This window comes from Pleuronectes platessa, chromosome 8 (genome assembly GCF_947347685.1).
Source record: "Pleuronectes platessa chromosome 8, fPlePla1.1, whole genome shotgun sequence".
Taxonomy (NCBI): domain Eukaryota; kingdom Metazoa; phylum Chordata; class Actinopteri; order Pleuronectiformes; family Pleuronectidae; genus Pleuronectes; species Pleuronectes platessa.
This window is the reverse complement of record NC_070633.1, coordinates 22163785-22282935: the sequence shown is the minus strand read 5'-3', so window position 1 is coordinate 22282935 and position 119151 is coordinate 22163785. Positions and strand designations below refer to the sequence as shown.

The 119151-nt window shown below is 42.5% G+C and overlaps 9 protein-coding genes across 15 annotated transcripts; 5 read left to right on the top strand and 4 right to left on the bottom strand.

Moving 5' to 3' along the window:
• The first annotated feature begins 11624 nt into the window (after nucleotides 1–11624).
• On the top strand, nucleotides 11625–38958 carry wu:fb13g09 (ATP-binding cassette sub-family C member 5). Its single transcript, XM_053428369.1, has 29 exons — nucleotides 11625–11818; nucleotides 13992–14180; nucleotides 14633–14788; nucleotides 19734–19881; nucleotides 20869–21102; nucleotides 21442–21615; nucleotides 22191–22338; nucleotides 23240–23388; nucleotides 24239–24346; nucleotides 25029–25373; nucleotides 25483–25554; nucleotides 25674–25798; nucleotides 26147–26219; nucleotides 26341–26544; nucleotides 26672–26797; nucleotides 27488–27599; nucleotides 27725–27909; nucleotides 28299–28445; nucleotides 29996–30125; nucleotides 30534–30687; nucleotides 32863–32991; nucleotides 33199–33385; nucleotides 34746–34835; nucleotides 35300–35492; nucleotides 35624–35783; nucleotides 36235–36313; nucleotides 36405–36518; nucleotides 36830–36994; nucleotides 37751–38958. Exons 1-29 carry the CDS (start codon nucleotides 11625–11627, stop codon nucleotides 37841–37843), a joined length of 4383 nt encoding a protein of 1460 aa, XP_053284344.1. The 3' UTR covers nucleotides 37844–38958.
• A 2043-nt stretch (nucleotides 38959–41001) lies between these two features.
• Nucleotides 41002–62707, top strand: med12 (mediator complex subunit 12). 6 transcript variants are annotated; one of them, XM_053428962.1, is made up of 44 exons: nucleotides 41002–41140; nucleotides 41889–41993; nucleotides 42111–42302; nucleotides 43099–43258; nucleotides 43456–43631; nucleotides 44152–44262; nucleotides 44620–44892; nucleotides 45046–45192; nucleotides 45606–45705; nucleotides 45820–45956; nucleotides 46192–46323; nucleotides 47301–47427; nucleotides 47593–47822; nucleotides 47938–47997; nucleotides 48130–48303; nucleotides 48714–48858; nucleotides 49774–49892; nucleotides 50344–50379; nucleotides 50840–50983; nucleotides 51073–51236; nucleotides 51991–52122; nucleotides 52282–52509; nucleotides 52600–52744; nucleotides 52948–53068; nucleotides 54475–54585; nucleotides 54677–54790; nucleotides 54936–55072; nucleotides 55778–55957; nucleotides 56164–56235; nucleotides 56321–56484; nucleotides 56703–56864; nucleotides 57028–57229; nucleotides 57582–57691; nucleotides 57825–57960; nucleotides 58283–58432; nucleotides 58675–59040; nucleotides 59151–59292; nucleotides 59388–59602; nucleotides 59988–60062; nucleotides 60305–60534; nucleotides 60687–60870; nucleotides 61482–61772; nucleotides 62160–62241; nucleotides 62329–62707. In XM_053428962.1, exons 1-44 carry the CDS (start codon nucleotides 41039–41041, stop codon nucleotides 62364–62366), a joined length of 6621 nt encoding a protein of 2206 aa, XP_053284937.1. In that variant the 5' UTR covers nucleotides 41002–41038; the 3' UTR covers nucleotides 62367–62707. The 6 variants fall into 6 exon arrangements, with proteins under 6 accessions (XP_053284937.1, XP_053284939.1, XP_053284938.1 ...); XM_053428964.1 differs by having other exon boundaries at nucleotides 54475–54588; nucleotides 59388–59593; XM_053428963.1 differs by having other exon boundaries at nucleotides 54475–54588; nucleotides 61485–61772.
• On the bottom strand, nucleotides 62626–67600 carry mars2 (methionyl-tRNA synthetase 2, mitochondrial). The gene is made up of 3 exons (XM_053428969.1): nucleotides 66019–67600; nucleotides 64847–65181; nucleotides 62626–64612 (listed from the first exon to the last, which is right to left on the bottom strand). The coding sequence occupies exons 1-3, from the start codon at nucleotides 66278–66280 to the stop codon at nucleotides 63434–63436; spliced, it is 1776 nt and encodes a 591-aa protein (XP_053284944.1). The 5' UTR covers nucleotides 66281–67600; the 3' UTR covers nucleotides 62626–63433.
• zgc:101583 (uncharacterized protein LOC494104 homolog) lies at nucleotides 67216–72369 on the top strand. The gene is made up of 5 exons (XM_053428971.1): nucleotides 67216–67684; nucleotides 68382–68438; nucleotides 68764–68854; nucleotides 70275–70435; nucleotides 70575–72369. The coding sequence occupies exons 1-5, from the start codon at nucleotides 67552–67554 to the stop codon at nucleotides 71144–71146; spliced, it is 1014 nt and encodes a 337-aa protein (XP_053284946.1). The 5' UTR covers nucleotides 67216–67551; the 3' UTR covers nucleotides 71147–72369.
• On the bottom strand, nucleotides 71829–73964 carry timm8a (translocase of inner mitochondrial membrane 8 homolog A (yeast)). The gene is made up of 2 exons (XM_053428973.1): nucleotides 73753–73964; nucleotides 71829–72762 (listed from the first exon to the last, which is right to left on the bottom strand). Exons 1-2 carry the CDS (start codon nucleotides 73861–73863, stop codon nucleotides 72601–72603), a joined length of 273 nt encoding a protein of 90 aa, XP_053284948.1. The 5' UTR covers nucleotides 73864–73964; the 3' UTR covers nucleotides 71829–72600.
• A 519-nt stretch (nucleotides 73965–74483) lies between these two features.
• Nucleotides 74484–85034, bottom strand: btk (Bruton agammaglobulinemia tyrosine kinase). 2 transcript variants are annotated; one of them, XM_053428967.1, is made up of 18 exons: nucleotides 84827–85034; nucleotides 81291–81449; nucleotides 81084–81188; nucleotides 80589–80670; nucleotides 80298–80423; nucleotides 80136–80200; nucleotides 79861–80045; nucleotides 79208–79270; nucleotides 79010–79064; nucleotides 78837–78916; nucleotides 78385–78512; nucleotides 78112–78183; nucleotides 77383–77554; nucleotides 76996–77215; nucleotides 76767–76831; nucleotides 75981–76099; nucleotides 75686–75843; nucleotides 74484–74902 (listed from the first exon to the last, which is right to left on the bottom strand). In XM_053428967.1, exons 2-18 carry the CDS (start codon nucleotides 81429–81431, stop codon nucleotides 74831–74833), a joined length of 1908 nt encoding a protein of 635 aa, XP_053284942.1. In that variant the 5' UTR covers nucleotides 81432–81449; nucleotides 84827–85034; the 3' UTR covers nucleotides 74484–74830. The 2 variants fall into 2 exon arrangements, with proteins under 2 accessions (XP_053284942.1, XP_053284943.1); XM_053428968.1 differs by lacking the exon at nucleotides 84827–85034 and adding an exon at nucleotides 83230–83605.
• A 674-nt stretch (nucleotides 85035–85708) lies between these two features.
• Nucleotides 85709–87927, top strand: rpl36a (ribosomal protein L36A). The gene is made up of 5 exons (XM_053428972.1): nucleotides 85709–85760; nucleotides 86405–86510; nucleotides 86600–86667; nucleotides 86754–86876; nucleotides 87847–87927. The coding sequence occupies exons 1-5, from the start codon at nucleotides 85758–85760 to the stop codon at nucleotides 87865–87867; spliced, it is 321 nt and encodes a 106-aa protein (XP_053284947.1). The 5' UTR covers nucleotides 85709–85757; the 3' UTR covers nucleotides 87868–87927.
• A 13-nt stretch (nucleotides 87928–87940) lies between these two features.
• gla (galactosidase, alpha) lies at nucleotides 87941–93005 on the bottom strand. The gene is made up of 7 exons (XM_053428970.1): nucleotides 92733–93005; nucleotides 91262–91436; nucleotides 90408–90582; nucleotides 90141–90232; nucleotides 89809–89970; nucleotides 88895–89092; nucleotides 87941–88746 (listed from the first exon to the last, which is right to left on the bottom strand). The coding sequence occupies exons 1-7, from the start codon at nucleotides 92963–92965 to the stop codon at nucleotides 88441–88443; spliced, it is 1341 nt and encodes a 446-aa protein (XP_053284945.1). The 5' UTR covers nucleotides 92966–93005; the 3' UTR covers nucleotides 87941–88440.
• A 1095-nt stretch (nucleotides 93006–94100) lies between these two features.
• Nucleotides 94101–94886, top strand: LOC128446517 (eukaryotic translation initiation factor 4 gamma 1-like). The gene is made up of 2 exons (XM_053429612.1): nucleotides 94101–94194; nucleotides 94360–94886. The coding sequence occupies exons 1-2, from the start codon at nucleotides 94111–94113 to the stop codon at nucleotides 94864–94866; spliced, it is 591 nt and encodes a 196-aa protein (XP_053285587.1). The 5' UTR covers nucleotides 94101–94110; the 3' UTR covers nucleotides 94867–94886.
• The last annotated feature ends 24265 nt before the right edge of the window (nucleotides 94887–119151 follow it).

Below are 119151 nucleotides of genomic sequence, written 5' to 3'. Positions count from 1 at the left end.
TTGTCTCTCCTCCTCTCTCCTCTCTTCCCCTCTCCTCCTCTCTCTTCCTCTCTCCTCTATCTTCCTTTCTCATCCTCCTCTCTTCCTCTCTCCTCCTCCTGTCTCTTCCTCTCTCCTCCTCTCTCTTCCTCTCTCCTCCTCTCTCTTCCTCTCTCCTCCTCTCTCCTCCTCTCTCTTCCTCTCACCTCCTTTCTCTTCCCCACTCCTCCTCTTTCTTCCTCTCTCCTCCTCTCTCTTCCTCTCTCCTCCTCTCACCTCCCCTCTCTTCCTCCCCTCCTGTCTCCTACTCTCTCCTCCTCACTCACTCTCTTTCTCAGCCTGTCATAAACAAAACACTAATACCCATTCTTATTCTTTCAGAAGCAGTTTTCTGTCTTTCTGCATTTCCTCCCATCTGAGTTGTCATTCCTACGCACTGATGGACCGAAGGCTCTCACAATTTATCTATTTTACAGTGTGTGTGTGTGTGCATGTGTGTGTGTGTGTGTGTGTGTGTGATGCACCATCACTAGTTTGTTTGCGCGCACAAACACCATAGTGATGGTGCATCCGGTTCTCGGGCCTCTCGCACGAGGAGGTAAACACAGACTAATTAAATCCACCAGCGGTCCCTGGTGAGCGCCGGTCTCCATTCACTGTCTCTTGATCGCTGGGACACAGAGAGGAGCCTTCTCATTAATTCAATTCAAGGTGTACGCAAGTAGAAGCTTTTCAAGGGAGGGCCTCTCCTCACCAGCGCTCACGATGCCGCAGGACAACACCCGACTTCTGAAGTCTCTGGGAGCCAGGGGGGGGGGGGGGGAGTTGAATTTGTCTCGGGCGTCGACTGAAGTTCCCACTCGGGCAGAATGTTAAACTTGAGGTCATTAGTGTCATTCTGGCAGGATTCCTCCGAATGACTTCCTGAATCCACTCATGCAGAGCTGCGTCACGTCTCAGATTGGTATGATTGGACGTGAGGAGATAAGCAGGTTCTTTAGAGGGTGATATCATGATATCCCGAGATACCTTTAATTACCTTTCCCTCTCATGTTGTTTCCTGCAGGCATCCTCACCTACTTCATTATGATGAAGGCCTCCCTCGAGCAGCCAGGTGAGAGCCTTCTGTCTGTGTACGCGGGTCCAGAGTGAGATAAAGCAACCGGTGCTGAAAGGGGATTAGAAAAACAGAAAGGTGCTTCACGTCCGATCCCGTCCACGCGGTCAGGGAGCCGCAGGTTCACAGTTCAGGAGTTCACAGTCGTTTTTGCTGCCATCACATAAATTACCACACATCTCAATTTGAAACCTGATTTACGGCTGGATCAGGAGGTGATTCAACAGCTCCTCCTATTGAGCGCACCGGCAGCTACACCCTCCCACTGTAATTATTCACCCCAGGAGCGGGGGGGGGGTGTTTGTGCGGGTTTCTCTCTTAATAAAAAGCTGCATGGCCCTCGTTAATTTATCTGTGCATAAAAGCTCCTGCACTCGAGTGTGTTTCCCGGGTCCCGGGGCTGCAGCTCCAGAGACGCTCGCCTGCAGCCAACTGGAATCACATCCTATAAACCAGAGCTGCTAGAACCAAACCCGATTTTTTTTTAATTTCCTTTCGGATGATTGGCAGGTTTCAAGTCCTGTTTGACACAATGTTTCTGTTTTGTTTTTTGTTCCGTTTCAGATTGCCCGGAGAGTTGCGTTCACGTTTAGCCTGAATGAATGTCAAGTGTTGGAATAATTGCTTTACACTGCGGCTCTCTGGGGCGTCTGGGCACAGGGTATTAAGATGAAGATATCAGCGGAGGACGACATGCGATGCCTCTCATTGATTCTACCCCCATTTCTCTATTTCTCTGTTTCTCTTCTATCACACGTAGAACATCTTACAACGTAGGAAAGAGTTGAAAGCACAGCAGTAAATGCCCATCAGCTACTTGCACCCTAAGTAGGCTCCTCCACATCATTACCTGGACCCCTCAGGTAAGAGAGAGGCTGGGTAGTAGAATAGTCTCTCTCTCTCTTTCTCTCTGTACTTAAAAAACTTGGATTCATGACATTCTTCTAAAACAAATAGCTGTTTAATTTCGCTCTCTGGTGAGAAAATGTCTCGACCAGAGCTCGCCCGGCGGTCGGGTCCGGCCGTGGCATTTGTGGCCCATTAGCCTGTGGAGGCAGCGGGTCTGATCAGTGGGCTGGATCTGAAATGCCAGCGCAGTGCGGCTCGTGCCAGGTTAGATAGTGAAACTCTCTCCTAATGAGCGATGGCCACTGTTGATGCTGGTATGAATCGAGTGACCTTTACCGAAGATGAATTGCTTCGTAACAACAGCAATTATCTGCACAGTGGAAACTTGGAGAGGAAAAGTTTATTTTACATTTGAAAAGTGGACGGTTGCTCTCAGTTCTCTGACCTACACCCTTTTGACCTCAGACATTATTTCATAATGTATTTATTGTTTTAAATTAATTACCATGTTGTGTTTTCTGTTGAGTGACTGTTTGGGATTTTCATTCCAAGTTCTTGTTTAACTACAAACACCTGAAGCCCTCTCAGCCTAAGAGGTTGACATGAGTACATTGTGATTGAGCCTGAAGGGACAGAACTCTCCTGCTAACAAAACCAGGTCCGTGGCATTGAAATAAATATGTACTGGGATGTATACTGGAGCCGGACTCTGGAGCCGGAGGGTGCTGTCCATGTCACTGGATATCTCTGACAGTAATGGCCTTACACCCACTCCACTGGAAAACATGTTGCAACAGGCTTTTTACACCAAGAAGCACAACAGAGAGCTACAGGAAGTCGTGTCTGCCTGTGGTCATCACAACTCCTTCCTCTAACCTTCAAACTCTTTGAGTCAATAGACTGCCCCTGGATTTAAACCATCAGTTATTAGAATCTGCAAGAACCTATTAGCTGTTGTATAGGCTGTACTTATTGTGTTATATATACACATATAGTGTAGTGAAACACACATAAAAAGCTCATATTTGTACTTACTTCTTAGATTTGACCCTTTTCATATATATTTTATTCTTCTATTTACTACAAGTGTTGGTCTTTGTATCCCATAGACCGTATATCGTCATGTTTGTATATTCTTTACAGCAACTGTTACAAAACCCAATCTACCCCCAAAATCAATAAAGTATTCTTCAAGTATAACGTGGTGACTGGCGGGAGAGAGGGTGATCCACAAACCTGAAGGTCGGTGGTTCGATCCCCAGCAGCTCCTGTCTGCTTTCTCATGTGTCCTTGGGCAAGAACCTGAGCTGACAGTGAGCGTAGAGCAGCGCTGTGTGAATGTGAAGGTAGCATTTACTGTAAAATGCTTTGAGTGCTCTCTAAGACATTTATTCTGAAAAGAAAACCCATCACATTCATCCAGCTTCTATTCATCATGATGCAGCACATTTTCTGGAAAGTTGCCGACAATTGACTGGATCGTTTTTGGCCAATTCTAAAATCTGAAAAACTCCAGTGTTGTGTCAGTTGTGGTCCTTGAATGATGCCCCCCCCCCCACGGCCATTTACGGCTAGAGATCGTTAAATATTAACCAAAAGAAAAACAAGGAGTCCAATTTGACACCCAGTTTATTGTGCTAATGGGCTCAAATGATCATTTACCTGAAGGAAGAATAGAAATACTGCTTCTGATGAGCTCTTCCTGGAATTACATCTTCAACTCAGGATGGGTGGAGGAGAATATCTGCTGAGCTCAGTGGACCTGGACCCTGAGTCCCACTGAGGATCAACAAGGGGGGGGGGGGGGACACGGCTTCAGGCCCGTCGGCCATTAGACGACTGCTTGTGTCAAACTGATATCTCATTGGTTGATGTTTACAACCCAAATCTGTTCTGTTGGCGGCGTGGGAAACATCCATAAGCACATGTACTGAATTCAATCTTTAGCTAATGTTTATTTCACACTATTTATCTGTGTTATAATCACATTATCTTTGTGTTTGCCAGTTGCACTGAACATTTTGTCATTAAGCAAATTACTTCTCTCACATCCCCTCCAGTCAGAGGCGGCTGCTTAACTTCTATATAAACATCCTCTGAGCGAAGGCCTATCCAGTAGCTTATTGGCTTGTGTTTAACGTGTGGGCGTGACTCGCCGTGGAGAGGAAGGATCCATTTAACTCACGATCATCATCTGACTGAGTCTAAACAGATTAGAGGGGAGATTAGTGAGGAAATTCACATCTTGTTTCTCTGAACTTGTTATTGATTAAACGCGAAAAGTCTCCGGCTTCAATAAACCAATAAATCAGCCGTTCTGGAAAAATAAGGAAAAAGGAAACAAGTGTCAACAAGACTCAGTTGGCAGTTTATTAGGTACATGAAGCTAAATCTAATACAACAGTCCTGCAATAAATCCTCTTTCATAAAGGTTAAGAAGTTCAGATTCTATTTGATTGTGTTGATTTTACTCATCTGTAGGATAAATATTACACCATATACCAAATATATATTAATGGGGTGGACAAAATAATAGAAGCAATTGTGATTAAAACACAATATGGATCAAAACAGGACCATAGTCTCACCTCAAGTTGTTCTAAAGTTGAACCAACACCTTAACACAAAGGCGAGAATTATTAACCCTGTGAAACACGAGCTATACGAACTGGTTCTCACGCTCAATACTGGTCAAAGAGGAGTGTTCTCTGACATCAAAGGAGCCGTCTCCATTTAGTAGAGCTGGGTTCAAAGGCACGCCCACAGCCCCAGCTTATTCCTGGGGAACAAAGTCGAGGTCTTCAGCATCAAAGATTCAGATTTCATCTTCCTCATCCTTTTCTTCATACAGCATCTTTATGATCATGTCAACTGTAAGTCTGATATGAATGTGACCAGCCATCCTGACACTCTGGATACAGAAAATCAAAAGCATATTATCAATTGTACATCAATCAATTTGACTCATCCGTAGGATATTACACCATATACCAGATGGGGTGGACCAAATAATAGAAGCAACTGTCATTAAAACACAATATCGTTCACAAGAGGACAATCTCACCTAAAGTGATCATGAAGTTAAACAAACACCTGTTAACACAAAGACAAGAATTACTCATGAAAGGTGATTTATTGCTGCACTGTTTGTACTGAATTAGTTTAAACTCATAAAACCAACTGAGTTCAATCTCTGTGTCTCTTTATTATGGAAAACCATCAGTCAACATGTTCCTCTTTATTGTCACACACTAATTGTGTAGCTAACCGAGTAGCTACCATCACGCGCACACACACATTAAATGAATAGTGAATTTATTCTGTTAGCATGAATATAATAATCTACAGTATCTCTAGTCTTGTGTGTGTGTGTGTGTGTGTTACATCTACCTTAGTGAAAGTCGTTTCAACGTTACTGCAAAGTCAACAACCAACCAAACAAACAGGGAAACAGGAACCACTGGAAATCTTTCTTTACAGTCCGTGGTCCTAACACGTTTTACGAGATTCTGTTATCAGTGTTTAGCAGAGTTCAGTGTTTATGAGCCACACGATCTGATAAAGGTGATTAGCACTGAAGATATGAGGGGAGTTTTCTGAAGGTCTGAATCAGGACGTACTCTCATATATTATACTAATGTTTGTAAAGAAAGTTAAAGGTCTTTTTAATCGAAACAGATTGAACCCATGAGGTCACCAGATGACGTGTAGGCTAATCGTCCAACTAGCTAACTCAGGATTAGCAGCAGGCTAACGTCTATATTCAGGCATTCTTATTTCCAACAGGTTGAACCAATATATTTTCAGCTAGCATCATTTACAAGTAAATTTAAGATTTAAATCTGGTATGCTAATGTTAGCCTTTAGCTCAGAGCTCAGTTTACGGACTCAAACTACTCAAATGTCGAAAGCTTTATATTCGTTGTCATTTAACGAAGTTTTCTCCTCACAAACTATACAACAAGCTAGTTCCTTAGAGGCAGGGGTGTTTCACGGGATTTGGGGGCCCCATGCAAAAGGGACCCCAACATTTAAAAAATACGTGGTACATGATAAATATTCTAGTCTTCAACCAAACCAGTCAAATTACGAGGCATTTTGCAGTAAGCTAGTGACATGGGCTCTGGTCAGGAGGTTTCAGACCATGGTGTCATTGCAGTATCCTCTTCTTTCAATTTAAAGGGTTCTCACAAAATTGTTGTTGCTGTGCATCCGCCGTTCTCGGCCTATGGCATAGGCCATAGACACACAGCTCCAGGGCCATAGACAATTGTGCCTGCTACCCTGTTGCAATGCCCCTGCCTCCACAGAGTTGAATATGAAGCTTTATTCAAAGGATGTGTGTGGGAAAATAGAGATGAACGCAAGTTTAACAGTCAGCACACTTTAACACTTAAACTGCTACAAATGGAAATGTCATAGCTCGTTGCAGTAATACCAGCACCACATTGCACATCAAGCTTAAGGTTTTAACACCATCTTTTGATGCAGTGTGAATTATTCTTGTGGACATTTCTGCAGCACTTTTACTGTAAATCTCCTTCATATCATCACCAGTGGTTCCTGCTCATGTTATTCATCATTTATATAAAAAAGAAGCTTTTAATTCCATGGGAAGCAATATAATATTCTTCCCAGGAACTGCGAGTATAGACTTTATAACTGCACTTACCCTGGATGAACAGGGAAGCTGAGTGAGTCAGTGTCATTAAAACGGCCTCAGTCCTCCGGTAATGTGGTTTGATTCCTCTCTGCGCAGCTTGATCGAGATCCCGAGGATAAGTTCTGGCAAAATCAACAGGGACGGCTCCTGAGCTTCCACTGGGTGCCTGACTAACCCCTTATTAAAGCTGATGGATTGTCAACCTGTAAGATCTGTTCCCCAAAGTCCCCGTTTGTAGTTTCTCCGGGAAAAACAGCAGCATCTTCAGGAGGAAGCGTGAAGATCTCAGAACCTGGGAAACAAGCTGTGTGCTGTGCACTGTTCACGGCTCGGATGGGAGGCAGAAGTGAGGCTGATTGCTCGGAGGCAGCCGCAGGGACATTCCTAGTTTTTCAGATTAAACGTTGTGAAAACTTCAGGAAGTCACTCATGAGGAGTAATTATTATTTGATTTGTCACCAACAATTTTAATGATGTGAAAAACTTCCAAATATGCGCTTCTTCCATCTTCTGGAACGTTGAAGTTTTTTATGGCATCTTATTGCAGAAAAGTAGAAATCCAAAACAGAGGTATTTTGAAATGAAATTGAATCTAACGCAACCACACCTGACAACAAAACAAGAAAATTATATTTGGATTCGGGGACCAAGACCCTTTGATCCCGAACAGACTGAACTTTCCTTTTGGATTGCGACCTGTTTGAGATGTTAAAGTGCTTGCGTCCCTTTTTACGAGTTTTTCCCATCACACTGAAAACAATTGGAGTTCCATCATACAGCCAAATGACATTTCTGCCAAGTGTCTCCACCTTTAACTCAATAACTCTGCTTTGCGTCAATTTACTTTCACGGCCAAACCCTGCGGCTCTGGCACCACTCCCCTCTGTTGCATTATGTAAATAACCACAAACCAGCGCTGCAATAAATGCCAAGTAATTAAAATGTGCAACGCTACCCACTGATTTATGAATATGAATGGAATTTGACAAACTCTCCACAAAGAAACAAACAGGCTGCGCTCTTCATTTATCTGCTGGAACATTAAAGGTATCATCATGAGAGAATGGGTTTGCAGAGAACATACTGGTAACAAAGATATGAAATATTCTGCTACTGGCAGATGTCTTGTGGCAAACTGTTCAAAAGGAGGCTGTGTAATGGAGAAGTGAAGTAATATCAGCTGCAGCTACGTTTTGGTTTCATGGATGAAAATGTCCCCTGCTCTCCATCTCCAGCGTGAGTGATAAATCAGGTGCTTATGGTGAGACCAACTGATTTGGGTCCTGCTTACAGGCCCAGCATTTTACACCTGAATTCAACAAACTCTACCGTACGAGAGGCAGAGAAATCAATGCACTTCGGACAGTAGTCTCAACAGGCCGTAAATAATGGGCATTTCTTCCCTCCAGCAAAGTTCAGTGCACGGTGAAGGAGGATGATGGTGTGTGAGGACTGTGCAGAAGTGAACACTGGAAAATCTGAAATGTAGCCGTAGAGGATCCAAGCTGTCGACTTTGTGTAAACGTCAGGCATCTGGAACCTCTGAATGACAAATCGTTCCCAGCTCAGATCCATTCGCACACACACACACACACACACACACACACACACACACACACACACACACACACACACAAACACTCAGGACCTGTGTCTCAATGACAGCACAGCCCGCATTGTGCTCAGGACTCCACTATGGCTCGGCAGTTATCATAAATGTCCCAGGAGGTTGATATCGAAGTGGAGATTCAGAGCATTGATTGCGGAGGTCCAGGAAATTTCCCAGCTCAGTAAAGTGAGATCCTGTCGATGATTCTCTGCTCAGGCTCTTTCATGTGTTGCTTTTTTCTGTCTGTCATCGGTGCAGAGGAGGCTGCCAGTGAGATTACATCATTGTATTCAGCTACACAGATACTGCAAGAAGAATAGAGGAACAACCCAAAAGCAGCTGAAATTCTCATCTTTGTGGAAAACATGAGAACTATGGATCAACCGCTGGATACTTAATAATAACTTTAATAGCTTTATTTATAAAGCACTTTTCAAAATCTAACTTATAAAAGTGCTTTACAGGGGCAGCAAAATAAATGAGAGCACATGAAAAATGTATGAATCACAAATATTAAAAGAGAGTATTCATTTAAAAGAAATGTAAACGTGTTGCTCCTCTCTAATTAAATCTTTAAGTCTTATGAATTCTGTGCAAACCAGTCTGAACAAGTGCCTGTCAAGCAGCATCCATTATGTTTTTGTTTGGTTTTAATGGAATTGTCTTTAGTTTTAATTCATCAGAGACACTGGTTGAACACCCTGTCAGATTCCTTAATACTGTAGAGAAGGACACAAGCCTGAAGACAAATGATGTCCCCACTATCTTTTATTGGTTTGTGGCCCGAGGAGTAATTTAGCATTGTAGTGTTATGGCAGAATTTAATATGCATTTGTTAATTCAGCGCACTAGTTCCTATGGAGCTAATTTAGACAGTTTAATTAAATTGATCGGTCTCATATAAGAAGCCGTGACTGCCAATTTAATGGACGCCTGTGTGATGGAACTTTTCTCCCTCGTGCACAATAACATCTTGGTCTCACTCGCTTTGCAACTTGTTCTCTGTCGTATGGAAACTGCCTTAAATCTGTTTTGTTTTAATGCAATTTATATCAAAACGCAGCTTTCCACTCTGATTTAACTCAAAAACCTTGTTATTTTCGTCACTCAGGATAGAATGTTCTTTTCACATAGTTTTGTTTTGGAAAAAGCAGCGATTTCTTATGCTGCCAAAACCACATTTAAAAATGTCATGTTTTTATGGTATTTTTCTGAATGCTCTGAATCTTTTGCATGGCCAATTAGTTCAATCAGCAAAGAGTAAATCCAGACCACAGCGATGCATCCGTCAGTAGTGGTTGTCATTATTTGACTGTGGGTCTGTGATGTGGTTGTTCATAGTACAGTGTTCCAGATTCAGAGGATTAAATATTAATTTGCCTAAAACTCATACTCAATGTGAAAACTTTTTTTCACTGCTGCTGCTCCAGAAACGTGATTTGGCCCTCAGCTCTGCTCCACAGCCATTGTCTAATCACTTCCAATCTTTTTTCATACTTGTTATGCAATAGTGTCTGAATTGGAGACGTGCCTACAGTCCCTGAACCAGTGAGACAGTCTGGCAACACACCTGACAGTCTGCAGGAGCCAGTCAACGTGTCATTCTAACGTAAGGGCTAAATTACTCAAACAATTACTCTATGTACTAAATCCATTGACTCCACGTTTATAAAATAAACCGGCCATGTTTTTAATTAAACTTAAACCATGGGCTGCTACACCCTAATTTGACGGTGTAGCAGCTGTCTCTCCAGTTTTAAGGCCGTTATGTTTCACAGCAATCACATGGGATGTTATCAGCATGTGAAGTGATTGTAGTGATCCAGCCCAAACTATAGATCCATACATAACAAATTAATACAAAAAAGTACTCAGACTTATTTCAGAAATGTGCTCAAGTGGCTTTACAGCCATTTCATTATAGGTTTCAGGACAACAATAATTTGTATACAGCTCCTTCCTAATTGGCTTAAGGCTTCAGGGATACGCATGGCATTCTCCCTGTTTGTATTCCGAGAACATCAGATTTATTATATCTTGTGGTTATTTCTTCCAAAGGAGATGCAATTTATTTGAGCTCTTCCCTCTGGCAGCTCATTTGTTACTTATGGCCACCAGCTCCATACTTTTTAATTTCCAGCAAGAACGCTGTGAAAACTGCTTAGTTCAGGAGTTTGTTACAGTGAAATAAGTAATAAGCTCCTGGCAATGTGATGGCACCTCTTTGCAGGTCTACGATTCACTATGAATCTTAATAAAAGAGAAATAACGTTAAGTTAAAGTGAGGTATTTCATTCCATGTGTGACTCCTCGGCCATATCTCTTAAGCCATTGCTTCTGCGTTTCCCAAAAGAATAATTTATTTGCAAACCAGGTGACATGTGGAGGCTAACGTTCATATTCTTAAATTAAAGTAAAGAAACACAGAGCAGCTGTGCCTCTTTCTGTAATGAACCGAGGGAGTGAGCTGTTGCTGCGACACAGATGTTCAATACGTTGGCATGATGCTTATTGATGATGCAATTTTGCAGTAGAGCAGGTGCTCTATGTTTCTCTATTAGTCCTTTATGTGGTTTGTATTTTCATATAGGTGTGTACTGAGATGTACTGATTCATGTGTGCTCTCCTCGATAAAGAAATACTTATGTTACATCCATAATTATGTGTATCGTATTATATAAGCTATTTTCCTATTGTTACCAATCAACCAGTGTGGTTGATATAATTTTATTTATCAATATGACCATGACATTACTTTATATTTAAAGTTGAATGTATATATATATATAGAGAGAGAGAAATTGCCAATATCTGTAACAGAATACAAAACCATTATATTCTCTATTAGTCCTTTATGTGGTGTGTATTTTCATACAGGTGCGTACTTATGTATACTGATTTATGTGTGCAACCTTTAATCAAGAAATACATATTTACCATCCATAATTATGTTGATTGTATTATATAATCTATTTTCCTATTATATAAATCTATTTATCATTTTGATTATTCCATTATTATTTTATATTTAAAGTTGAATTTACATATATATATAAATTGTAAATATTGGTAACAGTAGGCAAATAGATGATGTAATGCAGTATACATAATGATAGATTTAATGTATGTTTGAATTGAACATATTTCACGTCATCATAATGAAAACATGACAGATTAACAACAGACAAGGCAAAAACACTGGTTTCCCTTTTTTTCCACGCTCTTCCTCCATTGGCCGCTTCTTTCCACCGACCAATCACGTCGAACCTGTCAACGCGCGCGGGGCCAATCACACTCGCCTCTCCCTCCGCCCCTTTCCCCAGCGTCCACTTCCGCGTCACGATCCACGTTGCTACGGCGACCACCGCGGCTCCGTCAGCGATTGGCCGAGCGGCCGTGACGTCAGCATGACGTCGGGAATTCCTCTCCCTCTCGGTCTCCGCGTGCAGCGCAGCGGAGTCGCTCGCCGCGCGGGGATGAAGCGGCACGCACTCAATACACGTGAGGCGTCAACTTCCCCATGTCCGCTGCCAGTGTTCGCGTCTGAGCCGCCGGAGGAGACTCCGTCCGCCGCGGGTCCGCTCGGGGGAGACGAGCTCAGGTTCCATGACACAACTCAGGAGACAGGGGACATGATGCTCAGCTGCGTCTTCATCACCGTTTCATAAACACGCGAGCGGAGGTTCCGAGCCGCCGCCGCCGCCGCTGCTGCTGCTGAACCCGAGCGAGGCCGCCGTCAATGTAAGTGTGTTGACAGAGGAAACTCAGCTAAACACCAGCGTTACCCCGACACCACGGAACTACAACGCACTGGCTGCTGGGAGTCTGTGTGTAGTTCATTACAACTCACTCACTAAGGGAATAGTTTGTTTAAGTTGTACCTCACTTGTCATGATGACCTTGTGTGTCAGAAGTCGTGACCTTTTCAAAACCTGTGTGTTTACATTTGATGTTTTTTAGAAACACTGATACCCAATAGATTGATGAATACTTTATTGATCCTGAGGGAAATGTGTAGAGTAAGAGTAAAAGTACAAGGCTGTGCAAATGATCAGTAATATACAATAATATATTGTTATTTATGAAAACTTAACCTAGAACCAAAAACCAAACATATTGTGCACAACAGGGTCGACTATAAAACCTCAGTATTTTGGGCCTCACACTAAATATTAACTGTCTTTTATTTGTTTATCTTTAGAAAAACAAACACTGATTCATAACAAGGTTACGAACTAAACTAAAGGTGAAATAACAACACGCGTCTGTATCTTGGGCTTTGTTTTTTATAAAATAAGGGTAAATTATTTGTTTATCTGTTAAGAAATGCATTTAAAAGTAGGTCGCTCTAAACAACAAAGGGGAAGAAACATGTGTGTCGTGAACCGAACTAACTTTACTGGTGAGGGTCGTTAGTCTTTTTATAGAAACACTGATCAATGAAGGGGTGAACAAAAAAAACACAGGGGAAAAAAAAACATCAGTATCTTCGGCCTTGTGTTTGCTAATCAGGGTCTTTTGTTTGTTTACTGCACTGAACCGCTTTTTCATTCCACATTTCCAGTCTCTCTTCGACACTGACCGTTGGTGTGTTTGATTTTCTTTTCTCCTGCCGAGCCCTCAGCAAACACAGGGGCACGCTGTTATTTGCTATCAGCTGCAAACTTGTCCGGCAGGTTACACGACCCGAAAGCGGTTTAACTTTGATAATGAAGAAATAGAGAGTTTATTATTTGCCTTGAACGCCAATGCTGCCCTCTGTTTAAAGAGAGCACAGAGGGGTTCGCAGCCATATGACAAACTTCACATGATATAGTCACTGAGGGCTGCAGAGGCAAGCACAAGACGTCTTTTCATGCTTTTCGTTTTTTTTTTTTTTACAACTCCAAAAGTTTGCTTCCCATCTCACAGTGACTCACAGTGTAGCACATTCTCTATTGTTCCTCTCAGTCTTCTGCCCCTGGGTGCACACTGGACCGTCTGAATATCCTGCGGACAGTCAATCTGCACCTCTTCACTGAATTACCTAGTCATGGAGCGCTGCCTTAGAAGGGATCAGTGAACAGTGTACAGTGGCAGCGGCGGCTCAGATGTCTGCCCGGGGCTGCTGGCAAGTCGTCTCTAAATAGATAAGCACTTAAGTTGTGCGAGGCCGTGACCTGTGAGCAAGGTGCTTTCTCCAAATCTATCTGCGTCTCAGAGGGTGATTCAGCAAAACACCGCTCTTCTCTGATAGGTCTCTGGACTCGGGGAGGACGGAGCCGGCAGGTTACGGTGTTTCTCTCGCTTATTTTCCCACTGAGAGGTCGGATAAAGATGTCAGGTTCACTGTGTTTTTGTTCGAAAAGTCGAGTATGATACAAACTGATTTTTGTCACGGCGTTTAGATGTTTCTTACAATAATCTTAAGTTATTTGTGATTATTTGTGATTTGTTCAGAAAAATATATTGGGAACAATTTTGATAATAAGATTATAGTGTAAATATTTTCAAGAAGAAGGGAAAATCGTTCTTGTTCCAGCTGCTGAGTTGTGTCCTTTTGCTCGTCTAGTGTAGTAGTAAAGTTATTTGGACCACGGGTCAGAGAAAACATGCAAGTTGACATCAAATCTCTGATTCAATGAAAAGTAATCAAATCTCAGAAGCTAAAAATATCCCTGTTTTTCTCTATTTTTACCAATGGCTAAACATCTGCAGCTGTATATTTTCAGGCTGTTATCACGCTTCTGAAATGTATTTTCTGATTAATGCGGTTTTTGCTTTTCTCTCCCCAGAGGGTCAGCCATGTTCCCTGATGCCCTGGAGGCAGCCGGGCGGGTGGAGGGCCTGTCCCTGTCCTCCCCGCAGCCGCCACCAGAGCTGGAGGAAGAGGAGGCAGTGGCGTCTGTGGCGAGAGGGCCGAAGAGACAAGGACGCTACCGGCAGAGCCTGCAGCTTCTGAAGCCCTTCAGGATAACTCACAAGTAAACAAAACTGATTTAAGTTTCGGTGGCAGACTATGACCTTGAGCTGTGTGAAGGTAGAGGCAGACAAACAGTTTGAGGCTGTGACAGCGACTGATGCACATTTAAAGACACATTTAAAGTTGACTTTTAGCTGGCTGTTAGGGCAGGAGGCCACGATAAGGGAGGGGACCTTATCCCCCAGGGACAGACGGCACGCTGTCAGAACATATGCCGACTGATAAACTTATTTTTGCTGCTCTCTCAGATTTCTATGAGGAACGTGCAAATTACTGTTCAAACACCGTCGGCATGATTCACCATTCGTCAGCTCCGCCAAGCAAAGGCGCCGCGTCTTCTCCAGCAGCCGAAGTGGGCCCGCTCCCCCAACATGGCACCTCGGTGTGTGCCTGCACTTTTAGACGTGTCTCAACCGTTTCCACATCTTCTCTCTCCCTCTCTCTCTATTCCAGGCACCAGCACCCAGTCGATAACGCTGGCTTCTTCTCATTTATGACGCTGCACTGGCTCACCCCGCTGGCGCTGAAGGCCTACAGGGCGTCCAGCTTGTCTACAGACGACGTGTGGGGACTGTCCTGCCACGAAGCCTCTGAAGTCAACTGCCAAAGGTGAGGTAGCCGCGGCCCGGCTGAGGTTTTGACTGAGGGAGGTGCCCTGTGGGGATAGGGAAAGCTGACTCTCAGAGTTCCTAGAAAACTAGAGTTGGGGTTTGACATGACATGACACACATGACTGTATTTGCTTTTCCCAGTCATATCGACCGCTCAGTGTTATTCACCCACTCACGCACATATTCAAACAGCGCTTCTATACACGGTGGTATTTCTATCACACAGCGTTCATACCCTGTTTGCACAGCTGTCAGGGTTTAGCATCTTGCTCACTGACACTGAGGCAGACTGGACAAGCCAGGGATTGAACCAACAACCTTCTTGTGGATGACCCACTGACCAAGTACTTATTAAAGGATAATTATGGTGATGCTCTATGGGTCTGTCACTGTCAAACAGCTTACTGTAAAGACTCAAATCAACAAAGTGTTTCCCAGCGCCCACGAGGTCCAATGTCGTCCAAACATAATTAAAAACACATCAGAAAGCTTCACTGTTGCTCTGCATTAAGATGAACACAGGCATTTTAGCCGACTTTGATTCAATCCCAGCGTGCGGCAGCCAGTAATGCTCTGTTGCAGATCAAATTGGAACCAGAAATAGTCTATTTACTATTTACTCCTTCCTCACATTTGCTAAAAGCTGCAGTGCCCAGCTGTTTTAGGAAGAGAACTGAGACTGTTGTTTACAAATACACACTATCTGTCAAACGTTTTAGAACAACTTGATTTTTCTATTTCTTACTGAAAGTGTAAGGTCCCAGTCAATCGATCAACCAATCCCATTTTATTTGCAGGATGGAGCAATAGAACACAGTGTATCAATGGCTAATGTGTTTATGCAAATAGAATATGTCCCAGTGTTTCTGATATTCAATCATTGAACAAAGAATGAAGATTAAAAAATAATTCATCATGGAATATATGAAATAAGAAATAACGTTTGACATTGTAAAGGTTTAGAAAGTTCCCAACACTAAACAACTAAAAGCTCTTATGTCTTGCTCTTGGAGTTTGTTTTGCTTTTACTCTTTGCCCAGTTCTTCCCGAAGCAGCTCTGTGGGGTTGTAGCCCAGACACCTCGAGTCTCGTTCTTTTCTTCCCACGCTTCAGGTCAAACTGTTGCTGGAGAATGAAACTCTGACCAAACCGCTCTCTCCCCTTTGTTACTCATCTTTCTCTCACTGATCTGATAGCGAATATATAGGGCGCTACTTCCTGCAGCAAAGTGTTTTTCCTAATAATGCATCAACACTGCACACCGCGTAGACTGGGTTTTGTGAATAAGCAATCAAAGATGACCCGTTTTCAGTGACCTACTTTTGTGCAGAGTTCACCTTTGTCCAATTTCATTGAGCTGCGCAGATGTGAATAAACTTTTGACCGGCTGTGTGAGCAGACACATTGGAGTCAAAGGTTTTTAGGTTCACAGTATCGACCGTGTGTTGGTATCTGTGTTGTTTTGTTTGAGTATTTTCCAACTTGTTAAAATTCCTATATTTACATCTTCAGTGTGAACCAGCTAACATGAGGCTGAGAGCCACCTCCATGTATTTTGGGACAACCACTATGCCCTGGGGTACTGTGGAAATGTACCTCGTCCCAGCTTTTCTTTGTGTCATGTGAATAAAGCAAATAGTACCTCAACAAAACGAGAACAGCTAAAGTCTTTAGGACCTTTTTAGGTGGAGCAAATTCCATCTTTCATTTTTACTAAAGCTACTTTCAGACATGCACTGAACTTTCTCCTGAAATCAGCCGAAAGGGTCAGCATGTGAGCACTCAGAAAAACCCACAGTGGCCGGTGGGTGTCTTGATGGCAAAACTGAAAATAGAATAAACAAATACCTCCGAATTAAACAGAGGTGCCATACACGTAGAAGACACTGATAAAGATGTCAACCTGGAAAGACAATGAGATTTTAGAGCTTTTAGAGATAATCGCTGATACCGCTGTTGATGTACTGTAAACAACAACACGTGATTTCCATGGTGGAATTAATACGTCTTCTCCTGCCTCCTGCATGCTCCTCTCAGGTGTCACCCCTCACCTGAAGGTTCCAGACATTTTACTGCTTGGATGAACGTGTGTGACCCAAACAATCTCTGCATTTTGCCCAAAGAATTGACATCTTCTGGAGTTCACGTCTGAAAACAGCTTCATATAAATGTGGTGAATCCGAGACGTCTTGGGCTCTTGTGCAATTGTCTGTTTAAGCTGGTTGGTCAACCCGCCTTGAAAGAAGAGCCTCACAGTGTGATACAAAGGCTGATCCATTAAGATGAACAAGTGATGTTTTCTGTGTCCAGCTCCCAGTGGAGCATGTTGTATTCAGATCCACTCAGGTGAACAGATCTGTCCCACGTCCCTCCACTCTCACACTGTCGGGGCTTTGAGTTGCACGTTGACCCTGAGATTGTTTTCCTTTTTTAAACAAATATTGAGATACCGTCTTCCCTTTCGCTGCGCTTTATGTGAACAAGATAAATGTGGTGATAAAACCCGGTCGCCCTCACACACACACCAGGCAGACAGCGGCAGAACAACAGATGCAAGGCCAAGGTCACATTCACAGTATTCTTAGTGTGAGAATTTGCAGTGCGAGCCATGTCAACAGCGATCCGGGATTTTGTATGCATGTGCCGTAGCCCTGCCAGGATTTGACTAATGAACGTTCAGTCTTCTCTACACAAATCTCGGGAACACTGTGCCTGGAAGGAAGGCGGCTAAGAAAAGCAGGGATTAGAGATTACAGTGAGAGTTAGTGCCTGACTTTTTCTTGTTATGTCATTAGCTCCTCTACCTGCACTGCACCATGTCTCCCTGTCACCTTCATCAGCTGTCACTGCCGGGAGCCCTGCAGCAGATCATGAGATATCAGTTTGTGTTCGGCTGCCGATCAGCAGCGGCTCCTCCAATGCATCGCAGTCACGTGCTGACTCCCATGAATGAACAATGCAGACTTACTATAAGTCTATTAGGGGCCATTTAGTTCTGAGCTGCTCGCTGAAGAGAAAACCGACGCCTCTCCCATTACTCACATGCTCACGGTGCCATGACTCGGCAGTTTAGAGGAGGGTGACTATTGGAGGAAGTTCCCCCTTGTAACTGGTGACAAGTGCGTGGGCTGTAAATGACTTGCTCTGTTAAACGGCTCTGGCTCAGGGCCTCGGGTTTAGTGTTGCTGCTTCTTTGTGTGTGTGTGTCGGTTTGTGTGTGTGTGTCCGTGTGTGTGTGTATAATAGCACATATAAGGGAAGGAGCACAGAACTGTTACACTGGCGTGACTGAGGGACGGTATGCAGAAGATGGGAGGGCTTGGTTGTGTGTTTACATAGCAAGAACAGTTATACAACCTCGATGCAACGCAAGGATGGCGAGTGAGAGAGAGGGAGAGAGAGAGAGAGAGAGAGAGAGGGGAGAGGGGAGAAAAAGCTCCCTGGGAGAGTTGACACTTGTTGGTGCTCAGTGAGGTGCGAACCTCGAATACGATGTCCTGGCCGACGCACTCTGGAAACATCAGCTTCGCTTGCCATCTGGCAAACAGAGACGATTACTGTTAGGAACATTACAGTCCTGTTTAAAAGCACATCACTCCTCCTTTTGGATCCCACACTGGTGCCCTGCTGCTCCCATTTACATTCATGTACATGACGACACACATACTTGAGGTTATTTAAATTTTGTATTAAATTCTTTTGTTGATTAATCACACATGTTGTCTTTTCCTCCCTTTGGATTCGCTGTGTAGTCGAGCTTTATGTCTGAAAATGCAGCACAAACACAGAGTAGAATCATCACACTTTGTTAATACACAGTTATTAAAAAGACATATAGACCTTTTGTTCCAGTGTTTCCCAAAACAGAATGAGAACCTCACTGGTGAAGCCTTTATGTTCACATTTGGAAACATAAAGTTATTCATAAAACTCCTCGGCAGAGGGTGAAAGGTAACATGAGGCTCACTTTCGTCCATCTTGGAAGCTTGAGCACATTTCTGACTGCATCATTAGGTGACACCTGAAGCTGTTTCAGTTCTACACGACTGTAGCTGCAGTCGGCTACAGGGAGAGTGACGCTGCACATTGTCATCGTTCCTAATTATGTGACCCAGTTATACTGTAAATACACACCTCTGGACTTACAGTGTAGTCATATTCACCAACACTCACGTGAAACTTCTTCTGGAAATGTTTATTTTTCCCTGTTCTCGGTTCACTGACAGGATTTAGCTCCACACGATATCCAGCTGTGCTTCTTCACGCAGTTATCGGGCCTGCAAATAATTGCGATTGCTTAGATTCACCACCATTTGAGTTGAAGTCGTTATTATCAGGCTGTGTGAAAGTCTGCCTGGTTTAATGTTCTGTCTATCTCTGATACGTTTTTAATAAAGTCGTTAGGGCGTAAATTACTTTCTGCAGCTGCTCTGCCGCTGCTTTATGGAGTCATTATCCTTGATGCATTCGGCCAACAAGATATTTTACCCTCTTCAAGGGGTATTACACAGCAATGAAAGTACATTAACCCGTCTGTAAAATGTTTGATAGAAGTAGATTCTCTCAATTTAATTAAGTCATACATCATACATGGTCGTCTATTGTAGGTCACCTTTGCATTATTATCAGCATCGCTGCCTCAATTTGCTCTTTTTGTACTTTTCAACTCTAGTGATTGCCTGTTTTTATCCCCTACTATGCTTTCGGGGGGAAATCTGATTAATTGGAAATGCAACTCTACAGTTTTTAATCAACTTCATTTAAGGAGCACTAAAAAATCATTAAGTCTTCTTTTCACCTTGGATAATTTTGCCCTTCAAAGATGTCAACTTTTACATAGTTGTTTGGTACGATTACAGCCTTTTGCATCATATTCTTGTTTGAATAACGAGTGAGCAAGTTAGTTTGACCCTCATCATCTTGTGTGTTGGCTCTGGCTCCAGGCTCGAGTATTTGTGGCACGACGAGCTGAAGAGACGAGGGCGAGAGGGGGCGTCCCTGACCAGAGTCTTCTGGAGGTTCTGCCAAACGCGCATGCTGGTGGCCATCTTTTCCCTCCTCATCACAATGGTGGCCGGCTTCGTCGGGCCCGTGAGTACCATGCAAATCCTTTTTTGCTTTTGTTATTCAGCTGATTCGGCTAATATGCCTCTCAAGCACTGTCGCTGGCTCGGGGTTCCCACGTGCGGCTGTATTTTCAGAAAATCGCTTTATCCCGTTTCACGCTGGTCTGGAAATTGAAATGAAAACATACTGGGAGATTACAAAGCCTTAGATAGTGAAACCCGTTTTAATGCCATAGATCAGCTGGTTATTGTAGTCTGACCCCCCCCCCCCCCCCCCCCAAACACACATACACACACACATACAGAAACTAGATGAACATCAACAAATACTAGATGCAGTATTTTTAAACATCTCATATCACAAGTTTTAAGTGATCCTCATGTTACTTCTAAGTTTCACCATTGTTCCAAAAGCTCTAAGCTGTTTATTTTGGTGTCAGGGCATGTGTACACTATGTGCCTGCCACTTCCCACAACTAATAGCATTAACTGGATTTAACTCTTGCACAATGACGCGTTTGTCTCACTTTCCTGCCTGATCTTGTCAATTTGCTAACAAAGCGTTACTGTAGATATTATCTCTGCAGTTTTTTCATACATGTCTGAACAATCACAAAACGTGACTGCTCTTTTCGTGTCATCTCAATCCGGCCTTCAAACATAGCCTGTCTGTGTATCGGTTCATTCCACTTCTTTTGTGCCTTTCTTACCCAAATGATCTCTTAATTAATTGATTTAAAATATTTTCTTTCATCCTCTTCCCCTTTTCATGCGTTTACTCTCATTCATCTGGCCCTTGCCCTGCTGATCTTATCTTCGTCTATGGCATTTCCTACCCTCTCTTTTTCATCTCCCTGTAATCCATGTCCTTGTCTTGTTCCACTTTATCTCTTCCATGTTCCTGATCTGAATCTATTGTTTTCCTCCCCATTTTTGTCCTTTCAACTATTTCTATCTTGTTTCTTGAACCTTCTTCTCCCGTTGATACCCTTTCTTGCCTTTTCGTTTGTAGGCTCTCCTGGTTCGAGCTCTGCTGGAGTATTCCCAGAGCTTCCAGTCCAACTTCCCGTACGGCCTGTCCCTGGTGGCTGGGATCTTCCTCATGGAACTGATCCGCTCCTGGTTGCAGGCACTCATGTGGGCTGTCAACTACCGTACTGCAGCGCGCCTCCGTGGGGCAGCTCTGACTTTTGCATTCCACAAAATCCTCCGCCTGCGCAGCACTAAAGACGTGGGTCCTGGGGAGGTAGGTGGCATAACCCTGGAGGGGGGACTCATCTCCCAATTAACTAAATCATTCTTCACTGCAGGGCACCACATGCAGATGATTGAGATGGATTTCATTTCTGCTCTTACACTGCTCCTGCTTAGATCTCCAAAAAATCCCACAGTCTGGGTGGGGGGGGAGGCCGTCTTAAATCAGACATTACACAGCTTAAGAGGAATCTTTGTCCAACAAGTAAATGTGGGAATATGAACAATTGTATTTGTAAAGGTTTAGTCTTCGTGGTGACGTTGCAGTATCAAAAGGTTTAGCTCAACGAATTTTGTAATTTGAAATATGACTCATTGTTTTTCTACCCAGCTGATCAACATCTGCACCGCTGACGGCCACCGCCTGTATGAGGCTGTGTCAGTGGGCTGCCTGCTGGCCGGGGGGCCCATAGTGGGAATACTGGGTTTGTCCTACACAGCATTCTTCCTGGGCCCCACTGCTCTGGTGGGGTCAGCGATTTTCATCTTCTTCTATCCAGCCATGGTACGACTTCAGCTAGATCACCTGACACAGAGAGAAAAAATATGAAAATGTCCTTCTGTTTAATGATGTTGTAACACAGACGGCATGACACAACAAACACATACACAATATAGAATAAATTGAACCCAATAAACTATAGAAAAAGTTTTACCAAAAGTTATGAGCGTTAACTGATCTGACAAGCAATTAGGTTATTGAAATTTCCAAACATGTGACTGACAGCCAGGTAAATAACTAGAGCGACTGCTTTATTGTTTATTTTGACACTAGCAAAAGAGGCTCCCCACCTCTTTATGTCAATTCAGGCTGTTGAAGAACACAACCAGCACTTTTTAAAAGCATCATAACACTGCAGCTATCAATCTCTTGTCAATTTTGTAGCCGCTGTTTTCCAGTTCCTCTCAGTCTAAGCTGAAGCCTGACAGCGGGGGACCCCGGTGTTGTTGCGAAAAGCATTTATCACTCTGGTGCCTCGGACAGGCCCGCAGCACAGCTAATGTGATTGTGTCTGCTTTCATTTCCTCCCCTGCCACTTATTTCTCTTGTCATCATTTCCTCTATTCCTGTCTGGACAGATGCTCGCATCCAAGCTGACGGCGTATTTCCGCAAGAAGTGTGTGACGGTGACTGACCGGCGCGTGAGGTTGATGAACGAGATCCTCTGCTGCATAAAGTTCATCAAGATGTACTGCTGGGAAGATGCCTTTGCCCAGAATGTTCACAGTGAGTGGCTGTCATGTTTCACAATGACTCAGCGACATCCTCACATGCTGCTCATTTCCTGTTGGACCTCGAGACAAACGTCGTGCTGTTCAGTGCTTTTATTCAGCTCTCTATTCCAGATCCACTCAGAATGGAGGGTGGCCTCCTTCGAACACCTGTTGCCGCTGCAAATTAGTGACTAAACACTCGCTTTATCACCTGAAATTAGACTTATCCTTTAATTGAGCTGGCAAAATAACCCTGACCCGAAATCCATTTTCATTAGGTCGCTCGTTTTATGTCTTTCGCTGTTCCATCATCTATAATCAACACAGCTTTGAGACCCATGGCGTGAAGGTTAATTTGCGAAGCTGTCTGCGGCCTTATGATAACTTGAATGACTCGTCAAGGCTGTTTTTCTCATCCAAGAATTAGCAATGACCTTTTCTCATGAGGCTGTAGGTTGTGGACAGGGATCATTTTCTGCTGTTAATCGTGCTCCAAATTAGCCAGGTGGGGCTCATTTCCACCGCTGTCCTGTGATTACTTATTATAATATTTATTAATTGCCTTTCAACTTAATGGCCAATAAGTCTTGAGAGTTACAAGTTCATTCCCTCCAATTACCAGTGTAGTTAAATGGATTTGGGCATTAGACTTGGACACTTATCAAAGTTCAGCAGGTCTGGAAGCCGGTTTCATACCATGTATGGATGTGAGGGCCCGTCCTCCCTCTTGTATCTATTTCTGTCCTCTGGCTGTCTGTTGTTTAGTGACGCTTATGGTGTTTATTGATTGAAAGTCCCCTGGAGAGCCCCCAGGGACTCACTCAACTCTTTAACTTTTTTTTTCCGACCTCTCCCTCTCTTCACCCATCGCCTTTTTTCAACATCTCTCTGTTTCTCTCTTATCTGTCCAACAGAAGTGCGATCTGAGGAGAGGGGGATACTGGAGAGAGCCGGGATCATCCAGAGCCTCACAGTGGGCGTCGCTCCCATCGTGGTGGTGATTGCTTGTGTGTGCACTTTCACCCTGCACATGGCTTTAGGCTATGACCTCAATGCAGCTGAGGTATTTTTATCAGGATCTCTAGGCACTGTTATCTCAACTTTCTTTTTATTAATTCCCCTGTATTTATCTGAGGCTGTCTCGATGTAGTATTCTGCTCAACACTAACCAATGATTTGATTGGATAATTTTTCATTTTTGAAACTAGTTTAAAAGGTTATGTGGAGAGAATTAGGCTCATGTACACTAACGTGACTTTTAGAACACCACTTCGGTTCAGGAAGTAAATTTCCGTTTCATTCTGTCTATTGGCGTTTCAGAAAAAATCCTATAAAAACGGTTTAAAGCCTTGAGCCTGGCTGAACAGCTACTGGATGAATCACGAACATAATTTGATTCTGAGCAAAAAATATTGGAAAAGGGCAAAGGTACAAGACTGTGTACATAATCATGTTAAGAGTGAAGGAACTACACATCCCATAAACCATTATGAATGAGCCCTTTCCAAAGACTTCCAGCTGGCTTCCTCTTGAATTTAACTGATGATAGGATTTTTGCAGGCATTATAAACATTTCATTGGTAACAGCAAGCTGCACCAATCAGAGATTTCAGTACTACACCTGAGGATTGTGGGTAGTGTAGCTCTTCTCCTTGACATTGGAATGAAAAACTAGTTATCCCTAAAACGCGGTTGATGTCATACAGAAGCATAATTGTTTCACAATCCAGTAGCTTGTGGTGAATCTACCTTGGAAATGTTATGGCTGATACTCGAAATCTCTATTCAGAAAATCAATAGGATTTTTACTTTACGGAACTACTCTGTTGAGTGCTATTGGACCGTAGATAATTTTGCCACAGGAAAGACGACATAAAGACTAACTCCCTCTATCTCTCCTCACCCCTTTCCAGGCATTCACTGTGGTCGCAGTTTTCAACTCCATGACCTTTGCCCTGAAAGTCACACCGCTGGCAGTGAGGTCCCTATCGGAGGGTGCTGTGGCAGTCAAAAGATTTCAGGTGAGGTACACACACTGACGTTCTTTTCACACACTTCATTTGTCCCTGACACAGTAAAGGGATTTCACAACCCTAATGCAGTGCTAAAGCACACAGTACCATCTTACTCATCACGATATGTTTACAGTACACACTGCGGAAAGGTCAACAGACCAAAATAAACTCAGAGAATGTGGTCACAGAATGTCAGTGGGCGCTCCTCGGAGCCAATGTAAAGCTGCTCATGTTATAAACACAGACGCCCACATACTGACATTGTCAACATACTTTATTTCCAAACAGATGCTAAAAGTCACACATTAGTGCAAGGTTGGTTCACAGAAGGAGCCAAGGTTCAATAGTCAAGCATTTCTGCCGAAGACGTACCAAAAGCTTTGAGGTATCCGCTCGTACACATTGCATAATAAAGTAAAGAGGAACCCGGCAGCAGATTTAACTGAAGTGATGAGGTACTGGTATTACTTTTGTCACAGCTGTGGTAGAAGCAGTGCCAGTATACTCATGACACTGCACAGGCACGCACACTTGTTTTTGTTCAATTTTTTTAAGGGTGCAAAAAAATGTCTGCTTCTGCAAGATGCAAACCAAAGATGCAAACACAAGATGCAAACCAGTTGGCTGTCACAGTGTGCGGTCAAAACTAAATGTTCCTCACTGGAACGCATTGTGTCCGTCTCCACAGAGGCTCTTCCTGATGGATGACAGACAGGTGATTTCGGTCAAAATGGAGGATCCCAGCAACGCAGTAGAATTTCTGGATGCCACGCTGGCCTGGGAAAAGGCGCGTCCTCCTGCAGCCAAACTTCCTCCTCCGAAGAAGCGGGGAGGCATGAAGAGAGTGCTGCGCAGGGAGAAGCTCAGCCTGTACATTTCCACAGAGGACAAAGGAAACAAGGAGGTTCCCAATGCACAAAGTCTGCTCACAAACATGGAGCAGGAGAGTCCACAGAGCACCATCTCCTCCACGCAGAGCATACGACCTCCACTGCAGAAGACCCTGCACCGCATCAACCTGTGCATTAAGAGGGTAACAGCACAGACATACATAAGCAGATTAAGGACAGTAGATAAACAGTTGGACAAACATTTGTTTACTTCATGATTCCCACATTACAACTGTGTTTTTCTCTTTTTAGGGTTCACTGGTAGGGATCTGTGGGGGTGTTGGGAGCGGAAAGAGCTCTCTTCTGTCTGCTCTGCTGGGACAGGTGAGATTCAACAAGAGTCAGACAGAAAAACTGGAACAAGCATTCTTCTTAAACAATGCAGCAACAAAAGTTTGATTTGGAAAGGAAAGTTTTCCAACCTGCAGTTTGTTGTGTTGCAGATGACCCTGTTAGAGGGAAATGTAGCAGCCAGCGGTGACTTCGCTTACGTGTCCCAACAAGCCTGGATCCTCAATGACTCCCTCAAGGAGAACATCTTGTTTGGAAACGAGTATGACGAACACAGGTAAGATCAACCAGTGAGACGTCGAGGCTGAGATAAGAAAAACATAATAGAATACAACTTCATTTTTATAGAAAATATCCCAACAAGGTTACAAAGTGCTTTTCCGAATATATGGGAATAACAACACAGAAAAAAACAAAAATAAGATGCATAACTAAATTATATATTAAAAGCAATATCCATCTAAACCAGTCTAATCAAGCAAGGAATGTTGGCCCTGATGGCAAAAGCCTGGTCCTCCACAGTTACCAGCCTTGAGTTAGGAACCACTAGCAAATTGTTGTTGATTTTGGATTACAGCTTGGAGCACAGATTTAGTCCAATCTTACATGTTGCTTTCCTTATCAGATACCACATTGTCCTGGAAGTCTGCTGTCTCCTCCCAGATCTTGCAGAGCTCCCATACGGGGACATGACGGAGGTATCTGTAGAATTCTGTCTTTTGTTTGTATTTGCACTTTTTTCTGCAACCTTTCCTTTTCTGAAAGAACTTTCACAGGAGTCTCAGGAGAGTTTCACGAGAGTTTTTATTTTCTTGCCAGATCGGAGAGAGAGGTGCCAACCTGAGCGGAGGGCAGCGTCAGAGAGTGAGCCTGGCTCGTGCCCTCTACAGTGAGCTCCCTGTTCTTCTGCTGGACGACCCTCTCAGTGCTGTTGATGCTTGTGTGGGGGCCCACGTCTTCTATGAAGCTATCAAAGGCTCCGCCAAAGGCAGGACTGTGCTCTTTGTGACGCATCAGCTGCAGGTAAGGGATCGTCTGTGAATTTGTAATGTGTTCAAACTTTCCTTAAAATGTGAAAATCTTCAGCACTGTTCTGAACGCAGCCACGATTCACTGGTTCAAGTTTTTAAAGCTCTTTTTCTTCTTCAAGTATCTGTCTGACTGTGATGACGTGATCCTGATGAAGGACGGGCAGATTTCCGAGCACGGCACCCATGCTGAGCTAATGGCCAAAGAGCGAGACTATGCCACCCTGCTCAGCAGCATGCAGCAGGAGGTGAGGCCAGGGGCACACGAGGCACCGGGTCAGCTCTTCTGAATAAGGCATCTCTGCCCCCACAACACAAAAAACATCCAACACTATAGGCTGAATAATTCATGAGCCCCAAAAACGCAGGCCCAGTTGCAGGGAAATGTTATTGCATACAAGGCCTTTCATTATTTATGCATGCATCGATTTACTGGTGAGCAGCTAAAGACCCTGTCAACGATATCTCTGTTTAAGTGACTTGCAGGGTGTTGTTGTTACGACTCATGGGATTTGGGGCAGTGACATGTTTCAAAACTCATTTTCTTCCAGTGGCGGCTGGTGATAACATTTATCAGGGGGGGGCAAAGTGTTGAAGGGGAAGGGCAAACAAACTCAGGCATTTCTTGTGGAATGGTGTTTTTGTAAAGAAATTGACGGATTTGCCGCAGTTCCACCTGAAGTCACCATATCTTTTGCCGATCAGCTCGTCTCAGGTCCTGTGGTTGCAAAAACTATTATGTATGTTTTTAGACCGGAATTAAACATTTACAATTTGAAAACAGGTTATATTGAATGCTCACAGGTGCTTATGGTCTACCAGGTGCACTGTAAATCAAAGTTAACTATTATTATCCAATTAGATCATATTTAACAGTTTTATGCAGGCTTCTTAACGTATTAACTGGACGCTGTATTTCTTCCCTTTTGGGCTTTTAGGATCTGGTGAAAGAGAATTATAAAAACAAACGCCAGAGAACAGTTGCAAAGAAGACTGACAGTAGTTCTGACGTTGCCAAGGTTAGACCGAAGGTGGAAGGCAAGAAAGGAGGTGAGAAACCCTGCTGCTCCACAAATAGCATGAATCCTAACTGGGTGTTTCTTTCTCTCCGACAAAGATTTACAAGTAACCCTATTTCTTTTTGTCTCTTTCACATTTTCCTGCATCTTTTTTAGATCAACTGATGAAAGCAGAAGAGAAGGGCTCCGGTGCAGTGGCCTGGTCCGTTTATGGGGCCTACATCAGAGCAGCAGGCGGTCCAGTAGTCTTCGTCGTCAACATCTTCTTCTTCCTCTCCACCACAGGCAGCGTAGCCTTCAGTAACTGGTGGCTGAGCTACTGGATAGGGCAGGGCAACGGGGTGAGCTTTAGAGACGATCCTGCTTTATTATATTATGCACCCCCCGTCGGTGTGCATGTTCCCTGAAGAAAAATGCAGAGGCTGCCTCAGTGAATTGTGGTAAACGAGTGAGCATTAATCTGAATGTGCATGATTAAAAAAGTAAGAGCGCCACGGTAAACTTAATTAAAAACAAGCACAAGCAGTGAAGAAACAGATGTGGAGCAAAGCAGGGACTGGCTGCTATTGAGAAATGTGCTCGGGATAGTAAACATCATTTCACTGACTGATTTGTCAAAGTGTGCTCCTCTCAATTTCATTACAGGCAAAATTCCTACGTTTGGGGGAAGAAGAGGATTTTTTTTTCTCTTCTCTCAGTCTTTGTAATTTGTTGCTCCATCTGCCCCCAGAACACATCATTACTCTCTGTGAATGAAACGATGGCGAGCAACAGCATGAGGCTCAACCCTCACATTCAGTACTACTCAACTGTTTACGTCGTCTCCATGGGAGTCGCTTTACTGCTGAAGACTGTGAGAGGGCTGGTGTTTGTGAAGGTAAGTAAGACCCCCCCGCAAGTGTATAACTCATCCACCTTCATTGTCCTCATAACAAGAACTGATAAACTGAAAAGTGATGGAGGTGTTTAAAAGGAGGATTTATCCCTCTGTCCATCCCTCCCTCCATCCATCCACCCATCAATGACATAAAGACCCTGTTCAGACCTGAGAGATCCCAAGTGGACAGCGTTACATTAAAGTGCGTCCTGAATGCGTCTCCTGTGCCCACGTCGAACCTCACTCACCCGCTCCATATGCAAATAATCACGTACGTCAATTGTGTTGGCAAAGATTAAATTTACATTTATTTTTACCCAGTCTCTGTTTACAGATGTGTGCGATGACAATGATATTGTGTTGTTTGCTACGTACAAATCGAAGTTTTAATTACGTCTAAACTGTGGCGAGTCAGAGGACGTCAGCTATTTGGCCCAGGATGCATTTGCGTTCACGGGGCGAAAAAAAGGATGGAGCCACATGTGTCCACGATCACCACGGAATGTGGTCTGAGTTATCCGATCTCAGGATGCATTCAGGACACATTTGGACGCGTTTAGACCTGAACTTAGAGCTGAACCCTTAGAATCGGACCACTCAGTACAGATGATCTGCATGTGTTTGGACTGTGGGTGAAAGCAGGAGGGCCCAGAGTAAACGCACTCAAACACAGGAAGAACAAAACTGGGATTCGAACCAGGAACCATCTCGCTGTGGAACCACAGTGAACCCCAGTGCCGTCCCTTTGAAAGAAATATGAAAAGCTGATATATTGACATCAAGCCGTGCCCTTCCCTTATCGTCTTTATTTTCATTCATTCGTGCGCTCATGGTTCCAGTGCTGTAGTTGAAAATGCCTGGGGGCCAAATCCATTTATCTGTCCACAGAGTAACATTGGGTGTGTGTGTGTGTCTGTGAGCGAGGGAGACACAAGTATGATGGACAGAAAGTGTGTGTGAGTGTTTGTGTGTGTGTGTCAGTGCCCCTTCGGGTGGGCATCCTCTTTTCCAAACTAACCCGTCCTGACACTGCATTGCAGAGGTTAGGTCCCCATGTTAATGCATGCCACTTGAAATTGCTAATTTTTCAAAGACGGCTAATCTTTTCTTACCCCTAGCTGTGATGAGATCTTTGCGGTGTTAAATATTCCATTAATAGAATTAATTTGTTCTCTGCTGCCACATGTAATTTCTGTCCAATTGGTGAAATGTCTCTTGCGCGTTAGGTCATGACCTTTATGTCAGCCTCCCAGACGCTCATTAGAAATGAAGATTTGACAGCTTGCCTTGTGCTCGGAGAAAAATAAAGCACCCACCACTGTGCACATGCTTAGCATATGGTGAGGTAGCATTTCCAACTCTGCAGGCAGCGTGTTTATGCCACTGTATTTATCTACTGTGGGTTTTTATGTCTGAAGCCGAGCACATTGAATATTTCCCTCCAACTGTCTCTTTATCCGAGCTGTGATGGTTTCCCCGTGTTTCTGAGGGTTGTTTGTTGAAACGTGTCGGGTCTGTTGTTCAATCGCGGCTGTTGTTTGTGTTCACAGTGCACGGTGAAGGCTGCCTCCACGCTCCACGACAAGCTGTTCCACCGGCTCCTCCTCAGCCCCATGCACTTCTTTGATACAACACCTCTGGGTCGCATCCTGACCCGCTTCTCCCGGGACATGGATGAGGGTGAGGCTTGATTTGTCTTGACTGTGAACCTTCCCCCACCCCAGAGAGCTCTCAGTCAGTGAAGTCACACTGGTTGACAAGGTGTAGTGTAAAGACACAGTGTGATTCGACATGAAGTATCCTCTCTAGCGAGGGGCCCTTTGTTATCCTCCTCACTGTTGCTTTTGCTTGACATGTTGATTTGTGGGTTGCCATCTTTATGGATGGTTGATTTTGTTTCCAAACATTTTTTTTTACGGAATCCATTGTGTTACCCGCAGATTTTCTCCTTCGCTTTCACTCTCTTATGAAATAAACACAACACGACACAGAGGGAGACACATAGAGAATGTTTTCTTCACACATAAGAGATTGATAGATCCAGTACCACACACTGTGTGTAACATACGATATGCCTCCTCCCCGCAGTGGATGTCCGTCTCACCATGCAGGCTGAAATGCTGCTGCAGAACCTGACGCTGGTGTTGTTTTGCTTGGCGATGGTGGGCATCGTCTTCCCCTGGTTCCTGATCTCCATCCTGCCGCTGGGAGTTTTCCTCTGCGTGGTGAACCGCGTGTCCAGGTCAGACTCACAATCACCTCTTATCGTGGCTCTAGCTTTGAGCGGCTAGATCTGTAACTTCCTTTGAATGTAGTTACTCACTTTGACTGCACACCGTTTGATCCCTTGAGCATCTCACTGCGCAGGTATCAGAGCTTTTTCCAGCTGCTGCAACACGGTTTGTTAAGAATGATCACACTTAACTATGTTAAATGCACAGCTGGAAAAGAGAATAATAAACCACAAGAATTACATTATCATTTTCTGGGAATTTGATTAGTTTGGTGTTAATGAGATATATTTGAATAGAGAGAGAGAGAGGACATGTTCAAATCTTGCAGCATCAAATGTATTTTAAATACTAATAGTAAAAAGTTTTTGTGTTTTGTAAATGTGACTTTCATGGGCCATGTCAACAGTTCACGTGGCAGCACAGCTTATTGTGCCACACTATGATCTTCATCATTATTTATTGATTAGGTAATGCAGAGCTTTTCTGATCAGTAACCATTAACAGAGAGCGACTTCAGAAAGTATCGGGAGACAGTGAAAGATGTGCAGTGATAATCCCTCTGTTATTGGTCATTGATTTCACTCTTCATAGCTTCTGCTCAGCGTAGATGTGGTAGAAGCGCCTCGGATGATCAGATGACGCTGTTTTTGTCATTATTTACGGTTTCGCAGCGATCGTGCAATAAAGGTGAATCCACCGAGGGGAATAACAGCCCGCTGGCATCCTGGGAAATAACCACAGTGTGTTGTTATTTCCTGTGTCTGATGGATAAAGAGGAACACGACTCTCTGAGATCTGGTTGAGAATATGAAAACAAGCCGCAGGAACACTCGTCGAATTAGAAACAGATGATTGATGCCACTGCATCATACCAAGAATTGGCAATAATACAATAACACATCATATGACCCTTTTGAAAATGTATTTTATCTGGCAAAGCTACATTTTGGAGGGGAAATGTAAAAGCGTTTAAACCACTTGAGGTTCCCTCCTGAGATTTCTTCATGCTCTCCAACATCACACAACCTCTCCTCCCTCTCCTCACGATATCATGTCCCCACATAAACTTGAATTCTTGACTCCTTTCATCAAATCTGATGCCAGTTTGTCTCGTGAGGGAGCAATTTAGTTTCAGAATATCTTGGTTTATCGTCTCGGAGGAAGCTTGGTTGGTACGCGCTGCAATTGGAGGTAACGATACACGGCACATTGACGGAGAGATAACCTCACGTACAACCGAGCGGAAGAGAATATACCCCGGCCATTTCAGAAAGGTTGTGACCACCCTGGGCAGTGGTCTTAAAACAAAATGAAATCTCACAAAGTCACAACGTAGCAGGATGTTTATGGACGTTACATCAAACTGGATCTCTCAAAATTACTCCATTTCTAAAGCAGCCGTTATCGAATCCTGAAATGAAACTGCCCATGGCATAAACATGTTTGTCCGGATCGCGGCCCTCAAGCAGGGAAGTGTCATGTGTTCCCCCCCCCCCCACCTCTCTCTCTCTCCTCTCGGCTTTTATGAGAAAACCAAATGATTCATGGCAGACTTGTTATTCACATGCACCATCCATTCCATCGGCGCATCTAAAAGAAGAGAGATTGCGCCGCCTTTGTCAATAAACCTCCCCCCCGCTCACACTTCCTCGTGGACGGCCGGTGTCTCTCTGGCTGTGCGCGGCCGTCTGTGTGTGACGCGGCACAAGAACGTGCTTGTGGGAAACGGCCAGATTTGTCAGGTTGCTTCGAGGAGCGATTCCCTTTCAGAACACCGTGTCATCATTACCTGTCTGCCACACAACTGCCTCACTAGAGCTGATGCATTTTCCATTCCTTCACTCCTAAGTGAAGTTTCAGTATTAAGATGTCATCTGTGTGCTCACTCCCCAAAAGAAATTTCGCAAAGTACATAAGTAGCTGAGGGGCTGCGAAATCCATGTGACAAGAAAGCTTTGATTCTGAAGCTGCACAAAGGCGTGCACTTCACATTTCATACTAGAGTTAACATTTCTGTCCCTTTTGTACTTACAGTGGCTTATTTGGGGAGTAAAATGTTCCTTAGGCTGGTTTCTAGTTGAATATCCTCTATTTGAAAAGTTCACACGTTGGATTCCATCTGCACATGAATGCATGAATTCCTACCCCAGTTGGCTAAAGCAAATATCAATGTCCATTTCCAGGGTCCTGATTCGTGAGCTGAAGCGCATAGAGAACATCAGCCAATCGCCATTCACCTCTCACATCACCAGCAGTCTGCAGGGACTCTCCACCATCCACGCATACGGAAGAGGACACGACTTCCTCCAAAGGTGACTATGAGGGTGTGAGCTAGAGATGGAGATGATTAAACTTCAATTTCATCTTATCTCCACTTGTAGCTTCTCTGTTTACCCCCTGTTTAGTAAATAAACCAACCCTCATACCAGAAACTGTCCCCTCAGCAGCCATGGCAGGAGAGAGTCCTGCTTGCTTTGGCTCCAGCAGTGATGGATTTATCTGTTTTTATTTTTTTGCAGATATCAGGAATTGCTGGACACAAACCAGGCCTCCAACTACCTCTTCAGCTGCGCCATGCGTTGGCTGGCTGTCCGCCTGGACCTCATCAGCATCTCTCTTATCACGGCTGTAGCTCTTTTCATTGTCTTCATGCACAATCAGATACCTCCGGCCTACGCAGGCCTGGCCCTATCGTACGCCGTGCAGGTTCGTAGAGAAACACATGCAGTGACATGGAATGAATGGAAACGCTAGCGGAGACTAAATATTGAAAGAAAATTGAAAATTGAGGCCAAGGACAGGATAGGAAATGTCACAACATAAAGCCTCATCTGTTTCTAACAGCAAGCATAAAAGTTCCCTTTCTGATGGAAATGCACTGTGTGGCTCGGGAGACGCCTAGAACTTGTTATGAATTTGTTTTCCCTGTGCCTGTCTGAACCAGCCTTCAACATCTCCTTCAGGTTGACCTGCACCAACCAAACACTTTTAAGACTGATTCCCTCTGAAAGACACACTGTAGACAGACTCTAAAGTACTCACTTGACTAGCACCATGATAAGGCCACAGACAGCCCACAATGGAAACTCAAAAAACATCATGGCTACACTGGTTCTCTTATGCTGGTGTGAATACAGCTGAGTTTTTATCAGTCATGTGCAAAAATGCGTCAACATTGCACCTGAGTGATATCATCTCAGGGAGAATCCAGCGTTAAACGAGAATATGTAACTTCTAGAAATCACATTGTTCCTCTCAAAAAGGAAAAGTGGAATTTGTAAGCCGGAGAACCGACTGTTAAACAGTAGTTTATTGTAGTTAATGTCAAATTAGGTTGATTTTTCTGTATTTTTCTTATTGATTAGTTACTTTAAAGAACCAACATGTTATCAGAATCGGATTTATTGCCAAGTAGGTTTCCCACACACAGGAAATTAGCATGAGAGCATGAAAAACACATGAAGTATAAAAGATAGGAGGGAAGATGATGCAAAACAAGAGCTGTGTGCTATTGTCCAAGCAGAAGGAGAAAGACAGGAACCTAAAGTACTAGTGAAAAGCTACACAATACATTTAACTACATAAAAGATAAAGGCAAATAGAGGTGTACAGGTCTTGTAACCAGATTAAACCTCTCCCATTCTTTTTGCAGGAAGATGCATCACATTACTGTATAAACTGTAAACAAAACCCTATCTGCACAGCATGTCTCAGAGGACTATTGATTTCCTCCTTCTCAAACTGCCCAGTACTTCCTTTTATTATTCCTTTTTAAAAGCTCAGTGCTTTATTGCATGTGTCATTATGGACAGAGTCAAGACAGCATGAGGGTTGAACTCTGTTGTCTAGATGTTGACGCAGCCATATCAGCAAATCTGTTTAATACGCTGTAAATATTTCGATGTGTTACTGCTTGTTTGTAAAAGGGGAGCGGCTCATGTAAACCCAGTGTTTTTCAGGAACTGATGAGTTAATCATTGATCCCCCCCCCCCCCCCCCCCCCCCCCCCCCCCACCACCCCCACTACCACCACCACCACCTCCCTCTGCTTCTCTGTCCCCTGCAGCTGACGGGCTTGTTCCAGTTCACAGTGAGGCTGCTCACAGAGACCGAGGCTCGGTTTACATCAGTGGAGAGGATCAATCATTATGTAAAGGTAAGAGCATTGATTAGAACAGTGGGGGTGGATTATGTGGCGTATTGTCCAAGGTCATGTAGACGGGAACACCCTCTAGAGTTACACCGACAGACGCAGGCCAGCTCACTGCAGCAGAGCTGTTGAGCGTGAGGGCAGCTGGCTCGTCCACTGTTGGTCTGGGTGTGTGTTGGTGTGTGTGTGGGTGTGTGTGTTTATGTCATGAGCATGTTCCTGTAGATGTGTGTGACCAAGCAGGAAATCAGATAGAAACCCAGCGTGAGGTCTTTACACACATGACAGGGCTTGTTCCCAGAACACATCAAACCACAAAAGTATGACTGTCAACCGCACACTTTTTTTTTTTTTTTCTGTGCAAAGAAAAGCTCGTAGAGACAAAATCCTACAGATCAGTTGCAGGGGGCATCCACCTCTGTAGAGATTTATAGATTAATGCCAGAAACCATCACCGTCCCTTATCTCAGTGTCTAGAGAGTGAAGCCCCCCGTCACAGTCCCGAGGCCGACGGTCCTGCCCCCTCCTGGCCTCAGCGGGGAAAGATCACCTTTCAGAACGTGGACATGCGTTATCGTCAAGATCTGCCGCTGGTGCTTAAGAGCCTGTCCTTCACCATCCTGCCCGAAGAGACCATCGGGATTGTGGGTCGCACAGGATCAGGTATGAGTGACGCTTTCGGCTGCCCCAGCCAGCAGCACTTGCAGTTTATGTTTCTGTTTATGTTATGTGTCTCCATATCGGACTTGGGCTCCCATTTGTTCTCACTGTTATTTTTCTGTGTGCCTCTGCAGGGAAGTCCTCTCTGGGCGTAGCTCTGTTCAGACTCGTGGAGCTGGCAGTTGGCTCCATCATCATCGACGGGATCAATATTGCCCAGATTGGACTGGATGACCTGCGGAGCAAGCTCGCCATCATTCCTCAAGAGCCGGTGCTCTTCATCGGCACCGTCAGGTAATCCAGTCCAGCTGATAATTACTTCTTTTTTTTAACAAGAATTGTAACCAGGTTGTCGCTCTGGCTTGAAAAAAATATTTGTGACTAATGAGCGGAGCAGAGATAATGAACAAACAAACAGTACTTGACAGTTAATGCACCTAATCTCAGGGAGAGTCCTCAGTGTTTGGATGGGAAATAATGTGTTTCTAAATGGGCGTCAGCTGTTGGTTTAAATGTGTGTGTGTGTGTTTAAAACAACCTTCATACAAGGTTGGCTTTTAAGCTATGAGATATGTGTTTGTTTTACGTCACAAAGAACAAAATAGAATATATATGCTCAGTGTGTGATCCTACTTACAAACACACATCTAAAGGTTAACTCTAATGAGACGATTTACAATCTTGCATTTGTCATAATTTTGAATCCCCTTAATCAATATCAAACGGTTTCTCTCTTTACCAATAGGACCAATTTAGACCCATGGGATCAATACTCTGATTCTCAGATATGGGACGCTCTGGAGAAGACGCACACTAAAGACATGGTAAGGTTGTCAAACACCGTCTGGTTATTCTAAATGATCATTACTTGAATGATTTGTCTTCATACGTCTGTGTCCCTGTGGCCTCCCTCAGGTCACTCAGCTGCCTCACTCCCTCCACTCAGAGGTGACGGAGAACGGGGAGAACTTCTCCGTGGGCGAGCGACAGCTGCTCTGTGTGGCCCGGGCTCTGCTCAGGAACAGCAAGGTACAGATGTTATGAACTGCACTTGTTTTTATTTACATGTCGGCTCAAGTAAGAGATTCTCCTCAGTTTTATAATAATGAAACAAGCAGACCTCTCTGTTTCTGTCCCTTCATGTAATAACACTGACACCTGGTGGTGTGCAACAGAACTGCACCTCCCAAACAGCATTACGTTCTTAATTTTGTATCAATAATATTTCATCATTTTACATTTTGCACACAGGGCTTTGTTTCTATTTGTGTACATGTTGTGCTGTTAATTGTTTGTATTCATTACTTGTTATTCTTTCCTCTGCTGCTCTTTGTTTCTAGGTTCTGATCCTGGACGAGGCGACAGCCGCCATCGACACGGAGACAGATCGTCTCATCCAGGAGACCATTCGCTGCGAGTTTGGCAGCTGCACCACACTCATCATCGCCCATCGTCTCAACACAGTGATGAGCTGCAGCAGGATCATGGTCCTGGACAACGGCCAGGTGTGTATAAATGCAACACGACGGATTGGCCTGCTCTGTGTGACTTGGTCCCTTTGAGGTGACTGATTAGATAAGACAGTCAATATTTGACTTGAGTAAAAGCTGAAGTCTGATGTGAGCAGTCAACATGACATGCACACCAATGATGACCAGCCTCAATGTCTCCACATCCCATTTTTACCCTCTGTTATCTTTTTTATGTAGTTTATTTCCTCAGTGTGAATGAAACGTGATCTGTGCGTCAGGACAGACGAGATTCATGATGTGAATTCACCCCTAAGTTGTAACCCTGCTCCCCTGCAGAGAGGCCAGCCTTAAGCCTTAATAATTCTACTTAATTGAAGTTGAACTACTTTAAATTATTACATCAAATGGCACATTTTCTGCTTCGGTGGTTGGTTACTTGTATGATGGTGTTCACCACATAGTCGTGAAGACTAAATTCAAGTTTTAATATAGTTGTATATTGTCTCTGATCTTTTTTGTCTTGATTATACCATATTTCCAATATTGCTGGAATTAAAAAACAAGCTTGATAATCAGTTAGCGTCGGTCGGTAAATTCCTCAAAGCAAACAGAGCTAGTCAAATTCTTTGATATGCTGCCTGCGGGAAATAACTTACTTCACAGCATTTAGTAGGAAAAATATGGCTTGATTTTTATTATTTTTTCAAGTTCACAGAAATGAGTGATTTTACACTAGATTTTTGTTATATGCTGCTGCTGATTTTGTTTAATGCTTTTCTCCTCTCATAGATTTTGGAGTTTGACTCTCCCGCCGCCTTGCTGGCAGACGAGAACTCCAGATTCAGAGCCATGATAGAGGCGTCAGAAAACCAAAGCAGATAAAAGATGCAGGAGCTGAACTTTAGATGTGAGCTGTAGCATCATCAAATATTCAGTGGAATACCTGAATTGCACACAAAAAGACCACACACACACACACATACAGTAATCCCAATCCTGCCATGGTGTGAAAGAGGAGCGCTAAGAAAGACAGCGGTAGCTGCTCCGTGTAGCAGTGTCAGTTCATTTCCACACCAAAGACCCAGGGACAACATTTCTGAAGGACTCATCCAAGTTAACTATGCAAAGAAGAACGTAAAAGCTTCCTGTTCTTTGCAGCCTTGTCAGAGTTATTTCCTGGAGGCAAGATAATGTTTCTGCAAGTGAAACAAGCAAAGGAGCAAAGACTCTTGATAATAGCACTTTATTTTGTCTCATGGACACGTTGGAGAACATGTGGTGCTTCCTTTTTGGTGTAAGTCGACTCATCAGTGAGATTTCGAGTTAGTGTCAGTCATTTTATTTCTGTCAACAACACCTCACAACGCAAGGACTTACTGTTAAAGAGATAATGGTATCGACCATCATATACTTCATAGAGTTGTTGATATGATTTCTTGCAACATTTTAGTGGATAGTATTGATTATTCAATACTCTATGTTTAAAAAGAATCACCCTTTAACCTTTCCTTTGAGGCACTGTCTGATTATGTGTACTGAATTAAGTTTAATGTTATAATACAATAATCTCTGTAAGGTATTGCAGATGCAATTTGTGCCTCTAGTTTAGCTTGTTTTAGACAGAATACACGCACTGTGTTTTGAATGAGCTAAAGTTTCCTTTAAATCCAAATGCTGGAGTTTTTAAATCTGCACATTTTCCACTGCTGGCTATGTTTTGTATTGTGTTTTTATCAGCATGGTGTGGTACACAGTCAGTTCTGCAGTCGTAATCTAGGGTTCAAACCATGGTACAGTTTGGTTTCCTGTGACAAAGCTGAAACTGCGCAAACATCAGGATGTGTCTTTAAATGTTAAAAGCTGAGGATTGTAAACTTCTGCAATATCTTTTAATTGCATTTGTTTAATTTCAAGATTGCCTTTGTATACTCGGGATTGCAATATATATTTTGTATTTGTTTGATTTCGTTTTTTCCAATAAAGATATTTTTTGTATACACTGATGTTCAGCAGTCGAATATTTCAAACTGTGAACTGTATGAAATAAAAAGATGAAGACATTGATAAGCATCTTAAGAAGTAAACGCTGGATTAACGTCTGTCATTGCCTTGACAGAACAGTCCAGCAGCTCTGCATCAACGTGACACTGAAATCCCTCCCTGGCTCATGGGCTAAAGGGCAGTTAGATCTTTGATTGGCGTAACCTGTTAAAGGTTAAAACTGCACATGGTTCCTGAAGTGTTTAGCCAAACTCAGGCTGCCGCTAGAAATTGATCACATGCACTTTAGTACGTAATGTTTGATCCTGAGATCCTGTGTGTGTGTGGTCCAGGAGTTACTCGTGTTGTGGGCACTGTTTACACACACACATTAAGGGGACTTGTCTTCCTTATTGGAACAAACAGCAGGCCCCCATAACCTGAGTCATTAAGATTTAAGGTGAGGGTGAAGGTTAGGTAAATAGTAACTATGGCTGAGGTGAGGGTAAGTCTCCAGGAAATCAGTGAAAGTCAATGTGAACTCGAACTTGTGTGTGTACACGTGCATGTGTGTGTGATAATGAACAACTGAGTTCACAAACCACTGGACTCAGTATCTATACACCACTGTCATTACTTGCTGATTGTATCACATGGTAAACAACTCAGAGGTGTTGCATTTCTTAGCAGGGTTAACTTGACGAGCTGCAACAACATTACACAACCTAATCTTCTTAATCTGGCCTCTGTACTGTCCGTCCTTCTGCTCCCTAACGTGTGGATGTACAGTTTGTTTGTGTGGAGAATGTCATGACTGATTGGATTTGTGTGCTTGTGTCCTCTTGTTTATTTGTCTGCCAGTGAAATGTATTAAACTGTCAGTCAACCTTTCCAGATCATCATCTGAACTGGCTTTATTTGTTTTAATATTGCATTGAGAAAACTGCTGAATTGGAATGATTGATCGGTTTCATAATGGATCCTTCTTTTTTCAATCACCTTTGCTATTTTGTGACATGTTTGATCATTTTTTCTCTTTGGGTCTCAATTGTGATTAAAATCACCCCAACCCTTATAATTGTATCCATGAGTAAGTACCAGAAGAAGAATCAGGTTTATTTAGATGGGTTTTTACATGCAAGGGATTTAATTTGGTGTTTTGGTGCAGGTTGTATTAGAAAGTAAATAGAAAGTGAGATGAAATATAAACACTGTTATATTAGTTTATGGTAATGGAAAAAGATGGGGGCTAAGACGACTGCCCTGGGGTACTCCTGTGGAGTAACTAAAAATACAACCTGTTGCATGAACTGTTCAGATTTGCTGTGTGTCCTGACCTGAGTAAAGATGGCATCTCTATGTTTGGGTCAAGGTGTTTGTTACCACTTGAGCTAATGAGCTGTTGCATTGTATAAAAACAAGTTAATTATTTCATCTCACTGCTCCAATGTTTCCTTTTGTTCTTCTACTCGCACATGTTTACAGACATCTTTAAACAGTATATAACATATATAAAATATTTTTGTGGGCAAAGAGAACAAATTGTAAAAAAAATATATATATATATATATATATATATATATATATATATATAAAAGTTAAATTAAATTAATTTAATTAAATTAATCCTGTATAGTCCACTTCTGCGCAGGAGGTGCGAATTTGAGCATGTTAACGCCCTCACAAAGCCAATTAATATGCCTGGGGAAAAAATAATCCTTACAATTTCAATAGTCACTGTCTGTCAGTGCCTTACAGTGCTCGGGCCCTAAATATAAAGTAAAAGAAAAGGTCTAAAGCTTGAGGAAGTACAATGCAAATCATAAAGTACAAGAGTGGAATCATATGTAAACCTATACTGTAAAGGTGAAAAAATATATATATATTAAATAACTCTTAGTTATATGCAGCTACTTTCATTACTGGTGTTTTTATTGCTTTGTTCTTTGCAGAAGTGAGCATCAGTAAAAAAGGAAGGGGGTCAATCCAAGTGCATTAAACTGTCTCCCCGACTTTTATTGTGAAGCTGTGGGCGGAAGTAACCGCGGTTGTTTTGGCCGCAGAGGAAGAGCGGAGCTCGGGCTGTGATGCCGCTGGATGATGGCTGCCTTCGGGATCCTGAGTTACGAACACCGGCCGTTGAAGCGGCCCCGACTCGGTCCTCCGGACGTCTACCCGCAAGATCCGAAACAAAAAGAGGTTCGAGTGCTGCGATGCGCGGCCACAGAGATCCGCGAGCGACGTTTAGAAGCGAGAAAACACCGCTGATTCCCGGAGGCTGTGCGAGCTAACAGCAGCTAGCCCGTGAAGCTAGCTGCCTGTGAACGACTCGGGCCTGTAGCAATAACAATGAACAGCAGCTAGTTGTCAGTCGCCTCGCTAGCTCCCCCGGTTTATTTGGAAAAACAACCGGTTCGGTGGCGAAACTAGCACAGCTGCTAACCGCTGTGAAAACCAAGCGCCGCCAGCATCACTTAGCTTAGCTCGAAAACACACAAAGCCCAATGAATGTGAACTGGGGCAATTTTTTTTTTTTTTTTTACATTGTGCATGCCTGCTAATTGTTCGTTAGCTCGGTGTTTGGGTCCAGCGACTCGACGCTAGCTCAGGCTGCACAGCTAACCGGTGTGATCTGTTATTTAAGATTAGATTATCTGTGCTCGCTTGATTAAAAGCTGGAGTTTGGCCTGACTGAGCAGTGATGTCGACTCCTGATAGAACAATAACCTGCTGTTGTGTATGGATCGAGATGTGGATGCTCGGGAGATTCTTTATAATGACTTGATAACGTTTCATTATATTTAATATGCATTTCCCTGGTTTTAGCAGAACCACTGAAGCGATCAACCCCAGTTTCTCTTTATTATATCTCGCAGTGGTTTAGGGGTCAGAGATATAGCAGATTGACCCGAGTAGCTCATCCTCTGGTTGTGTGTGTTTGCTTCAGGATGAGTTGACTGCACTGAATGTGAAGCAGGGATTCAACAACCAGCCGGCGGTGTCTGGGGACGAACATGGCAGCGCCAAAAATGTCAACTTCAACCCATCCAAGGTAAAACAGAAATGACCCTTTCGCCCTCCAGCCTCCCTCCCTGCCCGGCCGCCACTTGTTGTGTGTCTGTGTGCTTGATTTGTTCCATGACACGTTTCCCCCTCCACGCTTCTGCAGATCAGCTCCAACTTCAGCAGCATCATCGCAGAGAAGCTGCGCTACAACACGTTCCCTGACACAGGGAAGCGTAAGCCACAGGTCAACCAGAAGGATAATTTCTGGCTCGTCACAGCCAGGTCACAGAGCTCCATCAATAACTGGTTCACGGATTTAGCTGGGACTAAACCGCTAACGCAGCTGGCTAAAAAGGTAACGCCATTGAAATCCTTTGTTTGTCAACAGTGTCGTGTTGGTTTGTAGCTGCTTGATGCGTTTATGGTTCACCCGCTGCACTGAGCTTGGGTCAGTGGATGATCAGTGCAATTATGTGCACAATGTCCTCCTGTGCGTGTTTCCTGCTGATTTCCACCCCCTGTGAATGAACTGGTGTTAATATTTCAGTGCATAATGCAACGTTTTACCACTAGAAAGGAAACCAAATTCCCAGTACATTGCTTGAGGGTGTGTAGAATGAAACAATCTTCAGGTTCAAGCGTTTTCTCCCACCCACATCGAAATAAGCTGCATAGGTTGTTAACATGAGGAATCAATAGCTAACTGTTAGCATGTAGCTTGGTGCCATACAGAATCCCCCTGCTGAGCTTGCATCCAGGTTTAGCCTAAGGAAAGTGGGATGATATAAAGCTGAGAAGCTGGTGGGTCTCATCCAAATGGCTGTTCTGTAATCAGCATTACAGCCAGACATGGCCCCACCACTGTTAGCATATAAGGTTGTTTAAAGCTGATATGGCCCAGTGCTCGTGCTGTTGAATGTAGATATATCAGTGCATGTTTTACACGTAGTAAGAAGGTTTATCTTGGGTTCATTAGTATATGGACAGATTCATTTAGCAGTTTTCTCCTTAATTAAACATGTCCAATGCACTGTACGGGTTTTCTGGATGGGTAACACTTACCTTTCAATATCTGCTGTTTTGAAGGAAATATTATTTGTTTGTTTCAGTGATCATTACTGACGCCCATTGACATGTCCCTTCATCAACAGGTTCCAATCTTTAGCAAAAAGGAGGAGGTGTTTGGGTACTTGGCCAGGTACTCGGTCCCGGTCATGCGCTCAGCGTGGATGATCAAGATGACCTGTGCTTATCATGCAGCCATCACAGAAACTAAAGTCAAGAAGAGACATGTCATTGATCCGTGTATAGGTAAGCAGGGTTTTTGTAACAAGAACTCGTGTTATCTGAGGATTTTTTTCTTTTGGCAATCAATTCATTATTATGCTTTATTCTGTGGGATGTTTTCTTTTCATTTGGAGTAGAATACATGTTGCTGGTTATACGATTTTCTTTGGCTTTGAAATGCATTTTCTGTGTTTTGTGTGTGTGTGTGTGTGTGTGTGTAGAATGGACCCAGATTATTACCAAGTACCTGTGGGAGCAGCTTCAGAAGGTGGCCGAGTATTATAGACAGTTTCCCAGTCAAGGTTGTAGTTCACCTCTGCCAGCCACTCCTGCTGATGTGGAGACAGCCATGAAGCAGTGGGAATACAACGAGAAGCTGGCCATGTTCATGTTTCAGGTCAGTTCATTCCCCGAACTCTACCGCGGAACAGTGTGTGTGTGTGTCAACATGTTGTGATAATCACATTGATGTGTTCAGTCACACAGTGATAATATCTGGATACAATAGGTGGTGATTAGTTACTGCTAAGCTGAGAATAGCACTGCAGCCATTTCTTATGTTACTCATTCAATTTCAACATTATCTTGTGGCTGCCAGTGCGAGCTTATCTGCATCCTCTACACCAATTCTGAACAACATATAGCAACAAATTAAATAGATTATTATTATTATTATTCTCAATGATTTTCTAAAAATTATCACAATACATTAGGTAGGTAGGGATTTAGAAATGGAATTTGTGATGGATTACTATTTCTGATATTTGACCATCCTGATGCTTTGAAGTGAAGATGGATTTAAATGTTATAATACATAATTATCTGTAAATTAATTCAGTTGTTGCATGTAATCTTCTAATTATCATGTTAATCTAGATGAAATTCAAATGCAATAGATTTGTTTTGTGTGTGTTCAGGATGGTATGTTGGACAGACATGAGTTCCTGACGTGGGTGTTGGAGTGTTTTGAGAAGGTCCGACCTGGAGAAGATGAGCTCCTCAGACTCCTCCTGCCCCTTTTACTACAGGTACCCCCCCCTCCTGTCCATTTCATATCATCTCACCAGTCTCCCGTCATCACTCCTGCACTGATGGATTACATTTTGAAAACGTACACTCCCCCTTGACACTTAGATATCTGTGCATATTAACCCACACCAGCTGCTCCTTATTACAACAGACTCATTCAGCTGTCAACAGTTCATCATGAACTGGTAACGTGTCTTCGTCCGCAGCCCTTTTAGCGGTGTTGACCTTTGCTGACAGTGGCCTCTGCGGCCCGCAGCCTCTTCTTTTATTATTATACTGCTGTTTCCAACGCTGAGTGATGTTAATGGACTCTGAGTGCTGAGGGTAATGCTGTGAATCTCTCCTCCATCCTGCAGTACTCGGGGGAATTTGTACAGTCGGCTTACTTGTCACGGAGGCTGGCTTACTTCTGCACCCGCCGCCTCAACCTGTTGCTTAGCGACGGGAGCCTAGGCCCTGGCACAGGAGGACACCCAGCACACGGCATCTTGACGCAACAAGGTAACGCCCTGCCCCCCACCCCGACCTCGCAGCCCGCAGGAGGGAACCAGCCCCAGACACCCTTCACAGATTTCTACATCTGCCCTCAGCACAGGCCTCTGGTGTTTGGTCTCAGCTGCATGTTACAGGTATTATAGCTTTACTTTGACTGATGAATAATCGATATAATCTTCGTTCTCTGATCAATTTGTTTGAAACCATGAGACAGAACTAGTAATACCTCACTTACTAGTTCCATTTTTCCTTCCCCTCTTTGTTTTGTCTCGCTCTTGCCGCACCAGAGCATAGTGTTGTGTTGTCCCAGTGCCCTGGTGTGGCATTACTCCCTAACAGACAGCCGAAACAAGACTGGCTCCCCTCTGGACCTCCTGCCCATCGCCCCATCCAGCTTACCAATGCCAGGAGGCAACACAGCCTTTACACAGCAGGTCTGTGCATCAGTGTTGATGCAGTGTTCTTTCTTTACTGTGTTTTGTTTTGAAGCACTTTGTAGGGGTTTCTATTACGAGCACAAATATCTTGGTTGGTATCCCTTATTTGATAGTGAAGATGTTTTTTTTTTACTCTTATTCTTTAAAAACATAATTAACCAATCAATTTATTTGAATAAGTTACAGAAGAACTAGTAAACATAACAAAACAAACACAGACACATAGAAGCACTAATACTTGTTTGTACTGGTCACTTGTTTGGACAAGATGTTAAGTGATACCAGTCTCTTCATAAACACAGCTGGCGAGGATCTGGCAGTGGTTTATGTACCTTTCGCTCCGTTTTGTTGGGGGGTGTTTTTGCTTTCCAGATGACAGGATTATCTTCTGAACCTCTCTCCCCCCCCAGGTCCGTACAAAGTTGAGAGAAATCGAGGAGCAAATTAAGGAGCGAGGCCAGGCAGTGGAGTTCAGGTGGTCATTTGATAAGTGCCAGGAAACTACAGCGGGTGAGAAAACCATTCCTTTATCTCTGCAGACACCTGCTGACAGCACGTACGAGGAGGTCTGTGGGAGGCAAAACAAGCTCAGCATTTGAAATGTTTTTTGTTATCTTCTGCCAGGGTTCACCATTGGAAGGGTTCTCCACACTCTGGAGGTTTTAGACAACCACAGCTTTGAGAAGTCGGACTTTAACAACTCGCTGGATTCGCTGTACAACAGGATATTTGGGTCGGGCCAGAGTAAAGAAGGCCATGAAGTAAGAACTGATTCCTCTTATCACTGTATTTCTAATACACACAGAGCATGAAAACACTGGAAATGGTTTTAAACAGGGTGTTACAAGGCAATTTTAGACAAATCCAAAATACTTAAATACAGAGCAACTTGTTTATCATCTTTAAGATTTGAAAAGTGGATTTAAAAGGTGTGATGGTGATGCTAGGATCTGTCTAGTTTTGCCGTAACAACTCATCGTGCATACTTCTGTCCAGATGTCCCCAGACGATGATGCCGTGGTGACCTTGCTTTGTGAATGGGCAGTGTGCTGTAAACGTTCCGGCAGACACAGGGCAATGGTGGTGGCCAAGCTGCTGGAAAAGAGACAGGCTGAAATAGAAGCAGAGGTAAGAGACACACAACCTCCAACTGACTTTATACACTTGTAAATACCTGTAAACTAAGTTTCCAACATTTTTCACACTATTAAACCTCATTTGATCCTGTTATTAGTTCCTGGCATAAACTTAACTTTTCATTATGCCTCACAAGATTGGGCCTTATACCTCTTTAACGTCAAAAATAGTGGATATATACTCAGGTTTTTGATAAAAGCAATTAACTCTATTCCCATTGGCAGCAGAGGAGTTGCATTTCTTGTTTTTCCCGATGAGTCATGTTCGATGTCCCCAAAGCATCGCAAAATGAGAAGCTCTCTCGCCTCGCGGTCTTTCCACTGTTCCCAAGATGTAAAACACAATCAGCACACAAACTTTCATGGCTATTTACATGCCAACGCCTCAGAGGTTCAGTTTGAGTCACAACATCCCGGTGGAAAATGTGCAGCCACAGCATCCAGACTGCCAAGATAAAGAAGAAATGAACACCTTCATCCATGTCTCTTGTTTCCATCACATCCGATTGGCGCCGGAGCGGATAAAACCCTGTGTTTACTGCAGTGTCATTTGACCCGGGAGTTAATGCTGATTATATTTCCATTGCAGACAAAAGTATGATGATTTATAGGCAGTTTAATCGGAATCTTGCAGGTCCCGTTTTCATTTAGAGGATTGTCAATTGCCTGAAGTGATCTATTCAGTATGTAACCAGAAAAAAAGCAAATATTTGATTTGTAAAATATATGCAAATGAACGGTATATTTTTTTTCTTCAGCACTTTAATTTTCTTTAGTTTCCATGTGAATGGATGGTCCTGGCATCTCAAGATTTAAACCACTGACCTAATTATCAGGAGCTGAACTCTCCCGTCTGAATATTAGTCTGCTTAGTGCTTAAGTTTGTGCATTTTACTAATCAACAGCTGATATTCCTCCACTCTACTTGGTGCAGCTCTCACTCTTCTGCTATGTGTCGTGTGTTTGCAGAGGTGTGGTGAGTCGGAGGTGGTGGATGAGAAGGGTTCCGTGTCATCCGGCTCCCTCTCGGCTGCCACTCTGCCAGTCTTTCAGGATGTTCTGCTGCAGTTCCTTGATACCCAGGCCCCCACACTGAGTGAGTCTTCCCTATCTTCTCTTTCATTTTCTTCCGCTGTGATTCTCAAATGTGTCAAACTTGATCTCAGTCTAATATTGGATTACCCAGTGCATATTTATTATGAATTACTTGGCGGGGGAAACCTGCTATTGAATTATTCAAATCCTCTTTCCTCCTCTGTAGCGGAGCCTGGGAATGAAAGTGAGCGAGTGGAGTTCTCCAACCTGGTGCTGCTCTTCTGCGAGCTCATCCGTCACGACGTCTTTTCCCACAACATCTACATGTGCACACTCATTTCCCGAGGCGACCTGGCTTCTGACTCCCACATGCCGCGCCCACGATCCCCCAGCGATGAGCCCTCGGATGAATCAGAGCGCAAGGAGCAGGAGGCAGGCAGCAGTATCAAGATGGAGGCACGTTTGAGGCATCTTTTGTTGGTGTTGTGGAGTGTGATGAGTTATTTGTGCAGCGGCACAGAGTCACACAGAGGTTCAAAAGGTTAACATGAGCATATGTTTTATTCAACAGGATACCGGTCTGTCGGAGTCGATGGAAATCGATCACAACTCCAGTGCTAATTTTGACGAGGTAAATACTATAGTTATGTTTCCTGGCACAATGCTAGAGTAAATATATATAAATAATAATATAAACGAACGAAAAAGCAGTTTGCATGTGTCCTTTGTTCGGAGTCATTTAAGCTTCCTCTTTGCTTTGCAGATGTTCTCTCCTCCGATGCACTGCGAGTCTAAGGGCAGCCCATCTCCAGAGAAACCGGCCCAGGAGCAGGACAGCAAGGCCGGCTGTAAGGACAAGGGGATGGACCCGGCCTTCCCTCAACTGTACGAGCAACCTCGCCACATTCAGTATGCCACGCACTTCCCCATTCCTCAGGTGAGAGCGCTCCTAATTTGGCTTTTCAAAAGAAACCCCAGCAAATTGCGCTTCTGGATTGCTATAGAAAAATAGATGATTCCTTAGAAATATACAAGATTTTACTTCAGTCTTGTGGAATTTAAACAGCATTTTAGTGCTGTCTTGAAGAATTATAAGCCAAGTAGGATTTTGTCTATATTATAAATATAATTTGATCATGATCTGTTTTATTATAATTGCTGTTTCTTAATCCCATTTGGGACCTATCACAAAATGAGCTCAGGTCGAGTATCCACCCTCTAACGCGAGTGAGCTTCGGATGGCTGGGAAGCTTCAGAAATCCTCCTCCCACATATGAGCCATAGCATTCGTCAGGTTATCAAGTGCATCCAGTTCATAACAGTGTTCCTGTCTTTTTTCATCTTTAGGAGGAAAGCGCCAGTCACGAGTGCAATCAGCGGTTAGTGGTCCTGTACGGCGTCGGGAAACTGAGAGATGAGGCGCGACACACCATCAAGAAAATCACCAAAGACATCTTGAAGGTTCTCAACCGCAAAAGCACAGCAGAAACAGGTACCTCAGTTTTTATCATCCTTTGACTGATGCTTGATGTGTCACATTTCCACTTTAGTCTGTATTTTACATCACTGGGGCTGCAAGTTGCAGTTTGTCTGGCAGCCAGCTGCTGTTTAGGATTACATTTCATCAGTTTTATTTGACCTATTTTTCACGTTAAGGGATTAAAATGATGCTTTGAAGTTTCTGAACACGTCCCTCGATTTATTGAGTGGATTTTTCTCCATCTGTCTGCAGAATAATCCAAGTATATCGCTTTTGATCAAATTTAATGAGCTTTATCATGCATGGATGTTCGTGAAACATTGTTCACATGCACACTGACTGCTCATCTTCCTACTGTGGCCAATTGTGCTGTTTCCCTCCTCAGAAATCTTTCAATAGTTTTCATTTGTATTCCCATTTTCTTGGCCTTTTAAAGGGAACAATCTTTTTTTTCCTTTCAATATATCGACCCGGGGGGGGGGGGGGTGCAGGGGTGCATTACTAAGTCTTCTATCCACCCAATTTCTATGCTAATAGATCTCATCTGTTCACAGACACCTTATCTCAGATACATGTGACCTTATTAATCTGATTCAAGGATTTCAGACTTATAATTGGATGGATTGGAGTGTTTAGTGCCAACTTGGCACATTCCTGTCAGTTCACCATGACCTTCAGCTCACAACTATGTATCTCAGAAAAAAAAAAAATGTAAAATTTTCTCTCACTTTAAGTGCCTTCATCGCAGTGTCTCTTGCAGTAAAGCTTCAAATCGAAGGAGGCTGGAAATAAGATAACAGGCCACTGATTTGCCACTGACTTGATTTCATGGCTGGCCTGTTCGCCGAAGTGGAGAACGACACCGCTGACCGGTCCGGAGTCACTGCTTCCTCTCTTATTTGTTTTCCCTCTGTCCCACATACACAGGAGGAGAGGAAGGACAAAAGAGGAAGAGGAGTAAGCCAGAGGCATTTCCAACCGCAGAGGATATCTTCTCCAAATTCCAGCACCTCTCCCACTTTGACCAGCACCAGGTCACCTCGCAGGTGAGAGCAGACAGCCTCACCAGCCACAGGGTTTATTCATGCAAACACTATCAGCCTCGAACAAGAGGGCTCAAGGTGCCTCATTTGAATGTAAATGTCATTTGAGTGTAATTTGATTTCTCTCGTGAGATGTGTGAATACAATTTGAATGGATAATGCACTCGGGTGCCTGTAACTTGAAAGCCCAGCAGAACCTAATGTGTTTAAGTTTAGATTGGTCCAGCTTGTAACCGAGGATTCAATTGATCCCAAATGCAATAAAGTCAATGATAACCCATCCATCATAAAACGCTTTGACAAATGATGCACTATTTCATCTGCATTTTAAGTGCTTTTAGTTCCGGCTTGCTAGTAGTCCCATGGTCAAGTCTGCATCAAACTAACACACATGTTAAAAGTCTCTGGATGTCTTAAGCCTGTTTTCATAATGTTCAGGGATTTGTTTTTTCAGTTTCTTACAGAAGAACAACTTTCAAATAGCATTATGGTTAGTTTCCCTCATTATATCACATAATTCACTTTCTTGCTCAGGGTGAGATGAGAACAACGATGCCATCATATGTATTTAAATATATATATATCAAAACACGATATAAAAATCAGATCTGCCAGGCAAGCTTTGTCTCTGCTTTATGTGATAAAGTAAATGTCAGAGTCTGTTGCTTCAGACATTTTCATGATATTTTCCCTAGTATAATATCCTGAAAGTGTGTGAGCGAGCCCAAGTGAGAATACTGCAGGAAAACGCTAATTCCACGCTAACCCCCAACTACAAAATTCAAGTGGTTGACAAAATATTTTGGCATGTTGTTCGTTTTAGACTGTCTCGGTTGGAGCTCTGCTGAATGGCTTCTTTTTGCTCTTCTGTAGCTTAGAGTTAGAGTCAAGGTTGGAAATGTCATTTTTAATAATTCTAATAAACGTCTTGATCATGTGTTTGCATGCAGGTGTCCAGGAACGTGCTGGAACAGATCACCAGCTTTGCCTTAGGGATGTCCTATCACCTTCCTCTCGTCCAGCACATTCAGTTCATCTTTGACCTCATGGAGTATTCCCTCAACATTAGTGGCCTCATAGACTTTGCTATTCAGGTACGGGCAACTTCACTGTCATTTAAAATGGAGGAAATCCAGATTAATCTGTGTTTAATCGTCGCTGTTTGACTTGGTGCGTTATGCAGCTTCTGAATGAGTTGAGTCTGGTGGAAGCCGAGCTGCTGCTGAAGTCCTCCAGCCTGGTGGGCAGCTACACCACCAGCCTGTGTCTGTGTATCGTGGCTGTGCTGAGGAGGTACCACTCCTGCCTCATCCTCAACCCTGAGCAGACAGCGCAAGTTTTTGACGGGTATGTGACTCATGAGCTGTGGTGTTTACCAACGTGTTCCTAAAAATCAAAACAAGACTACATTTACTCAGGCTCCTAAACCTGGGACTTTAATTTTGTAGGTATTACTTTAAATTAAACTGAAACAGAAATTGGATTGAGATCAAAACATCAGGTAAAATAATGAAAGTAATGAAAATTATGTTTGAAGTTAAAAAAATCTTTCTCCAGTCTTTAAGTAACATTATTAATTTTGTTTTACTGGACACCTGGAGCCTGAATGCCTCTTTTCAGTTGTTTTTAGTGCCGATATTTTTGAAATCCCATTAGATTCTGTAGTTTAAAAAACAAAAAGTAAATTCAATTATTTAAACCAAAAGCAAAACAAGCCTCTAAAGTGCATCTCTAAAGCTCATTCCATTGGTGCAAACATTATACATATTATAGTTTACATTGGAGTATATGCTGGGTTATTTCTCCAGGATGTCACTGGTCCTGGTCAATAAATAACCAGGCCGACACAAAACCACACGTAAAATTGCTAATTATTGTTTTTACATTTCATTTTTTCTGCAGATTAAACATAAAAGACACATTGAGTTAATTACTGAGCTTTAAAGGTGCTGGCTGGTGGATTTCTTTCTCACCTCAGGACAGAGTCAGACTGGCAGTTTCTTTATGTTTCCAGTCATAACACTAAGTTCACCAAAAAAATGTTATCACAAAATGTCAGGTTCCTTTTTAAAGTTGATCATGAGTGTAAACGTGTTCACAGGTTGCGGATCGTGGTGAAATCCGGTGTGAACCCGGCAGACTGTTCCTCTGCTGAACGCTGCATCCTGGCCTACCTGTATGATCTGTACACCTCCTGCAGTCACCTCAAAAACAAGTTTGGGGAGATCTTCAGGTACGAGTCAATCTTCATCACCATTTTATATTGGTTAAAATACTTTTTTTTACTTATCTAATAAAAGGGGATGTGTCAAATTATGAACCACACAAAAGATTTTCATACACAGTACAAAACATAGTTCCACCCTCACATCCCTTTCTCCTCTATGTTCAGTGAGTTCTGCTCCAAAGTGAAGAACTCCATCTACTGCAACATCGACCCGTCGGATTCCAACATGCTTTGGGATCCTGTGTTCATGATGGAGGCCATCGCCAACCCCTCGGCCCACAACTTCAACCACTCCATGGTGGGAAAGATCCTCAACGACAGCCCGGCCAACCGTTACAGCTTTGTCTGCAATGTGCTCATGGATGTGTGTGTGGACCACCGAGACCCTGAGAGGTGTGTGACTCTTGTTGGGCTTATGTTTCAGACTGCTATAGTGTTCTACTCCCTCTTGGACATTGGTTAATCTGTGTAATATTCTTCCAGGGTAAACGACATCGGGATCCTGTGTGCTGAGCTGACGGCTTATTGTCGCTCTCTGAGTGCCGAGTGGCTCGGCATCCTGAAGGCTCTCTGCTGCTCCTCCAACAACGGCAACTGTGGCTTCAACGACTTGCTGTGTAACGTAGATGTAGGTTTCCCTGTTTATCAAGCACTTACCTTGTTGAATGAGCAAATTTGATTTACTCTTCAAACACTGTGGTTTTGATCCTTACCACTGGTTGCTTTAAAATAGCTATTCTTTCTTTTCTCATTAACTATCAAGACTAACGCATCTTTTCTCATGATAAAACATTCTTTTTAAAGTCGATCTCTGCTCTCATGTCTTTTCAGGTTAGCGATTTGTCCTTCCATGATTCCCTGGCAACTTTTGTAGCCATCCTCATTGCTAGACAGTGCCTACTCCTCGAGGACCTGGTTCGCTGTGTGGCCATTCCTTCCCTTCTCAATGCAGGTAAATATAAGTCAAGTCTGCATTAAAACCTACCACTCGGAGTTGGAGAAGCGCCACATTTCAGCTATTTATCCTTTTAATTTGAACATTTTCAACAAACGTACACACAACTTTTAGCATTTTTGGCTGGTCCAGTGCTACGTCGCTGAAAATCTTTGAGTGTTAGAGTTGAGTTTGGGATCAAATTATACCATTGGTCAATGGTCAGCAATGTGCCCAGTGACTGATTGAAGTAACACCATTGGTCGCTGAGTTTTGGGAGTTTCCCATATAAAAATGACGTAGTCTCCAGGTCAGGATATTGAAGCCAATGAGGAAGTGACTGAAACCTGTGTTCTTTAGAATGAACAGAGGGCGACTCGGCAGTTTGACAAAAATAGGTCTGTTTTATAAAATTCTATGAGGAAATGACTCAATTTCTTATTTAAACATTGGTGAACATTTTCATGAGGAGTTATCTCTAGTTTCAAGTCTTTAACACAGCATGATGTTCATTTGAATATTATGGTCCCATTTACAGTAAAATAAACCACAAACCATAAAGCACAGTAGTCATTGGGGCACATATGGCGAAATGACACCATTTGAATTCTATTTGGCCTGTTGCCGTTTTCAACTCCTCAATTTCACTCTTTAACTTTACATTTTAAGCGTTTTCATAATTTTCCCAGTCCTTTTTTATATATATATATATATATATATATATATATATATATATATATATATATATATACATTACATTTATATTACTGCCACTTTCGTACACTTCATTTGCATCTTATAATGTTCAGGTGTTTCAGTTTTTTTCCACCTACCCCATGTCAACAGCAGAAATACCATCTGAGGTATGAGCGCCCCTGGTTGAGAGCCACTGCCTGAATAATCTCTATAATCTATATATAATATCTGAGCCATTAAACTTTCAATGAATTAGTCAACAGTTCATTGCTGCCTGGCTCATAGAAAGGAACACCAAACTCTATCATACATCGCTTCTCTCAGAGACGAGGGTAAACACGGCACATTTGATCTGGGTCCATGAAACCTGGATGTGCTTCGTGCCCCGGTGAGGGCAGAGCCTCTCTCTCTCCCTGCTGTTAATCTTTCTTCTCACAGCATGGACACAAAGCCCCACTCAGCCATGCTGTTTGGTTGGGATTGGCTGGTTTTATAACACAACTACACATTTCAAATGCCAGCCGCTCTGGCTCACGAAACCTGCTTTGTTCTCACTCCATCCATCGACAACAGCGCTTAGAACATTCCACTTCATCCTGACTGATAAGACGTCTATTTAGGTTTCAATTTAGATGTAGGGCTTTGATACAATGGATTATATGTCCTTTGTAAAATAATGTGACCCTGAAGAAACTGATAAGTGTTCATCTGTCCGAACTTACCTTCAGCCTGCAGCGAGCAAGACTCAGAGCCAGGAGCCAGACTCACCTGCAGGATTCTACTGCACCTTTTCAAAACACCACAGCGCAACCCCGTCCCCCAAGATGGTGTGAAGTCAGGTAGTAGTAACAAGACAAATCATTATTTTTCTTTTGTTTCTACTTTATCGGGGTCTTTTTTTAATCCTGTACTGGTGTTGTGACTTTTCAGATAAATCCTCAGTTGGTATTCGGTCGTCTTGTGATCGCCACCTTCTTGCTGCCTCTCAGAACAGCATTGTCGTTGGAGCAGTGTTTGCGGTCCTAAAAGCCGTCTTCATGCTGGGTAAGAGTCTTTGTAGCTCTGTCATATTAATAATTCAAGGTCAGGAGCTGTTGGATTAAAAAACTATTTTAATAATGAGTGTGTTTTCCTGCTCAAAGCTCTGAGATCTCCCTGATTGACTTTACTTGGTCTCTTCATTTTTCAGGCGACGCTGAGCTAAGAGGCTCGGGCCTGTCGCACCCCGCTGGCCTCGATGACATATCTGAGGGGCGCAACGTCTCTATAGAGACGGCCAGCCTGGATGTGTACGCCAAGTATGTTCTGAAGACAATCTGCCAGCAGGTGAGAATATAATTTGAAGTGTGGTGAATGAAATTGGGGCAATAAAATACCCTGCTGCATCAGTCAGTGTGTAACCAATGAGTGGTAACTACTGGGTGACAGATGATTATTATTATTAGGGCTTTCAGATTTTCCGTGTGGAAGCTTTTTGTGACCGACACAGGAACAGCAAACTTTCAATTTTTTACAAATATAAGCTCCTGCTAAGGTGCTTGTAAATACAGTAATCCAAAGATGTATAAAAAGCGTAAATGAGATCATTTTCTGCACCAGATGTTACTTATGCCACATGAATATGAAGGCCAGAGAGAGAGAGAGAGGCAGACAGAGAGAGAGAGCGAGTGAGCTGGCAGCTGCTCAGAGGGCTGAACGTGCTCTGAGACCTGAAGAGACTTCAGACACATCTCACTATGTCTGCCCAGCGAGGCTCTGACGTGCAGTTCTATTCCCGAGAAATGAGCCATCGCCCCGTTTCCATCAACACCCACTCAGCCTTGTTTATGCTTGTTTTGCATGGATCAAGAGGTCACATGATTCTACATCTTCTGTGAGCCATGTTGTCACTGAAGTCCTGCTCTCTAAACCGAGACGGAGTGATTCACCTCCTCATGATAAAAAATGTAATTTACAGACCACTTTCACGTTTCACATTCTGCCACTTTTCCCTCCTTCCCCTGCTTCCCCTCCCTCTCCCTCTCCCCCCAGGAATGGGTTGGAGAGCGCTGCCTGAAATCTCTGTCTGAGGACAGCAGCGCCCTCCAGGACCCGGTGCTGGTGAACATTCAGGCCCAGCGGCTGCTGCAGCTAATTTGCTATCCTCACCGCCAGCTGGACACTGACGATGGTGACAACCCACAGAGACAGCGCATCAAACGCATCTTACAGGTAGAAACCAAAAATTGGAACTGAGTGTTTTTGAGCAAATTATGACAGATTTATACATGTACAGAACTGTGAGGTTTTGCTGCCCCCTGCTGGCTTAGTCAGCGGTTGAGAAAGTGTCTTTATCAGTGCCGTGAACTGTGCAGCCGACTTTTGATAAGAAAAGTGCAAAGTAAATATAACTAAAAGTGATCCTCTGTCTTTTATAGAACATGGACCAATGGACGATGAGGCAGTCATCCCTGGAGCTGCAGCTGATGATCAAACAGAGCACAAACAATGTGAGCTGTGGTTTTTGGTGAAAGGATGAAATATGAATGTTTAATCCTCCTCATTTTAAAACCCCTCATTTATTTGTTTTAATAGGAGCTCTACTCACTGCTGGAGAACATAGCCAAGGCCACCATTGAGGTGTTTCAGAAATCCGCCGAGATGAATTCCAGTAACCCCTCAGGGAACGGAGCTGCAGCCCAAGGGGGCTCCGGATCCAACAACAGCACCACCACTAACAAGATAAAACCTATTTTAAGGTGTGTCCATCTCCTTAGGTGATTTGTCTCTCTTTTTCTTTCATTCAAGTGTGTTATACGTTGTTTCATTTAAAAGTCTAGTGTATATTTAAGCTCTTAAACCCTTTTGCAATTAGTCTGCTTTTGGATTCATTGCAACTCATTTTTAGAAACGTAATTCCAGACAAAGGGTCGGTTTTATTGAGGCCTCATTGTGCTTGTGTGCTCTGGATTTACAGCTCTTCAGAGCGGTCAGGTGTTTGGTTGGTGGCGCCGCTGATAGCCAAGCTGCCCACCTCAGTTCAGGGCCATGTGCTGAAGGCAGCCGGAGAGGAGCTGGAGAAAGGACAGCACCTGGGCTCTTCATCACGAAAAGAGAGGGACAGGCAGAAACAGAAAAGGTAAGTGGCCAGCTCATTCACTTTCTTCTTCGATACTTTACAAACGGTATGGTTGAACGGTGTTTCCAGTTTGCTCTCACAGGCTGCTCTCAAAATTAGCCACTTAGCCAATGACGTGACCACGATTTCATCTTTATTAAAATCTGTGTTTCCTTTCTTCCAGTATGTCTCTGCTGAGCCAGCAGCCGTTCCTGTCTCTGGTGCTGACCTGCTTGAAGGGGCAGGATGAACAGAGGGAAGGTCTTCTCACCTCGCTCTACAGCCAAGTGCAGCAGATTGTCACCAACTGGAGGGAAGACCAGTACCAGGATGACTGCAAGGCAAAGCAGATGATGCACGAGGCTCTGAAACTGCGTCTGAATCTGGTAAGAACAAGCCTTTCAGAACAAAATCCCTGTGTTATTAAAATCTGTCTATAAATTGTGTTCTACCCTAATCTACTAAAGGCTTTGGTAGGTATTAAAAGGATTTGTAGTTATGACATTTTAAATAATTGTTACATGTTTGTATATACCTATAAACTAATTGGAATTGTTTTGAAAGTTTTGTGCCCAGGAGGCTGTACAGTACCTTTCTGTGAAGTTTAAATTCGCATCATTAAACCTATAGGCACAAGCTACAGAAGCTCAGGGAATCAAGTGAATTCAGATTCCATTATCGAGTCTGACTAAACATGTCATGAGTCGACTGACAGTTGTCTTTCCTCTCCTCACAAAGGTGGGTGGTATGTTTGACACGGTGCAGCGCAGCACCCAGCAGACCACCGAGTGGGCGGTACTACTCCTGGACATCATCAGCAGCGGCACAGTGGACATGCAGTCAAATAAGTGAGAGAAAGCCCCCATTCCAAAGTGCAGTTTACACAGGATTCATCTAATAATTATTGCTAAACAAAAATTTCCACCAGTACAATTAACATTCACTTGATCCTCATGACACTTGTTTGTGTCTCTCCAACAGTGAGCTCTTCACAACCGTGCTGGACATGTTGAGTGTGCTGATTAACGGCACACTGGCTGCTGATATGTCCAGTATCTCTCAGGGCAGCATGGAGGAGAATAAGAGAGCCTATATGAACCTGGTCAAGAAGCTCAGGGTAAGAACACGTGACCTTCTCAGCCACAAGAGGATCTCTAACCTATAAAATGTGATCTTATCCCTGTATTCATATGACTGTTAACGCTGCCAAGAGGTTTTGTTGCGTTTCAAGTCGAGGACCATTTGATTTTGGATATTTTTAGTTCTGAAGTAAGAGTGATAAATTGGCTTCAGCACGGTCAGCTAAAAATAAGTAGAAGTGACGACACACAGTAGAATCTCTTCTACCAAAATAATTACATTAACAAATTGTTAAAAATATAACAGACCATGGGAAAGAGGAATAACGATAAGACAATGTTCCTGTTTTATTTCCACAGAAAGAACTTGGGGATCGACAGTCGGAAAGTTTGGAGAAAGTTCGCCAGCTGCTGCCGCTGCCCAAGCAAACCCGTGATGTCATCACCTGTGAACCTCAGGGGTCGCTCATCGACACGAAGGGCAACAAGATCGCCGGCTTTGAGAAGGAGGTAAAGCGTCTTCATTACACGCTCATTGAGCTCAACCTGAAGCATTAGTCTGATTCATCGAAGCAAGATGTTATCATATAATAGAGCCATTCAATCCAAGCCTATCACACAAACTCCATGTTGTTTACCATAATGCAATTTTACGCACAGGGAATGTGTTTACATGTGGGAAGTGCCATCTTCTAAATTGAGGACAGAATATCATGCACATGTTGAATGATGCAACATCTTTGTCCCATCAGGGCCTTCAAGTGTCAACCAAACAGAAGATTTCTCCGTGGGACGTCTTTGAGGGTCTCAAACATTCCGCCCCTCTTTCTTGGGGCTGGTTCGGTACTGTGCGCGTGGACCGCAAGGTCACCAAATTTGAGGAGCAGCAGCGTTTCCTGCTCTACCACACCCACCTGAAGCCCAAACCTCGCAGCTATTACCTGGAGCCGCTCCCCCTGCCCCCTGAGGAGGAGGAGCCGCTGACGCCTGTCTCCCAGGAGCCGGAGAAGAAGATGATGGAGGCAGTGAAGCCTGAGAAGAATGTGCCGGCTGTGCCGCCTGACTCCAACAAGAAGAAATCCAACAAGAAGAAGAAAACTCCCTCTGCCAAGACTGAGGTCAGCTATGTCTGCTATTAATGATGATAGAATAAGAAGGATTTACTGACAGGCACTCCTCATATTTTTGTTTCCTCTTTAAAAATAGACTTTGTTCTTTTTCTCACCAGGACTATGTGAACCGCACACAAAGTGGTGTGAGCTACGGGACGAATATGCCCCCTGAGATGATGCAGAACCACCCATATGGCAGAATGCAGTACAGTCAGCAGGCCATGAACATGTACACACAGAACCAGCCTCTACCTCCAGGTCAGCTCCCAGCATATATATTATATTAGGTTAAAAGGACATCATCTTAAATACCATTTGAGATTGTGGTTGACGTAATATTGCTTCTTCCACAGGAGGTCCTGGGTTAGAGCCTCCGTACAGACCTGCCCGCAACCCACAAATGAACAAAATGATGCCGACTCGGCCCAGCTACCCAGGCATGATGCCCAGCATGCAGGGGAGCATGCCCGGCATGATGGGAATGGACAAGCAATACCAAATTGGCTATAAGCCACAGCCTAGCATGCCGCAGAGCCAGATACTGCGCCAGCAGCTACAGGTCAGACTGGTGAGTCAGTCTGGACTGACAAATCACAAAACTGCAGATTGGAGTGAAACAAACTGTGAAGCTTGAGTGTATTTGAGTTTGGGTCATTGGGGTTAGAGCACCATTGGATTATGGGGGATAAAAGCTTCCTCAGATTTAAACTAAAGTTTCTGGATATGTGTCTAAAAGACTTGAACATACTGCATCAAAACTGTATAACCCTGTTTGGCTAATGCTGTCGCTTTAATAAGAGGTATTAATACCTACTCTAAATTTGAATTTAATTTTGGAATAAAATCACCTGCAGAAAAGAATAAAATCCTGGTTTAAGACAATCATGACTGTTGTGAGTGAAAAGGACAGAGGGCATTGAATGTTTGCTGAATTGTGTTATTTGTCCATTCAGAATCAGAGCATGATCGGGCAGCAGATGAGACAGATAACACCCAACCAACCATACACTCCAATGCAGGCAACTCAGGTAAGGGTTTCTGTTTTCTTATGATCCGTTAGACCTCGGCCTTCAGAATGATGTCACACCCGAATAACCCGAGTTGACAGGGTTCCAGTTGCACAGGAACAATGTTTACGTTAGCCAGCTATTCATTATTAGCAAAACCAGTTCAAATAACCCATAAATGATCCTGATGTCAACCAGTCAGCAATGGTTTTCCTCTGTATCTCAGTTGTAATAGTCAGTCATGTCTCTCTCTGTCTGTTCAGAACATATCACAGGGCTATACCACGTACGGATCACACATGGGGATGCAGCAGCATCCGCCACAAGGTAGTGGTATAGTTCCCTCCTCCTATGGGAACCAAAACTTCCAGGGAACTCATCCTGGAATCAACCCGGCTGTGGTGGATCCTCTGAGGCAAATGCAGCCGAGGCCCAGTGGCTATGTTCACCAGCAGGCCCCAGGCTACGCACACAGTATGCAGAACACACAGAGGTCAGTCAAGTGTTGAGACGAAGACGGCAGCTTTGTTCCTGTCCAGCTTCAGACGCTTGAATTTATTCTCTGATTTCGTTGTTTCTTGTTTCTATGTTGACTTCTTTGCTACAGGCCCTCACATTTCTTCTCCCTGTCCTGTCCAACCACAGGTTTGCCCACCAGCCCATACAACAGAATCCCATCATGCACGGCCTCGGCCACATGGCGGGCCAGGGCGTCCATCTAGGCTTGAGGCCCAATCAGATGCTGGCAGAACAACAGCAGCAGCAACAACAGCAGCAACAAGCAGCACAGCAACAGCAGCAGCAGTACCTCAGACAACAAGCACTCAGAGTATGTAACTCAATGATCGTTATTTTGTCCTTAGCTGTGTTTTGGCTTCGTATATTCATTTTGGGAGGTAAATTGCAAAGTGGAAAGAAGGCGGTTGGTGTGCACGGCCTTTTCAGTCAAATTGTTTTTAAGATGTTTGTACAAAAATGCAAGTGGACAGTGAATCAGTGGTCAGACACAGACACACAGTTGAGAAGACGAGAGGACTTGGTTTTTGTTTCACCACCTGATTTATGATAAGTGAAAAGGTTCTTGCTCCGAGTCTGTTTAACATTGAATTCAGTTCCCTTAAACATAAATGTATATGACTTACTGATTTAACTGCAGTCTTAAAAAGAAGAATGCCCCAGGGGATTGTGCAGATCAAATAATCGAAGGAAAAGTTTCAGAAAATGTCGGAGGCAACTGATTCGGACATTTGTAAAACATTTATAAACGTATCATGTTTAAACATGAGTTGAGTCTGCTGGAGTTGGTCTCAGGCTGAAGAATTTAGCTTTTATTACATCTATTACAATATATGATACGTGTTCAATTTTAAAGTCAGAGGCCATGACACTTTACCTCTTAAATCAACATGTTATATTTTTCGTGGTTCTCTGCAACAACAGCAGCAGCAGCAGCAACAGGCCCAACAAGTTCAGCAACAGCAACAACAGCAACAGCAACAACAGCAGCAGCAACAACAACAACAACAGCAGCAGCAGCAACAGCAACAACAACAACAACAACAGCAGCAACAGCAGCAGGTTCAGCCACAGCAAGGGCCTCCTCAACAGCAGGTTCCACAACAACAACAACAACAACAACAACAACAACAGCAGCAGTCAGCGGTGCAGCCACCGGGCCAGGCACAGAACCAGGGTCTGGGGATGCAGCCGCTGCCCCCACAGCAACCGATGGTAGGTTCCATCCACACAAGTTATTTATCTTTCTGTTTTATTGAAAAAATAAGTAATAACTTTGTAACGGCTACTTCAACGTTATTCGATTCTTGTGAATATGGTAATTGAAGAACGCCTTTATGGACTTTCTTAAACTTTGGTGACAAAAGTTCAGTTGGACTCAAAGACCTTAAGAGTCTGTATATAAAATGTTTGTAGGCTGAAGCTGCGCTGGTTGGTGGAGGCACACAAACACAGGGCGGTTGATTAAAAAAAATACAGGAAACTGGCTAAAAACCATAACTATATATGTGAGGATGACTGCTTCGTATGCATTTCCTCAAACGGTCAGTAATGTGCAGTGAGACCTTTGGTGTGTCGCTGCTGACACTGATTCTGTGTTAGTTCCCCCGACAGGGAATGCAGCAGACTCAACAGCAGCAGCAGACCGCAGCTCTGGTCCGGCAACTGCAACAGCAACTTTCAAGTGAGTCTGAAGCTTCTTTCAAAACTGTTCATTTTCCCATTCATGTTAATTAGGATGTTAATAATAAACAATCCCCTCTGTTTTCAGACACACAACCAGGACAGAGCACCAACCCATATTACTGATAGGGCAGAGAAGTAGCCCTGTTCATGTGAGGAGGCTGAGCTCTGTAGAACGTGTCCATTCCTGTCTGGGTTCTTAGGAGGGAACGAGGCACAACAACAACAACAACAATCAAACCAATGAACCAAACCCCATCTCGACCACTGAGGCGACGGTCCGTCATGTAATGGATTTTCAGGGGAGGGACCCTGCTGTGACGTCAACAGATAACGGTTAATAATGGAGAAGTCTATGTAAAAAATTACCAGAAATTATAAGAAATAATACAAGTTTTTTATTTTATTTCAATTTGTACAATTTTTTCAGTTTCGTGTATTTCTCATTAAAAACTCATGTCAGTTTTTTTATGTCTTGTACTTTGTGTTTACTGCCTGTAGAGTGTGAACCTGTTCAATGAAACTCTTCATGGTGACTCTGGTGGGGGTCAAAGGTGTTTATTCCATTTTTAAAGGCTGCTGTTGATCCTAATGAATCCTAATGCTGAATTACAGTTGTGTTTTGAGTAAACTGGACATCTTTAATTTAAATTAAGATATTTAAAGGCAAAATCACCATGCATGAACATTTTACTTGCCAGTTCTGAAATGATATTAATCCAACATGATACAGAGACTCTATATATTGCCCTATTTTCTTTAACCTCAGATGAATCACTGTAGTGGTCGACAACTTTCACACTCGCTTGTCTCAATAGAACCCAACAGTTAAATTCAATGAAGCCTCATAGATATCAGTTCTCTAAACGTGCCTGATCTTTTATTTAAAGATTCATGAATGATTACCTGGTAAATCAGTGAAAACGTCAAACATATAAAATAAACCACCTAACTATGTTAAAGAGTGATCAAATTAAATATCTGAATCCACCCTTTATTTGGTTTCATGCCAAAATTGTATGGATACTTGGCCCTTGTCCCTTCCTTCCATCAAGTAGTGTGAATCTGTTCTGATGTTTATAAAGCACAATCAACACCTGACAGATGAAAACACGTAAGGTTAAAGTGACACACAGGATTTTATTTTATTTCTTGCTCACTGATCCAGTCCACAGGGAAAATAAAACCACTGCTCATTTCAATTTTACTGCCTTTTTCGCTTTCTTGGGTTCATGTTTATCTACGTCCGGACTTTCCAGGCGACTAAACAACACTCCCGAGTCCGGTCCCAGCGCTCGGCCCTCAAAGGGACAGTCTGTTCCCTGATACCTTGGCAAGAAGCTCAGAGCGGCCCAGCTCCTCTCGCCTGGCTGCACCCCGAGCCTGGACAGGAGTCTGTTAGAAAGCTCTGGCACCACCGGCTGCAGGAGGGTGCCATACACCCTCAGGCATTCGAGGGAGACGTGGATGATGGTGTCTCGCCAGCGCTGCTCTGCACTGTCCCTCTTGTCCAGCTTCCACGGTGCGTGGCGCTGGACGAACCCGTTGGTCTGCCGCACACAAGCGGCGATGGCCTCCAGGGCTTTGTACGCGTGCATGCTCTCGTAGTGCCGCTCCACCACAGAGGGGAGGTTTGTCACCGTGTCCAACATGTGGTAGTCTTCAGCCACCGCCCTGCCTCCCTGCTCTCTTGGGAAGGACTGAGAACAGAACGAGGGGAAGACCTGAGCTGGGTTAAGGACCGGAGCTGTGCAGCGGTTGAGCAGACCACCCAGAGAGTCGGCGAGCTCTGCGTTGAGCAGCTTGAACACTTTGAGATCGGTGTAATCGCAGTCGGAGTCTGGGACACCCTGACGCAGGAGAAAGTACCTCATACCCTCAGCCGTGAACATCTGTGAGCGTTGAAGAGGATCCACCACGTTACCCAAACTTTTAGACATCTTCTTTCCTTCCGCTGTCCAGTGGGAGTGCACGTGAATGGTCTGTGGCAGCGGCAGGCCAGCCCCGAGGAGGAAAGCCGGCCAGTAGATGGCGTGGAATTTCAAGATATCCTTTCCTACGATGTGGTGGACCACGCTCCACCACTGATGGTGTTCATGTGGATAGCCAGCTACTGTGAGGTAGTTCACCAGAGCGTCCAGCCACACGTAGATGGTTTGCTCGGGGTCGCCGGGGACTGAGATGCCCCACTGCAGGCGGCTGCGCTGACGGGACACCGAGAGGTCAGGGAGGTCGTGCTGCAGCCACTGGAGGACGAGCTGCTGGAAACACTCAGGCTGCACAGCTCGGGGGTTTCCTCGGAGCCAGTCGAGCAGCTGAGACCGAAACGCAGACAGACGGAACATGTAGTTGTCTTCTTTCATCCACTCCACCTGCAAAACAGGGACATGTAGATTGGACTTAATAACTTAAACTTTTTAGGTGATTAGCTCATCTTCTTCTTGCTATATGAGAAAATCCATACCCCTCTCATATATGAGTGTTAAATATGAAGCTGGGGGCTCTTTCTCCTTCAGATCGATATAAGATATTAAAATGTTAACTGATCAATTCAGATAAATTAAATCTTCACTGAATTACACTGATCTCAATCTCGCTCGAAATACCTTGTGTCCACTCTCCAGTGACACTTTAATCTGGTTTCCTGATGAGTCCACGGCATCAGCCAGCTGTGACGGCGTGAGGAAGCTTTCATCCTGTGTGGAGTACCAGCCTTCGTAATGTCCTTTATAGATGAGCCCTTTGTCCCAGAGCACCGACCAGAAATGCTCTACGGCCTGACGGTGTCTCGGCTCGGTGGTTCTTATGTAGTCTGTGTACGAGATGTTGCAGCTGCTGAACAGATGTTTGAATCTCTCCGACACGTCGCTGCAGAAGGTCAGCGGATCTTTCCCTGCAGCTTCAGCGGCTTGTTGGATTTTCAAACCATGTTCATCTGTACCTGAAACGCACGGAAACAGAAGTAGAGGTGTAATTATCACAGTAAATGCCACATGATTAACTGAATTATGAATCAGTTTAAAGACTCTAAAAAACTAATAAACAAAAAAACATTTTACAAACTTAAGGTTGATTATTGGTCAACCCTCCCCATTGTGTGAATTATATTGATACATATTAAACCTTTGATATAATGATATCAATAGAAATTGTATTGTGAGAATTATTGATATGGTTTAATTACAAAGCTGAAGTTTTTATATGAATATATCTATTGATTAGATTATTTTATTTGGTTATTTTTTCAATAATATGTGACAAAAAAGGGGAAAGTGACTGTCAGAGCGTCCTAGAGTCCAAAGTGAGTGGTTCAAATTTCTTATATCCCACCAGCCGGCTGAATCCAACGATATTCCACAAAAGATGAAAGATATTAGACAATAAAAACTCAATTTCATATTTGAAAAGCTGCAAATAATGACCCTCTTTGCTCAGAATGACTGAAACATTATAAAACCTGGCTACTACTTGTTGGAACGCCCCATTTGGAAGATGTAGATACACAGGGAATGTAAAGAAATACAATCACTTACTTTATGATACTTTATATATCCAGTTAAGTCTTTCTAATTATCTGCTTGAGCTGGGATGAATCTATTGCAGCTGCTACACATGATCTTGTGTGTTTGTGTATGTGATGTGTTTGAAATGTGTTTAGTACTGTACAATTTACTTCTCTTTCTATAAAAGTACTTACACAAGATAGTGGTCATCCTATGCAACCAGTGTCGCTCACAGCAACATGCACATGTGTCATTTAGCTGAGGGATTGATTTACCTGTTGCAAACTTTGAGCTGAAGCCCTGCAGCAGCTTGTACCGGTGCAGGCAGTCCGCCATCACCGCTGAGTACAGGTGTCCCAGGTGAGGAGCAGCGTTCACGTAGAAGATGGGAGTGGTGATGTAGTGACTCCTGACATCAGTCGACACAGAGACGCTCTCGTGTCTCCACAGGGCGGAAGCAGGCGATAGAAGCGGACTTCGCTTCAGCCTGTGAACAACTTTACAGCTTCTGCTAACGATGACAACAGGGAACCGCATCGTTGGGAAACAGGAGGCGCTCACATGGGAGGCAACAAACCCAAAGGAACCTGGTGGATGTGCTAAGTGCTAGCCATTCATTCTGCTAGCTTAAATGTGTGGCTGTCGCAGGAGAACAAGACAAGCGAAGGGAGCGTCACAGCTACTGGAAAATGTCCGCTCTTCTCCTCTCGTTGTGTTCGATTAAAACGAAACTTCTTCTTGTTTTCTGAGCCTGTCGCACATGTGTTTGTGTCAGCTTGTCAAGGTTAGCGCTTCTTCCGGGTTCTCCGAGCAACAACAATCGCTCGTCCAATCAAAACCGCTGCAGAGTGTGCGGAGGAAGTCCAGCACAGTCAATCAGAGTGCGAGGGTTCACCCTCTTTTTTTTTAGCATTTGAAGAAACTTTATCGACATCAAGTTCTTAAAAAATTGAACAAGCAGTAGTTTATACTATATTTATACTTTATTGGACAAGAGGGACGACAAAGACCATGTTTCCGATTAGTATTAACATCCATGTCTGTGCAGTTCTGTGATAAAGTGAATTCTTTAATATTACTAATCTGAGAAATCTCTCAAATGATGGAAAAGGTTTACAATAAGAGGTTGAGTGGTGATATCACTAATAAATCCATTATCCTTTACTAACTAAATTATGCAATTATTATTCAGATGAGCGGTTATATTCACACCCGAGAAGCCAATACCAACCATCTTACATTTGTATCGTCTTATTATATTTACTTTCACTTTGTAAAACACTTAAAACGTGCTATAGAAATACACTTTAACTTTTATTATTAGATAGATTGATTGATCTATGATCCGTATGAGCTCAGGAGTAGTTATCCGACCTTGAAACTAACCTGATCTGATTCCTAACTTTCATCTCGAACTACTCTTTATCTTCATTGTCATATTTACTGAAGAGAAGCCTCCTCCCTCCTCCCCCCTGAGGTGACGGCTCAGCCAATCAGCGGCTCCACTTCCTGCTCCTCAGCCAACGACTTGACAACGCAGATAAAAACTTGTTTACAATCTTTTGCGTTAACTTTAAACTTTTTAAATAACCCTAAACATCCCCGGAGCGGAGTCAGAGGAGTCGCTGCTCCGCTCGTCTTGCGGCCTTTAGTCCGGAGCGGTTTGTTTTTCAGGGTGTGAGCAGCTGATCTGTCATGTGACGAGTTGGCTGCTGCTCGACTCATGAGTGAAAGTTCTCGGAGTCACTTTCCTCGGTTGTAGCTCGCGTGTTGTTTTGTGCAGCGCGAGTTCTCCCCCGGGGGTTGAGATGGAGGGGAACCGGCAGGACTTCTACATCGGGCTGTCTCTGGCGCTCAGCTCCAGCCTCTTCATCGGAGCCAGTTTCATCCTGAAGAAGAAGGGCCTCCTCAGACTGGCCAGCAAGGGCTCGATGAGAGCAGGTACTGGTTACTGTCAACCACTATACGGATCCATGTAACTTGCTAAACTGATTAATTGTTTGGTTCTAAGTAAACACCTCAAATCCGAAAGGTCTTATGTAAACGATCACTTAAAACGTAAAACAAGAGTCAAGTCTTCACATCTAAGAGGCTGAAACTAGACGTGAAGCTTTTTGTGTGAAAAGTGACAAACGATTATTGATTCAAATCAAGAGATGGAAAGTTAAAGAGGGGAAAGTGGCCAATATTTAATTTGAAAACAACTGGGGTGCACAGACAGGTGGGGGAAGACAAAAAACACATAACAGTTCTGGTCTTTTCTAGGGTTTTACACAAGGTAAGGACAACATTAGAGATATTACTGAAAAGGTAGGGAACTCTATGTGTAGCTATCAGAAGTCATGTATATAACTTAAAATCTCTAAGTGATTGTTTTACGTTCCCTTTAACTGTAACTGTAACATCGGCCCTACTGCAAATTGGGTTATAAAAAGGTTTTGCAATATGTCACAGTGCGATATGTCGTCACTGTCAGCAGATCTGTCTATGGAGGTGTAATAAGCCAATGTGTAAAGGATTTGATTGGATTTTATGTGAGACTGCGGGCTGGACAGTACTGAAAGCAAATGTCCCCGTAGGGAAAATAAAGTATATCTTATCGTATTTCTATTTCGGTGTTCTTGTCTGTATCTTGCAGGTCAAGGGGGTTATGCGTACCTGAAGGAGTGGCTGTGGTGGGCAGGACTAATTTCAAGTAAGTGATTGATTCCCACACACACAAATAAATCCCCAGTTTGTCATGGTCTATTTTGATCGGTGACATTTCTCTAACCCTAACCAGCCGGGACAGGAAACATTGTGACCTTTGTTTTTTCAAAAAGGAAAATGAGCGTCTTGTGGGATTGGTATTTTTGCTGGTGACGTAGCAGTAGGTCTGGCCCCCACACGGTAGCATTGAGCTACACATTCCTCTCAAAGAACTAATTTGCACATGTGGGCTGGAAGAGAATCCTTCCAGCAGCTGCAGCCGCTCTGAGTCTGTGCATGCTGATGTTGATGTGGATGTTGATGTGTTCTAGTGGGAACCGGAGAGGCGGCGAACTTCGCTGCGTATGCATTTGCACCCGCAACCCTGGTGACGCCACTTGGAGCATTGAGCGTTCTTGTGAGGTAATTGTCTCAAAGTCTGATTGTTGTACCCCTGAAGCTGCTCATCTCGGTCATAGACTGTTTTTAAAGATGGACGTGTCCCCACTTCCTGCCACAATTCAGAAATACATAAAGTCACAGTAGCAAAGTCTTGCTGATTCACATGCTCAACTAATACACCAGTCAGTCTCCGCTGTCAATCCTGACGTTGCATCATATAACTACTACAACCCTAACCCTTATGACAACAAACTGACCTGAAATCTGTGTGATAGGAGCAACCTAAAATGATGGAAATCATCTTTGAGAAAAATGTATTTGACGTATACTCTAACTTCTCAATTTGGACCATGTCCCGTCCGCGAACATGGAGAGGGAGGGAATTAGGACCTATACTGCAGCCAGCCACCAGGTGGCTATCGAGGCACTTTGGCTTCTCTTTTAGGGAGCAGTCATGGCATCCATCTTAATGTTCAGTCTATGATCTACGATTTTGACACTAACAGCCATCTCAATACTTACAACTATCAACAAATCCAATGAAAAGACCGGAAGTTATGATTTTAGGTTCCATTAGTAAAGATATTTTCTTTTTAATTCATCTTGTCACGAGTCAGATTTAATATGTAGAAAGAGCAAAGTAGAAAGAGCTGTCAAATACTATCGAGGTGTCCATCTCTGTCTTTAACACACATCTCTCATTCGACAGAGTAACGTATCACATGATCAGGGCAGCGGAGCTCGAGTTAACTTCCTACTTACATCGCTCCTTAAATCCATTATCAACAGTAGCTCTATTGTGTATGTGGTGATAATGACAGTTAAGTTCTGTTTTAGAAAGGAACGGCCAAGCCAGTGTTTTCAGATTTACATATACTGGGGGCCATTTTGGAAAAGGGAGAGGAACGGTTTTAGTTCAAAAAGCAATAAATAAAAAGATGTAATCACAAATTCAAATGGCTTTATTTGACCATAGTAAAAGTTATGTTTAATTTCAACTGCTCATTTACGTTTGGGCTTGTGTATGGCATGTGTTGTGAGCAGGTCCAAAGGAACAATGCCTTTTCCTTTTCACACTAATTCATTGGAATGAATCTTAAAGAGAGAAAAGCAACAAAAAAAAAGATATATAGAACAATCAGAAAAAAAATATCTACCTTTGTGAAACAAATGTTTTTCTTCTCCATTCTTTCTTTATTATCTTGGGACCCTCTAGACCCAGATCGTCAGTTGGAAACCTAGATTCTATTATATATATATATATATATATATATGTATTTATTTGACAAATCTTGAAAGATATCTCAGGAGGTAATTCTGAGAGCCTCTGATTGGCTGCGAAAGATAAGAACACACTTGTCTTTTCTTGGGTTGTGTTTATGGAGATAATAGTATAATTATTTGTAGTTTGACCATTTGTGCCATGTTCCCTTCTTTCCAGCGCTGTGCTCTCCACGTACTTCCTGAACGAGCGGCTGAATGTGCACGGGAAGGTCGGTTGCTTGCTCTGCGTCTTGGGCTCCACCGTGATGGTGATCCACGCCCCGCAGGAGGAGGAGGTGGTTTCCCTCACTTCCATGGCAGAAAAGCTCAAAGACCCAGGTAGAGACCGACCTCGATCCGCCGGAATGTACTTAAACATGACCTGAATTAAGAATGATGTGAAAACTAAATCCCTGATAACAGCTGGATGGATTCTCTCTTCTGGGTACTAACTCGTTCTTAAACACTCCCCCACTAGGTTTCATTGTGTTTGCTGTGTGCGTTGTGGGGACCAGCCTGGTTCTAATCTTTGCTGTGGCCCCGCGGTACGGACAGAGGAATGTGCTGGTCTACATCCTGATCTGCTCTGTGATTGGCTCCCTCTCTGTGTCTTGTGTCAAGGGCCTGGGCATTGGCATTAAGGAGCTGTTTGCTGGGGTGGCGGTGCTGAAGGAACCCCTGTTCTGGTCCTTAGTCCTCTGCCTGGTAATCTGTGTCAGCGTTCAACTCAATTACCTGAATAAAGCCCTCGACATCTTCAACACATCAATAGTCACGCCTATCTACTATGTCTTCTTCACCACGTCTGTCATGGCCTGCTCGGCGATCCTGTTCAAGGAGTGGCTGAGGATGACCATGGACGAAGTAGTGGGCACGATTAGCGGCTTCCTCACAATCATCTTAGGGATCTTCCTCGTCCACGCCTTCAAGGACATTCCATTCAGCCTGGATTCCATCCCGCTGTACCTGAGGAAGGGTCCTCAGGGTTTCCTTGGTGCTACCAGCCGTTACCCGGCTCCTGCCACGGCAGCCAAGCAGACGTTGTTATGAAGCTGCCATGAGAAGGAGGCCCACACCAAAGAGCTCCTTAACCGTGTGGTCAATACTAAAAAATGTTGCTTTTTGCAATTCTGAAGCTTTAATGCACAGATGTTTTACAATGTGACAAGTTTGTTTACTAAACCTTAACTTCACATCTCTTTTAAACACTGCATTGTGAAGTGGGATAAGAAAAGTGCCTTAAAATGAACTTAACGCTGCCGTCAACACACTCGAGTCTATGTCAAATGTATGTTCTTGTCGTACAGAATTGTATGTCTTTTTCATTTGGTTATTTATTTGTATCTATGTCGCACTGTGTAAATTTTTTATGCTATGTCAAGTGGCTTGCGCCACATTGTGCCTTGTTACTGATAATTTTAACATATTTAGGGTTTTGCACTTTTAACCTCTTAATCAAAAATACTGTCCAAATCAGATTTGTGACCAGTAACTGGAAAAATCTTCATTTGACCTGAATGCATTCAATCTGTTGTTTAAATAATTCTTATGCATTACTGTTAATACCTCAAGCAAATGCACCAAAGAATATGATTTCCCTGTATGAATTCCCAACATGTGCCAAACTTGCGACACATCTCCGGTGTAGCGGTAGTTTTGTGTTTTTTCACAGTGCTGATTAAACATAACAACGAAATGATTTGAGTGCACTTTTACAAAGGATAGACGAGAGTATTTTGGCATTTTGTTTATTGCATATGTACAGTCCAGAACCTTTAAGGTGTTGATCAAGCCTCTTGGTTCAAGACATCATTGTCTCCCTGTTGTTACAGCAGTGTTAGTACTTGTATCTTTGTGAGGACCATTTTGAATAAAGACCCAATTGATGAAGGACGGTTTTTACTGCTCCTAACTTTTTCCACAGGACTTTTGTAGAGTTAAGATTTGCTTTCAGGGTTAGGATTATGTATTTAGTTGTAATTTGCTATAATTAGAGTAGGGGGCTAGGAAATGCATTATCCCACTTAGTGTCCTCACTAAGATAAAAGTACAAGGCTGGGGTGTATGTGTGTGTTTGTGTGTTGAGGTCCTTGTGGCTGTCCAATACAGTTGGCATATTGAATGTCCCAGATGCATCCATTTCTCTGCAGGCTCCTACACTCATAGCAGCAGTGAATATTCACAGGTTCAAGCTCAGTTTCACAGCCTGACCAATAAAATGGCTTAAATTCAGTAACTTGACAAAAACCAACGTGAAGTCACTGTTAGCAACAGACGACAATACGAGCATTTTGCAACGCTCATATTTGACGTGGAGGACAAACAAAGCCCTGCACTTCTGAATACATGGTGTTAATCTCAGGCACTTGAATCAACGCTGCATCTGGTCCCTTCCTGCATTCGATCGGACAGTTCTGCAACACTCGGACAGCTGTGTCAGGAGCAAACGGCCTCGTCACAGAGCAGAGGGCCGAGAATCTCACCGGTCCGTCTTCTGACAGTCTTTAGTCCATCATGCTCTCGGAGGACGAGCCCCGGCTCCTCTGGGTCTGTTCCAGTCGGTTCAGGATGAACTGGCTCGTGTCAATAAATCGCTCCACACAGTTACCTAAGCACGTTTCTGTCCTTGAGTCCATCTTGGGCCCAGGTTTGTCCATGCACTTCTCCTGGAGACAGAAAGAACGAGGTCAAACACCTCATACATGGTATAATAAGTAACATAATAATAATGTTACCTGCAATTAAATAAAATGTACAACTGCATTTACTGAAGCGCTTTCAAGGATAATTTTGTTTATTCTTATTAATTTCTGAGGGATGTGTTGTACTTCTTGCTGCACTAAAATCTCTCAGACAAATATACAGAGGACATGGAGAGCTTTTAAAATACGACGACTTGTTATCGATTACCTGGCACAAATACACAAAACTACTCAATTGATTTCCAAGATACTTTGTGGAGGGGTGGGGCATAACTAGAAAAGATTATGGAATTTTGCAGATTCGAATCAGGTCAGATCTTACTTTAACATATACTACACTGCACTGCATTATACTACACCACAGTACACGACTCTTCACTGCAGTATACTACATAACACTACACTATACTACACTGCAGTACACTCCACCACAGTACACTACTCTTCACTGCAGTATACTACATAACAATACACTATATTCCACACTGCAGTATACTAGACTATTCTACACAATACACTACAATACTCTTCACTGTAGTATACTACATAACACTACACTATACAATACTCCACACTGCAGTATACTACACTATTCTACACGATACACTTCACTGCAGTATACCACATTACACTACACAATACTCTACACTGCAGTATACCACATTACACTACACAATACTATACACTGCAGTATACTACACTATTCTACACAATACACTACAACACTGCAGTATACTACACTACACCGCATTATACTCCACTACACTGCATGATATTACAGTATGCTACACGATGCTAAACTACATAACACTTTCCTGATGTCAAGCAGTACTTATACGAGACCTAATGTGAAGACTTGTTCTTCGTCAGAAACGTGTGAGACTTCAGTTTGAGCCGAAGTGTGTGAGTTAGCATCACATCGCGGAGCAGCTTTTAGCTTCCAGCTGAACTCACCCAGCAAACCTCCGTCATCTGATGGACCAGCTGCTGGAACCTCTGTTTCTGGGACTCGACCTCGATGAACTGCTGAAGCTGTGGGTCCGCTGCTCCCCCCTGACCGTCCATAGCTCAGTGAAACCAGCTCCGAGGGACGAGAACCGGCGGAGGATGAAAACCTTCTGCTGCAATTCTGACCTTCACGTGTGTGAGCGGCCGACAGGAAACAGGAAGTGGTTCAGCCAATCACAGAGCGCGTTCCTCTCGCGTCGCTTTTCGGGTTACATACGTGTAATGTACAAAACATTTTAAATATTAAATGCATTATGAGGGCCCAAGCACTGACAGGCACTCACAGACGTGAGGCCCTATTGGAATTGTAAGGATTATTATTATTATTCAGGCATATGAATTGGCTTTTTGAGGGCTTTATCATGCTCAAATTCTTAGAAAGTGGTGAAAATGTACGTATTCTGGAGGAATTTTCAATGGGCGTCGCAAAATGGCTCAACTAATTGACCAATCTTCACAAAAATCGATACACAGGTGAATCATGTCCAGACAAACAAAAAAGTATGAAGGTGCAATTGAAAATGTTGTTATTTTATTGTTATTATTTTTACACTAATTTCTTCACATGTTGATGTAACCTTTTGTTTTTAATCTCAAATATCCTGTGATCAAAATTGAAAATGTGGAATTTTTTTTTTTCGTGTGAAAAAATTGAACCTTGTCACTTTCGTTTCACATGATGTTTCAGTCATTTTGTATATTTTACTTTTATTTGCGTAACACGTCTGTTCTTACAAAGCTGCTTTCCACATGCAAAGTCAACATCCCACAACAAAAAATACAGACAAACAACAGATACTATAGTTTTAATCCAACAACCTTCAAGAAAATATACACATTTTAAACATTGATCTACAGGACTGGACCTCTGCGCTAGGTATACTATTCTTGTCATGACATTCACATTTCACATATTCACATTACAGAGATTTTTACATCATGTCAACGTTCCCGGGACGTTCAGAGAGTGGATTGGTTGTGTGTGTGTGTGTGTGTGTGTGTGTGTGTCTGATTTATTTGAGATCTACTGGAGCTCGTACAGCAAATCCTGAACAGACAGAGCCAGCTCCTGGAAGTTAGGCCTGTCTTCTGGTTTCTGAAACAAAAAAGAGGAATCACAGAGATATTATCATTGCAGCCATGGAAGAAGTTTTCAGATCTTTTACTTAAGTTGCCTCTTAGTGTAACAAAGTAGTAATACTCTGTCACAAGGGAATCACCTGCATTCAAAAACTGACTACGGTATAGAAGTATTTGCATCAGGTAAAGTCTCAAATGTCAAAGAATTCATTATGGTTGGTAGATTTCATAATAAACAAAAATCTTCATTTGAAGAGTCCTTCTTCAAACAAAGTTGCAACGTGCTAACCAAATAAAAACACACAAAACAAATAAGGATAATATCAAAATAATATAAAAACCAGAATTTGGTCAAATAAGTGAATGCAGGATGATAAAACTACATTTTAAGTTTTGATTTAAAGGAAGCTAAGGATTCAGCCTGCCATATTAACGCTGGTAAAGTTGGGCCTGCTAACTGGATTCTGATGTATCGAAATCATGATTTACAAAATGTCTGTACATCAAAGTCTAGAAATGGTTTTCATTTTGTGCTGATAATCTGAAAGATAATAATAATTGTTACATTAATAAATTAAATTAAATGCAAAAATAACAATTATTCTCAGGCCTCTCTTGGAAGAAAGATCTTGGTCGAATTTGACTGCTTGATTAAATAAAAAAAATGGCTTATTAAATTAAAAATGTTGTAGAGTAGAAGTAGAAACAACATCAGTTGCAAACGCTTCAAAGTAGAAGTACCTTAGATGACTTCAGTCGCATTTTTTTTTACCACTAATCAAAATACAATACCACTTACATCACACCAACAGGTTGTCATGATGTTGTAGACCTTCACATTGGCCGGCTGGGGGCGGTAGAGACGCAGACCCCTCGACACCTGCTCCACTATTTCTGTGTTGTTTAGACGTTCGTATGGAAGTTGACCCAAAGTGTAAATCTCCCACATCAGAACCCCTGTGTGTTGGAGAGAAAGTTCGTGTGGTGAGCAAAAAAGTTATGATACAGTTTGTCTGGACATTAAAACTTAAATTACATTTATTATTGACCAGAAATGCAACAGGAACTGGAAAATGTCATGTTATGTTACACACCATACGCCCAGATGTCGGACTTGCTGCTGAACTTGCAGTAGAGGAGGACTTCAGGAGGGGACCAGCGAACGGGGAACTTGGAGCCTTCTGAACTCGTGTACTCGTCGTCTAAGACGTACCTGAGGCAGAGGAGGGAGGTCTCGAACTTAAAGTGTTAACAAATACCACAGTGTAGAAACACAGGAACCGTTTACTTTTAAATAAAGTAAAATCAGTAAAGTAAAAGTTGACAAATTGTACTTAAAGGATCCAAATCAAAAGTATATGCGTTGTGAAGTGCCTTACTTTGTCTGTTTGTTGAGGTGAAGCTAATTGTCTACTGCTTTGTTTGTTATTTTTGTGTTTTAGTTGATATCAAGTTCATCTTTAGCAGTGGTTTGCACTTTCATCTCACAGCGAGAAGGTTCATGGTTCAAAACCCGGTTCTCCTGAAGTCTTTCTGTGTGAAGTTATATGTTCTCCCCCTTGTCTGCCTGACTTTTCTCCCACGGTCCAGAGAAATGCAGACTGGGGTTAGTTTTGTCAGAAACTCTAAATTGCCTGTTGGTTTGAATGTGAGTCTCTCTTTTGTCTTCCCTCTTCTCCACCCACCCACCCATCTCTCCTCTCTCATTGTGGAAACTGTTGGTTTTCTCTATGTTATATTGAAAAGTGCCTTGAGATAATTTATGTTGTGATTTTGCTCAATACAAATAGAATAGAATATGATATGTCGGCCCTGCGAAACACTTTATAATTGATATTTCTTTTGAAGGCAGATGTACTTTATGTGGTCCTGTATTTTACCTTGACAGTCCAAAGTCAGTCACTTTGATTGTACCGTTGTCATCCACTAGACAGTTCCTGGCAGCCTGCGAATATAAAACACACAACACTCTTGGTTTAGGTGTAATCATTAAACTTTTAGCGCGATCTTCTAACACAGGAGCCCACAGTATCTCAACACAGCATGACGCAGTGATGCAGGAATGTGACAGGGACACGTCCTGTCACACAGAAGATCTTTGTCCCTCACCAGGTCTCTGTGGATGTACTGGTTTTCCTCGAGATAGGCCATCCCCTCGGAGACGTCCTTGCACATCTCCAGCAGCTGGACGGCCGTGGGGTGCTGCTTCAGACCCTCCCGGAGGTACGTCAGCAGGCAGCCGTTGGACAGGAACTCGGTCACTATGTAGATGGGTCTTTGCTTGGTGCAGACGCCGTAGAGCTGGACCAGGTTCTCGTGGTGAAGCTTCCTGGTTTGACCAAAAAGGAGAAGGAAGTTCAGTATGAGTTGTTTTTTTCTCACAGAAGTTACAAAAGTGACACGTCAGTAATTTTTGAGTCCGGGCCGTGAAATCCACACAGACACCGACTTGGGATATGAGCTCAGTCCAAAGTCCGACTTGTTAGTTTTGCTCACATCATGGTTTTGGCCTCTTCGATGAAATCATCTTCACACATGGATCCCTCTTTAATCATCTTAATGGCCACGTCGTGCTGGCCCTGCCACTTGCCGTACTTCACCACCCCGAACTGACCGGTGCCCAGCTCTTTGATGAAGGTGAGGCAATTGGGGTCGATCTCCCACACACCTGCAGCAAAGGAGAGAGAAGGGAGTCACACTTTTATACCTGCAGCATCCGCCAAACAATCATACACTCAAACATTTAGGTTATCCTGCTTTTATTTGTAACTGCAAGAAAGATGAGTCTTTTAGCTAGAATGGCACTGAGAGCAGCCTCCTTATGAAACCACATTTAAATTTACTAGTTCCAGATACACACTTGAAAATAATAGCTGCCTTAAAGATCTTTACGTCAAGATTAATTTAGGATGCGCTGAGAAATCTGAGTTTCAGTTTTTTTATGTAATATCGCTAAATACCAGACAAACAAACAATCAAACCGAGGTGTCAATCATTACTTTTATCTTTGGTGTCCTGAGGTGTAACGTACATATTTTTCTACGCATGCAGTATTTACAGTGTACGCTCTCAGAGGACTGATGGTGTATTCATTGCACACACACACACACACACACACACACACACACACACACACACACACACACACACACACACACACACACACACACACACACACACTTTTTCATTAACTTCAAGTCATGTTTTTCACAGTCATGTTCTCACCATAGCCCAGCCCTGCTGTGGATGGAGGCAGCGCCCGGTTGGACACGATGTATTTCAGCCTGCTCACCAATCCTAGCGAGGGAGACAACGATGAGGTCATCGCTTCAGATGGACAGACTTTGACAGTACTAATATTCCCTGTGTGTGCCTTAACACTGATAAACAGCATTTTAAATCAATAAGATATATATATTATTTTTTTTGATAATTCATTTAATTTAAATTAGAATATTTTCTTTTCAATGAGATATCCATATGTTCGGGGGCATCCACCTGCTGCGTTGTGTTGGTGGTAGTTGATGAGCTCTGGGATGGTGCTGAAGTAATGCTTCTCTGCCAGATAGAACAGCCCCTGGGCCGTGGTGCAGATGTTATAATGTCTGCAGCTTCCACCGGTTTCCCTGTGGAGAGAGAGAAGAAGAGCAACTTCTAAACGTTCATTTCGTCAACAAGCTTTTCACGGACACTGGCTCCGAACACGCATGAGTGGCTGATATCTCCTCAGTGTGGGTCAGTGTTCGAGCTCTGCAATGGAAACTCTCCACGGGCAGATTGGTCCAATGTTTTGCATGAAAGATTTACATCTCTCACCCGCCGTCTGTTTCCGCTTTCATTACAAACAGTTCTTCTTTTCACAGGTTCACACATGAGTGCAGCCAGTGGGCACCATACCCACTGTAAATGGTATACCCACAGTGTTAGAAGACCACAGAGCATGTACTCACGCGCCACCCTTGCTGAACAAAGACACAGTGTATTTCCCGACTTTGCTCGAGTCCCGTACCAAGAAGCCTCCGTCTTTGTTCTGGTGGATGGGGGGGGACAAAAAACATATAATCATTTATTTCACAAGTTTCAAATTGAATGTAGTCCAGCTACACTGTTAATGTCGGTTTACCTCATTCTTTAACAGTTTTTCTGCCTGGCTGCGGTTCATATTCTTGCAATACCAGCTGTGAAAATACATATGAGAGTCATTTTTCATTAGAACTGCTTCATTCAAGGCCTCAGCGGTCAAGAATACATCGATGTACAAACAGTGAGGTTTTTTTTTTTCATTGCAAATTTGAGATAGAACAACTGCAGCCATACTCACTCAAATTTCTCTAACCCACTTTTTGCCTCCACAACAAAGTTACTAGGTATGTATCCTTCTTTGCTGCAAAAGAAAGCACAACACATTGTAGATGCAAACATTGTCGCCATGCACGCACACATACACACAACCAGACGTACATCCTGGCTCGACACTGAAGCACTAGTTGTTAGCTAGCGACACTAGTAGCATCTCGCAGAAAGATTATTTATACCTAGAAACTCTATGAATCATTCTAAGTAGAAATCCTCAGTGTTTAATTGTGTTTTAATAATCAAACAATGATCATCTTTTATTTATAAGGCACAAGGAAGGATCGAGCGTGGGGGGAAAAGGGTTTATCTTCACTCCACTGGAAGGTATCAACTATTCATTTAATTATATCAGAAAGATTGATAAGTGTCTGCGTTTAATGTGAAGTTTGCAGAACATGTTTGTGTACATGGTGAATGTATATAAATACAAAATGGCAAAAGAGTGGCCAATCAGCATTCGGCCATTTTAATTGAACAGCATTTTCCCCATTGTTTATTGATGTGGACTGGTTGCAGCACTACAAATGTCCACATTGGAGAAAAATTCAACTTCAACTTATAAACTTTGGCTCACATTTCAAATACAATTCTCAATACATTTTATTCATTTCATCTCACCCATATCTGTCTCGAGCCCTCCACCAGTTAGTGTCCGACATCTCGAGGATGGTGTACTCCTCGTCCTTCCTCAGCTCCAGGTCTAGTTCTGACATGGGTGTGTAGCTGTACTCAGCTATGACAGTCATGTCTGCTGAGGGGGCCGGGGGTTCAGGGGGCTCTGGAGGTAAAGGACGAACATGCTCCTGAAATAACATGATAAGAGTGGATGTTTAATCAAGGAACAACATTTTCTGTACTTTGTGCGTATGAATCTAAATGGACTGGGCCTGCACCTCTGTGGGAGTCGGAGGAAGAGGTTTCCTGGATCCCCATCGCCGAGATTGTTTAGATGAAAATCCTATAAATCACATCATTGAATACAGTTGTGGAATGATGAAAAGGTGTAGTTGTTCATCGTTGCAGATTTCAAACCAAAATAATTTTTTTCTTCTCACCATTCTTACTGTCCAGCACCTTGCAACCCATCGCTTGTTTAACTTCCTGCTGGCAGCACAGCCACACCCCATCCACCCAGAAGCACGGGTGGTATTTCTGAATCTGATCCTTGTTCAATCGCACCACTAAACACAAATGCAAACACACACGAACACACAGAGGAGATTTACATTAAATCAACATATGAATTTGCGTAGGTGCACCTCTTCTGTCATGCAGGTATTGGGAGATGTTAAGATATGGACACTGTGGCTGAGGAGATCTATTAAATCCAATGTGCGTGTCCTTACTGTCTTTCAGCTTCTTTACCCAAGTTATGCGGATATCGTCGGTCTTTGCAAAGATATACAGCGGCCCTTCATCATAAATGATCTGTGGCAAAGAGGAAAGAGCAAATAGAGAAGCTGCAGTTGTATAATTAAAGACGAGATTTATTTTTGATAAACAGACATTTCCTCTGTAGAGAGAGAGAAGGACGTACGATGAGATTTACTTTTCTGGAGATTCATCTAGTAGAATATCTTCTTCCTCTTGATTTAAGTTTGAGATTTTTACAAAAGTCTATTCACTGCAATATATGAAAAACACCACATATCTATCTATCTATCTATCTATCTCTCTATTTACCCATCTATTCATCCATCCATCTACCTACTAGACAAAAGTCATTTAAGAGCCTCCTCCGCTTGCTTTATTCAGTATAAATCTACAGTTGCCTATATTGAAATTGCCATACATGTAATTCTTAATGTCCTGAGGTCTTATCTATGAAGTGAATTGACTACCTGAAAGGCGTACATGCGCTCGGGCGGGGAGTTGGGCTCAGGCTGCACCAGCTCCACACACTTGATCTTCTCCAGGTCGACCGATCCCCTCAGACCTTTTCGCTTCTGCTTATCAGATGAGGAAACTGTCTGTTAAAGGCTCCCGGCCAAGTTGATCTGAGACTAGTGTGATGCGCGCTGAATGATTTGGCCGTTCCACACACTTACCCCTTTGTCTGGATCGAAGTCATAGTAGGCGATTTTTTCCTGGGTGAGGACAAACCACCTGTCCTTGTAGTTCAGAGGGGAAGTCTTCTTCTTCTGCTGGGATCGCTTGATGAAGATTTCCTCCAGGACATTGTCTGACATGGTTCAGTCAGCATTGATCTACACGGGGAAGCGGAACAATGATAAGTCCACGGTTCCATTTGAGGCAGCACAACACTGTCTCAGTAAACACCCCGTTAGGAGCTGCCTCACTCACCTATTCCTCTGTGCTCGGATTATTATATTGTTTTTTGTTTTAATTTATAACTTATTATATTCTATTATTACTTATTTTGCACTGTTAGGCAGCCTTGGGCTGTGTTGCCATGTTATGCAATCATTTCATGGTTGCAGCTTCTCAAATGTGAGAATTAGCTGATTTTGCTTTTCTAAATTCTTACCTCCGCTGTGGAGGTTCCGGGTTTTATTTGTGTTTTATTTGTTGCTGAGCAGGTTTATTCTAAACTACTCAACCGATTATCATTAAATTTTGAGGTGGGGCATGACCCAAGGAAGAACCTTAAAGTTTGGTGCAGAACCAGATCAGAGAGCAAATTCATGAATTTATTTTTCACTTTCTTTAACATCTTTTCAAAATAAAAATAAAAAGGTTATCTTGTGAGTTCAAAGTATTATTTAGAAGAGCTTAGAAGTTAAAGTAAATAGCTTCCCACTCTCTGAGCAAGGCTACTGCAGCATGTGGGACTCCAGTTCTGGAAGTGGCTGCAGAGACGTGCATCATGAGTGTGAGAAGATATCTGTCCATGATTAGCTGTTAGTTTGCATACGCCCTGCTTTTAATACAAAGAACACCCTCTGTTTCCCAATTCCCCCCCCCCCCCATGGCACATCAGCTATTACATCCTGGTCCACATCCCAGTGACATCACGTTTGCTTTAGTACTGGGGAACCTGAGTAAGAAAATATTGGGGGGAAAATGTGTCCTCCAACTCGCTGGTATGCGTCTGTTTTCCTCAGATGATGGATTCAAATTATTTTTCCACATCTTATCCACCTCTTTGCTGATGGGATGATAAGAAACCATACAAGATAAAGCAAAATTACCTGCAGCCTTAAGTTGCTTGGGTTTTTTATTTCATGTTATATAAACGTGTATACACTATCTATAGATGGCCAGGCCACTGCGCTATTTCATAATGCAGACACACATAAATATATGTGACTTTTTAGAATTTGATTTTGAATGCTATTGTTAAGATCCAGTGTCCATATTATTAGTAGAACAGCAGTAGTTATAATTTATTTAATCATATGTTTATCTATATTGTAAGGTGTCCAAAGATGCCGTGAAATAATATATTATATTATGATTAATTACTATTAACACACAGTTACATGAATTCATGAGGACATGAAGCTGACTGGACTGTATGAACTATCAAACAACCTCCCCATCACGCTCCTCTCTCACACACATTCAGTCTCGTGTTGACGCCCACACACCATCACATCATAAGATTGGTAGGCAAATGAAAAAGTCTCTCAACTGTGCCTTGTTTTCAGTATCAGGTTCTGAAATGAAACTTTCACCTCTAAAACCAGACAAGGCCTCGGCCGATACCACAGTGAGATGAGAAACACAAATAAGATAGATGTCTTGAGTATCTCAACGTTTTTGAAAAGATACAAGAATTAACTGGAAGTGTAGAAATGGAAAGAGAAGCACCACTGTCTGTTGCAGAACGAAACCCCCCCCCCCCCCCCAAAATGTTATATACAGATGTATTTCCATCAAACAAAAGCACGGCTTACTGTTTAAACTGTGATCTGGACACATAACACTTTCAAATAGAACAAAATGAAACAACGCACTAAAGGAAATGAGTCTTTGTGGCTTATCATCAGGTCTAATATGAACTTGTCAGATGCTCAAACTCACCCTCGTCACACAGCTGAGTGCTCACTGCGTTTCAGCTCTGCCTATTTTCAGCTTGTGAGCACTTCCTTATATCGTATGAACTGTAACGCGACCAGAAGCCTGTGTCTGCTCCAGCAAACCAGGAGAGGGACAAGTTATTGTTTTTTTTTGTTTGCAGACGTCCGTGTTCCCTATTCTGTGAAACATTGTTTACTCATTCCTCATTCGTCGCAACCCCGATGAATTCTCACATCACTAACTCTGAGTCGAGGTCAATAAACTCTCCTAACCGATAATCAGCATTCTCATGTGCCATCCCTGCTCGATTGGAGCCGGTGGAATGAAGCAGCACGGCCATATTTCAGTGTGTCCGGGCAACCAGAGGGAGATTTTCTCTTCTACTATTTTGAAGGGAGTTGACTCATGGTGGCTGACACAGACAAACTAATAGGGAAGTTGCATCAGGGTTGTACTGCAATATGAGGCGAGAGAAGAAACCAAGTGCTCTGCATTTAACATATGCTCTCTCTCGCTAAGTTATGGTTACGTACGATGAGTACATTCAACATGCATTAGTTAACCACCCGTGATGTGTCGCTTGAACACGTCAGTCGGCTATTAACACCAAGATATCACTCTCTCTTTTTTTAGATTTTGCAGAATTCCCCCTGTATTTCTGCACAGCGCCGCAACAGCACTTTGACACTCGACAGACAGAAGTTGTTTGTTTTGCTCTTTTTGAAAGTGTTAATCTGTGTCAGTTGTTTGTGTGGTTGGGGGCAATGAACTTCCACAGACTACATTTTCATACACGCAGTCTGTATGAACATGTAAAACATAGAGTCAAACAGTGAAATTATATAAAGCTAAAATAAAAATGGCACTTATTACTTTTCAGCAACTCTATAAAGTGAAAATAAAACAGTTTTATCTCATAGAATCATCTAATCTTTGGGACACGTGTCTAGTTGGTGTAACCCGCACACGTCACCAACTATTAGATACGGTTCGTGCCTCAAAAGGAAAAACTACCAATTAAATAAGTCACAAATTCTATGAACCTGTAGAAAATAATTAAGTCTTAAATTGTGTGATATTCTCCGCAATTTATGACACTGCAATACAGGCCCTACATACAAACACATCAATATTATAAGAGTGTCTGTCTCACAGGAACCACTTAAGATGCTCTGTTGTCCTGTCACTTCCTGACCGATAAGGAGGTTACGTGCGTGTGTGTTTGTGTGTGTGTGAGTGGTTGTGCGTGTCAGTATGTGTGTGAGTGGGGGTGGGTGTGTTAGAGAGACAGACAGACAGACAGAAAGAAAGAAAAAGAGTGAGAATCATGTTCCCTAGAACTAAAGTGAGTTAAATTAAACCACAGAAAACTGCCCTTCTGTACAGAATTCACCAAAGAGCATCTTTGTGAACAAAACATTTAAAATCAAGTACATTGTTGAAATTAAGCCAATAACCTCAATGTCATTTGACTCATGTATTTGTAGTTTTTTCAGGCTGAAAGACTTTCACAAAACTGCGTGATACCTTCTAAATGAAACACACGATTAAAAATACTTGTTAACCTTACACCGTGCCTTCAGAGAGACGTGTTACTTACCCAGTCACCCCCAAAAAGAATAGAGTCAAGCAGCAGAAGGACGACTCCAGATGCTGGGGCTCGAACCGACGGCAGAAACCTTCGCCTCTGTTCGCTCGCCTTCCATCAAATGTGTTTGTATGTGAGGCAAGTTACCCACAGAGAGGAATCGACTCTGCTTACTTCCCCTTTTTCTTCCTGCTCATTCTCATATCAGCCCTCTGGACGCTGGTGGTGATAAGTGGCAGGGCTCTACAATTTCCCTGAGGAGAGCCAGCGCGCAAATTTTTCTTTTTTATTCATTCATTCACTTGTAATTGAGCTGTTTTCTGACCATTTTACAAGTTTTATAATGTTTTATTTCATTTCGTTTTTACTCTTTTCTCATATGTAACGTTTTTATTGTTGTATTTGCATTTTCATGCTTTGTGATCTTCACCTTGAAACTGTGTCTTTAAAAGGTGCTATGTTAATAAAGTTATTATAATTTGAATAATTATGAATATTCAAATTATAGGTACTTTGTCTAGCATGTTAGACTTTTAGAGGTAAAGATAAGATAATAGAAGAACTTTATTGATGCACACACAGGGGAAACTCAGTTGTTACAGCAGCAGGTCAGAATGAGATAGACAAGAGAATACAAATATTTTGAAAAGGCAACAGAATAAAAATAAAGACATTTATAAAAAGAGTACGTACATTATATAAAACTTTTACTGTAGTGGTTTTTATGACATTTTATAAAGTAAAGCTAATGAAATTCAGCTCAATGTAATTTAGAGAGTTTTCCTTTAAATTCGTTTCTCTTATCTGTTATTAAAATGACCTCCTGGTGTCTCTTGCCGCTAGGGGGCAGACTGCAGAGTGGCCGCCGGTTCCCAGCTGAGGTCTACATAACGAGTGCTTCCGGTCCTTCTCACCCTCTTTTCCTCTGCACTGGGACGCAGCCATGGTGAGAAATTCCGCCATGAATCCGACTTTAACTAATCCAACTCAATCCTCCGTCTTTAAACACCGTGTCTACCCTTCGTTCACTCTCATGTGTGATGGACACTCTGGTGCATGTAACTGTGGGGATATCAGCCATCTTGTGCTCGGGTTACGTTGTTAGTTAGTCTTGTAAACGATGTGTCGGTTCGGCTCGAGCCTCCACATGAACACGGGCCTGTCTGGTGAATACAATAAAAATATAAATAGTAAAGGAGTAGCAATGGCGAACAGCCCTGAACATTTATCTATGTTAGGTGAACATGTTAACTCGTATCCTGCTGATTTAACCATGAATAGCGGCGGTGTTAGCCGGCTAGCTAACGGTGGTGCTAGCATGCTAGCTGACATGTCCACTCGCCGGGGAGAAATGAGGAAGACAAGCCGCATCGCCATTGACAATCATTTTTGAATTGATTTAAAATAACAAAATGGCAGCTGCATTTTCCATCTCTGAATCAGCTCCTTTGCTCCCATCTCGCTTCGTTAGCCGGTAGCTAGCAGCAGCAGCTACGCATGAGGCTACTCGCTTGTTTTCCTGTGGTTTGACTCGACACGTGTGATGAGACTGTAAAAACTGTTTTAACATTTGTCCTCCGTCTTGTTCAGGTGAACGTCCCGAAGACCCGGAGGACCTACTGCAAGAAGTGCAAGAAGCACCAGCCTCACAAAGTCACCCAGTACAAGAAGGGGAAGGATTCCCTCTTTGCACAGGGTAAACAGCCTGCTCATGATGGGTTGTGTGTCTGTCTGTGTGGTAAACACTGTGTGATGACTTGTGGCTAATCTGTATGTGTTTTGCAGGTAAGAGGAGATACGACAGAAAGCAGTCCGGCTATGGGGGTCAGGCCAAGCCTATTTTCCGAAAGAAGGTAAGTGTGACCCTATTTCTGGGGGATTGTGTGTGAGATGTTGTAGCAGAAGTGTGGGGGTGTTAATTGCTATGTTGTCTGTACAGGCTAAGACTACAAAGAAGATTGTGTTGAGGCTGGAGTGTGTGGAGCCCAACTGCAGATCCAAGAGAATGCTTGCCATCAAGAGGTGCAAGCACTTCGAGTTGGGAGGTGACAAGAAGAGAAAGGTAGGCGTTGTGTTTGTGTTGTATTCCTCTGTGAATTGTTGTAACATGTGGTGCAGTGGATTGTGAAGTGTTGTAGCCGGTCTACATGAAAGTAGTGACCCCAATAATAATTTTATAGCTGGCTCACTTACAGTGGTGAGTTAATAAACAAATTTCTGATGGATAACTTAATTTTCTAGTGACTGTTCATCATTTTACATGTTGTCCTTTAATTATGATTCAGTGCCAAATTTGAAGCTGACACACGTATAGAGTTTTAGCTTTACTGCTTTTCTTGCATCAGATTTATGTATAAATTAGACTTTAATCAGCACAAATGTGCATATTAACCAGTGAGTGCACCAGTTTTTTATTTGTCAAATCCACCAATAGTAGTGAAGCAGTAGGAACTACATAAAGTCAGGACTATGAGCTGAAAGAACATTTAACAACTAGACTCAGGAATGGTTTTGTGCCTGATGATAAATTATTTTACAAGAGCCGATTTCATTGCAGATGATTTGAGTAGGTGTTTGTTAATTGTGGCTGAATTGCATTGGTTTTACCTGGAAGTGATTTGAGGGAGGGTTGACCAACAGTCTATCCTCTGACAAGAAATCAAAAGTCCCTATTGATCAGTTGCCCAAACTAAACTTTGTGGATGATGTAAAAATGTCATTTTAAATTGGAACAATGACACTTTAACCTAAACACAGCACTCTAAACTGAAAATATAAACCTTAAAATAGCTTTAGTAAAGTGCCTCTTAAATGATACACAATGGTGAGAATAAGCCTGTGGATGCACTTGTTTGGGTGAATTATAAAGGAATTAATCTACTGTGTATTCTCACCAAAAATGTTTGGAGTAGTAAACTTATATTTTCAAACAGATGTTTAATTGACATCAGCCGTCATATTGAACCACTGACACCTGATATCATGTTGTGTAACTGTTCTTAACAATTTTTTTTTCTTGTCTTCCCTAACAGGGCCAGGTCATCCAGTTCTAAACTATGGTCCAGTCTTCTGGATGAAGTTGTCACAATTTTCATTAAATGTCGTAAAAGAAACTTTTGAGTTGAGTGGTTTTTCCCCCTTTATTTTCACAGTGCATGTCAAATGTACAAAATTCAAGTTTTTAAAAGGTTCACACAGTAGGATTCATTAGCATCAAGTTAAAGTTTCATCTTACAACTAAATACACTTTTTTCCAAATGTGCCAGAACCTACACTTCAGGTAACATTAACTCAAGACTCTTTCTAGAGCCAGTCTCACTCGAGGATAATACAGTTATTAGTCTCAGGTGATGTAACACAAACAAAATATTTGTGCAGATATATTCTACACATGACCGTTGACATTAAATCTCTTATTAGCATATTCTAGGTAATTCACAAAGTGTACAAACACATTCCAGTGATTTACTTGACCTATAAAGCCGCCAGTATACTGTAGTTCATTCCAGTTTCAAAAACTCAGTTAAGCCAAATAAAATGATACCAAAATTCCTGTTTTTAAAAGTTTTGGTCTAATACACAATCGCAATCAATTTTACAACTTAAATTAATCAGCCACCTGAAGATTACAAAATGGTTTCCTGCTTTTGCAGCTCGTACATGTTAAACCTGCTGCTGATGGGAGTGAGGGTGACAAGAGCGGTACCGGACGGGTTCACTGATAAAACCACTTTGCTCTTTGGAGACTGAACTCCCAGCTCCCTGTACTCGGGCAGAATCTGTGTCACATTACACTGGGGGTCACAGATCTTCCAGCCGGGAACCGCTCTGATGACCAGCCCCCGGGGACCACCGGTCTCCTGTCTGTTCAGAACAGCGACAGCCAGACGCTTGTGAGACAGAGGCCTCTCCCACACCTCAAAATTGTCCACCTGTAGAACAAGTTACGGTTTGTTAGTGGCCGGTAAATGTTTGATATCTTGAGTTGTGTTAAGGTCTTAATTTTGTTACTGCTGGATCATGGCCAGGTGATTACAAAGCATCTCAACATCCCAGGAGGTGAACCTGCTTCTCACTCACCTTGATGGTGCAGAATCCCTGCCGGCCCAGCGGGTCCTGGCTGATTTCTATGATGCGTCTGTTCTGTAGCAGCCCCTTGGAGCGAGGACAGATGTGCCTCAGGTCGTTGGACATGAGCAGAGGAGCCGCCATGATGGCCCACAATGCCATCTGAGACTCCTGTTGGTCGTGACTCAGGCCAAAGTTCCCAATGACCAGCTAGAGACATGAACCAGGGGCAATATTGTAACAAGGGAATCCAGGAGATGCAACACATACTATTATGATTTCTAACACAAATCCATATAGATTGTGTTGTTGACTAACACAAACTCAGTTGAGTTTTGTTGCAAATGAAGCTCTACAGCCTATAAATAAAAAAAATACTTGCAAGGAAGAAATACTTTGACATTTTAGATAGTAAATTACTTCAAGAATCCACCTGCTGGCACATTTAAAATTCAGTAATTGATTCTTCAAATTAGTTATCTCAGCCATGGAGCTGCATATGTCTTTAATTTTCTTTAACATTGTGAGATAGCAGGTTAACAAATATTAATTTCTCAGAGACTGATTCACTGATCTTGGTTTTAAATAATCTGACATGTTGAGGACAGATATTTATGTGTGTGACGTTTGGTGCAGAACCAAATACAAATCCAGATATAGTAAATTTCAATTTGGTTTCATGCGGAGACTATTTGGTCGAGGTGTGTGCTTTAGTGCCTTTCTATAGTAATATTGGACACACAGTGATAGTGATGCTAAGTCTTATCTGTCTCATAAGAATCACTTCTCTAAATGTCAGATAATGGACCTTCACCTCTCCTGTCTTTAAAATACAACACTTCCCTCAGTGAGACTGATAATAAAACGCTGATTCCTCGAAGGGGGGTTCTATTTCCAGTTTGAGGTCATAGAGTGGAGCCCAGTACCATATCAGGGTCATTCCAGCCCCCAGGTCCAGCCGGGGGGACAATGGTGTCTTGATGAGAAGCCGTCCAGTCCAAGATGGATTTGATGGAGCTCCACGAGTCGTCCACATCGTTGTAGTTGCGCCAGTGGTTACATGTCTCACGGATGGCTGTGTAGTTCGGCTGCAGGCACAGAGATGCTCTTTTATGAGACATACGGCGTCATCATGCAGTGGAAGCTCACAGATAAATGCTCTTTATTTTAATTTCGATGTTATATAGAATTGTGTAGAATAAACCAGAGATTGATGAGGTTTGTTGAAACACTAAGTGATATTAAGACGAATTCTCACCTTTTTGAAAGGCCACTCGTATAAAGGCCACTCGCAGGAGTACAGGATACTTCTACCGGTTTGGTTCAGTGCTGTTGACATGTTAGTGTAACCTGCGCCAGAATGAAGAACAAAAGGTTAAACCACATACAATGCTGTGTCCTAATGAGTCACAAGATTGAAATAGTGAACCCAGAACCGATTGAGGTAAGTTGTAACTTTACAAATTCAGTTGTGACGATGACATTTATAGGTTTACCTACTTTACATTCAGAGCCTAAATCTCACCTTCCCCCAGCAAGGTCCAGTCCATGAAGCAGCCATCAAACTTGAGCAGGTCCACATTCCAGTCGGCAAACGTCTGAGCGTCGGTCTCGTAGTGACCCAGGCTGCCGGGGTATCCAGCACAGGTGTTTTTCCCAACATCTGCATAGATACCCAGCTTCAGACCCTTCGAATGGATCTTAAAAAACAGACAAATAGCAGCAGAATTATTCTCTTTAAGTTTACACTATTTATCTTTTTGACAGGTTATGGGTCTGTGCCAGGAGGTGGCGATGCTGCACAGCTAAGGACTTGATGCTCTGCCTGGTCGGAGCTAAATATATCTCTTTCCTGGAGACTATAACTTTTCAGCTGTCATGGGGGTCCACAGTGCAGAGATCCTCTGTGACTGAGGCAGAGCGGGTGAACGACAGCACACAGTCCTACCTGAGACAAATTAATGCTGAGGTTTCACACTTCAATTTCTATCTGTGTGAAATCTGGGACCTGGTTTCTACCTCGGCTCCTTTCCTCTTCATTATGTCAATAATTGCAAGTCACCTCGAATGGATATATATGTAAATAATCCGTTATTTGAACATGTAATGACTTTTTCTTCTTGAGTTACTGGATCAGATCTTCTCACAAATGTTCAAACGTAGACACATTGCATTCTGTTACACCGCACCTCACACCCCTTACAGCATGTGTTAAATATGACATGATTTGCTATTACATAACAGTGTATGCTTTTCAAAATGCAGCCCAAATACATGAAGCTCTAACAAAACAGAATCTTATCGCAGCACAAACTCCTTATTTGCACCTTCCAACAGTAGAAACAACTCAACTTCTTTCTTGTACCTACTGCTACTCACATATTCGGCCAGTTTCTTGATGCCCCCGGGGAATCGTTTGGGGTCTGCCTGCAGGCGGCCCTGGGCATCCCGCTGATGGGAGGGCCAGCAGTCATCGATGCAGACGTACTCATAGCCGGCTTCTCTCCAGCCCTCCTTCACCATCATGTCGGCCATCTGCATGTACAGACGCTCACTGCCAGGGCAACAAGAGGAGACAGGCCGGGGCGGATGGCTTCTCTTAACATGCCAGCGTTCCATGTCATGTGCGGCAGCAAAATGGCAGACGACAAATATGTACGAGTGGAAGGAATTGTCGTGACATGTAACGCCAGTTTGGATGTTGTTCATGGCTGACTTATATCTAAGAGTAATATAAGACAATAGCAATTCACCCAGTGAGCTCCTATTGGTGCTCGACAGGGTTTCAACAGGTTCAATTTAAGATGTTATGACCATGATGAATTGAATTTGAGACCTATGTTAGTTAACATGTGACAAACTTGTAACGTTTTACCATTTCTATTTTCGTGTGTTCCTGGAAATTACCTGACTACCTTACAGATTTGTTCAACTGGTCTTGAGACGTGTTCAGACTGTAGGTTACTAGCTTTCAAAGTGCTTTGGAATAAAGGTTATTACATCACTCAATGACACATATATAGATAGATGGATACTTTATTAATCCCGTGGGAAATTCATATATATATATATATATATATATATATATATATCTGACACCATTGTCTCCCAGTGACTCAAACCAGAGAACTAATAAAGGCTAATTAAGTCAGGACGTAATGGCCCCCCCTCATTTGTAACAATCTCATGTTTCTGTTCTCATACTCTGTTCTTCAGCATTTTCAAAATAGATGTAAATATATAAACGAGTATCTTAAATTTATTTGATCATCAGCCTTAATCCAATCAAACCCCATAGAAATTCAAATTGTGTCACTTTCACGTTTCATTGAGTGGGTCTGAGTGAAATCACCGAAAATCAGAAAACACAACCACAGACGACAAAATAGCTCACAGAATACAATAAATTACAAAAACACAATAAATTATGTCTTATAATTTGTTGTGTTTTCTTGTTAGCCCGTGTGTTTTGCCATTTGCTGTTGTCTTTTGTGATTTTGCACTTCAGGGCCACCGTACATACACGATGTTTTCATGTAAGAATTGAATGTTTAATATTTCTGTGACTCATATTAGCAGGACACTTTCCTGTTCCTGTTATTTGCAGGCGTGTTTTCATTTTAGCTTTTGCGTTTGTCGTGTTTTCTTTTTAGCTTTTGCGTTTTGTTGTTGTTGTTTTGATTTGTACATCAGGGCCGCAGTGCATACATATGTTTCCACATAAGAGACCTTCCTATGCAGTCTATGATAAGAACTGAAGTACAGGTGTACAAGTCCTGACTTTTATTAGGGGCCGTTTATCATCTCCCCATCATGTCAGCCTGAACCTGAGTCTCCTGCAGCCTCTCACCTGATGCAGTTCTCCGGATCCTTGTCACAGTCGATGTTACACATGAACCTCTCCCAGTGCAACCAGCCCATGGTGGGAGTCAGAGCCAGGCCGTTGTCTAACGCTTCAGCTCCGGGTCTGATGGAAACCAGCAGCCGGAGCAGGAACACGAACCCGATCATCTCAACCTGTAAACTCTTCACTGCTTCACTGCTGAAGTGCTCAGAGAAACAAAGACAAACACGCGCCGGCATTTATTTCCTGATGTGTTCGGGAACCGCCCCCATGGAGGGTTGACGCGACTCTGGACCAATACGTGCTAAATGCGTGTGTGACCGACCAATGAGAAGGCGGCCCGGTTCACGTTGTAAACACGGAAGCGCCGAGGTTCACCTGTGATCAGCTGTCTCGCACTAAAACGGAAGCAAGAAGTCCGTCAGACGTGCATCCAACATGTCCGACCTCAGTGTTTGTTGTGCCTTTCTGAGACGCTACGAGCCAGAGATCTCTTTACTTCACTGCCCGCACATTAAAGTTGTCCAGCGACGGCTGAAGGAGCGTTAAAGCTTCAACATGGCGCAGAGGAGGAAGAAGCTGACGAAGAAGAGGAGACACCCGTTCAATAAAGACACGGAGGCGGACTCTGACTGTACATCGTGCCCACTGACTTCAAACAGCGCTGCACACGTTTTGCCTGCCATGTTAGAGTCAGTGATTTCCCCTGAAGGACACATTTCCACGTGGTGGTTTGACCAAATTAAAACTGTTGTTGTAAAAACTCTTGAAAGCGACACATTTACCGATATGAAACAGATGTAGATGTGCTTTATTTTTGTAACACACAGTTTCAGAAACTTCTTCTGGGATTTTTCACTTAAACCGTTAAGTTTGAATTCAATGTATATCTAAATAAACTTGTACATTTAAAAAAAAAAGAAGCATTTTCTGAATTTTTTTGAACGTTATAACTCAGGCTTTGTTCCTTTAATGACTGTCAATGAATGTCATCAGAGCAACAGCCATATACCTTTGAAGTCTGTCGTTACTTAAGCGTCAGTTTTCACTCAGTTTTCAGTCAGTTCTCTTCGGAATACTTGGCTCGTTGCACATGAACTTGTTTCTTGCTCCTGAACTTGTTTCTTTGGATCTGCCTTGAATACAACTCCGATTTATTTGAACCAACATGATGCCACAACAAAAGAAAAGCGTGGAATTAACTTCCAAGCCAGCTCCTCTTGTGCTGGGAGAGAAGAAGCCATGGAACCCAGCTCCATCCGAGCCCGTGGTCTTTCTCGGCGCTGCCTCCTACAGGTCCGTCAGCTGCGTCACAGCAAACTTTCAAGCCTTCGTGACGGATCTGAGTCACGAGGACTTGGACGTTGAGGAGAGCCTGCAGGAAATGGTGGAGCTCATTTTCAAGAGGGCCGTGAAGAAACCAGACTCTGCTGCAGTCTTCGCGGAGCTGTGTCAACACCTCTCAGAAGTAAGTGATGCATCTATGACTGGAAGCTACTTTATCCTGTTTCTTACTTAGTTGGACAGCTTGTATTTGTATGCAGGTTGTAACCTTAATTTAACACACTGATCACTATGTATGTATGTGAGTTACATTAGTGTTGATATTCCTTTATGGTTTTCTCCTCTTCAGGTGGAGTTCCAGTCCTTGTCCGACTGGTCAGCCAGCGTCTCCTTCAGGTCTCTGCTGGTTAAACACTGCCAGGCAGAGTTCGGGAAGAGCTTGGACAAGGAGGGCATTCATCAAGAGAGTGGGTCCTTCCTGAAGCCAGTCCAGGACGTGAGGGTCACCGACCGGCTGAGGGAAGAGCAACAGAACGCCAAACCTTCCGGTCGGTTCCTTAACATGCTGAGGTTTATTGGGCAGCTGTTCCTCTCCAAGGTGCTGGCAGAGAAATCCATGCACTGCTGCATCAGGAGGCTGTTGCAGAAAGGAGACGGGCCGTCTCTTGAGGGCCTCTGTCAGCTCCTCCAGATGATCCAGCAGGACCTGGAGGTGGTGACGTCCCAGGAAGTTATGGACACCTACTATAGCCAGCTGGACTATATTGCAGAGAAAGGGAAGAGGGCACCAAGGCTCTCCCTTTTGTTGAAGGAAACAGTGGATGCCAGGAAGATGGCATACTCCACCCCCCACTAAGTTTTTAATGAAAATGTGGGAAATACAACTTATACACTTATACAACTTATACAGTGATGTTTGTAAATGGACAGAAACCCCCCACTGCAACCCCTGCTCCTACTCTGTATAATTTTCACTGGGTGACATCATGTCTGTACTCTGTTTGGGGTTTGTACTATGTTGTCGACTAATGAATAAAATGTTTTAAATTTAATTCAGGTGTTTTTGTGTCTTGCATGCAGCTGCCCTCACATTTCAATTAAAACACATGTGGGAAATAAGACTTATACATTTCCCTTTTTCCCAATAATCAATGAAAAGCACAGACGCATGGAGAGTTTCTGGGACAACATTTGACAAAAGTACTTATCCTGAACTGAACATCAAATCCAAATGAGAATTCAGTAGAAAAAACATAAATGATCTCATATTTTATCTCCTAACAGCTGGTTGTGTAACATTAGTTTCACTTCAAGCTGTGAGGATATTCAATGTAAGCCTCTGGAGAGTGATATTTATGAATGGACAAAAAGCTTGGCTTTATTATATCATCAGCAAGAGCATTATATTATTTGACAAGGACAGACAAACTGCAGCTTTGTGTTGAGTAACACAATTTTCAACCAATCCTTTAGATAATTCAGTGCATGTGTAATAAATATGGCATCCGAGGTCAGACTCCTAAAATTAGCTCAGTATCGTCTGCTGAAACTCAGAGACTCTGTCTGTGAGCTTATGTTTGTGCACTGGACTAAAAATGTGTTTCTTTTGGGAGACAATCTCGCAGCATATTTCAGGATTCCAGTAGCTTAAGTGGGACAGTTGTTGCATGGATGGGTGGGCCTGGCCTATGATGTCCTATGCACTCACTTTATGAAAAGTTATGCAACAGGCAGTACTGCACCGATCGTCTTCCTTGGGCCCATAAGCTTCTTTGAGTTATGTTAATATATAGTGATCACAACATAGGCATTCAAATTAAGGCATATTACAACAGTGCTTTAAGGATTTATTTCTCTCATTTGTACAAGTATAAAGAATATTTTCATCTTTTCACAAGTTCCAAGATAATAGGATAGACAGACAAATAACTGAGATTATTCCTGAAAAATGAGCAACTGAGAATTTGAAATTGCAGGACAGTCTGACACTGGGTCCGCACAATACTGTCAGTGTCAGCTTTACTTATGAGCATGCGATTCTGCTGTCTTCTTGCCATATCATGCACCAGAGAAGGAAGCTGTGAATGAATAAATAAAATAATAAAATATAAACATTAAGAAGTTGGGGAGACCAATTCAAATGAGTGGAGGTTCAATTAGATTAACTAGATTTATCCCTGCCTTTGAATAGGGTTTTTAAAAGGACATTTTACTGATTTCCTAGGTAATAATCCTATTTAGGGGTAAGATTTCAAGCAAAATCATTTGTTTGAAATGAGTCAAAAAGAAAATGTATTCAATGTATACAAGAACTATGATCTGGTCCCATCTGTGCAATAAATGATTAAATGTAAATATAAAAGGCATTTGCAGATGCAAGTGTCCATTCTCTAACAAATGTTGCTATTAACAGAAATTAGACAGATGTTTTTTTCTATTCCTAAGTGTTTTATTCATTTGCAGTGTGTTCAGCTCTTTCGGCCACCGTAACCATGTAATCCCACGCCGGGGCGGCAGGTGGCGGTGTGGAGCATCAGACAACACCGTTTGAGTCTCGGGAACAGAAGTCAGCTGACATGACATGATAATAGTGATCGTTATAGATGAAGTCACGTGTGGAAACAGCAGCTGTGATGATGACGGGATTCATATGTAATGGCTTTTATTCATTTTTAGTCTAATTTGGATTTTAAATATGTAAATAATATAAAAAAGTTCTATCTCACGACGAGTTTTCATGCGACTTTGAAAAAATGTTTTTGGAAATGTTTAAAGTAAAGTAATATTATTCATGTAATCATTAGTCATGATATTATTTTATTAAACCAACAGTGCTAAAATAATTTCATAATATTACGAGAAAGTTGTGACCTAACGATGAAAACATTAATAATATTATGAGAAAAAAAAACAAGAGGGGAAATTTCCTCTAAGTACTGGTTCTTTGGTCTGAATCAACCTAGTTTCTAACACAATCTTTTTAAAGACCTAATTCTTGAGATAACATGGTGCTGATGTGTCAAAAGAATCAGTATTTTGGTTATTTGTGAAACATAAACTGAAGAGTTATTAGTATAAATAGTATAAAAATTGTATAAAACCATTGTTGGAATGCAACTACTTACATTTAGTCGGGTACTTATATACATTTAAGTTACTTCATGCTGTGAATATGGAGATATTTTATTTTTTATTTTTACTAGTTACTTTGAGGATCAGATTTTACAGAGCATCAGCTTCATAATAATGATGCTTTGTTGTAAATTCAATTTTCCAACACTGTGTTAAGTCAGCTTCCTACCAACACAGAGTGAATGGAAGAGGCCTAATTTCCTTTACTGTTCACCGAGGAAGCTGGCTAATCAAAAATGCCAAACACACCATCAGCAGTAATGTAGACTATTTACATATCTACACTGTTTCAAGCTGTTTGTTAGTTTCAGATCGAACACAGTAATTTGTTTTGTGCAGAAATTGTCCCATTTATCAATGGCTTTCTTAATTTTGCTGTAAACAGACACCCTGCTTTAAGAACCAAATTAATCCTGGACGCTCTCTCCCTCATGGAACTGTCAGAGTTCTTCTCACTCACACAGAGAGAGTGATGAGTTTTGTATTTATTGTAATACTCTGTCTTTTGTGGGGTTTTAAGGAGACAGACGCAAATTGTGTCTTTGCTAATGAGATCAGCTTGTTGAGAGTTTGAATGGAGGCAGGAAGGAGATGAAACTTTACGGAGGAGACGCGACTTGAATCAGTAACATCTCCCTGGGATCTCGCTCCTGACGGTTTGTCTTTGCCGTGCGTGTCTCCTCGTGTTCTGGGATTGAGAGAAGTCAAACGAGGCCGAACTCAAGAGCACACATTAGATAATCCTCATCCCCAGTGTCAAGGGCAAACTCCTCTTCTCAGACACTGGGTGGAGAGAGAGTCTGGATTTACTTTTGTTACTTTTGTGGAACTAATGTGCCAGAACTACTCCAGAATTATTCCTTGTCACTAGTGAGTCCTCCACAAACTACAATATACTGTCACTTGGGATTGTTTTTGTGCTGGACGTTGTGTGCAGAACGCTGTAAAGTCTATGATTCAGAGGGACGTTAGAAAAGTTTGTGTTCACCCTACCTGGTTTATCTGCAATTCAAATTTTAGCATCCATGTTTTTCATAATTTGAAACTGAATCTTCTGTATCACTGCCCACGTGAATGACTTATATGTAAATTTGAATAATGTACCGCAACCGACACAATATTCAAGACCCAAGTTCACAACATTTTCAAAATAAAAGCTCTGTAATTCCTGACTGTTATAAAGCATTGCAGCAACAAAACAGACATTTTACCTTTGCTTTGAAAAGAAATTACAAGGGATTCTGTGAATGTTGTTTAACTTCTCAGGACCATTAACAATAGACAAGTGTGAAGTCCATAAGAAGAACGGTTTGTGAGATGTGTGTTCCAGATACAGACAGACAGACCTTTGTGGAGTTAAGAAACAGATGAGCCAGTACTTTCAGCACAATAAATGTTGCCTCCACCCATACAAGTACCAATTAAAACACAATAAAAATATGTCTCCCCCTTTGTACATTGAGGGGTGACATGTTCCCTGATCCCCCTGCAGCAATTACATGCATGGCCACCGCGGATTCTATGTAAAAGAGGGGACCATTAATAAACACAAAACCTGACCTTTCAGTGAAATGTCAACGGTGCCTATTTCAACCCTAAACATTTCCGCAGGCGTCACCCAGGGACAGGTGATACAAACTATTTATCACTCCATGGTTCACATCAGTGTCAGTGAGGAATGGTGTCAAGGCTCTAAATGTCAGATTTCAATTTGATCCCCGCCCCCCCCTGCTGATGGATGCATCTATCCAGCTCTCTTGAATCCATTGTTTTCAAGAGAACCCCCCCCCCCCCCCTTTGTGATGGAGACCCTTGACAGAGCAGCGTGCCTCTTTCTGTACACTGCCTCGTTGAGATTTTTGACAGATGGGCAGCCCTTGCTTTCTGTCTGGTTTCTTCCACCCTGAGCTTTGACACCCATCCATCATGTTCCTTCCTCCACCCGTGTCACATAATTGAAGAGACTGTCATGGTTGACTTATGTTGGAAACTTTGTTATGGAGTGTACAGGGGACAGGATGAAAGGGAAAGCTGTGCTGTCGTGTCAAGGAGCTACTTTATTGCTTTTGATCTATGGGGACAGGCGGCCATAAAGTTGTGCCTCAGGAAATGCAACGACAAACCCTATAGGGCTCTCGTATACTCTCAATGTAAAATAATGCATTGTTCTTGGTTTAATCATGATTAACGGTTTCAGTTTAGCATGTATAATTTGTCTTGTTAATTGCTTTAATTACCTTTTAAACAGCTACAAATGCATTTAAATTCATTTAATTCATTACATTGCGACTACTCCGTAATTGGATGTGTAATTAAAATCTGACTGGTACAGAACCAATATTAGAGATATAGTTTAATATTATGTGCATAATCTCTGTATTTTTATTTACTGTAACTTTATATTTTATATTTTACTCTATTGTGTACTTCCATGTGTTTTCTTGCTGCTGCTGCCTTAAGAAGTGAATTTCAATAATGTGGGATAAAAATGTTATCTTATCTTATTAAATTATTAAACAGGATTGACTTCACAGATGCCTTTAAGAGTATATATTTAAATATGATAAAATCTTATTATCCGTTTTTTGGGAGCAATTCTGCTTGTATTTAACTGTGGGCATTTTTAAGGTGACAGCAAAGACAGAGCGGATGAATGAAGTTCAAAAAAGGTCACCAGGACAATTCTGTAACACCGATATGCATCTTAAATATACTGCCACCGGCCGGGTCCACATTGTTTGAAAGGTAATTTAATAACAATTGTCAGATTTTTAAGATCAAATCTGATTTGTCGATATATTTAATTAGTTTCTCCGTAGAAGGCAGTGCTTCATTCTCACTAGTCAAAATGTAATTAGAGAATCATAAATGTGGCGAGCGTATATCTTAAAAGTGAGAACCACACCAGTCAGTCGTATTCGTGCAGCCGGGAGGCGTGTTGTACAAACACAGAGTTCTTGGTTATTCCACCTCTCAGCTCACTGAAGACAGGTTTTCATGTTGCATCAGCTCAGATTCGTTTCTGCTTCTCTTCAGATTCCTCAGAGATGTTCAGGTTTAGCAGAGTTTTTTTTCGTTTTTTATCAATAAACTTACCTGATAAATAATTCACTGTCTCATCTCAAAAGGCTTTAATTGAATGAAGCACCTCTGTTCTCTCTGGTTATGTTTATGTATAAATATATTTGCTTTTGAGATAATCCTTTATTAGTCCCACAGTGGGGACATTTCCGGAAGCACTGTTATTCTTCTGAGAGAACAGAGAATCTCCAATCCTCTGTTCTCCAACGTTCAGATCTTGCATCAAACACTTGTCACATTTCTGTTCCTGGAATTTATGCAACTAATTATGATTTTTTACTGCACTGTCGATGTGGAAATGTCGTTCAATGCTCGTCTCCTTTTGTGATTACATCTGAAATATTATTACCAATGATCTCAGGCGCAGCCACCCCAGTGGGGAGAGTTACCGATCCTAGGCAGAGGGTACTTCAGTGTGTTTTGAGAAAATCCATTTTAATAGCTTAATCGACACATGATTCAATTCTTAGCCCTTAAAAAGTTAGGGAGTGCACAGAGACTGACCTTCGCTCGGGCTGCTGGTACAAAGGCAGCATGGACCTGCCAGGACTGATCCCAGCTCTGAGACTCCCTACAAATAATTCGATAGAACAGTGCATTGTGTGCTCCAGCTGGTAAACAAAGTGCACGGCAAAAATCAATAAGGAGCAAAGAGAGGCAGTACATTTCTGATGAAATCGATGATTTGTTTGGCTCAGCATGCAGGACACAGAGTCAAGGATGTTTTGCGGCTCTCGACTTGGCGTCTGTTTCAGTCTGTGGCGTTTGTCATCTCTGTGTCTGCTCGAGTCAAAGCAGATGGGTTGAGGACACTTCAAATACAATTTGGTTCAAAGTCTCATTAAAAGGACTCCTTTATCTGCACCGTACGCTGTTCTACCACTAGGGGTCTCTCAATCAAAACCACGAGATGTCGTGAAGGAGCGTTGCATTGTGGGAGTTTTTTTCTTCATCAGCCTTGGCATCCTCGCAGTCGGCCTCTCGAGGTTTGGATTCCTTCAGTGTTGATGTTACCTGTTGAGCTAAATGATCCACTGAGGTCTCGTCCTTTGTTTCTTTGTCAACATTAAATCCAGACCTCCAATAACAACAATCTTTAATCCAGTTACAATATAAAGTAACACAAGACCAAGATCTAAATTACTCTGAAAATTTGGCTTAAAACAGGATAAAAAGTAAATTTGACCTCTTCTGTAAAACAACCAGGGGATATGACGCCATCTCCTGGGGATGAAATGAAATGAACCCCTTAACCTTGATTAACATCATGGATTTCTTTTGGTGTGAAAATTGCTGGAAACATTTGTAAACATTTTCTGATAATACAAATACACAACTCAGCAAAATACTTATTGGAGAAGTGTAATATGATGCCTTTAAATCTTAATTTAACTGATTATTGAGAACCAGGAGATAATCGAATCATTTAGACGGATACTGAGTTATTTATTGTTATATTGATTGAGTGGTAATCAAATTGTAGTTTGCTTGTGCTGTGGCTTTGAAATTGCAGTAGTGTTTGCTCCACCATTTTTTGTCATGATTCTTCCCCGACCCCGGAGACGGAAATACTATTTAGGTTCTGATTTATGGACTCTTTGAGTTATTGACTGTTGCCTGCGTTTCCATGTTTAGGTTTGTGGTCAGTTGTTTTCCCATGAGTTCTCCGCTTCCTGGTTTATTTTGAAACAATATTCCTTGTGTGTCTGTAGTTTTATTTCCTGCCTTTGTGATCGTCTGTTCTTCATGTGTTTCACCTGTGTTCAATCAGCCTCCCTGTTTATATAAGTCTCTCTGCTTCTCGTTGTCTTAGCTCGTCATCTTGTTTCATTTTGATCTTCTCTTGTCTCCAGTGTTTCTCATGTTTCTTCAGTTTAGCCTTTTCCAGTCTTTTCTGTTTTCCATTGTTTCCTGTTTGTGTAATTTCTTTGGACTTTGTTGTTTAAATCTTGTTTTCCGTCAGTACCTTTGTCGTTATTAAATTACACTTTTTGTTGACCTGGCTTCTGCATGTTGGGTCCACCTGCACACATCACTAAGGGCTTATTAATATCTTAAAGGCTCATCTTGCTGCATTTATATACAAAAACAGATGCGTCCATTTTAAATGATGTCACACTGCCTCCACTCATTCTTTACCTCCACTAGAGTCATTGGTTTCTGAAATCAACAAACATGATGATGGTACGGGAGGATGTGACAATGTACCACACGTGACTTCATACAGACGCCTGTAGTTTATACACGCCCTTTAAAAAATGCGGCCATTGTTGAAATTTCTTCCTTGTGTGTTATAGACGTCTAGCTTGAACTATTGGCTACACTGCCCCCCATGGTTTTCTGTGGTACTGCTCCGTTACATCTGAATCGATAAGCTTTCAGAAGACTACAAAATCAGGATAAAATCAATGGAATACATACATTCATAATGTTACAATAATGCTTCCTAATGACTTTGGTGGTTCCCTGAGTTTTCCTCTTTACCTATATTGACATTTATGCTCTTTGGTGAAATGACAAATGTATGATGAACTTACCTGAAGTTTTGTTCAAAGTTGAATATTCCATCAGAATAAATTGTAAATGACTGTTGATCCTTCGACTTTCCTTTACATCTAATCTAATATAAATTAAGCAGTAGTTAATGTTTCATGATAATAACCGATTACACTAAGAGGATAAACATGGTTTAAATTATTACATAAAACAATATTTGGGAGTGTGAACAAATCCATGTTTATTTGTAGCTAGCTGTGTGTTACGGAGAAACTACAGCGACACCAAATTTAACCGACAAACAAAACGGTGACGTCAAACCAGGTCATTCCTGAAAAGAGTGTTTACAGAACTGCTGAATGGCTCAGAGCAGGTTTTCTGTCGTCCATCACTGCGACTCACTGGGTTTCAGTTTTGCTGCGTTAGCTCCAGACACAGTGGCCTTTGTGTGGAGAGTTTTTTTCCTCCCTTATAGAGTCAATAACATCTGAAGTTTATTTATGATTACATGTCCATCACACAGGGACTGGACATTACAGAAAAAGGCCAAAGTGGGGGAGAAAGCAGCCTCTTTACCAGTTTAAACTCATTTCTCATTGTTCACATGTTTCCTCTGTGTAATAGATTCAGGTCTGTAGTTAGTGCTGTCTATTGATTAAGCCCAACATAGAGCACTAGTGACAGTTATGCATTGTCACACTTGTTCTCTCACCCGAGGTCGAGAGTCGTCTGAGAGGAAAGTGACAGATAGAAAAAGTCACAATCGGTGGTTAGGCCATCTGGCATAGGCCTGCATGGTGCGCAGGCATAGTACCATCATCCCGGGTTCGAATCAGGGAATGATGAGGAGCCACTCCCAGGTTAGCCCCTCCTTAGACCGTTGCTGGGAAAATGTTCAAACATGACAGTGCGATTTTTTTGTTTTGAGAAATCGGTTTTGTGTCTTGAGAAAAAGATTATGTGTTGTCTGACGCCTTGTGATTCTTCAGTAAGCATGCGCAATCTAAAAAAGATATACATTAGAACAAGTTTAAGATTTATTGTTCCCACAACAAGCAGCGGCTTTTATCAAGACAGGTGTGAGACTGAACTAAGATGTGACGCACACACAAGCAACGGTTACTAAATGTCACTATGCTTTATTGTTTAGAGTGTAGCTCCATAAACATCTTCACAGACACAGCCACACAGACAAGCTCAAATTTAAAATCACAACAATGAGAATCACATTATTACGAGTGACTTTGTTTTCACAGCAGAAAGTTGTAACAAATGATTCCTGATATAAATATATATCGATGTCAAATGTGACTCTACTATTGTATGACTGTGACGTTGGCATAGAGGCTGCTGGGATCAGCTGAGGGTCCAGTAGAAGAGGAGGGAGCTTCCACAGTGCTGAAGGCCACTGCAACATCACCGCCCTGGATCTGTAGGATATACAATCAATCAATCAATCAATCAATCTGTACAGCACCTTTCATCAGGTTAGTGTAGTTCAATGTGCTTCACAGAACACAACAAATGCGGATAAGGAAGTATGATAAAAATGGACTTAAAACAAAAGACACAATAGGATGTGTTACACCACAGGTCAGGATGTAGCACTAACAAAACCATCACAGCATAACAACGTGTATCAAAACACAAAGAAACATCCATAACTTTCACATTAAAACTTAAGAACTTATGATGACATATCATTTCATGGTGTTTTTACAAGATAAATAAAAAAAAGAGGTATAAACTCTATAAGTGACAAGTTAGTTTCATCTGTGAATGTTCCCACCTTGTTTCTTCTCCATCTGATGAGAATCACAACCGATATCACGATTGTGGCGAAAACCACAACCGGACGAATGTACCACCACCAATCTGTGAACAGAACTTTAGTTTCCTCTTCAGTCCAACTTCCTGTATTTAAAACAAGTTGTTAACATTAAATCCATCAACACGCAGCAGCACAGAGATGAATGAGAGCTGCAGTGAATATTCAGTACCTGTTGTTCATCTCATTGTTTCCTGGAGTTGATTTGTTCTTTCCTTCTTAAGAAAAAGAAATGTATTAACAAATGGAATTTATTGAATCAGGAGCAGTTCATCGTGTTCTGTGTTTTCTAACCTGATGACGGAGGGATGAAAGAAAACTTTTCCACTTTGTAACGCTGCTTCATTTCACATGTTAATGAGCTGTAGTTCTTCATTTTGTAAACAGAATGGGATTTTGAGAAGCTCACAGTGGCCGAGTGGTGAGACTGTGATGTCTTCAGGTCTTTGTTGTCTTCAGTCACATCTTTATTCATATACAGCCACTTCATCGTGAGGAGACAGCCTCTACATGTCCACACAGAGCAGCTCAACGTCACCTCATCAGTTCTCTTCTGCTCAGTCACTAGTGATGATCGAGATATTGTGATAGAAAGATAACATGAGTGAAACTATGTCCATCAGAATGATCAGAATTATCGTAATGTTTTTATGAAGAGACTCTTTTTTCTCACCGTTGACAACAGAGAGATAAACCACATGATCTTCATGTGTTGTCATGTGAGACTGTCTGCAGTGGTAATGATCAGCATCTTCAGCTGTGACCTCCCTAATAACCAGAGCACAGTTTGCAGCAAGACGTAGTCTGTCTGCTTTAGATTTGGACATCTTAGATGTGTCGAGCTCCCCGTCTACAAACAGGTTTGCTCTTCCATTCACATCTGAATCAGTGGAGAACCAGTCAGTAGCTCCACAGTTCACATGATCTTCATGTGTTGTCATGTAAGACTGTCTGCAGTGGTAATGATCAGCATCTTCAGCTGGGACCTCCCTAATAACCAGAGCACAGTTTGCAGCAAGACGTAGTCTGTCTGCTTTAGATTTGGAAATCTTAGATGTGTCGAGCTCCCCGTCTACAAACAGGTTTTCTCTTCCATTCACATCTGAATCAGTGGAGAACCAGTCAGTAGCTCCACAGTTCACATGATCATCTCTCACATTGTCACAAGGCAAAGTGACTTCAGCTCCAGCTCTGATGATGATGGAATAATGCTCAGCGAGCACTGTGGAGGAAATGAGAGAGAGACAGCAACAATTAAACTAAACTAAGAAAAATACTAATATTTTCATACACTTCTGAATGTGAGGATTCTTTTAGACATAACTTTGTAAATTAAGACCTATAAACCTTAAATTAAACCTTAAAAACATCAACTACAGTTTTCTCCCTGCATTTGAATGCCTCAGCCAACCAGTCCAGTCCCAGTCTACGTACATTTGTTTCCAGAATCATGAGGTCACTCTGACACTTGATCACTGAAATCTCATCCGTTAAGTTTTCATTCCAGGAGACAACTAGTCAGCATTAGAAGAAATTCAGACTTGAATGTGCGAGAGGCCAAAAACCTGAAACCTTGACCTTTTAAGCACCAAATCTAAACCATATATACACAACTACAATATCAGAGTACTCATAAACATCAGTCCCCTGAATGAGCCAGACTTGTGCCACAACACGTCAGTGAAACTCTTCACTTTTAAAAGCAAACACAAACAATCTGGTATTATTCTTATTGTTCACACTGATAAAGTTTTGTAAATGTATTTATTCTCACCTGTAGACGGAATCAGCACCAGTAGCAGATGTAAAGACATTTAAATCCGCTTGATTTCATCCATTCTTCTTCTTCTTTCTCTTTCCTGCCTCTCGGTTCTTATTAAAAAGTGCGATGTGGCGTTTACTTCCCTCTGGATCACTTCCCCTCAGTGGCACGCTCCTCTGTCTTGAGTTTCTGTCACATGTTTATTGGTTTATTCCTGATTTAAAAAAACAATAACAAATTGCAAACTTATCTTGAACTTACTGAATTAATGTAACTTATTCAGGTTCATATTCAAACACATGGAGCCAAGAGCTATTTAACCATTTGTTCACATCACATGTGCATGGGGGATTTTACTGAAATTTAATAACATTATTGTTATCAGATATTCAAAATCTTAACATGAATCAAATGTGATTCTGTGGTTTCCTGCTATGGATTGAACTTAGTTCGCCTGTGGACCAATAAAGTAAATGAATATGTAACCGTCTGTCATGTCTCAGAGTCGTTGTCACATATGGTCACATCTTTAACTTCACTGTGTCTGAAAAGATATGAACACATCATTCAGTGTGACGAGGATCACGGTTTCTTCAGTAGAAACGAGAAGCTGCCAACCACTTCCTACTCATTTACTGATAAAGAGAGGAAGAGAGAGAGAGAGAGAATCACCGGTGTCTCGAGCAGAATTACACCGCAGGTCAGGATGTAGCATGGTTACCATAGTGACAAAGAGACGACACAATGTGTGGTTGCTCCCTTCAGCAGCTGGATCATCGTGAGTGACCTGGAGAGGTCTGGTTTGATCTTTAGAAACACCATGGGGGTCCAAAAAGGACACCGGGGAGTGTTTGACCACCAGAGTGAACAACTCTAGAGAGGCTTTTTGGTTGCATCTAGGCCTCGTTTACGATCCTTTGTTTCGACTCGATCCCAACACCCCCTCTTTGGTCTGGAGAGGGGGGCGTTGGCCATGGTTTCTGGAGCAGTCTCTAGGGTTGATTTGTCTCGACTCGATCCTAACATTATCGTTTCCCAAGTCACGTTCATGACGATGTTTGTTCACTGAGATGAAGCCAGTTTCAGTTCTGAACAACGAAATCAACAAACATGGATTCGTGGTTGAAACGTATCAGCAACGCAGCTGAAAACAAGGAGAAGGAAGTGAACAGGAAAGTGAAAACAGAGCCAAGTCAACGTCACCAGTTTCATGAAGAATATATTTTAATATAATTTACTTCAACGAGCTGCAATCCGCCCAAAGCATTGTGCATTTTCTGCTGGAAAAGTTATCAAACAGTTGCATGAGTGTCATGTCGGTAACACACCAGAGTTTCTCAAGAAGCCACAGCAGTGGATGCTTCTCATGCTGAAGCCAAAAGGCCTTTCACCACAGATGAGGACCTGCTACTTCCAGCTGCTGCTGTACTGACAGAGACGATGCTGGACTCAAACCCAGCAGATCAGCTCTAAACTGGGCCTTTGTCAAATGACACTGTTGCTGCACAATAGAAACGATGGAACAGACATTGTTGAAGAAGTTGTGTAAAAAACCTACTGAAGCATTTTCACTGCAGCTGGATGAATGGACAGACGTCAGTGGAAAGACAAAGCGTATTGCTTTGGTGAGATCCATTGATACTGATGCTGTGTTGCACTTGGCTGAAAACATATTTCGAAGGGTGAACATTGTTGAAAAGACTTTGAGAACCAGTGCTGTAGGTCACTGCATCACCTTCACCACCATCTTTAACCCATTGTTATCATACTTCCTTATCAACATTTGTATTTGTTGTGTTCTGTGAAGCACATTGGACTACACCAACCTGATGACAGATGCTATACAGATGATTGATTGATTGATTGATTGATTGATTGACTGATTGATTGATTGTATATCCTACAGATCCAGGGTGGTGATGATGCAGTGACCAAGGCAACAGTTCTCTTTTGCTCAGTCACTGGTGATGATCGAGATATTGTAAGAGAAAGATAACATGAGTGAAACAATGTCCATCAGAATGATCAGAATTATCGTAACGTTTTTATGAAGAGACTCTTTACCAGTTTAAACTAATTTCTCATTGTTCACATGTTGCCTCTGTGTAAAAAACTCATCAGGAAGGCAGAGTCTGTGGTTGGCTCTAAGCTTGTCACCCTGGAGGAGGTGGTGGGGGACAGGATGCTGGCAAAACTGCTGGCAATCATGGACAATCCCTCTCACCCCCTCCACAAAACACTGGACAAGCTAAGGAGCAGCTTCAGCCACAGACTCATTCAACCCCGCTGCTCTAAGGAACGATACAGGAAGTCGTTCCTCCCAACTGCAATAAGACTGTACAACTCATCTACCTCTGTCAGAGCCACCATCACAGAACTGCACTAAATATACCTGTCTCCTTGCACTGTGTACCCTGTACAACACTCCGCTCCATATACTGGAACACTTACTTCACATCATATGTGATATGTGTTAATATAAACCATATTGATACTATTTATCATTTATACAATAATATTGTCTTTTGCACACTCTGTCTACATATTCTTACACTCATAATATATTATATTATCTATTGTATAGTCAAATACTTATATTTATACCTCTACTATATATCATATCATATTATATCACTGTCTAACAATAACATTACCATCATATCATCAGTACTATTACCATCATCTTACCACTGCACCTTATCTACCTATTTATCTTGTGTTTCTGTTTTTTATTCTTTCTACCTCAATATTTTTCTTTTCTTTTATTCTACTGTATTGTATTTTATTGTATTCAAATACACCGGCTGCTATGACGATTTAATTTCCCTTCGGGATGAATAAAGTAATCTATCTATCTATCAATCTATCTATCTATCTATCTATCTATCTATCTATCTATCTATCTATCTATCTATCTATCTATCTATCTATCTATCTATCTATCTATCTATCTATCTATCTATCTATCTATCTATCTATCTATCTATCTATCTATCTATCTAATAGATTCAGGTCTGAGCTTCACATGGAGATAAACACTGATTTCTGATAGATGAGGCTTTAAACCAAAGACCTTTAAGTTTTATTGTGCTCCATTTTATACCAGAGTTCTTCTTACTGATTCTGAAAGAGCAGAATCGGCTCTGTGTTGTTTTTTTTGGTTGGGGGGGGGGGGGGGGCTGCCGGCCTGCTCTCTGTTTAATATTTCATTTGAGGCTGAAAAATTCTGCCTTTGTTTTCTTTGAGACACTGCTTCGGTATTACCTGGAGAAATTATTCTGTATTGGAGTTCAATAAGTCTCAGGTTACCACAAACCTGCAAATTGATTTCTGTGGATGAGTTTTCGGCCTGGAGCACATTTCCTCTTCACCCTGAGAGGGGGGGAAAAACAAAGAAGCAAATAACATCATCTTTATTATCACATGAAAATGTATTGTAATATTGCTCGATATGGCAGCGGAAAAAAAGAAACTAGCCCGAGGGAAGCAGGTTATCAGGTCTTATTATTCCAGCTGGTCATGCAGAGTGCAGCAGAGACAAGGAAAAGGTTTTAAAACAAGCCGGCGAGGTCCAGATCCCCCCGTGGTTCAACTAGAAGCGTTATCTTTGATGACAGCAAAACACCCCATGGGACCTTAATGAGCAGAAACACAGATGTAAGTGAGAACATACAGGCTCTCTGAGGATCCTTCGAGGCGATGCACAGGGAAACAAGCTCCGTGTGATGCAGGGTGTAGGATTTTACCATCACTGTCACCATGGTAACCAAAGCAAGATCGCCATCACTGTGCATTCCGGATTTCCCTGATTGGAGGTCTGTGCCCCCCCCGTGCTCGAAAACACCTCCCGGATTGTTTACAGTCCTGTGAACCTCTGGAACACGCTGCGAGCCGGGCTGCAGCTCATTACCCCCTGTTACACTTGACTGCTAAGCTTTTTCACCTCTTGAATCCAATGGCAAAGGCATAATTGGATCCAAATGAGATTTTAACCTATTAGAATAATTTTCTGTGCGTCGGAAGATGCAAAAAAAGTTGAATGCTTAGCTCTTTACATATTAAATGCTAATGAGGCATTGCCAGGTCGCAGCAAAGCCCATTCACTGCTCTGTAATTATATTTATATTCTCTCTCTTTTGTTTTGGTTTCCGAGTGTTTGTTTTTAATGGTGTCTGGATAAGATAACTCCCACCCAGTTTTAAAGATTAGAGTGTTTGCACGAGGCATCATAATTTATCTAATGTTATTAAATTATTCAAAAAAGACAAAACTAAACAGACGTTTTGGATTCTCCTTGAGCTCGGATAACCTCGGACCATTTCCCTACACGAGCAGAGCGGCAATATTAAAATGTAAATGTTTAAACACTCCGGTGAAACAGAGTTAAAAATGTATTATCCTGATCAGTTGTCTCTAAATGACTTAACTTACGAGCCACTTCTGTCACAGATAAATAACATTTACGTGATATGGCATATTCACAGGATCCATAAACACAAGTAATGTGTCAATGGACAAGTTATTGGGCAGAATAATTACTATTACAGCAAACAAAGCAGTATAAATATCCATTTACTCTACTTTTATTTTTGTTTGGCTCCCCACAAACTCTGCATGGAAGAAATAGAGAAGATTTCATTCAGGTCATGGTCTCGTCACCTGGATGAGGGAGAGTCTTCACAGATTTGTTGCCAAACACTTTGGAATGAATTTCGTTTGACTCGTTTGTGAGGAAGATGCAGGAAGTGAAACCAGCAAAGTTCCCAAAAGCTTACGTCTAGACTGTGAAAGACCATCGACCTGAAAGAATCCTGCACAAGTGTCGGAACCAGCTCCTCAACGTTTCAAAATTCACCTTAACAACATTACCTCAACCTCTATGATGTTTTCCTGTTTAGTTTGATTTAAAGAAATAATCAGACGAGGGTATAAAACTTGACAAACGGCCTTCGACTACACATTTAATATCCATATATAATGAGCAATGGCAGGGAATGAAAAATTGCAAGTTTGTGCTGAATTTGTCTGCCCATGCAGTTACACTGACACCTTGGGTGAGGTGTGTGGGTAGTGGGGGGTAACTGGACGGGACAGACCATTACTCAGCGGGAAGTGGACAGTGAATAAAAGCGGTCCTCCCTCCCGAGTCTCGTCTTTCACATTCCGAGGCGGCGAATGCTTTTGCAGGGAAGCCGCTCCGCCCCCGAGCGTTGTGATGCAGAGCTCGACACGGAGAGGTAACAAAGAAAAATGTGATGTTTATTTTCGAGGCTCCTGCAGAGACTTCCCCTCGTGATGACGACGGGTGTTTTGGAGCTCGGAAAAAAAAATAAAGCTCAACTCCGAGGTGTTGATCCTGTTGCATCCCCTTCAAACACCACGCTGCCTCCACTTCCAGCACAACTCTCACGTCTGCTCGCTCAAAGACAAACACACACACACCGGCACTACACACACCCCCTCCCCTCCAACACCATCCCCACGTCTCACAGAATTATTCACTCTTGGCCTCTTATCAGACCCTTTTGTTTCCACGGCAACAAGACTTGCTGGAGGGGCTGGGTTGGCTGGATTCGAGACAATCCTCGATGTTAAGGTTCCTCAACTTGACGGGAGAAAGTTCAACAGAAATAGGAGGCCTTCTTTTGTGCTATAAACATACTGAACCATGTTTTTTTGCATTTTCTAGTTAGTGCTGTCTATTGAGCCCAATGTAGAGCAGTAGTGACAGTTATGCATTGTCTCACTTGTTCTGTCACCCGAGGTCGAGAGTCATCTCAGAGGAAAGTGACAGATAGAAAAAAGTCACAATCGGTGGTTTTCCTAGAGCAGCAGCCGCAGATGGTCAAACTCAGCAGGAAGAGGGTCAGGCCCCCGACAGCAGGGGGAGGATATATTAGGGCACAGGAGACCAACGAGCACGCTCACCAGTAATCACATTGCTGCAGGAGATCAAGAAAACACTCAGAAGGCTTTCAGTGCTGCTGTCACCTCAGCACGGATAAGGGCTAGAGGCATTTGATGCGTGGCCCCTGAGCTTTGAGCCGAGATGCCAACCTCAGTGGAGTCTATTGGGGATCGCTGATGAAAAGTCGTGAGGAGTAGTGTTGTCCTTCATAAAGGGAACAAGAACTAATGAGACCACAGTTACTAGTAAATGATTGGGGTTTATTCACTTAAAAGACTATTATATCTCTTTCTTTACAAATCAGTCCCATTTTGATGAGATGAATGAGATTATTCTGCTAACTATGACAATACAATACAGTATGTGGTTCTGCTGCACTGGAATTAAAGCCCTCCTGTTATGATAACATCTGATATATGAGGTCAGACATGTTGTTTCCTCACTAACTCACCGCTAAGAAGTCGAAGAATCCGCAGGCTGACAGGTTCATGCAAGTTCAGCTCCACTTTTGACCTTCTGGTGAAAACATGCAGGAGGAAGAGGATGGAAAGACTAATCTTCAAAGACATCACAAGCATTCATTATCACGCTGGCTCTGGCATTCTGCAAGATACCTGGTATTTAACAAAGGGAACCGGTTTTAATTAGGGAAAAGAAAGATGTGTTTTAAATTGCTGCAGCCTCCGTCACCTTCACAGAGACGACATTTTCAGTTTCACGCTTATAATGGGTTCAGTTTACAGCTCTTAAACAAACAAGACTTCCTCATTATCTATCCAATAACTGCAACTCTAGCTGTAAGGAAAAGCTTGAAATTCACTAGAAGGAAGATTTACTTCAGTCTCAAAGGATTGTGTGGAATGTTATCAACTTTAAACTGCACATTCTGCATGTTCTTTATTCAGTTTACCAAGTTATGCAGCTATACATTCGTTTTAGGGGATTTTTTATACATTTGGGTTGAAATATTGATACTGACAGATATTGCTTGTGTATATATATACAATCCCATTGGGGGAAATTCATCAGCCCTGTGTATAAGGAAGGCATGATCGATCCTGTATTGTTTGTGCTGTGTTGCTGGAGTATGCTGTTTGTGCAAGAAACAAGATACTGGGATAAATCCAGAGGAGAATTGAGCTGGGTGGGTTAAGAAATATACTAACCAGCATGTGGATTTCTCCCTTTCTGCATCTCAGAGAAGAAAAGTGGTGATTCAGTGCAGCTGCAAGAGAGGAGCAAGCTGCAGAGCAAATTGATTTTGGAAAGGAACGGTAAGTATTAGGTGAATTATGCACAGCAGTGTCTGGACAGTGTTCCATCTAAAACATTCATGTTTGTCTGAGGTGATTGTTTTGGTGATCAACAGACGGGAGGGCTGCCGAGACATCCATCACCTGTATGTGCAGAGACCCACTCACACACGAGGGAGAACACACCTGCCCATACAATAGTGCATCTAGCCTGCAATAAGTTCCTCAGAATGAACAACAACAGGTGCTGCTGCAGAGGAAACTCTACATGTGCAGCGGGAACAAGTTGCTTTAATGAGGCTGCAGAAGAGTCAGGATGTGCCAGTGTCTCTACCCGGAATAGCAGAGGAGGATTGTAGCGAGGTGTATCTGGACATCACTCAAAAGAACTTCGCTGCTGCTGCATGTGGAGGCACAGACACCCTGCAAAGAGCCAGCAGCTGGAAGTTTTTATAAAGATGAAGTTCTGGATGCAGAAAAGTCTGTCTGTTTTGTTTAATCCAGATTAATCCTAAATAACCAGAATGAACTCATTGCAGAGGAAATACGAAATTAAAGAACACTCTGTTAAAGTCTTCCCCCCCCCAGTAGGTTATTACACCACCAAAAACTCCTCAAAAGTACATATTCAAAAGGTTTGTTGTGAAAAATTCCCCTAGTGGTCTTAACATGGCTTAAATTGAACTCTACACCTTTCTTACGTATGTCTACCCCCCACTAACAGCTCATCGGTAGTCGAGCAGTGGTTTATTTGGTTTGTGACATCACAAACTCTGATTCTGTCTTTTTAACTGGAAGCATTGCAATATATTAATAATTAATACTCAACCATGGTGTTGACTTCTTATTTAGCTCAAAATATGTATTTTATCTTATTTAAGGCACAAGAGCAACATGTTAACAAGTTTAAAAACGTCTGTGTTGACAAAGGTTATTTGCACTGCAGCAAACTTTAATAGTTTCTGAGTTGGTCAGATGAGTCAGATTAGTTTTCTTTATAGTAAACTGAACTGTGGGAAAAGTAAAATGTGTATAGCAGACACAGATAAATGCAACGCTATTAAAATGTATTGGATCCACTTGTAGGTGATGTTTGGAACAAAATGTTGAAATGTGCCTGAAGAGCGACTGCAGCCTTTCAGTTTCTGCTTTTAGAAATTCTGAAACTTTGCAGAAAGAGTGAACTCGGCACCAGAGGTGTGAGTCTTTGAGGTGAAGGATTGTAGTGAAGCTCATACAGCCTTCATATCTACTCCATCAATGACCCCAGGAGCTGGAGCCCCTTCAGGAGAAGGTCTTCAATGAAAATGTTTTCTCACAGGATAACAAGTGGGCAGCAGCAAACTGTCTCACTGTGCATGAACCAGATAGTTTCCACTGAATTTTCATTATGGCATCAGTACCAGCCTCACCCACTTCAAGCTGAATGTGACAGCGTTGGCTACGGAGCGGAAAAGTTCTGAAAGTAATAGTAAGTCCTTAAGAGCACTGAGAGAACATGTTCTGTCTTTGGTGAGCAGCCCAGAGAGAGTTAGCTGCCTTAAGGTCACACACTCACAGCGAGTGTGTTTGTGTGTGTGCACATCAAGCATTATCGGAGTAGTGGAGGAACAAGGCTCCAAGCTGTTGCCCTCCCTTGCTCTCCTGGGCATTAACGGTACTGCGGGTCATGTCTGATGGACAGGGCAACAAGAGGAGGTAAAGAAAATCCTCTGCTTTGCACCGAGAGCAGAGGAGCAGAGTCCTGGGAGCAGGCGGATGAAGGATGGAGGAAGTACTGAGGAGGTCAGGAGGGCCGACCCATAGAGACACACACACACTATTCATACTGTCTCCTCCACGGCCGTGTACCTGAAGACTTTTAGACCAGGTATTATCAGTGGTAAAAGGATTTAAAGTACTTTAATGTGTACAAGTGGGTTTTTATTGCTGCAGCTTTTTGAGTGATTTTTTAACAACTGAGGTTTAGTGCAGTTTTCCTTCTTTTTTGTCAAAATTAAACATCTCAAACATTTATTTAAATGAAACCATTAAAGTCTCTTGTGGAGAAGTTTCTTTGATTATTGCGCTACCAACTCAGATATTGACAGCATGACAATTCAGCATATTGTTTTAATCTTTAGCTGTGAGCTTTTTCCTTAAAATAACTTTAAGTCTTGATCTGAAAAATTAAGACACTATGGTTGTCAGATATATATAGAGGCGTAAAAAGTAAAAACATATCCCTCAAGATGTATAAAGAAGCAGAAAATATAAATAAATAAATGTAAACTACAAACCTTATACAACTTGTCACTATAGGTAGCTCTCTGGAGATTTAATTCTAAAACAATGTCACTCTTTCTTTGATTTGTAATATTGTATATTTAAATCTGTCCCATATCAAAACAGCATCAACACGTCATAAAGACCCGTGAATGATTTAAAAGCTGTTGAATCAAAGGCGTTTGCTCAGTTCACAGCAGTTAAACCTATACAGTCCCATTATGAATCTTTTTATCCTCGTCAAGGTGTCATACAAGAATTCCGTTGCATTTCACGGGGTCTTTTATGAAGAATTGTTGTCAAACCTAATTCAGTCTCCAATAATCTCTCCCCACAAGATATTCTGAGTACTTCATTCAGCCGGGGACTTTTGAGAAGGGGGTTGACATAATTCTGACTGGTGTCTATTCTCTCTATAGAGGGATTTGAAAGGGGACTAATTCCTTGTTCCTCCTGTTTGCACACAAAGGAAATGCAGAGTGCATATACGTGTACAACCATCATCCACGTAAACCCCCAAGCTGCAGTCCTCCCAGCTGTAGGGCTTCTCTCAGATGTTGGAAATGTAGCGGCGCAGCGAGGGATTAGTGGAAATGAATCCACATAGGATTCCCTGTATATATATACACAAGAATGAGATTTTACAGCTGTTTGAAATGCACGTTTCTGTTCCCTGTTGTGTTCTAGAGAGCATATCAATCGGAAAGATGCGTGTTTTTCCGGATTTTACGATGCAAATTGGACGAGACGGATTTTTTTTTAGATACAGTAGTTCTCCGAGTTAGAAAAGGATTATTAAATTAAACAGCCCGGATGCTTATCTGACCTTTCTGAAAGATATGCTGCAGTGTATCAACGCTACATTAACCTTCTTGACTCGTGCAAAGAGGGAATACATCCAGCTGAGAATAAACAACCCAACGAAAAGTAAACGATTGCACGTGTGTCCAACATTATATTAATGGACAATTAAGCACTGGATAGGGATTTAATTTGCATTAAACCCCCAGTGGTGCTGGGTGACATTCACAAGATTTGCGACAATAATACTGTGTGGAGCAAGTACTTTCCATGTGTTTACACTCATATATTCAAAGGTGACATGTGTAGCAGTGTGTCATTAATACATCACTGTCAAAAGAAACCATTACTTCCCCCTGGGCTGCTATTCCTTCATCCAGCAGCTGGTTACAAATGTCCCTACACATGCAGGAATGTTTCTAATGTTTGGTGCCACAGATATACATTTTAGACGGTGTGTAAATCTATTTCATTTTTATTTTGTTGTTCAACGTTTACACATGAGCGTGTGGCTGCAGGACTTTTAAAGAAATAGGAGAATTTTAAATCCCTGGTAAACTGATCAGAAAAATATTGCAAAGCAACCAAAGACAGGAGCAAACCACCGACAGCTCCCACAATGCAGCGCTGATTGCTGTCGTAAAGTTTCATCGCGTGTGAAAGTCCCACACATTGGAGTGCAGAATCATTTTTGTGTGCGTGTGTGCGTTTCTGCTCATGTGTGTGACGGCTGTAAGAAGCTGTATAAGGCGCCGGTATCGATCGCAGGTCTCAGGCGGCCCCTTCAAAGCTCACACATCAGATTCAGCCGTGGCACCGGTGACATTCAGCTGAGACCAGGAAGGGGGGAAGCATCTTGATCACCCCCCAGGGGAGTCACCTGACGACCAGCAGCTGCATCCAATACCGGCTTCTTTTTGTCCTGCTCATTGTAAAGTCGTTAAAACACGATGAGATAACGCAATGCATCGTTCATCGGCCACGAAGCCTTTTCCTCAGAGGAGGTCTTCAAGTAAGACGCAGCACACAGCCGGAGCGTCACCGGCGTCCAATAGCTGTTGGAGCAATGAATATTTAATGTGCTCATTTGGGTCCACCCTTCCATCGGAGGATTACTTTATAGATCAGACAGTTTATAGCTGTGGGTTTCTTGTCGGCGCCCCGTGACAGGCGACATGTTGAGGGCTGCGGGCCTGCATTTGTTAAAGTCATCACACTCCTGGGATTCTGTGCGTAATGAAAGTTGGCGCGTGGATCCCGTCGACCCCGAGCCGAGATCCGAGGTTATTTGGAATCCATCAGTCTCCCGTGTCCTTGAAATTATTCTATACACATTCTGAGGGGACGTGGTGTTTCCTGCAAAAGGAGATGGAGCATAATGTGCCAGATATTACAGGCTTATTTCATGTGTGTCAGTCAGGGTTTGTGGATTTAGAAAAGCTCCTTTTATTGCTATGATATGGCACACACTGTTCTTTTTTGTCTCATTATAATTGAAACAATACAATCACTGAAAGGAGATCATTTGTTAAGGTGATGATACCACTGGTGCTGATTTTTTTAGTTTTGGGATTGAGTGGGGCATCTTTGGTTTGGTGTTTCGAGCTTTGAGATTCAGTTCAAACTTTTTGTTTATCACTCAATCCTCTAAGTTCAGAATTGCAACTTCGTGTCGTCACATTCTTGTTTTTGAAACTCAAATCTAGGAAATATTTCGAGCTGCTTTGTCCGTTGACTGAGAAATCACCAAACTTCATTGGTTTGTCTACAATATGGAGGATATGATGGAATTGCTTTTCTTCAGCTGCCACCTACAGTTTAAAGATGAGCTCCAGTGATGGTTGATTGGAAACTAAAGTGTCCATAGGAGGAAAACGTTGGAAAAGGCAAAGTGTAGATTTAAACACATTTGTCCATAACATCTAAGAGAAATTTAAATGTTAGTTTACTTTAGTAAAAGTCTTAATCTTTTGTTTCAACAAATGGAAAATAGGAGGTATTATCGGTGGTTAAAGTATATGAAGTACTTGTACTGCAGGATGCATTAAACGACTGTGAGGTTTACTGCAGTTTCCCTTATTTTTTGTAAGAGATTTACTTAAACGTCCCAAACATTTATTTAAATGAAACCATTGAAGTCTTGGGTGAAGAAGTTTCTATGATGAAAGCGCTACCAACACAGATATCGACAACATGACAATTCGGAATCTTTAGCTGTGTGCTTTTAAAAAAATAAAAGTGCTGTGTTTATCCTTTAGTTCAATGTATGTACCTATATAACAAATGAGAAATGATGAAATAGAAACAAAGCCAAGCAGCACACACACACACACACACACACACACACACACACACACACTTTTTCATTAACTGGGGAACCATACAATACATTGGAGTTGATTAGGATTGCCGGCGAAAGGACAGAAGGCTCCAGCTGCCTGCCTGAACTCACAGTCATTAGCAGTGGAGCACCAAGCGCTTTTCAAACTCATTAGTTGATAAAACAACCGTCTGATTTTCCATTATAAAGGAAACTCTCCGTCCTCCCTGGCTGGCGACGCCCCCCCCCCGCTGCACTTACACACCTTCAAAGCCGCTCCTGAGACGGCAGCTCT

Bases quoted from the DNA above. Each gene is read 5' to 3' on its own strand.
- wu:fb13g09 (XM_053428369.1), top strand. From the start codon at position 11,625: ATGACGTCGGGAATTCCTCTCCCTCTCGGTCTCCGCGTGCAGCGCAGC. The intron at 35,493-35,623 runs GTATGAGTGACG...GTGCCTCTGCAG, and splicing joins TGTGGGTCGCACAGGATCAG to GGAAGTCCTCTCTGGGCGTA. The intron at 36,995-37,750 runs GTGTGTATAAAT...CTCCTCTCATAG, and splicing joins TGGTCCTGGACAACGGCCAG to ATTTTGGAGTTTGACTCTCC.
- med12 (XM_053428961.1), top strand. From the start codon at position 41,039: ATGATGGCTGCCTTCGGGATCCTGAGTTACGAACACCGGCCGTTGAAG. The intron at 41,994-42,110 runs GTAAAACAGAAA...ACGCTTCTGCAG, and splicing joins TCAACTTCAACCCATCCAAG to ATCAGCTCCAACTTCAGCAG. The intron at 42,303-43,098 runs GTAACGCCATTG...CTTCATCAACAG, and splicing joins TAACGCAGCTGGCTAAAAAG to GTTCCAATCTTTAGCAAAAA.
- mars2 (XM_053428969.1), bottom strand. From the start codon at position 66,280: ATGCGGTTCCCTGTTGTCATCGTTAGCAGAAGCTGTAAAGTTGTTCAC. The intron at 65,182-66,018 runs GTAAATCAATCC...CGTGCGTTTCAG, and splicing joins CAGCTCAAAGTTTGCAACAG to GTACAGATGAACATGGTTTG. The intron at 64,613-64,846 runs GTATTTCGAGCG...CCTGTTTTGCAG, and splicing joins CACTGGAGAGTGGACACAAG to GTGGAGTGGATGAAAGAAGA.
- zgc:101583 (XM_053428971.1), top strand. From the start codon at position 67,552: ATGGAGGGGAACCGGCAGGACTTCTACATCGGGCTGTCTCTGGCGCTC. The intron at 67,685-68,381 runs GTACTGGTTACT...TGTATCTTGCAG, and splicing joins CAAGGGCTCGATGAGAGCAG to GTCAAGGGGGTTATGCGTAC. The intron at 70,436-70,574 runs GTAGAGACCGAC...CTCCCCCACTAG, and splicing joins AGAAAAGCTCAAAGACCCAG to GTTTCATTGTGTTTGCTGTG.
- timm8a (XM_053428973.1), bottom strand. From the start codon at position 73,863: ATGGACGGTCAGGGGGGAGCAGCGGACCCACAGCTTCAGCAGTTCATC. The intron at 72,763-73,752 runs GTGAGTTCAGCT...TTCTGTCTCCAG, and splicing joins AGATGACGGAGGTTTGCTGG to GAGAAGTGCATGGACAAACC.
- btk (XM_053428967.1), bottom strand. From the start codon at position 81,431: ATGTCAGACAATGTCCTGGAGGAAATCTTCATCAAGCGATCCCAGCAG. The intron at 80,671-81,083 runs GTAGTCAATTCA...TCTTTGCCACAG, and splicing joins AGCGCATGTACGCCTTTCAG to ATCATTTATGATGAAGGGCC. The intron at 79,271-79,860 runs GTGAGATGAAAT...TTTCTTTTGCAG, and splicing joins AGGGCTCGAGACAGATATGG to CAAAGAAGGATACATACCTA.
- rpl36a (XM_053428972.1), top strand. The intron at 86,668-86,753 runs GTAAGTGTGACC...TTGTCTGTACAG, and splicing joins AGCCTATTTTCCGAAAGAAG to GCTAAGACTACAAAGAAGAT. The intron at 86,877-87,846 runs GTAGGCGTTGTG...CTTCCCTAACAG, and splicing joins GAGGTGACAAGAAGAGAAAG to GGCCAGGTCATCCAGTTCTA.
- gla (XM_053428970.1), bottom strand. From the start codon at position 92,965: ATGCCGGCGCGTGTTTGTCTTTGTTTCTCTGAGCACTTCAGCAGTGAA. The intron at 90,233-90,407 runs GTGAGATTTAGG...ATTCTGGCGCAG, and splicing joins CTGGACCTTGCTGGGGGAAG to GTTACACTAACATGTCAACA. The intron at 89,971-90,140 runs GTGAGAATTCGT...CTGTGCCTGCAG, and splicing joins ACGAGTGGCCTTTCAAAAAG to CCGAACTACACAGCCATCCG.
- LOC128446517 (XM_053429612.1), top strand. From the start codon at position 94,111: ATGGTGGAGCTCATTTTCAAGAGGGCCGTGAAGAAACCAGACTCTGCT. The intron at 94,195-94,359 runs GTAAGTGATGCA...TCTCCTCTTCAG, and splicing joins TGTGTCAACACCTCTCAGAA to GTGGAGTTCCAGTCCTTGTC.